The following is a 137109-nucleotide window of genomic DNA, read 5'->3' on the forward strand; positions in this document are numbered from 1 at the left end:
ACAGCGCTCGGGAGGCAGAGGCAGGCGGATATCAGTAAGAAAGTAGTATCTGAAGTGATGGAACAGCATATAACCTCAGACGAAAGACAACAAAGGTAGCCAAAGTAGTGGCCTGGCACCTGTCTATTTGAGAGGCTGAGGCAGGAGAACTACCATGAGTTTAGTACTAGGCTCGGGTACAATATATCTGTCTCAAAAGGAAAACCCGGCTCTTGAAAAGGAAAATCAGGACTTCACGGTCATTCTTAGGAGAGGGGGGAAAAAAAAAAAAAAAAAAAAACCAGTCAATTCAAGTTTCCAAGTGTGCACTTCCATCGAAATCTCAGTGTGTTGAGATTTCGGACACAATTTGATTACGTTACCTTAAAAGTATATAACCAACGGGCGGTGATGGCATATGCCTTTAATCCCAGTACTTGAGAGGCAGGCGGTTCTCCTGAGTTCGAGGCCTACAGAGTGAGTTCGTGATCTACAGAGTGAGTTAACGGAGAAACTGTCTTGAGAAAAAAAAAAAAAAAAAATATATATATATATATATATATATATGTATTTATATAACCATGAAAATTGTAGGGAACTTGTAAATGAACGGAGGCTAGACATGCCTTCCTGTAAAGTAAACATAAGAGCAATGAAACAATTTTCTTGCCAGAAAAAGTTTAACACAACAGACTAGAACTGGGGATAGGATTCTCTCAAAGCTGAGTACTCCAACCCAGTAGAGAGAAAGATGTTTAATAAATGATGTAGAAGGGCTGGAGAGGTGGCTCAGCAGATGGGACCACTGGCTGCTCCTCCATTCAGTTGCCAGCACCACATGGTGGCTCACAACCATCTGTAACTTCAGTCCCAGGGAATCCAAAGCCACCTTCTGGCCTCACAAGTACTATGCTATATTTTTATTTTGTACTAAAATGTTATTTGTATGTTAATAAATAAAGTTGCCTGGGGGTCAGAGCTATTAGCAAGCCATAGGAAAGCCAGGCGGTGGTGGTGCACGCCTTTAATCCCAGCTCTTGGTAGGCAGAGCTAGGTAGATCTCTGTGTGTTCGGGGATACAGCCAGCATTGGATATACACGCCTCTAATCTCAATACCAACCATAGAAGACCTGGAGGTCTATACAGACAGGCAGTAACGAGGTGGTCATGTGGTTGGATTTACAACCAATGAGAAGGCAGAACCGAAAGTCTTTATAAAGACTTTAACACAGGAAGTAGCTCTCTTTTGGGGAGGTAGGACCACCGCAGGAGGAAGGGTAAGGTTTTAGCTCTTAGCTCTGACCTCTTGGCTTTCTTCTTTGCATTGGTTCTGTGTTTCTTATTTAATAAGATGGTTGGTTACATCTACATTATGCGTGTGATGCACAGACTTACATGCAGACAAAACACCCATATACATAAGACAAATACAATTTAAAAAATAAATGATGTAGAAAAGAATCCTAAAACATGTAGAAGACAATTTAGATGTGGGGTAATCTAGGAATTGAGAGACTACAAACTCATGAATGATGGATGGTACAAGTCAACAGATCATGACAGATTAGGGAAGAAATTGCCATGCAACAGAGAAGGAGCAAATGTCTGGGCTGAGAATACAAATCAGTGGTAGGGCTTTTGCCTAGCACATGCAACTTCCTTGATTCCTCCTCCAGAACTGCAAAAATAGAAGAAAAGCCACATGTCTGTAATACCTAGAGAAGCCTTCAGTTCTAAGTAGAGGAGGCTGGAGAGCTGGCTCAGCAGGTGAGAGCACTGGCTGCTCCTCCAGGGACCCAGGTTCAGTTCAAGCACACAGCAGCCAACAGCTACTCCTGTTCCAGGGGACCATGACTCCCTCTTCTGGACACCTCAGGCACTGCTCGCAGGTGGTACACAAACATACATACAGGCAAAACACCCATACACATAAAAACGATCTCAAAAAATTTAAAAATTAAAACTAAATAGAGGAACTGAGGCTGTAGTTCGGTAGCAGAATGCTGGCCTAATATGGCCAAGGACCTGGGTTTGATCCCAAGTACTGAAAATAATTTTTATGGAGCCGGCCATGGCAAGCTGTGGTGGTTTGACTGAGAATTACCCCCCCCCACACACACACACACCGTTTCTCTCTCTCTCTCTGTCTCTCTCTCTCTCTGCCTTGTACTTGCTGGTACAGTGTAAGTTTTCAGCTGCTACTACAACACCATGCCTACCGCCCGCCGCCTGCCACCATGCTCCCGGCCATGCTCCCTGCCATGATGGTTATACACTCACCAGCTCTTTCTTCTATAATTGGTCTTGGTCATGGTGTCTCTTCACAACAATAGAAAAGTGGTGGTGGAGGCACAGCGTGGTGACCCTTGGAACCCTGATCATGGCAAGGAGCTTGGGGGCCATGGCCTGCAGCCTGCACACCACTGTGGCTTCCTACCCATCAAGGGCGAGTGCTGCACACCAGACCTACTATGCTGTGGGATGAGTGAGGTGCTCTGGAGAAGGTGAAGGCTGCCAGTGAACTCTCTCCCAAAAAGGTAACTGAAATCCACAAAGCAGTGCAGAAAACCTGGGGCTTGTCAACAAATCCATGAAGGTAGTCGGCTGATCAGGATGACAGTGATTGTCCCTTCAGAGCTGGATGGACTAATGATGAAGAATGAGAAATGCATGATCTCCACTGAAGAGTGAACATGACACCCGCACCCTCGCAAATAAAACAGTGCGAAGTAACCTGCTCCAGCATGCTTGTCATAAATTAGTGGAGGATAGAAGACTTGAAAGAGCTTTTTTTTTTTTTTTTTTTTTTTGAGACGGTTTCTCTGTGTACCCCTGGCTGTCCTGGAACTCACTCTGTAGACCACACTGACCTCAAACTCACAGAGATCTGCCTCTTTCTGCTGGGATTGAAAGCAAGTTCCAGGACAGCCAGGGCTGTTACACAGAGAAACCTTGTCCTGAAAACCAAAAATTGTGTGTGTGTGTGTGTGTGTGTGTGTGTGTGTGAGAGAGAGAGAGAGAGAGAGAGAGAGAGAGAGAGAGAGAGTTCTGAGTTCGTGTTTGTACCATGTGCAAGCCTGTTGGCAGCAGAAGCAGAAAGCCTCCAGATCAGATCCCCTAGAACTGGAGTCCAGACAGCTGTGGGCCACCACTCTTTTAGAGAAAAAGAGGACAGCTCTGTGATAAAGCACTTACCTAGCATGTACAAGGCCCCGGGTCCTAGCCATACTACCACAGAATAACCACAGTGAGCAGGGCTGGCGGCACATGCTTGTAATCACACACTCAGGAGGTGGAGGCAAAGGTATCAATGTCAGAGCCAGCCTGGCTACGTGAAATCTTGCCAAAAGGAAAAGAAGAACCAGTGAGAGAAGATTCTGCCTCCAGTTCATACCAGTGACTCCTGTTGATTTGGTAGAGTCCCCTTAGTGTTTTTTTTGTTTTGTTTGAGACAGAGTCTCCCTATGTAGTTCTGGTAAGCCTAGAACTTGCTGCATAGACCAGGCTGTGACCAGAAATTCACAGAGATCTGCCTGCCTTCACCTCCCAAGTGCTGGGATTTTAGGTTTTGTGTTTTGCTTTTTTCGAGACAAGGTTTCTCTCAGTGTAGCCCTGGCTGTCCTGGAACTCACTCTGTAGACCAGGCTGGCCTCAAACTCAAGAGATCTGCCTGCCTCTGCCTCCTGAGTGCTAGGATTAAAGGCATATGCTATATGGTGTTACACCCAGCTTCTTTTTTACCCCCAGACAGGGTCACTTGTAGTCCAGGCTGGCTTCAAATTACTTTAAATTTTGGATCTGTATCCCCCTCTCACCACCTCCAGGGTACTGGAATTATTGACATTCACTACCACTGCCAGGGATGGAACCCAGGCCTTCCTGCTTGCTAAGTAAATTCTCTACAAACAAACCAATTCCCAGACCTTTGGTTTTTAAGATTTTCAAGATACATTTGTTTTTAAGTGATTCACACCTGTTTGAAACGGATTTTTTTTGTTTTTTGTTTTTTTTGAGACAGGGTTTCTCTGTCCCGGATCTTGCTCTGTAGACCAGGCTGGCCTCGAATTCACAGAGATGCGCCTGCCTCTGCCTCCCAAGTGCTGGGATTAAAGGCATGCACCACCACTGCCCGGCTCAAAACTGAAATTTTATATGGAATATGTGATCCATACATGAAACTGTGGAGCATCTTATGTGAGTTTCCCTCAGACACTGAACACTGTGAACCTACCACCCTGGAGAACCACATACTGAAGTCAAGCCCTTTACAAACTCTTGGGCCCTGCATTGCAATCTGAGGTCAACACTGGTAACCACTCTACAAAAACCTAGGAGGCAGAGGTTGGTAGGAAAGAAACAAATTGGGGCCAGGCTTTAGTGGCGCAGGCCTTTAACCCCAGCACTCTGTAGGCAGAGGCAGGTGGATCTCTGAGTTCAAGGCCAGCCTGGTCTATAGAGTTTTAGAACAATCAGGGCTGTTAGAGAAACCCTGTTACCCACACACACCCACACATACACATTGGAGAAAAGTTTACTGAAAGCCTTTCATGAGGAAAATAGAGGATGGCTTCATCTCACATTCCATCTCAGAGGGCTCAAGGTGGGAAAGGATTGGTGGGACACCAGGGCTTCAGGTAGGACAAGAGGCAGGAATGGGATCTTTCCCTTCCAAGAATTACCATTTTTTTTTTTTGTTTTTTTTTTTTTTCAAGACAGGGTTTCTCTGTGTGGCTTTGCGCCTTTCCTGGAACTCACTTGGTAGCCCAGGCTGGCCTCGAACTCACAGAGATCGCCTGGCTCTGCCTCCCAAGTGCTGGGATTAAAGGCGTGCACCACCATCACCCAGCTCCATGGTTGATTTTGAAACAAGGTTTCATGTATCAGATTAGCCTCCATTTAATATGTAGCTGAGGCTGGCCTTGGCCTGCTATTCCTCCTGTCTACTTCCCAAGGCATGGGCTGAACCACACCCTACTTTTAGCTTTTTAAAGTCTAATAGATCTTGCATCTCCTGGGACAGCACCTGTGTGTGGTGATATTTTGTGCTCTAACAAAGCTTGCCTATAGATCAGAGGGTGGAGCTAGCCATTAGCTAACCATAGAGGCCAGGCAGTGGTGGCACACACCTTTAATCCCAGCACTTGGGAAGAGGAAGCAGGAAGATCAGGAGTTCAAGGTCACCCTGAGCTACACAGAGATTTAGCCAGTCTAAAAGGGAAACAGCCAGCCAGTGGAGGCTCCCACCTTTAACCCCAGCATTAGGGAGGTGGAGACAGAAATGTAAGATGGGAGGAGACAGGAGCTTGGCCCTTCGTAGTCTGAGGATTCAGTAGAGGTGAGAAGTCTCTCCAGTGGCTGCTGCTCCTTTACTTCTCTGATCTTTCAGCATTTACCCCCCATATCTGACTCCGGGTTTTTATTATTAACCAATTAGAATTCATGCTACACCTGTGCTTTCCATTGATCTATTTAGCAACAATGGGATCGAAGCCAAGGCTCTGTGCATGCTGAGCAATTGTTCTGCCCCCAAGCTGGACCCCAGCCCTAGACTTCCTCACTTGGTAGAGCGTGTGAACAGGAGGAGGGGAGGATGCTGTGGAGAGTAAGTGAAAAGAATAGACCATTACAGAGTTGGGAAAAGGGGCCACTGGGGAGATGGCTCAGTTAAGAGCACTTGCTGCTCTTGCAGAGGACCTAGGTTAGGTTCCCCAGCAACCACATGTATCTCACAACTGTCCTTAACTCCAGTTCCAGGGAACCAGTGCCCTCTCTGGCCTCCAAGGGCAAGGGCACCAGGCACACACATGGTATATATAACTTGCAGGCAAAGCACTCATTCATAAAGTAAGAATAAACTTTTTTTTTTTTTTTTGGCTTTTGGATATAGGGTTTCTCTTTGGCCCCAGCTGTCCTGGAACTCACTCTGTAGACCAGGCTGGCCTCAAACTCACAGATCTGCCTGCCTCTGCCTCTGGAGTGCTGGGATCAAAGGCGTGTGCCACCACACCAGCTATAAACTTTGTAAAAACAGGGAGAGGATTAGGAGGGAGGCATGAACTACAGTCTCCATCTCTCCCAGTCCTTACCTGGAATTACCACCCCAGTTTTCTTTCCGTTACTGTAGTAACGCCCTGACAAAAGGAACTTTAAGGGAAAGGGCTTTAGTTGGCTGACAATTACAGGGGACAGTCTATCTGTTCAGGGAAATTGAGGCAGGAGCTTGAGGAGGCAGTTATATTCATAGTCAAAAGCGGAGAAAAAAATTGGCTCTTCCAGTTCAGGACCCCCTGCCTAGGGGACAGTGCCACTCACAGTGCGCTGAATCTTCCTGGTTTTTTTGTTTGTTTGTTTGTTTTTTTGAGACAGGGTTTCTGTGTCTGGATCTCACTCTGTAGACCAGGCTGGCCTAGCCTCGAACTCACAGAGATCCGCCTGGCTCTGGAGATCAGAGGACAATATTCAGGAGTCAGTTCTCCTTCCATGTCGAGGTCTCTCTCATTTCTGATGCTGTGTTGAGTACTCCATGTTGGTGTGTCCTTAAGCTGACCCTCCACCTCCTATAGCAGTGGTTTTATCCACTGAGTCAGCTGCATCAGCTTCAAAATAATCAGCTTCATAAACTGGTCATTCTGGACAGTTTTCTTTCTTTCTGTTCTTGTTTTTCCGAGACAGGGTTTCTCTGTGTAGCTTTGGAGCCTGTCCTGGAACTCACTCTGTAGCCCAGGCTGGCCTCAAACTCACAGAGATCCACCTGCCTCTGCCTCCCGAGTGCTGGGATTAAAGGCATGTGCCACCACCACCGGGCTTCATTCTGGACATTTTTCTGTTTACAGTATAAACATGGTTTCCGGGGCTGCGGATGAAGCCAGGTGGCAGACTGTGGGCCTAACGTACGGCCTTGGGTTTGCCCCATCCATTGTAGACCAAAACAAAGCCATAAACAGAATCTACAGTGCCCACTGCCAACTCTCCGTTCCAGGCGAGTCTTGCAACCCGTGCAGTGCCTGATCCTGCTGAGGTTCAGCTTGAAGGCCGCCATTTTCGTTTCCCTCCACACTTTTTGTCCCCTGCCCCCCAAAAAGCCATTCTTACTATGTAGCTGAAGCTGGCCTTAAACTGCTCTCTCCTGCCTCAGCATCCCAAGTGCTGGGGTAACAGATGTGCACCTCTATGCTCAGCCTCCTGTGACCTTCTGTGTGCACGCATGCATGGAAAGCTGATAGTTTGTCTTGTTAGTTTCTGAGCTTCCTAACACTTGACAGCACACACTGGCCATTTTATGGGACTTACTGCTTTGTTTTAAGACCTTTGGTGTTGCTGTATCAAGAACTTAGAGCATTTCCTGACTGCCCACCTGCCCTGCTTTAGCTGATGGTGCATCCTGGGAAAACCAAGCTCAGTGAATGTGGCCCTGCCCTGTGCTCCACATCACTTTCCCTCGCTCATTCCAGAGGCTCCTCCGCACCTTCAGGGATGCGCTGCACCAGGGCTTTCCCATGTGCCCTCTGGCACAGGCCTGTTTGTTGAACATGCTAGTGAGCCCATGTTCTCTGTTCTGCTTTTTTCATGCAGGGTCGTGGTATGTAGCCCTAGCTGGCATTCCTGCCTCCGATTCTAAAGTGCTGGGTGACAGGTGTGAGTCACCATAACTGGTGATGTATCTCTATCCACAGAACGATGAAGAGTCCTCATCCCACAGGTAACACCCACAGAGGTCATTTGTATGGTACTTCGCTGTGGCAAATACAGCCACTCCAACCCAGAGATGCCACTTCCAGGAATTGATACCCCAGAAACACACTTGAGTACACAGAGTGGCTCAGACACAGAGTTATTTATTGCAGTGTGGTTTGTGATATTAAAGTAGAAATACATTCCGTCAATAAGGACCTTTCAGTTAAAACATGTACCACCCAGCACAAGCTATACAAAATAGGCCAGACTGATAATGGAAAGATCTCCAGAATGTATTTTCAGAGAGCCAGCAGGATATATGGACTGTTGCCATGTGAATAAAAATATACCAAATTGTTTAAATATCATAAATACTTCTAGAAGGGACTGGAGGACAAATGAGAGACAAGTTTTATTTATTTTTGAGGCAGGATCTTACTACATATAACCTTGGCTGGCCTGGAATTCACTATGTAGACCAGGCCGGACTACAATTCAGACAGTCCTCCTGCCTCTGCCTCCTGAGTACTGGGATCACAGGCATTCACCACAGTCGGCTTCATCGAATTCTCTTTTGTATTTGAAAAAGGCTGTCTATAAACAAATATATAAATAAAGTTACATCTTTCAGTGCATAGTCCTGGCTTGCCCTGTCTTTGGCTTGTGGCACCCAGCCCTATCAGTGGGCCTTTCCTTTCACAGGCCTCTCACTTTGGCATACTACACCCCTAAACCTCCTTTTCAGATGGACTCTGGGCTGAGCCACCTGCCACCAGGTGGCACTGTGTGCAGCCCACTACTCTGAAGTCTGAGGGCCAGTTCTCCCAGGGCACCTGGGTTAAGTGTGGGCGGGGTGGCAGGCCCTCTCACCCCCACCAGCAGCATGCTCCCAAGAAATCCGGGAGATGGGAAGCTAGGATTCTACTGTGTAGCCCTATCTCCCTTGACCCTTCAGATGATTTGGAGTCTCAATGAGGACATATGCTCCGTCCCTCTTCCTGGCCTGGCTCCCTATGCAGCCAAGCAACCCTGCTGGTCACTAGAAACCAAGCAATCGAGGCTCTGAAGACGGGACAGTGACAACCACAAGGGCCACAGATTCCAGTCACATGAGCTGTTGTCTACCCACTCCCCACTCGTTGCTTCACTGAGCTGCCAAGTACTTGTAGCCAGCACACCAGGCCTAAGACCTTCTGCCAACATTTGCTCTAAATGTCAGGAGGGGGCAATGAGCTGGAACAGAAGCACTGAGCTCTAGACCTTGGCTCCACAACCCACGTTAGTGCCCACAGGCCTGGCTCTGTGTGCCCTACCCTCCCTTCAGTGGCCTTGGTCACTGGCAAGCCAGTCAGTATCTGGGGCCACAGGGGAGGGGGAACCTGGCCCTGGAGGCTCTGAGCCCTTTGCAAGGGGACTAAGGGAGGGCAATATGAAGCACAAGCTGAGCCACCAGGGACATGGGCTCCAACACGTTTCTTGGGGTTGAGCTGTATCTTGGTAGTGACCCCCGGCCTGGCATGGAATGAATGAACACTAAAGAGACCCAGATCCATCTTCCCGGCTAAGCTGATGCTTCACTGTACTGTTACAGGTCTGTAGTGGGACACTGCGGCCAGGGCCAGGGCCAGGGCCAGGGCGCAGATCCCAGAAATGGTCATAGACATGGTGGCTAGCTCCTTGGCTAGCTTCCAGCATCCTCCCACAGACCACAAGCAAGAGTCTACTTGGGGCAAGGCTGCCCTGGACAGGTCCCTTTGCTTGTAATTCTGTGCATGCGTCCACAAGACGCCAAACTACAGCAGATGTTTCAATCTATAAAACTGAGTGAGGGCTGCTCTGGGCAGGGACCAGGAAGATACAGGTCCAAGATGGCTGTTGGACCACTGGCTTGTGTCACCTGAGTCTAGACTCCACCAAGCACCAGCGGACTGCCCTTCCATGGTGCATGCCTGAGACCAACCAAGTACTTACAGGAAAGTGTCCTGCAGGACAGAGCGAGAGGAGAAGAGAAAGGGGCAGAATGGGGGGGCTCAACCCCTCCACCTCAGAGGGACTAATGGGATAAAACCAACCAGCTTTAATACCAATATAATTCTCTCTTAAATACATGTTGCCCAGGATAGAACCTGGGGCAGGCTCTTGGCAGAAAGAACAGAAAGGAAAAATGAGAAAATGGAATGGATCAGCCAGGCAGCCCCATCCCGCCCAGGGCCCCCTGCACTGGGGGGTAACACTGCAGGGAGGGTAGGTGGTCGCAGCTTCCTCTGGTCCAGTTATTGCTGAGGGGGGTGGGCTACCTCCCCTCCCTGCCCCCCAACACTTCTCAGAATCAGGTCGGCCCTCTGGGGCCCCAGCAGAGGCTGGAGGTGACAACTGAGGCCTGGGCGCCGCCAGGGCGACAGCTCAGTAGCTACTCTGGTGACCTGTGAGGATGTAGAGGTTGCTGTGTGCTCCAGGGTTGTCAGTGGGAATGCTCTCCAGGATGATGTCCCTGGTGGGGGGAGAGGCACAAGGTGAGCAAGGCAGGAAAGCCAGGTGAACCCCCCCCCCGGGGGGGGGGGGTATCTGCAATAGAAGGTGCATTTCAGGTACCACCTTTACCCACCTGTGGGCCCCCAGGACTCGGAAGATCCTGGTCTCATCTGTGATCTCCTGAGTCACCTGGAAGACAAGGGACTCTGAGACCATCCCAGCAGGTCCTTTCTAACAGGGCCCTTGGGGTTGGAGGCAGTCAGGTCCCTGAGTCCCACTCACCTCGTTGGTGTCAAGGCTTCGGCCCTGCATGCCATGGCTCCAGAAAGCCAGCACACTGTCCTGCAGGCACACTGGAAGAAAGGGCTCTGTTGACCCTACACTCCACGAATCCCCCAATCCTTGCCATAAGGCCTGACCCAGGGCAACCGACAGGGGTCCTCGCTGATCCAGGGTGACCAGGATGGCTCCCCAACAGAGTAGGGAATCTGCCCTGGTCCCACTGCCAACCCTAGCCCTGAGTCAGTCACACATGCTTCCGGACTGTGGATGCTGCCATACCCACATCTGGCTTACTCACCCACAGTCTCAATAGGGAAGTCAAAGGTGAGCTGCGGGGCCAGTGCAGCGGTGGGCTCACCCTGCAGGTTAACGATCCTCACACAGCCTGCACAGGGAAAGAGCTGGTGGGTGGAGGATAGGTGACTGCCTTCGTGGATGGCAGACCCATAAAGCCCTCCTCACCACTGAAAGGACCTCAAAATCGGCACAAGACACCCCAAAATCAAGTTCTCAGCATAAAGGAGACAAAGGTCAGGGAATAAGAGACAAAGACAAGAGACAGAAGATGAGGGACAAGGGGAAGGGAACAAGGGAGGGGGAAGGGATATTTGCCCCAGAGGGACAAAGGGTTGCCTCTGGATAGAGGGGAGGCAGACACAGCCTGTAGGCAAATGGCGGTTTATAAAGGGAAAGGGGAACCCTTGTCAGGATGAGTTGGTTAATTTTCATTGGGCATGTTAATTCAGGCAGCCAAAAGGGGACTTCTGATTGCTGGACTTCAATACATTGATAGCTGGACTTTGGTCGTCAGCCTCAGGAGGAGGAAGTGGCCAAATAAGGGAACAGACCTTGGTGACTAGCTTTAGGATGTAATCTAACGGTTTTGCAAGGTAGAGGGAATGGGGGGGGGGGCAGGGTCTGCCAGTGCCATGTTTGCCAAGCTTGGGCCTGCTAGAACCCTCCAACCCTGACCCTAGGGCACTCACGTTCGAAGCTGACCAGGACCGTGTCCCTGTCCACCTGGATCACCTGCTGGGCGGAGCCTGGTAGCCCCTCTGTGGGCAGAGAATCGAGGCAAAGCCTGCTTTAGCACCAGCCTACTCTAGCATTCCAGGGACTGAGGGGACATGTCCGGCCAGTCCTGGACAACTGTATTTCACTTCACACAAGCCCTGTGGGATCACACTCAGAACAAGGGACTTGCTCTTAGGCTGCTTAGGAGTGAGGATGGGGTTCCAGAGTCCTATAGGAACCTCCGGGGTCAGACAAACGAGGCTGTGAGAACCACCAGATGTGTGACCTGGCACAAGCCACTTCTCTCTGAACTTAGTTTTTCTCTTTGGTCACTCAGACACGACAAAGCCTACTTCCAAGGCCATTGTAAGAATTAAGACTGAGGGGGCTTCAGAGATGGCTCAGTGGTTAAGAGCACTGGCTGCTCTTCCTGAGGATGCAGGTTTAATTCCCAGCACCCACATGATGGCTCACAACCCTCTGGAACTCCAGGTCACCCTCTTCTGACCTCCAAGGCACACATGTGGTCATGAAGGCAAAGCATCCAAACTCATAAAATAAATCTAAAAAAATTTTTTTTTTTTTTTTTTTTTTTTTGGTTTTTCGAGACAGGGTTTCTCTGTGTAGCTTTGCGCCTTTCCTGGGATTCACTTGGTAGCCCAGGTTGGCCTCGAACTCACAGAGATCCACCTGGCTCTGCCTCCCGAGTGCTGGGATTAAAGGCGTGCGCCACCACCGCCCGGCCCCCCAAAATTTTTTTTTTAAGTAGCAGAAAGGGGCTGGAGAGATGGCTCAGAGGTTAAGAGCACTGACTACTCTTCCAGAGGTCCTGAGTTCAATTCCCAGCAACCACATGGTGGCTCACAAATATAATGAGATCTGATGCCTTCTTCTGACATGTAGGCAAACATGCAGACAGAATACTGTATACGTAATATATTACATAATAAATAAATAAATCTTTATTTTAAAAAAAAGCAACAGGAAAATTAGGAATGAAATCCTGCGGCGCCCCCCCCCCCCCCCCCCCCCCCCCCGCACCAGGAGCCTTTCCTTCTCTACCCACTGCCCAGCTGTCCTCATGGCTGAGATGTCATCCTTCCCTGCTCAGAATGGAAGCTTCCAGTCCCTACCTGGCCAGAACTCCTCTCCTGCTGCTGAGGCTCAGGCTTACGCACAGGCAGCACAGGCAGCACAGGCAGCACAGGCAGCCAGCTTTTCCTTGGCTATTAAGCCTTTTTTTTTTTTTTTTTTTGGTTTTTGAGACAGCGTTTCTATGTGTAGTTTTGGTGCCTGTCCTGGAACTCACTTGGTAGCCCAGGCTGGCCTCGAACTCACAGAGATCCGCCTGGCTCTGCCTCCCAAGATTAAAGGCGTGCGCCACCATCGCCCTCCCGGCTACCAAGCCTTTTTTTAATCTAAGAACTTTGGTCTGTCTTTTTTGTTTGGTTTTGCTATTATGTAGCTCTGGCTGTCCTGGAACTCACTCTGTAGACCAGGCTGGCCTCTAACTCACAGATCCACCTGCCTCTGCCTCCTGAGTGCTGGGATTAAAGATATGTGCCACCATGCCTAGACCTGTTTTGCTTGTGACACTGGACCACACTATGTAGGTCAGGCTGCCTGGAACTCTATATAGCCCAGGCTGGCCTCAAACTCAGGATCTTCCTGACTCAGCCTGCCAACTGCTTATACTACCCTTATACTACCATGCCTTTTTTTTTTTTTTCTTTCTTCCTTTTTTCTTAAAGCTTAGGATCGTTATGTTACCCAGACTGGCATCTAACTCATGGGTTCATGCAGCCCTCCTGCTTCAGCCTCAGAAGAGGGACCACAGGCCTGTGCCACTGTGCCCAGGCTAGTCTAATGAAATCCTTCACAGAACCCCCGATCAGAGAGCCTGGTCTGAAGTGTGCCCTCCCTCCCCTCTGCCCTCCCTGTAACACCCAGCTGCTCACCAGGCGGGATGAGTATGTCTGGAGTCAGTCCAGCCTCCAGGGGCAAGACATGGAACAGGACTCGGCAGCCAGGTCCCTCAGGCCCCTCTGCGCCCACACACACCTGTGGCAGCTCCTTCCCATCTAGCACCAGCGGCTCCAGCATCCCTGCCGGGCTGGGCAAAGGGCTGGAGAAGTTCTGGGGGACAGAGGAGAGGCTAGGCTCTGCTTCCCCTGCAGGCACCCTGCCACCCAAGGGCCCTCTGGTCTCCTACCTTCAGCAGCAGGAATTTCTGCAGGGGCTCATACCACTGCAGCAGAAGCAGGCTGGCAGGCAGGGCGGCCAGCAGGAACGTGCTGCCTGTGTAGGGGTTGCGGACTGCAGGAGAAGGAGGTGGTGGGCCAGGGCTCGGACTCACAGAACCTCTCCCAGCCCCACGGCTAGCTCTTACCCACACGGCACTGCAGGCAGCCTTTGGTGTCAGGGATCTTGGTGGACAGGGCAAAGCGCCTGTAGAGGTGAAAATCAGCACATGTTCTGGGAGCCACCCAGGAAGGCCCCCCCACTGAGCCCTGGGAGGTGGTCACTGTCCTTTCCTGCCTCACAGATGAGACACTAGGCTCCATGAGGTGCAGCAATGTGCCTGTAAGAGCTGCAAGGGACTGAGGTGCTGTGACCACCTTGGGCTCCCTAGCCTGGGGCTCTAGGAAGGGTTGTCTGTTCTTTTGTTTTGGGGTTTGTTTGTTTTTTAAGCTGATTTGTGTGTGTATGAATGTTTGCTTGCATGTATGTATGTATGTACACTGTATTTGTCTAGTGCCTGCAAAGGGGAGAAGGCACCAGATCCCCTGAAACTGAGGTTACAGGTCGTTGTGAGCTACCATGTATGTAGGTGATGGGAACCTGAACCCAGGTCTCCTAGAAGAGCAGTAAGTGCTCTTAACCGCTGAGCCATCTCTCCAGTCCCGGGTCATTTGTAAGTTTCCGGTGACAGGGTTCATGTAGCCCAGGCTAGTCTCAAACTCCTGATCATCTTGCTGCAGCCTTCCAGGTACTGATTAGAAGCCTGAGCCACCAGATTCAGTGTGATCTGTGACACACACATCCATCTTTTGTCCTTCTTCTTTTTCAACTTTTCTTGGGCTGGCTAGATGGCTTATTAGGTAGAGGCATCTGCCTTCAAGACTTACAACATGAACTCAATTCCTGGGATCCATGTGGTTGACTGAGAAAAATTATTCCTATAAGTTGTCTTTTGACCTCTACTTGAATACTCTGGCACATGAATCACACCCCAAAAAATAATAAATGTAATTGGGCACGGTGGCATACACCTTTAATCCCAGCCCTTGGGAGGTAGAGACAGGAGGATCTCTGTGACTTCAAGGCTAGCCTGGTCTACAGAGTGAGCTCCAGGATAGCCAGGACTATGTAGAGAGACTGTCTCAAACAAACAGAAGCAAATAATTAATAGTAATAATAATAAATGTAAACTATGAAAAAGGAAGTGTTTCTCTACATGGGTTGGCTGGCTGACAGTGGAGGACAGGACTTCATGGCACATATGCAGAGGGCAGAGGATAACTTGCAGGAGCCAGTTCCCCCACCCACCGTGTGCGTCCTTGAGATGGAGCACAGGTCATCAGGCTCGGCAGTGACCACCTTCACCTGACAAGCCATCTCACCAGCCCTCATTTAGTTTTTGACAGAGTCTTACTCAGTAGCCCAGGTTAGCTCAGGCTTTGGGGCAATCCTCTTGTGCTTGCCTCTGTCTCCCAAGTGTTAGGATTATAGGTAAAAATCACCACTCTAGGTTCTGTGTGGCTTTATTTATTTATTTACACAGGGCTTCTCTATGAAACAGTCCTGGCTGTCCGGTATCTCCCTCTGTAGCCCAGGCTGGCTCTGCCTCCCGAGTGCTGGGGTTAAAGGCGTCCGCTGCCGGGCTCTGTGTGGTTTTAAAAAGGTCACTTCATCTCTGTGTGTGTGCTCCCTCACTGCCAGGTGAAGCAGCTAGTGTGGAGACCAGAAGCCGAGGCAGGTCCCAGCTTGAGCATACTCAACCCATTTCAAAGACTGGCAAACAGGCCCTGGGAAACGTAGACTTCAAACAGTAAATGGCCTGCCTTCTGCACCTATACCTGAGGCTTAGGGCCCTGTGGGGCCAGTGGGTGGCTGTCTTATGGGGAGTCCCCCATGCCCTCGGGGGACAGCCCTTGAGACTGTTTCTTCATCTGAGGAACTAAGCTGTTAACAGGGCAATCTCCTCCCAGTGACTCAGGGCCTGTCTGTGCGCCTGCCAGGACAGGCCCTGGGAGGAAGCAGCGTCTGCCTCATTTCACTGCCCTCTGCCCTTCCTTTTCCTCCCACTCTCCCACCAGCCAGCATCTGGGTAGGTTTGCATCTCGTGTTTCCTCTAACGAATTCCATCTCTCCTTTCCTTTATGTTCAAAGCAGACACAGGCTCAAAGCTGCCCCTGACTTGCCAGGACTCTGCCTAGCCTGCTGCCTAAGGTGGTGTCAGAATGGAGGCTCAGGAAGCCCAGCGGCCACAGGACACCACATCCAGGATTGGTGTGAGCTCTGGAGAGAAGGGTCTCTTCTAGGTCTCCCCAATACTGCTGCCCCCGGCCTGGCTTGGTCATAATAATACTGGGGTCCCTACCTGGCCCACTCTTCTCGGCATTCCGGTTCTCCCAGATGGACTAGGGAGGTCCCACTCACAAAGAACATGGGTGCATCTTTTGAAATGCAATGTTTTTTTCTGGAGCTGAGGACTGAACCCAGGGCCTTGTGCTTGCTAGGCAAGTGCTCTACCACTGAGCTAAATCCCCAACCCCTTGTTTTATTTTTTGTTTTTGTTTTTTCGAGACAGGGTTTCTCTGTGTAGTTTTAGTGGCTATCCTGGAACTCACTCTGTAGACCAGGCTGGCCTAGAACTCACAGAGAGATCAGCCTGGCTCTGCCTCCTGAGTGCTGGGATTAAAGGTGTGCACCACCTCCGCCCAGCTGAAATGCAAGTTTTAAGACAGGGTCTCACACTGTACATCAAACCTCAGTAACCCTCCTGCCTCAACGTCTTGAATGCTGAGATGACAGGCATATAATTTATTTAATGTGGCCAATCTGAATTCAGCCCAGACTCCGACGTCACTCACAGCCGATGACAGCTCCATCCTTCCCTCAGCCTGGGTCAGAAGCCGGGCACTCAGCCTTGACTCCCCTTCCCCTTCCAAACACCACCTATCACCAGGAAATCCTGCGGGCTCTACTTGCAAAGCAGAACCAGACCAATCTTCACTTTCTTTACTCCGACTGCAGCCCACACCTCCATTGCTAGCCCTGACCACTGCAACAGGCTTCCCCCGGCCTCCACCATCCTCCCTCATCAGTGGCTTAGTCCTCACCCTGCAGCTAGAGAGCCCATGAAGACCTCAGTGCCCACCACGCCTTACCAGCGGCCTCCCACCTGCTGAGTCAAAGCCCAATGCCTCCCTGGAGACAGGCGCTCTGTGATCTCCTGTCTCCTGTCCTCAAGCAAGCCATACCCGCTCTGTGCTGGGACCTTTGTATTGGGCACCTCTTCTCCTTGGATAACTTTCCCTATATACCCACAGCTCTCTAATTCCCCCACCCCACCTCACCCCACTCCCAAGACAGGGTTTCTCTGTGTAGCCCTGGCTGTCCTGGAACTCACTCTCTAGACCAGGCTGGCTTCTTTTAAAAATTAAATTTATTGGCTGGCAGTGCTGATGCACGCCTTTAATCCCAGCACTGAGGAGGCAGAGTCAGGTGGATCTCTGTGAGTTTGAGGCCAGCGTGGTCTACAGAGCGAGTTTTAGGACAGCCAGGGTTACATAGAGAAACCTTGTCTCAGAAAACCAATAAATGAATTTATTTTTTTTCTTATCATGCATTCATGTGTGTGTGTGTGTGTGTGTGTGTGTGTACACACCATGGTGTGCATGTGGAGGTCAGAGGACAGCCTATAAGAGCTGATCTTCTCATTCCATCAACTGGTCCCAGGATTTGAAATCGGATCATCAGGTGGCAGGTGTCTTTACCCACTGAGCACTCTTGCCAGCCCCATACTCCTCGAAGTCCTAGGTTCTTCCTACAGAGCTGGGGACTAAGCCTAGGGCCCATATATGCTGGGCAAGCACTTTGCCAGCAAGCCACAGCCTCAGCCCTTTCCCCAGTCTTGGCTCAAATAGCGCTTTCTCACTGAAGGCGTTCAGAACAGCCCTTCCAAGTCTTCTGCTTCGTCCTACTCTTCCCCATGGTGTGTGCTCTGAGTCATCACTGCCAAAGAGCCTCATTTTCTAGGTCTACCATCTTCCTCCTCTCCACAAAAGAATGGCATAAAGAGAAGGGGCACAGGTCCCTTCAGTCCACAGATGTCCCAGAGCCCTGCACAATGCCAACGACATATGAGGACCACACTGGCTACATGGTTACCAGCTAACTGTTGCACCTCACACTGCACATTAATGCTGGGCTGCTTGTCTTCTGCAATGGGCTCCTCTGCAGCCCGTGTCCAGACCTGACCATTCTGCTGCCCAAATACCATTCCGACTGTAGCCTTCTATATGGCCCGGATGTTCTGTTTTCAGAAACAGAACTCGCATAGCTCAGGCTAGCCTCAAACTCAATAGGTAGACAAGGATAACCATGAATTCCTGACTCTCCTGCCCCTACCTCCCATGTGCTGAGATTACAGGCATGCACCACCATGTTTTTGTTTTTGAGACAGAGTCTCCCTCTGTAGCCCAGGCTGGCCTCAAACTTGCAATCTTCCTGCCTCAATCTCCTGATTGCTGGAATGTCAGGCATGAGCCACCACACCAGCCCGGCTCTCAGACAGTGAGCTGAACCACCTCTAGCACGAAGCATACTGACCAGAACACAATAGGATCCTTTGAAATGCTGACAGCATTGCTGTCCACTGGACAGAGTCCAAGTCCTAGACTTGGCAACAGAGGAAGGGTTCGGCCACCTGTGCGGCTCTTAGCCCTCAGGCCAAATACCACCACGGAGTTGCCCAGGCCTTGCTTCCGGGCCCCACCTGCACACACTGCCCCCCCCTCCCCCCAAGCACTGGAATGTACCCTCTAACTCTGAGCTGTCTCAGCTTCCTGACTTCCAGAACACTCTCTCCAACTCTACTCCCGCCCCTCCGGGAGTCCTTTGTTTCTCCAAAGCAGGGTTTCTCTTGACTCATGTGCCAGGCCCAGCACAGGGCCCACGGAACTGCTGGATGAAGCCCACAGCCCCACCATCTACAAAGCACTTCCACATCCACGTCCCTCTGGGCATGTCGACAAGCCCCGTGGACAGCAGGCGAGGCCACCAACTGTACTGACCAGGAGGAAACAGCCTCAGAGACAGAAAGGGCCTAAGTGATTACTAAGATCCTGGCAGAGTCCCGTCCAGCCGGTACTATTCTGGACCTCCTCCCCAGTCCCCACTTGCTGACCTGGGGATGATGCGCTGAGTGATACGGTTGGTAGGGATAGAGAGGGGAGCCTGGTGCTGCAGTCTCCGCTGCTCAAAAAGCCCTGGAAGGTCATGCGCCCAGATGTGCGTGGATTTCCCTGAGGCAGAAGGGGAAAATCACACGGGGCTCAGAGAAAGTTTGGGGAGGGGTGCTCTGGCTGCCTCTGCACCCTCCTCCTACCTGAGAGTGACAGCAACACATTGTTCACACAGTAGAGCCAGGAGCAGCGCTGGGAGATGAGCTGGGACCAAAGACGGTGGACAGGTGGTCAGCACCAGGACCCCTGTGTCTCTGCCCCCCAGAGCCGAAAGGCCTCACCTTCTCCAGTGTATCCTCATGCAGCTCATGCAGGTTGAGGGTGTAGATGCCTTCCTCAGCCCCGACTACCAGGAACTGGTCTGCAGGCGTGGGTACGGGGTCAGAGGCTATCACACCCCCCTGGCCCAAAACTAAGGGTGTCCTAGGTTACTGCTTCTGCTCTACCCCTGGCCCACCTCGAGTCACAGGGTGAACCCAAGTGACAGCAGCGTGGATCTGCAGGGGGCAGCCATTGAAGACCTTGGAGAAGCAGGCACCCATCTGGGGAGGAAGCGAGTAGCTGGTGAGGGACCAGTGGGAAGGCCAGGACAACAGGGCCTAGAGATGCCCAGCAAACACTTACGTGCACCTTGGGGGTGGGAGGAAGGCCGTGACAGGATGATCTCTGTGTGGGAGGGAAGGAGTCAGGGCCAAGGTGACACCCTACAGCCCACCTCCCACCCCTCTGGTGCCCTCTCACCTCAGGGTCCTCCCGTTGCTTCAGGGTGGCCCAGGCAGTGGGCAGCAATGGTGGGCTGCCAGGGCCAGGTGGAGGTGCAGACAGGGTTCCTATACGCACAGACCACAGTGACTCCAAGCCCCAGCCCTACCCCAGAATTCCTCCTGGCCTGCCAAGTCTGAGCCTCACCTGGGGAGCAGGACTGGGCATTGTCATCAGGTGTTGGCTCAGTAAGGGGCAGCCCCAAAAACGGGGCCCGTTTGATGGTTCCCACGGCATCATCTGGGGAGTCCAGCTCCTGGCAAGAGGATCAGAAAACAGCCTGGCCATCAGCAGGTGCCCTGTGATGCACTCTACCCCAAGGCACCCTGTGCACACGGCTTACTTCACAGTTCCACCCTCTTCCGATCCATACCTGGAGTTCTAAGGCTGGCCGAATGGTCAGGCTCCTACAGGGACACAGCACATGGCATGATGAGGTGTGAGATGAGACTGACCCCAGGCCTGGAGGCCTTCTGCATCCCAGGTACGGGCCCCTCACCTTTCCTCCAGGGCCTCCTGGACCGACTGCAGCAGGCTCCTGGGCCAGAGAAAAGGGTCGATGGTCAGTCTTCCACAAGACCCAAGCTGCCCTCAGCGTCCCCAGACTTGTTCACTCACCCACTCAGTTCCTCTTTTCCCAGCAGCGTCCACTCCTCCTCCCACTGGAGGAGACCAAGGCACAGACATCAGGAGAGAGGTAAAGAAAAAGAGAAAGGTATCAAAAGATGGGAGGGAGTAGCCAGGAATGAGCTGAAATTCTAAGGCCTGCCTAGACTACAGGGAGAGTTCAAGGCCAGCTAGAGTAAGTTAGACGGAGATCCTGTCTCAACATGAACAGAGAGAAGGATAGCAGGAGGGGCCAGACAGACAGACAGACAGATGGAGACTATTTGCACAAGAGACAAAAGACTTGTAACAGACAAAATGACAGATAAGAGACAAGACGGAGAGGGAGGCAGTAAGAAGGCGGGGCCGAGAGAGGAGCATTGTGGGATTGGAGAGTGAGAGCAGAGGGGACAGGCAGAGTGAGGAATACGCTCAAGTGGGGGTCCTCAGTCCTGTGGGACAGGTTTTAGAGGGGGTGGTCACTCTTCCACTTCTCAGTGCTGACTAAAGGCAGACGACCTAAGAGGAGCCTCCAGCCCAGCACCCCAGGTGACACAGGCAACCCCTGCTTCAGACTGGCCTTGATTTGGGACACTCCTCCTGCATCTGCACATCTGACCCCACCCCACACCACCCCCCTCCACACAGCCAGTGCCTCACCGGTTCATTAAGAGGATCCGTCTCCTTCCGGCGGGGGGCACCAAATTTCACTTGGTGAACTAGGGATCCAGAGTATGGGGTTAGGAGGGGTCAAAGTCTCATGATGGACCCCCAAAATAACACCAGATCCACGAGTGCATTTGGCCCTGTCAGAAGACTCACACTGGATCTCGGAGGGGGTCCTCTCAGCCGGACCATGATGGCCCCGGGAATGGATGGTATCTGGAAACATATCCTGGGTCTAAGAAAGAACACACACAGCAGACTTGCAGCCAGTACTCACCCCTCGCCAGGAATTCTTCCAGGTCTTGACATCCATCCGGTGTTCTGTTTTCATGACAACCCTCTAAGGTTACTATGAAATACAATAACCCTCATTTCACAGATGGGAACACTGGCACAGAAACGTCAAGAAACTTGCCAAAGGCCACACAGGAAGGAAAATAGCTTAGTCATAGTCATGGCTGGCTTGGACCTGAGGGCGTGCAGTGAGGCAAGACCCACTCCAAAGTTTCATGGCGGGTGGGCTTGACTAGAGAGAAGCTCTGTGCTGGAATTCCACAAGTCCAGCGATTCCGACTCACACCACCTGCCGGCCCCTTCCAACCAGGTGGGGTTGAGCCATCATCCTCCCGGTCTTTGCTTTACCTCCAGTTCACAGTCTTCAGGGGAGAGGGTTCCTAGGTGGGGGTCGCTGGCCTTGTCGAGGAGCTGGGTAAGGAGGGCCCGAGGGAGCTGCTGGGTTGTGAATGGGTGCTGGAGGAGCAAGGGTTGATCAGGTTGGTCCCTGTCTTCCAGGTCTTCTCTGTGAGCCTCAAGTCCCCAGGCCATCCCCTGCCTCCCACCTGCAGAAGCTTCTCAGCTGTGGGCCTCTTCTTGGGGTTCTTGGTGAGGGCCAGCTTGAGGAAGTGGTGAAAATTCTGGGTCCTAATGGGCAAAAAAGCGCCCCCCCACCCCCCCAGACCCAGGTTAAGCTCTGCACAGAAGCATCCTGTCAGTTGCCCCGGCGGCCACCAAGGAAGGAGCAGCTGGGACAGTGATGCTGTTGCACAATAGCAATGCTTCCATCACAAGCCACCGGCCCTTCCCTCCCGTCCATATTGAGTCCGGGGCCTAGGGTGGGAACCAAGCTCAACCCTTGGCAGGAGCATCCATCCCACAGGCCTCGGCCGGAAAAGGGGTATCTCAGCTGTCGGGTGAGCCCTCACCAACGTGTCTTGTCTCTGAGCTTGGGTGGCTGGAAGCTGCTCTTCGACATGAGCATCAAGGCCCTGGGGAGGACGTGAGGTTATAGGTCAAGGGTCAGCAGGGCAAGGGTCAGGGAAGGGGCATGTGCTAGGCTGACCTCATGGGGTGCAGGTGGAACAGTGGTGGCTGCAGCTCGCCCAGCTCAATGGCAGTGATGCCCAGGGCCCAGACGTCACAGAGCTCGTTGTAGCCACCTTTGCGTTCCACGGCAGCAACCTCTGGCGCCATCCTAGAGTCAGGGTTGGTCACAGATGGCATGGCCAGGCACCCTACCTGTGGACCCTACCCCTATTGCCAGGGCACCCACCGCCTTACCAGTATGGAGTGCCAATGAAAGACCGCCTCTTGGCCACAGATGCCGTCAGCTCACCTGACACCCCAAAGTCCGCTGCAGGAAAAAAGAGACCCTTGCCAGCCCCAGGGCCTCCCTTACTTCCCACCCCAGGGCCCAGGCTATACCAGGCAGAGCTTGGGTCCAGCCACAACTGTCCCAAGCAAGGCCAGGCCTGAGAGGGGTCACCAATCTTCCATTTCTGAAGACCTGATCTCATGTCAGGTCCCTCCCAAGCTAACCTCAGCCAACCATTTGCAAGCAGGTAATACTGCTACATCTCCTAAGTGGGGAAACTGAGTCTCATGCAGCAAAGTGACCACGATCTACAGCACTCAATTCTATGATGGTCTCCGAGTCCCTGCTACACCCTCACCCACATGGCATGCCCCGGTACTGACCCAGCTTGACATCACCCTGCAGAGTGAGCAGAAGGTTGGCACCCTGGAGGGGGACACAGAAAGGATCCCGTCAGGTGCCTGGCAGCTTCCTCCTTACTTGAACCATGCCCTTGGCTGACCCCTACCTTGATGTCTCGGTGAATTTTCCCCTGAGAATGCAGGTGGTGGAGCCCCTGGGGACAAAGAGGAGCCTTTTGAGAACAGCTACTTAGCACTAATCATCTTTCCTGAGCCCCTCCTCAGGACTGGGGCCCCCCACCCAAGCCGCTTCCTCCTCCCCTCTCCCCAAACAGGAAGTGACTGAGCCAAGAGAGAAACAGGCTGCTTCCGGCAACAGAACTGGGGCCCCCTCCCCCTTAGGACCCACAGCCCCTGGGACAGCCCATCCCAAGGTCCCACACCCCACAGGGCCAGCTGGGTTAGGCCCACACTCCTGAAGATTCCAAAGTGGGTGCTGCCTATGAGCCCAGTACCTTCAGTGCCTCCCGGCAAACATAGGCTATCTGCCGTTCTTCCAGGGGCCCCGTGGCTGAAATAAGACAGTATGAGGGCTGGAGAGAGAGCCTGAGGGGTATGTTGACCCTCCCAAGCCACCCTGCATAGTGGGAAGCAGCAGGCACCACTACAGGAAAGTGATGTGAGCCACATTAGGCTGGGATACTGAGCCCAGAGAAGGACAGCAATTCTCTCAAGGTCACACAGCCAGTCAGAAGCAGAGAGGAGCCCAAGTTCAGCCTGGAGGATGCCCTGCTGTCCCTTTGTTGGCATGGGAGAAGGCCATGTCCCATGGAGTCTGGTTCTCACCGTGGTAAATCTCCTGCAGCGACCCCCCTCCACAGAACTCCATACAGATCCACAAGCGGTCATTCCTGGGGGGTACAAAGAGCTGGGATTGGCACACAGCAGGGCACACGAGGGTGGTCTGGAGTAAGTGGGTAAACAACCTCACCTGAGGTAGCTGCCAATGTAGGCCACGACATTGGGGTGGCGGCATTCACGAAGGATGGTGATTTCCTGCTGAAGAGAGCTGATGTCGTCCCCTGGGGAGCACAAGGCATTATGGGGGGCCACACAGGGGTAGTCCAGACTCTGCCCCTATGTGCTAACTGGGCACAGAGTGTTTCTCTCTTGCCCGGGCAGGTGCCAGCTTAGCCTCTCCTGGGGACAGCCTCTCTGGGGGTCTCGGAAATGTCAACTCTCCGCCCCCGCCAGCTCACGCGCCCGCGCCCGCCTCCCTGGAGCGCAGAGGCCCCACCCGGGCCCACACCTGGGTCTAGCTTGACGATCTTCACCGCGGCCAGTTCGGACGTGACGGTGTCACGGGCCTGAGGAGCGCAAGAAGCGGGGTGAGGAGGGGGCGGGGCCGGGGCTCCCGCCGCGGGACGTGCGGATGCACCCTCCTCCTGCACTCCCGCCCGTCCCGCCGCCCCGCACAGCGCACCTTGTAAACGTCGCCATAGGTCCCGGCCCCCACACGCTGCAGCAGCTCGAAGCGGTCCCGCGGGTCCTGCAGCGACACATCCCGCAACAGCGCCATGGCCCGGCGCCGGACCGGCCGGCCGGCGCAAGCTGCGGAGCCGGCGCGGAGCGGCGCGGGGCGGGGCGGGGCGAGGCGGGAGGGCAGGCGGGGGCAGCGCCAAGGCTCGGAGGCCGTAGGGGCGGGGCCAGGCCGGGGCGGGGCCAGGCCGGGGATGCCCCTCCGCCTGCCTGGCCAGGAGGAGGCGCCCTGGCTGCGCGGGGAAGTCCCCTAGCTAGGGGCGGAGCTTAGGTTCTTCCCCACCCGGATTCTCGACGCGCTACAGGTGCGGGGCATGAAGTTCAAAATCCAAAGGCAGAGCAGCAAAGCGGACGTCCACTCCCCGCCCCATCCTCGACTTCCCAGATGAAACACGGACACATTTTTTTTTTTAACAAAATGTATTTATCTTCCTTGAACTAAAAAATAAATCTATGTACAAAACAGGAAGAGGCTGGCCCTCCCCCACCCCGTGCAGATTTCCTCCCGGGACCTCGGGGAGGTTCCCAGAGGGTTGGAAGAGGTCCTGCTCTGTTCTGGGGCCAGTTTGGTCAGGAAGGGGGCGAGGCTCAGTATTCACAGACAAGAGTCGAAGCTTCGTGTCCTGGACTCTAGGGTTAGGTAGGCGAGGAAGCGAAGATTTCCAAATTCAGGCAGCAACAAGTTCTTTAGGGTTGGAGACTGGATTCCCCAATGATGGAACTCTAAAGTGCGGAAATCTACCCCTAGGGACTGAATGGAGTCCTTGGTTCTCGGGTTTCCAGGTAGCATCAGTGTTCCTGGGCTAAGGTCAACCTCAGCCCCCAAGTGGGAGGACTGCCAAACTGCTCAGGCTTGACTAAGGTCCCTTCCTATCGCGGTCCATTGAATTTCGGGGGTTGGACCTTTCAAGATTGGTTACATGGACCTACAATGAGGTTCCAATTGGCCGGCTGGTGGGAGATGAAACCTAAATTCTAAGAACCGAGCCACAGCCTAGAGGAGCTAACTGAAGGTTCCCAGTCACTGCAGGACAGCTCTGGGCCCCCTCGGACTGTGGGTAGAGTCTGGGCTTGAATTAGGGAATTAGGGTGAAGCCTGCGGAGAGTGAGGACAGGGCCTGGGGCCTGGTCAGGGAATCCCCAACAGTTCAGAGACCCTTTCGCTGCCGCTTAAGGAAAGACAGTGTGTAGTCGCTGGGTGTGGACACTTTCTGTTTCTTCATCTGCACTTGCGACTGCGCCGTGAGTTGCAGCTTGATGGCGCTCGAGTTAATCTTGGTGGCCACCAGTAGCTCCTTCATGCCTTTCATCTTCTCGCTCTGGAAAGTGAGCACTGGGCCCTCCGGGGGTGGCGATGCTGCCGGTGCTGGAGCCTGAGCAGCACTGCTGACTTCGGGGCCACGGGCACTACCTGGGACAATCCCTGGCGTTTTCCGAGGTGGTCCTGACCCTGTACTTTGCCCAGAGCCCGGGCCCTTGTCCAGTGCAGGCTTCTTGGGTGGGGGTGGCTCCTCAGGTTTGGACTCCCGGCGAGGACCACGCCGACGGCCTTCTCGGGCTTCATCCCCCCACGGTTCTTCAGCCTCTGCTGCCTCTGCTTCGCGGCTAACTATGTGCACTTTCTGCCGCACCTGAGCAAGAGTGCAGGCCAAGGGAAAGGTGGGTCACCAGGAGAACCCTGGCTCGGCCCTGGCCACCCCTCTAGGAGTCTCCTTTTGTCTGTACTCACACAGACAGGCACGGGCAATGATCTCACTCCCCTACTGGCTACTGTCCCCACCTGCAGTTCCCGCCCCCTGCACAGGGACCTCACCTGTCCCTCGAAACGGCCCAGGGACTGCACGAGGAAAGTGGCCCAGCCTACATGCAGCACTGGTGTGGGGCTGCCCTCCTCCCATTTGCAGATGCCATCATAGAATCGCAGCAGGTGGGCAAAGCACTCTGGGTCCTGGAGGGCAGAGCCTTGGCTCTGGGTGCCCTGAACAAGAGGGAAGACAGAGAAGAGGTCAGCCCTGGCTCTATCTGGGCAAAGCCCTGGTTTCAGTTAAGGCAAATGCAGGCCAGGACCTCCTTCCTTTTATAAAGCCCACCCTTGGTATGCATGTGAGGAGAGAAGTACACCTTTCCTCACCTACAGCCCAGTTCAGGTGAGGACCTGGCCATGAAAGAGATGGGCATCAACCTCAAGACTTTAGTTCTACAACACCCTCAAGTCCCTTAAACCCAGCCCAAGCTATCAGCTCCAGCCAAAGAGACTCCCCAGTCCTGTCCATGCGGTCCAGTATGCCTAGGAAGGAGGGTGGACCGATGGAGTCCTGCCCTTCACCTGGGCTTGCTCCCCTGGCCGCTCCTCGCCTGCTTCTAGCAGGCTGGCTGCTTCCTTCAGCAGATTGGGAATGACGTCATTGGCCACTTCAAAGAATTCCTTGTAGATCTCCTCATCCTCCCGGCAGTAGTTGTAGCTGTGAGAACACACAGGATTCAGGTTGACAGTGCCCCCACAATGGGACATCCCACTGACGGTCATCCAGATGACGGTGACCGTGTTAGCTCAAGGCAAGATGAAGGAGTGGGACGTAGGGGCTGGACTAGAAATTGGGCAGAGACAGGGGCACCATAGATAAGACAACTGACTACAGAGCAGAAGAAACTGGGCAGAGAAAGGAGGGAAGCAAGGAGGGAAGCAAGGGCATAAGCCTCTTCGTGGGTAAGGGTAGCCTTGGCTGTGTGTGGCTGATCAGACAGGGGACAAGACTTGGGACAAGGTCTCACTCCTGGATGACTAATTGGAAAGTGACAGAAGGCCAGGCTGGAGGCCCTGGCAGGGGAATCCTCACTCTTGGATAACAGTGGCAGTGTCGGCCCAGGCCTGCAGAGCTTCGCGGACATTGCGGTTGCGACAGTGGTAGCCAGCCAGGTACATGTAGGGATAGATGTGCTCATCCTGGTAGTAGGTCTTGGCTGAGGCAATTCCCTGGAGGGTGGAGCAGAGGAACCTCAGGGAGGTGGCCCCCAGCTAGCTCCCTGGGCTAGCACAAATGCCTCATCAGTGATCCGCTACCAAAGAGGACCCCAAAGAGTCCTCCCTGACTCCAATCCTGGCTTCATTCCCTACTGACCCCTCCTGGTGCTCCCCACTTTCTCCCACCTCCATCCCAGGCCCGAACCTACAGACAATAGCAGTGGTGACCCCATAAAACAAGGCCTAGAGAGGGGCAGGGCAGCACTCAGACTCAGGGCAGGTCTCTTCCCCACACGTTCCTCTACAAAGACTTCCAAGCCCAACCACCCTCCTACCACACTGCGCAAGCTGACACCTCTCTCCACAGTGCTACCACAAGCTACGCCAGGACAGTGAGGGAGGCTGAAAACTGAGGGCTTGTGGGACAAATCCAGGCTCCGCCAATCCTAGGCTGGAGGGCACTTCTAAAACCCACAACTATCCTCACTATACATGTGCCTGATACAAAGTAGGGCAGGAAATACCCTCCAGCACACAGTTCTTCTTCTTCTTCTTCTTTTTTTTTTTTCCGTTTTTGGAGACAGGGTTTCTCTGTGTACCTTTGTGCCTTTCCTCGAACTCACAGAGATCCGCCTGCCTCTGCCTCCCGAGTGCTGGGATTAAAGGTGGTGCATTTTTCACCTCCTCCCAATCCCCAGAAAAGAGTTGCTGTTTTCTGAGATGCCCTCACCTTGTGATAAAGCGTAAGTGGGTCTGGCCGACCAGGGGTGGGCTCCAGCTCCTCCAGATCCGCCAAGTTCCCTAGTGCCATGGGGTACCTAGGAAGAGATAATAAACCCAGGCTGTCACCCAGTCCCCTGGCTCCCCCAAGGTCTAGTCTGACCATATCCCTCTACTGACCTTTCCAGATGTCCTAGGTCATACAGCAGCCAAAGCAGCTTCTAGAGCCAAAGGGAAAGAGGTGTGAGTGAGGAGAAGGGAGCCATCTATCAGGTACAGTGGTGTCCAGAAGCAACAGGGCCCTTCCACCAGAGAAGAGCCAGAATTCAAGACTCAGTCCTTTCATAACGCAAAACCTTTCATGTCTCAACTCCATTCTCCCTTGAGCATTGAGAAAGGCCAGTCCATTTCACAGAAGGGGGAGGGGGGCCTGGGCAGAGGTGAGCACTGAGAAAGGCCAGTCCATCTCACAGAAGGGGAAGGGGATCCTGGGCAGAGATGAGCACTGAGAAAGGCCAGTCCATCTCACAGAAGGGGAAGGGGAGCCTGGGCAGAGGTGAGCACTGAGAAAGGCCAGTCCATCTCACAGAAGGGGAAGGGGAGCCTGGGCAGAGGTGAGCACTGAGAAAGGCCAGTCCATTTTACAGAAGGGGAAGGGGAGCCTGGGCAGAGGTGAGCACTGAGAAAGGCCAGTCCATCTCACAGAAGGGGAGGGGGCCTGGGCAGAGGCAGTTTGCTCACCTGCTGCAGCTGCAGCAGCTCCAAGGAGTCAGTGTGAAGATCAATGGAAGGGTTGATGGCACACACCATGAACGCCACCTCCATCTTGCGGTCGCAACGCATGTATGATCCTTTTAGGTACAGCCAGCTCTTGGAAAGGCACAAAAGTAGACATCTCAGGATGTCGTACCCTGAGCCTGTTCTATGGAATGGCAACTTGAACCTGCCTTCCCCCTTGATACACACACACACAGATGGTTGATGGGATGAGAGGAGCATGGCCAGGGAAGAAGGGGAGAGATTGGGGGGATACAGTACCCGCTCAGCCACGCCAGCATTGACCGTCTGGCCCCTCCGGTCTTCATTGCCTTTGCCATGCCAGGTGACCTCAGCCGTCTGCTCCCCGTTGGGCCCAAACACCACCCAAGCATGGTCCTCAGACAGGGCCAGATGGACATCTCGGAGACCCAAGGCCTGGCAGGCTCCCACCACTGCAAAGGCCACGCCCGAGCTGTCCAGTTTAGTGCCTGTAGAGGAGGGCAGTAGTGAGAGCTGTGGCCTGGAAGAAGGGGGCCATGCCCCCCTCAACACCTCTCAAGCCTGTGTCCAAGCCTCACATGCCCCTACCCATCATACTCCCCCTTCTCTTCCATGCTCAGGACCTCTCCCATTAACCCAACCCCAGCAGGAGACCTTCCTGGATCTCAGCTCCACCCAGCCACAAACTGTCCCTCTCTTTTTACATCACGTACTTCTGTTAACATAATGATTTAACCCAGTGTCTTACTGTCTGCCTATTAAGACTGTAACAGGGAGGACAAACCCATGACTCTACGAACCCCCTACTCACCCACACCCTGGGCCCAGCCTTGACTAATATCTCTACACTTTTTTTCTGCTAAGCTCAGAAATAGCATCCGATTCTTGCTCAATACCATGCATCAGGAGCTGAAGCACTTTGCAAGTCCTAAGCCTTCTTGAGCTCAAGTCTGTGTTTCCTTTCAAAATATTTTCATAGGCATCATCTCACTTAATTGTTTCAAATGTATCCATCCCTTTGTCCTACTTCCCCAATCTGCTGTCACCCTCTTTCCCCATATGTTGGGCCACCAGATTCCTGTGGCTCATCAATGGCAGGGTTGGGGCTGCTGAAGGAGTAGAGGGTAAGATCTGGTACCAAACGATCAGGTTCCAGTTCCAGCCCCTGTCATTCGGACATTGGAACATCATTTCCCCTCTTCGGGAGTCTATCTCCACAGCTGCAAAGGAGAAATAATACCTGCCCCACTATACAAGGTTTACAGGTCTCATATGGGCTGTAAACCATATTGTTCAGACAACCAGAAGAGGTAAGCCAACATTCGTTTACTCCCCTGACCACCTGTCTGACTCCAACCTGTGATGAAGCTGAAGAGGGACTGGATGTGGGCACGGTCCTTGAAGTAGGAGCGGCTGAGGCTGTTCCATATGACATCGGAGACCTTTTTTACCAGTTCGCGACTGGAAACGCCCCCCTCTCGAGGGTAGAGGGAGAGGTCGACAGCGCCGCGGATCTGGGCGGTGAATCGGGCATAGAGGGCAGCAATGATGGATAGGTCGGCCACCGGGAAGTAGGTGAGGCCGCCAGGAGGGTCGGGTGCAGGGCTGGGCTGGAAGGTGAGCTCGGGCACGTTGGTGGGGATGACACGGTTGACAGCCAGGAAATGCTCCACGAATCCCAAGACCAAAGAGAGGAGCACCAGGTCAGGCTCCTCTCGGCCCAGCTCCGCAGCGAACAGGCGCACCACGTCGTCGATAGAGCGCAGAGGGAACAGTGTCTTCTGGGCGGCCTTCAGCCCCATGGCGGCGGGCGGTGGCCTGCGGGCGAGCCGAGGGAGGGAGGGTCGGGCTCGGCGGGAGAGCCCCCTCCCAGGCTCAGCTAAGGCTCTACCCTCCGCCACAATTCTGCTTCGCCAGCCGCTTCGTCCTGCGCTCACGGGCGGCGGCTCGGTCGCTGAGACCCTTCAACCAAGGCTGCGGGGCCTTCTTGTTCCTTACAATCCCGGGACCCCCAGCTCCGATGAGGCTGCGTCCCAGAGACCTCTCTGGGGACCCTCAAAGGTCACCCCTCCCGGTCCCTATGACCTCTACCCGGCCCTCTGGAGCCTGTCCAGAAGGCAAACCCAAACCAGCCTCCCGCAAGTCCCAAGGAGAGTCCTGGCCTCGGTCCCCCGAGCCCACCTCCGCGCTTACATCCCACACAAGGCACCGCGGGGCCCGCCGCCTGATGCCTGCTGGGAAATGAAGTCCCGCGCCTCCTCTGGCCGCAGCGCCTGCCGGGAAAGAGGAGTCCTTACACGCCCCGCCCCCGCCAAGTCTGGAAAAGATAAGATAGTCAAGCCCGCAGTGGCTTATGGGAGAGGTAGTCTCACTGCTCCAGTGCGGGTAGGCTGAGAAAACGCGCTACCTTCCTGAACTCCTCAGCTATTGGTCACTTTATGGTCACGCAACCCAGAGGTTCCGCAGTGCCAACTGGGAGATTGTAGTCCTGAGTCTAAAGGCTCTAAGGCTACGGTGGCGCTGCTGCCGTGTATATTATGGCCAGTTTGCAAGATGTGAGGGAAACTTGTGCTTTAAAATACTACAAGGGTGCTGGAGACCTGGCTAGGTTGCTCTTGCAAAGGACCTCGGTTCAAGTACCAGTACCCACACTGTGGCTCACCATCTGTAACTGCAGCTCCAGAGAATCCATGCCCTCCTCTGACCCCGCCAGCGCCGACATGGTGCACAAACATAAAAACATGCAGACAAAACATTGACACTAAAAAGACTGCACAGTTGGACACACCAAGACAGAGACAGAAGGATCTTGGTGAGTTCAAGGCCAGTCTGGTCTTTATGCTAGCCAGGTATGATGCAATACCAGCCCTTGGGAATTGGAGGCCAGAAAATCTGGGTGTACTGCAGAGATCATTCAGAGTTAAGAGCTTTGGCTGCTCTTGTAGAGGACTCTGGATTCTCAGCAGGAACATGTCAGCCCGCAATTAGGTCTTTAACTCGGTTCTAGGGATCCAATGTTTTCTGTTGACCTCTGCAGGCTTCAGGCAGGCACCTTTGCACACACATATGTGAAATAAAATTTAGAGGAGGAGGAAAGGAGTTCAAGGTCAGTCTTACTTTAGACAGGATCTTGCTTTTTAGACGGCCTCAGCCTCCACTGTGCTGGTGTTATAGGTGTACACTACCTGTTTACATGGCACAAACTCCTCACCTTCATGACCTCATCTTAACTAATGACATCTGCAGTGACTGTTTCCAAAATGAAGTCTCTGTCTGAGACTAAGACCAGTATATGGGGCTGAGGAAATGGTTTAGCAGGTAAGAGCACTTTGCTGTACAGCTTGAGGACCTGAGTTCATCCCCCAGAATTCACTTACATATCTGGAATCCTAGCACTGTGGGGCAGGATCGGGGAATGGGGGGTGAGGGTGGGGGTTACAGACAGGAGGATCCATGGGGCTTCCTGCCTGCCAACCTAGCTTCAGGTTCAGTAGGAAAGCCTGTGTGAAGGGGACAGGAGAGAGTGCCAGAGCAGGGTGCTTGGTACGTTTCTGCTTTCTGAATCTGAACAGGTCCTTGCACGGGCGCAAAGACATCACATGTCCACAGAGACACAAACTTTGTTTTGTTTTGTTTTTTGAGACAGCATTTCTCTGTGTAACAGCCCTGGCTGTCCTGGAACTCACTCTGTAGACCAGGCTAGCCTCGAACTCACAGAGATCCACCTGCCTCCCGAGTGCTGGGATTAAAGGCGTGCGCCACCACTGTCGGCTTATTTTATCATTTCTAATCTGTGTGTGTGTGTGTGTGTGTGTGTGTGTGTGTAAGTATGTGCACATGAGTAGAGTGCTGCATGAGCCATAGGCCACCAGATCCCCTGAGCTGGGGTTACAAGCAGCTCTGAGTCTCCCATGGGTGCTGGGAATTGAAGTTGGGTCTTTTTTTTTTTTCTTTTAAAGATTTATTTATTTATTATGTATACAGTGTTCTGCCTGCACATTTGTTTGTAGGCCAGAAGAGGGCGCCAGGTCTCATTACAGATGGTTGTGGGCCACCATGTGGTTGCTGGGAATTGAACTCAGGACCTGAACTCAGGACCTCTGGAAGAACAGCCAGTGCTCTTAACTGCTGAGCCATCTCACCAGCCCCCGAAGTTGGGTCTTTTAAACAACCATACTCTTAATGACTGAGCTATCTCTCTAGCCCCTTAGTTAGCTTTTTGAGACAAGGTTTCACTAACTTTAGTAGGACTAATCCTCTGACCTCTGACCTCAAACTTGCTAGGTACTTGAAGATGTCCTTGAACTCCTGATCCTCCAGCCTTTACCTAGAATTTGCCACCACAGCCAGTCTTAGAATAACTCCACATTACCACAGAAGGTCATTTAGCTGTTCTGTCTGACAGATTCAGTAAACCAGTCACATCGGAGTCCTGGAAATAACAAGGGTTGAGCACAGGCTTTCCCACACTGCGTTTGTCTGTCTTCTGTAGTGGGCGCCTGTGGTCTCCTCTACAACGTTAACACTAGGTGGCGCTCTGAACCCAGGTTTGTATTGATTCTGCTGTGGACTTCAAGTCCAAATACCCTTAGTGGCAGGGAGTTGGTAGTTTGGGGCAGTATAACTGCTTGTGAGTGGCCCGTGCTCTTGAAAGTTACTTCATACAGCTTTTTTATTTTCGTGGTACCTCCTAGGCTGTCGACTAGGATGAAGCTAAATACCTCCTTCCCAGGCACTAGATGTCAGAAATTCATTGAAGCAGATGATAAATGCAAACTTTGTACTTTCTATGAGAGGCTTATGGGGTCAAAAGTAGCTGCTGATGCTCTGGGTGATGAGTGGAAGGGTTTTGCATTCGAATTAGTGGTGAGAATGATAAACAAGATTTTCCCATGAAGCAAGATGTCTTAACTGGGCAGTGGTGGCGCACGCCTTTAATCCCAGAACTCAAGAGGCAGAGGCAGGTGGATCTCTGTGAGTTTGAGGCCAGCCTGGTCTGCAGAGTGAGATCCAGGGCAGGCTCCAAAGCTACACAGAGAAACTCAGTCTCAAAACAAACAAACAAACAAACAAATAACTACATGTCTTAACCCAACAGCCTATTGTTGATGTTGAGTAAGGGTGTTGCTGTTACCGACCAAGGGGAACCGGAAGAGGAAGTCAGGTGCATAGGGGATGCCAGTCTGACTGTTCTCAAACTGGTTCTTGTTTTGTTTTTTGTTTTTTGTTTTTTTAAAGAGAGAAAGATGGCCGGGCGGTGGTGGCGCACGCCTTTAGTCCCAGCACTCGGGAGGCAGAGCCAGGCGGATCTCTGTGAGTTCGAGGCCAGCCTGGACTACCAAGTGAGTTCCAGGAAAGACGCAAAGCTACACAGAGAAACCCTGTCTCGAAAAACCAAAAAAAAAAAAAAAGACAGAGAAAGATATTTCTGGACCAACAGATACTGTGCCTCGGTGGTGGTTGGAGCTCAAAGGAGCTAGCAGAGTCCACAACCTTTCACTCTTTCTGAAGAAGAAGACATCCCCAGATGTTTTCAGAAAGCCCTTAAACAGAGAAGATAAGAAGCCTAGGACCAAAACACCCATGATTCAGCATCTTGTTACTCAACATTGTTCTGAGGAAACAGTGCACTAAGAAAATGAGCAGGGGCTGGGGAGATGGCTCAGGAGTTAAGAGCACTGACTGCTCTTTCCAGAGGACCTGGGTTCAATTCCCAGCCCCTGCATAGCAGTTCACGACTGTCTGTAACTCCAGTTCCAGGGGCTCTGACACCTTCACACCAATGTAATTTAAATGAATATTTTTAAAAACAGAAAAGGGCTGTAAATATGCTCAACTTTTGGCCAAGAGTCTGAAAGAAGCCAAAGAAAAACGCCAGAAACAGATGTAGGCTGTCCTCGCTGAGAGTGTCTACTTCTAAATCTTAGTCCAGTCAAAAATAAGTCTTTAAGACTAATAAATAAAGCCAGGCATGGTGGCTCGAATCTTTAATCCCAGCACTTGGGAGGCAGAGACAAGCAGATCTCAGCAAGTTCGAGGCAAGCCTGGTCTACAAAACAAGTTCCAGAATAGCAAAGGTTGAAGGGTTGTTACATAGACAAACCCTGTCTAAAAAAGAAAAGGAACAAATACATGGGCAGAAAGAAAAAAGGAAGGAAGGCAGGCAAGCTATCTAATACATTCGTTTGTTCCACCAAGCTGGACTTATCAGAATCTTTTTTTCTGTCTGTCCAGATCCTCTTTACTTGGGGTGAACACCCAACAACTCCCTCTTGTAAAATAACAATTCAGAGTCACACGGAATTATCTTAATTCCTTCTGAGGGTGGCAGCAGCACCCCTTCCTTAATGACATAACAACATACTACTAGATGGTCCCATGTCTAAAATAATTTATTTTTATTTTGTATGCATTGGTGTTTTGCCCGCATGTATGTCTATGTGAGGGTGTCAAATCTTGGAGTTACAGACAGTTAGGAGCTGCCATGTGGGTGCTGGGATCCTCTGGAAGAGCAGCCAGTGTTCTCAACTGCTGAGCCATCTCTCCAGCTCCGTCTTGAAAATGACTCCTTTATCTGTGCCTTCAAGATACCAGCAGAGTCCCCATGTTTTTCCTGAGGGCCATTCTCGATTCGCCCTACCCTGAGGGGTGAAGGTTATGTTTAAAGGTAATGATAGCCCGGGATGATGGGCTGTCCCAGTATAGGAGCTAAAGCAAAAATGTCTATTTGTGCTAGGCTTACTGTATCCCCTTGTAACTGAAATAAGGTCCCAAGATGAAGTTGGTTTCCAGTAAGCTGTCCCTGTAGTTTCACAACCCCATCGAGCACAAAGGAAGGTCTCGAATCCCCCACATCTGGCAGCCGTGGCTCGGCTTCTACCATCCTTAGGGCAGACATAAAAGTCAGATTGTGCTAACCTACAACGAGCTGTAAGACTAACACAGCCTGGGGCAGTCATTAAGGCAGGGTTATTATCATGGAATGTCCCACAAAGGCTTGTCCAAGTGGTTTTAGGACTGTGAGGAAATTGATGGCAGTTTGGAATCGTTTGACCTCCTGTACCATTTAACTGGTGTTGGTCAATAGTAGGTATATCCCAAGAATCCAATCCTGCAGCCAGCTGACAGAAGTCAGGAGTGAGTGACAGCCACCAGGAATAGGGAGCATGGTTTGCAGTAACCCTCCAGACCTCCTCCCCCGTTACTATGAAAATTCACCAGGTAAGCTTTTTAATAGCCTGGGGGCTTTCCTTGGAGATGCAGGAGAGGGGAAGGGGGAAGAGTAGTAAGCAAACGATGAAGCAGGGGTTGGTTTTCTGAGGCCCGCGACGAACAGGTCCAGCCATTGAGATGTCCGTGGCTCCCTTTATTTTCCAAGCTGGAGGCATTTCTGAAAGAAAAAGAGAGAATTTTTGTCTCAGGATTGTGTCCTGGACATAACAGTTATTTTTTCCTTAATCTAGGGAGGCAATCTGTGTAGAGTAAGGCTTAATCAGTCTTTCTGGTAGCCAACAAGCCCCATTTTCCTTGGAGTCATAAATACATGGAGACCCCTTTCCCCAGATTATAACTGGATCAGGACTGCCCCATTTTTTGGCTATTGGATCTTTCCAAAGGGCCTGCGCATATCCTTGTTTGGTTTCTGGGTGCCAGTGTCACTCAGCCGCAGATTTTCCGAAAGCGTCCAATGTCAGAAAATTTAATACGAATAGGGCGTGAGAAAGCAGAGCTTTGTGGTTTCCCTTAAGGGGAAATAGTGTCTCTTGTGAGCTGAGTTTATTAAGAGTATTTTTTAAAGTTTGGTGAGCTCTCTCCACGATACCCTGGCCTTGAGGGTTATAGAATATTCCAGTGATGTGTTTAATTCCTAATTGTAAACAAAATTGTCTAAATTTGTTACTAGTATATCCCGGACCATTATCAGTTTTTATACATTTCGGCTGACCCAGCACTGTGAAGACATGTAACATATGATTGATAACATCTTTGGTGGCTTCTCCACTATGAGCGGAGGCACAAATAAATCCACTGAAGGTATCTACAGTAACATGTATAAACTTTAATTTGCCAAAAGAAGGAACATGGGTGACATCCATCTGCCATAGTTGTCCAGGTATAAGCCCTCTGGGGTTCACTCCATAACGAGGTTCAGGTAAGAGCATCAGGTAATTTTTGCAGCTTTTTACAATTTCCCTAGCCTGTTCTCTAGTGATTGAGAACCTTAGTCTCAAAGTTTGAGCATTGAGGTGATGAAGGCGGTGTGCCTCATGAGCGGCTGCTACCTGATCATGTTCCAAGTGAGAAATCAAGATAGAACGTGTAGCAGAATCTGCAAGTTCATTTCCCTGAGCTAGGGGTCCAGGTAGGCCTGTGTGGGCACGAATATGGCCAACATAAAAGGGTAGCGACCTCTGTCGGATTAATTTTTGTAATTCAGAAAACATTTGGAAGGTGGGAGTAATGGGTTGGATTATTGGGACCATTTCTAAAGCCTGTAAAGCCCCTACCACATATCTACTGTCTGAATACAAATTAAAGGAGCAATCTTCAAAATTTTTAAAGACAGCAAGGGCAGCATACAGCTCCACCAGCTGAGCTGACTTGAAAGGGGTTGTCATAACGTTCTTTTGGCCATTGAGGACATAAGCAGCTTTACCATTACTTGACCCATCTATGAAAAGCACAGGAGAGTCCAGGTGTAACTCGAACCCTAAAAACAGGAAGGGGTATTGGGTTTGTATCTTCTCTGGAGCTATATGAAATCCTCGGTCCTGAAGTGTGGTAATTATCTTTTGAGCTACATTTTGTGTTTTTTCTTCAGATTTCCCTGCTATTAACAAATCATCCATATAATGTATAATATAGACTTCGGGGTGTTGGACCCTCACTGGATTAACAGACTGAGCTACATACTTTTGACATAGCGTAGGGGAATTGGCCATTCCTTGGGAGTCATTGCTAGGAGCTGGGGAGCTTAGAGTCTCTGTTTGCTATAGTAAGCTTTTTATCAAATAATGTAAATGCCATATTTACCAGATCTTTGACAGGTTTGAGGACCATTATCTATTAAATGTATCTGAGCCAAACAAATCTAGGCCCAGTCTTAAAAATATCTCTAAGTTTGGTAACAATAACCAGGCCAATTTGTTCTCCTATAAATATATTAGTCAAATATACCTCTCAGTTTTTTTTTTATTTAAATAGAACAGTTTATGTTTTAAACTAGTATCTGAATAGCCAGATAACTAGTATTAACTTGTATTCCTTAACACAAAAGACATGCAAACTCAGACATTCAAAACCAAACATACATGTGGCCACATTTTTCATTCATACCTGTAGAGTAGACAGACATTTTTACAACTATGACCCTTTGGAGTCTCAATGTAACAGTAGAATAGCAAGACAAAGAAATCTGAAACATATTTCATTTTTATATATATATATCTCAAGTCATTTTTTATAAAAACATTATTTTTTATCTTAACCAGCAATAATTTGAAACCAAGTCTCTTAAATGATGGCAAGTATTTGTGACCCACTGAACTCAAATGACCAAAACCCATGTAAATTTTTATTTTTCCTGTGGAAACAAAAGCATAATTTTCCCAGTATCTTGAACTAGTAATTTAACATTTCTTTTTAAGCAATACCAGGACAGAGAAGGGTTAACAAGAGAAGCGGCTGGCCGGCAGAGGAGACCTTGAAGTTATCACAGTAAAGGAAGGGAGGGGGAGCAGTGGGCATAGAGCATGTCCTTGGCTGCCAGTGTTCCTGAAAAAAAAAGTTTTTGTTAACTCCTCTGACTAAAGTCTAGTGGAGAAGAAGGGAACTGTCCCATAGCGTCCATCACAGTCAAGTCAACAATGAGAACAGTTAACACATTACAAACAAGACCAAGGGTACACGAAAAAACTTTGCCCCAACGAGACAACCAACAAAGCTCCAAGAACAATGACAGCCTGATGTGCTCTGGGGGAGGGGGAGGTAACCCTCCAGGCTCAATCACACCAAAAACAATCCAGGGGCTTCCACATCCCTGTCAGTCAGACATGCACCCTTTTTTTTTTTTTTTTTTTTTTTTTTTTTTTTTTTTTTTTGGGAGAGAAGGAGAGAGTAAAGTAACAATGATCACAACAAAACATACAAAAAAAAAACCCCACAAAATGGCTCTGACAAATTCCCAGGACAAAATACAAAGTGGCACTTCCTCCCACCGTGGGGGAAGATACCCAAAGATGCTCCTAAACCAAATGGTCACCTCTGAGGTGGCCTTAGGGCTCTGGGACGTCTCCCTTCACCGCCAGGTTCACTGTCCGGACACGTCTGCCCCAGTGAGAGCCTGCAAAGTACAAATCGATCGACCGGTACAAAACAAAAGTAACATGACAGAGAGACACAGACAGGACAGAGAGCGCTCTTACCAGTAGATGTCAATAAACCTCTGGACCCTTGGGTGTCAGGCAGGGGGAGTCTGAGAGAAAATCCTCTGTAAGGGCTAGTAAATGTGGAACAAGCCCGTCTCCCTCTGCTTCCTTTAGAACATCTCTAATCACACCATAAAAGCTAAAAAAGGCATCGGGGACATTTTCCCCATCTTTGAGTATCTTATTAATATCTTTTCCTACTTTATTCCAAGTCAGAGGGTGAATGCCCGTGCCGTTGATAACCAGCCAGGGACATTTCTCCTCCACAAAACAAAAAAAAATTTATTAAATCTTTCTTTTTTACTCTTAATCCCCTCTCCCTGAGACTATCCTGCATCTCTTTTATGAAGAGAGCTTCTTTAGTCAAAACTTTACCCATGGCTTATAGGACGACAAGTCTTACCTCAAGGTAGCCCGCGTCGCACGAGTGATGCTGTCCGGGCGCCTCTACCAAAATATGTGTGTCCGGCCGGACCTTCTTTCGTCTGTCGTCCGATGGGTCGCCGTGCCTCGAGCCCCGCGTTCGGGCGCCACTTGACCCGTCCAGCAGGTCAGGTTATTCGAGGGTCTCGAGGAGGGAACCACCTGAAAGCCAATGGGGGCGAGAGAAGAAGGAGACCAGGCGCATAAAGAAAGACAGAGTCAGTCTGAGTCGTGTCAAGGTCTCGTTTATTGGCAGGATGTTGCAGCTTATAAGTAGGATTTCAGGCAGGGAGGGGGAGCAGGGAGAGTGGAAAAATTTTCTTGAGAAGAAGTCAGGGTGGTCAGGGTAGGGTGTTTCTTTGGTCCCAGGCTTCTGCAGCTGGCCGATTACAGTTTATGCCAAGTGGTTTATCTAAACGTAAATTTGGTGGTTAGGCCAAGGACGCCCTGTTTTTACAAGACTCCACTAAGCAGAAGAACTTAAGACATAACAGTCCTGGGTCAAACAGTCCTGGGTCAGTCTCCAACACTACACAGAGAAACCCTGTCTCGAAAAACCAAAAAAACAAAACAAAAACCTATGTATGCAATGTTCTGCCTGCATGTATGCCTGCAGGCCAGAAGAGGGCACCAGATCTCATTATAGATGGTTTTGAGCCACCATGTGGTAGCTGGGAGTTGAACTCAGGAGCTCAGGGCTGTAGATATGCTCAACTTTTGGAAGAGCAGCCAGTGTTCTTAACCTCTGAGCCATCTCTCCAATCCCAGTCTTTTTTTTTTTTTCTTTTTCTTTTTCTTTTTTAACCACTTATTTATTTAATAAAGGCATGCATGCCACAGTGCACATATGTTGAGGTCAGAGGACAACTTTCAAGACTTAGTTCTCAGGCTGGAAAGATGTCTCAGTGGACCTTGTAGAGGACCCAATTTTGATTCCCAGCACACACATGCTGGCTCAAATCAGTCTGTAACTCTGGTTCCAGGGGATCTAATGTGATCTTCTGACCTCAAAAAGCGCCAGACACACATGCTGGCAGAACACGCAGACATATAAAATAAATAAATCTAAAAAAAAAAATTTCTTGGGGCTGTAGACATGGCTCTATACTTAAGACCATTTGCTGCATTTTCAGAGGATCCAGGTTCAGTTCCCAGCACCCACATGACCACCCACAACCATTTCTAAATCCAGTTCTAGGAGATCCAATGCCAACTTCTAACCTCCAAGAGCACTGAATGTACAGGTACACATGCACACACACAGATAAAACATTCATACACGGAAAATAAAAATAACAAATATTTTTGGAAAGAATTGAGGGAACTTACCAGGCGGTGGTGGCTCACATCTTTAATCCCAGCACTTAGGAGGCAGAGGCAGGCGGATCTCTTTGAATTCGAGGCCAGCCTGGTCTGCAGAGTGAGTTCCAGGACAGCCAGGACAAGCCTGAGGATGTGACTTTGATACCTGGAAACCACCTAAAGGTTGCAGAGGACTAACTCCACAAAGTCATCATCTGACCTCCACACCTACAATCATACATACCGGGCATAGTAAGTGCAATTTTTAAAATGTAACTAATCAAGAACATATAAAAAAATGTAAAAACTTGGAAACGAGAGTAGGATTTGGCTGGCTTTTTCTGGGTGCCAGGGCAGTGGCCATTACTTCAGTTTGATGAGGGATTGCTTTAGGTCTTAACTTCTTAGAGGTCTGGACATGCCTTCAACCTGCCCAGCATCTCCACTTGGACTGTCTGTTCCCCAGTGAACAGAAGAAACGATTCCCTAACAGTCTGACAGCGTTTGTCATTATCACCTCACCCAAGTCTTTCTAGAACCTCTTGGGAAGTAGGGTTTATGTTTTTTGAAACTGTTCAGCTTGTGTGTGTGAGTGTTTTGCCTGCGTGTCTGTGTATGCAGGAGTTGTGCATGCCTTGTGCCCACAGAGATCAGACGAGGGTGACAGATCCCCTCAAACTGGAGTTCCGGATGGTTGTGAGCCACCATTTGGGTGCTAGGGACAGAATCTGGGTCTGACTCTCTAGCCCAAACTACTCAGGCCCTGGAATTCTACAGTGCACCTGCAATCTCCTCCCCACCAGATGGTGGGATCCCACCTTCTTGACCCACATTCCCTCCAGCGCTTACGGCCTGCCCTGGCTCCAGGGTTCAGAACTTAACCTCCTTTCTGTCCAGCTCAGTCTGGGAGTCTGGATGCTGCCCAGTCATGGATACCCTGGCTAAGAACAAGCAAGACACCTGTAAGGCCTCCCCACTTCCACAGATGCTTACCTGTGTGAAGACTGGACTGCAGAGGCCTTAGCAGGCCTTGGATCCACTCCTACACTCTCCACAGACTCTGCCTTCCAAGTTGCCTCCTGCCAACTACAAACCTGAACTCTTGGGGCCTCTGATGCTGGCTGGGTTTGCCCCCAGGAGATGGGAGACAGAAGGATTGGGCGCAGAGTAAAGAGAGAATTCCCTCCAGGCCTCCCTTCCTGCTCAGCCACAGCCAAGGCCATCTCGGGCAGACCACAGCTGTCAGGTAGCACCACTGTGTCTTCCCAAGGACAGTCTGGAGCACTAACGCCCCCCACTCGCTGCTAGGGTCCTGGGGTGCCACCCTCCTTGGAGAGGCTCCCTAACTCCGCCCACACATCTGTAAGGCAGCCTTCATTATCAAAATGTCCTCATTTACCCTATTCGAGCGTGTCATCTGATTCCTTCTTAAAAGTTTTTTTGAAATAAATCTTTTCAAGACTTATTTATGTATTTATTTAGTATCTGTGCATGTGCAATCTCCATGTATGCCTAAAGAGGGAATCAGATCTCCATATTGTTGTGTGATAATTTGATTGTGTTATGACAAATAAAGCTCACTTGGAGTCAGAGGGCCGAGCTAGCCACTAGCTGACCATAGAGGCTTGGAGGACTGTAGACAGAGAGGAGACAGGAAGTAGTAAGGCAGGGCTGAGAGAGGATCTTGGCCTTTTTGGATGGAGGAATGGAAGAGGTAGGAAGCAACTGGCGGCTGCTCCCTGTTCTCTGACCTTTCAGGTTCTTACCCCAATATCTGACTCCTGATTTTTTATTAATAAAGATTAATTAGATTTATGATTCATCTGGCATCCAACTTTTGGGGCACAAATTCATGAAAGAGCTGCTTGCCCTTGGCTTTGCCGCCTCCGGTACCAGCACACAGGAGCTGCACCTGCCAGAAACACTGCACTGCCGGCTGGCTTTCCCTTTTCTTCCCCAGGCCCTCTGAGCAGTCTGGGATTTTCCTGTTGCAGCCCCTCTACAGCCATCTCCACAAGCCCAGACTCTACAGGCCTCTGGGCTCCAAACATTGCTGGTGTTAGCCCCTCACCACTGGCCAGCTCTGCCTTCAGGCAACTCTGTGCTTTCACTTCCTGCCAGTCACACATGCTGCTTTCCATGTTCCCCTGTGTCTGCCTTTCAGATGGCTGGCTCTTTGGCTCCTTTTCCCTGTGGTTTGTGGGCTTTCCCTGGACCCCTTCCTCAGGTTGCTAATGTATGATCAGCGGCAGCTGTCCTCAGCCAGGCTGTGCACAGCCTGTGTTCTCCACCCAGAGGTGCTACACATCAAAAGCTAGCCTTACACTTTACCATCATCATCATCAGATTTGGTGAGATAATTGGGATTTATTAAAGGGGAGGATTAGTTAAAAAAGAGAGAGAGAGTTTTTTCTCACATTAAAAAATGGGAAAAACTATTATGATGGAGGGAGTTAGGTCTCTGTACAGGTCCACAATGGATGGTTTAAAAATGGAACAATTAAATGAGGGGATAATTAACTTAGCTGTGATTTATATAATATTAATTATAATCATTATCAGTTTCATAATTGTTTTATCCCAAAAAAAGTTGGTTGGTATCAATGGGAAATATGAGAAATCGGCTGATAATATGTAAGCCCAACAACTAATTACTAAAGAAAATAATGCAATTTTGACTGATAAGTTAGAAACCTTAGAAAAACTTATTGAAATATATATTAGAGATATTCAGACAAAGACAGAGGAATTTAAGGCAGAACCAATCTCATCATTACATTATTAAATTAGAAAGGAACAGCCCAAGGTTATCAAAAAACCAACCTTAATTTATCCAGTCACCACACAGGAGCAACTGCCATATCCCCAAGGTTATGCAAGAGCTGACTGGATTCCTGTGAAAATGTTAGATTTGAGGAGATTTAAAGTGATAGTCTCATGTGATATGCATTCACCTTTTGTGAGGCAGATGTTAAATTCATGGTCAATAGTAACAGAATTATCCCGCAAGACTAGAAAGACTTGATTACAGCAGTATTGGAACCTGGTCCTCAATTACAGTGGAGGACCTGATGGAAAGATGAGGCTAGGACAATTGAACAGTAAAGTAAACAATTGAAATTTTCCAATACTGACTTCTTGGAGAGAGCAATTATGCTGATGTACAAAGACAGTCTACATATGATGACCACACCTTAACTCTATGCCATGCAGCAGCTTTGACTACTTGGAACAGAGTTGAAGAAGCTGGAAGGAGAACTGAGTCATTTACTAAAGGGCTCAAACAAAACCTTCACTGATCTTTTTTATAAAGATTGACTTCATCTGTAAATAGAATGATACCAAATTCAGAAACTAGACAAATAATAATTGAACCTATGCCTTTTGAAAATGATAATTTACAATGCAAGAGGGTAATTAGGTCTTTAAAGGCAAGATCAGTACCCATAGAGGAATGGATTCAAGATACAGTCAATATTGAATCTCATGACCATGATGATGCTTGGATAGGAGAGGTGATTTCCACAGGCTTGAAGAAAAATCAAAATGTCAGGTGTTTTAATTGTGGTAAACCAGGTCATCTGAAAAGGGATTGTAGGCAGGGTATTCCTAGAAACAATGTTTTTTCTAGGAATAATCCAAACAGAAGGTCCCAGCCTTCTGGAGTATGCAGAAGGTGTGGCAAAGGCCGACATTTGACCAATGAATGCAGATCAGCAAGGGACAGACAAGGTAACCCTTTGCCATCTGAAAATGCCTTCGGGAGCCTCTCACAGGCCCCCATGTCAAATTTGGTTCAGTCATTCCCTGTCACCATGGGGAAACACCTTCCCAGAGCAATTAAAGGACCTAATGCCTATTGTAAAAAACCACACTGCTCTGATGATAGAACAGCTTTAGAAGATAAAACAAAAATTTCAGCAGAAACCATAGAGCAAATATTTTGGCAAACATCTATAAATGATCAAAGACAAAAGTTAAAAATACGAATAAAAGACATTGTAATTGAGAATCTTGTAGACACAAGGACAGATGTAAAAATAATTGCATTAGAATCTTGGCATCCAAATTGGCCTCTTCAGGAGGTAAATGTTCAGCCTTTAGGGATTGGAACTTTATCTCGTGTAAAACAAAATGTGAGATGGGTCAAATGTATAGGGCCAGAAGGACAGAGAGGAAAATTAAAGCCATATGTGGCTAACATAACAATGAATTTATGGGGACATGATTTATTATAGCAGTGGAATACCCAGATTAACATTTGTCCAATCTCAGAAACAAACCATAAATAAATGTATGTTTCTGGGAAAAATATTAAAAGGTATTATAAAGAACAGTCACCAACCATTCAGGTTGTACGTAAACAGGGGACAACAGCTGCTGATCTTTCAAAGGTACCAACAGCCCTACCTTTAAAATGGCTAACTGACAAACCTGTCTGGGTGGAACAATGGCCTTTGACATAAAAAAAATTACAGGCCTTAGAACATCTGGTACAGGAGCAGCTAAATGCTCAACATATTGAAGAATCAACCAGTCCTTGGAATTCTCCTGTATTTGTTATTAAAAAGAAATCTGGGAACTGGAGAATGATAACAGATCTAAGAGCTATTAATAAGGTGATTCAGCCAACGGGCTCTTTATAGCCTGGCATTCCCTTGCCTTCTCTATTACCTAAAGGATGATCTATTATAGTGATTGATTTAAAAGACTATTTCTTCACTATACCTTTACACGAACAGGATAGAGAAAAAAGATATCAGTGGAGCCGGGTGGTAGTGGTGCATGCTTTTAATCCCAGCACTTGGGAGGCAGAGGCAGGCGAGTTCAAGGCCAGCCTAGGCTACAGAGTGAGTTCCAGGAAAGGCGCAAAATCCTGTCTTGAAAAACCAAACAAAAACAAACAAACAAACAAAAAATAACCCAACCAAGCAAAAAAAGATATCAGTGGAAAGTTCTCCCATAAGGGATGTTAAGCAGCCCCACTCTGTGCCAATATTTTGTACAACCACCATTGGAAATGATTCATAAACAGTTTCCTCAATCTATAATTTACCATTATATGGACAATATCTTACTAGCTGATTCAAATGTAGCTATCTTAGTGAAAATGTTTGAAGAAATAAAGAAAATTTTGCTCCTAAAAAAAAAAATACAGAGGAGATTCTATTAATTATCTAAGTTATAAGATAGGTTTACAAAAAAATTCAACCACAGAAAGTACAAATCAGGAGAGATCAATTACAAACTCTTAATGATTTTCAAAAATTGTTGGGAGATATTAACTGGCTATGGCCCACAATTGGATTGACAACTCAAGAACTAAGTAATTTATTTCAAACCTCACAAGGTGATAAGGACTTAAATAGTCCAAGAAAATTATCAGCTGAGGCTGAGAGAGAATTGGCTCTGGATAGAAAAGAAATTACAGGATACACATGTGGATCATTTGGATCCAGAGCTTGATGGTATTCTGGTTATTTTACTTTCTACAAATTCCCCTAAAAGAATTCTAATGCAGCGAGAAGATAATATCTTTTTGTTTAAGATTTATTTATTTATTACATATACAGTGTTCAGTCTGCTCATATCCCTGCAGGCCAGAAGAGGGCACCAGATCTCATTACAGATGGTTGTGAGGTACCATGTGGTTGCTGGGAATTGAACTAAGGACCTCTGAGTCATCTCTCCAGCCCAAAGACAATATCTTAGAATAGATTTTTTTTTTAACCACAAAAACAGAGCAAAAAATTAAAGACCTATGTATAAAAGTTTTCTGAATTGATTCTGAAGGAAAATTGAGACTATATCAATTAGCAGGAACAGACCCAACAGAAACTGTAGTACCTTTTACTAATGCTGAAATTTCCTCTTTATGGGCAAAAAAATGAACATTGGCAAAGAGCTTGCAGTAATTTTTTGGGAGAGATTAACAATAAATATCCCAAAAGCAAGAGACTTCAGTTTATAAAGAGAACTAACTGGGTCCTTCCTCACATTGTACAGGGAACACCAATTTCTGGACCCCTACATTCTATACTGATGCAAACAAATCAGGAAAGGCAGCTTATAAGTCAGGAAATTTAAGTAGCTCAAAGTCCTTATGATTCTGCTCAAAAGTCAAAATTCTGTTATTCTCATGGTATTACTACCATGAGATTTTTACCATTAGATTTTCCAGAACCTCTTACTATAGTTACTGACTCTAAATATGCATAAAGAGTTATTTTACATATTAAAATTGCTGAATTTATTCCAGACAATTCAGAATTGTCTTTGTTATTTATTCAGTTACAAGAAATAATCCAAAATAGAAATCATCCCTTATATATAAAACATGTATCAGATCCCATATGGGTCTACCAGGCCCTCTAGCACAACTATTGGATCTCACAGATTAACAACTAATAGATCAACCATTGGTAGGAAATGTGCTAGAAGCCTCGGGATTTCATAAGAAACAGCATGTCAATAGCAAGGGTTTGAAAAAGGATTTTTCCATCACTTGGCAATAAGCCAATGGAATTATAAAGAAATGTCTGACTTGTTCTTTGTATAACCAACCTCCACTACCTGCATGAATTAACCCAAAGGGTACTCAAAGAAATGAAATTTGGCAAATGGATGTGTTTCATTTTGCAGGGTTTGGAAAAATAAAATATGTACACTGTACCATAGATACATTTTCAGGATTTCAATGGGCAACTGCTTTGAGTTCTGAAAAGGCTGATTTTGTAATCACACATTTGTTAGAAGTTATGGCCATCATGGGAATACCTGTACAAATTAAGACAGACTGGTGGCGCGCGCCTTTAATCCCAGCACTCAGGAGGCAGAGGCAGGCGGATCTTTGAGAGTTTGAGGCCAGCCTGGTCTACAGAGCGAGGTCCAGGAAAGGTGCAAAGCTACACAGAGAAACCCTGTCTCGGAAAAACCCAAAACAAAACAAAACAAAACAAAAAACAAAACAAATTAAGACAGACAATGCTCCAGCATATGTCTCAAGTAAAATGAAAGGTTTTTTTGCATATTACAACATAAAGCATATTACAGGTATAACACACAATCCTACAGGGCAAGCAGTTATAGAAAGATCTAATCGAACTCCAAAAGATATGCTTAATAAACAGAAAGGGGTAGTAAAGACCCCCAGAGATAGATTGCATAATGCTTTATTAACTTTAAACTTTCTAAATGCTAATGAGAAAGGAACGACACCTGAGGAGAGACATTGGTTAATAGAAAAAAATACTGAATTAAATCAGCCTGTATACTTTAAAGATGTGTTGACCTCAGAATGGAAACCACGATATGTGTTATGTTGGGGAAGAGGTTTTGTTTTTGTTTCCACAGGAGAAGAAAAGCTATGGCTACCATCAAAATTGATAAAGATTGATTCGAACAAGAGAGATCTGTTGATTAGAAGAGGCGATAGTTCATTAAACAGCATGACCATTCAATCTAAACTAACTTAGAATAGTAATAAATGCTTTGATCAGATATAACTTGTCAAAAGGGAAACTCCCCAAAGTTAGGGTTGGGATAGGGTTTTGTTTTTATCTTTCTAGGAGAATGAAGGCAACCAGCTAAGGAATCTGAAGACCACTGGACAAATGAGATATCTGAAGGAAAAGAATGAATCATCCAGAGAAAATGTCCCAAGAAAAAGAGTAAATTAGCCTATTGGTATATCACATTTCCAACAGGATAAAATATCATAAATCTTCCCAAATGTTTGTTTCTGTTGTTCTCCAAAGACACATATTGCAAATGTTCTTTTTGTAGTCCCAGTTCAATTAAAAATTAAAGCTGAAAAAAAAAAAAAGCCAGGCGGTGGTGGTGCATGCCTTTAATCCCAGCACTTGGGAGGCAGAGGCAGGTGGATCTTTGTGATTTCGAGGCCAGCCTGGTCTATAGAGCGAGATCCAGGAAAGGCACAAAGCTACACAGAGAAACCCTGACTCGGAAAAAAAAAATTAAAGCTGGCTTTGGAGTTGGAGCTTGGCTCTCTTCTTCTCTAAATGGAAGCATGCTTGTTAAAGGAAAATCCAAAATCTCTGTTTCATGTCAGAAGAGCCACCTGGTATGGGACAGAAAAAAAACAAAATAAGGGACTATTCTATTGCCACTAATCTCATAATTCTTTGGCTTTATTTTGACTCTTTAAAATTTTTCTTAAGGTATAAATATTATCTCAAAATTTTAAACTTTTTGTCATGATATTAATGATCATATAGAGTACTAACTAATTCCAGAAAAAGGCTTCATCTAGCTTCCTATACATGATTTCAAGTTTGAATCTCAATCAGGCAACTAGGAATTAAGTTTTTGTACTCTATTTGTACATAACAAATTATGATCCTTTAACCTCTTGGAGATCTGCTGCATATAACATTTAAAATGTTTACGTTTTCTGTAGTGAACCATGATCATGTCTAACAATGACCTTTGAAGTCTCCAAACGGATGATGGGGCCCCACAATGATTCCACTGGACCTATGGTAATGCCACTAACCTGACAGACACCACCCAAAGATCAGATTTGGACTACAAACAGCTCAAGACAATTTCTTTCTTTCTTTCTTTCTTTCTTTCTTTCTTTTTTTTTTTTTTTTTTTGGTTTTTTGAGACAGGGTTCCTCTGTGTAACAGCCCTGGCTGTCCTGGAACTCACTCTGTAGACCAGACTGGCCTCACAGGTGTGCACTAGCACCACCCGGGTTTTTTTTTTTTTTCTTTTTTTCTTTTTTTCTTTTTTTTTTGGTGACAAGATATGTCTGCTCCTGGCAGCATCAATCTATTTCAGTGAAGATGATGGGCATCGAAGAAACTCCATAGGGAGTTTACTTTCTTTGTGGCAAAAGTTAGCCGCTGGGCAAGAAACTGCCCTTGCCTTGACTGCTGACAGTATGCTGTCCAAATTGGACAAGCAGGACACATAAGAAAGCGAATGCTAAATTTTGCCAAGACAAGGCGGGACAGTCGTTCAAAAATCCTGCTTTACAGATAAGTCTGTCAGATATTCTAGACCTACAGGCTGAAGATGGATGCCCCAATGTTAGAGGAACCTTGGGTGACTGTCCAGTCAGCTGTTTGTCATTTCTTAGTTTTGGAAATTGTTTACTCTGCACTTCCTGTTTACACAGGTAATATTATATCCTTCTCAGGTCTCTGATGGAATTGAAGACTAGATAGTTATAGTTTTCCTTGTTTCCAAATTCAGAAAAGAAATTCACAAAAGTTATAAAGTGTATAAGGTTGAGAGACATAAAAAATTTTGGGTTTGTAATGAAAGTTAAGATAGCAAGTGAATTAGGTACAACCCTTTGGACTCACCAAGATAGGATCAGATAATGGAGTATTTTTTCTGAATTTGTCAAATACAAATGGACTAGACATTGTTAATGTAATTCTTGCCTGTATATATTTGTATAGTTATTGTACTTATTGCATATAGTTTTACTATGTTAGTTAAAACCTTCACTTTTTAGACAAAAAGGGGGAAATGTGGTGTGATAATTTGATTATGTTCTGACAAATAAAGCTTGCTTGGAGGACTGGAGAGATGGCTCAGAGGTTAAGGGCACTGACTGCTCTTCCAGAGGTCCTGAGTTCAATTCCCAGTACCCATATGGTGGCTCACGACCATCTGTAATGAGATCTGGCACCCTCTTCTGTGTACAAAATAAATAAATAAATCTTTAAAAAAAAAAAAAAAAAGCTTGCTTGGAGCCAGAGGGCTGAGCTAGCCACTAGCTGATCATAGATGTTTGGAGGACTGTAGACAGAGAGGATCCAGTAAGTAGTAAGGCAGGGCTGAGAGAGGATCTTGGCTGTTTTGGATGGAGGAATGGAAGAGGTAGGAAGCAACTGGCAGCTACTCCCTGTTCTCTGATCTTTCAGGTTCTTACCCCAATATTTTACTCCCAATTTTTCACTGATAAAGATTAATCAGATTTATACTTCACTGTATGGTTGCTCAGAATTGAACTCAGGACCCCTGGAAGAGCAGCCAGTGCTCTTAACCTCTGAGCCATCTTTCCAGCTCTAAAAGGTTTATTTTTACGTGTGAGTGTTTTGCCTGCATGTATGTAAGTGCGCCATGTGTGTATCTGGTACCTGGAGTTCAGAAGAGGGTAACAGATCCCTAGAAACTGGAGTCATAGATGTTTGGGAGCCACCATGTGGGTGCTGGGAATTGAACCCAGATCTTCTGGAAGAGCAGCCAGTGCTCTTAACCAATGAACCATTTCTTCAGCCCCATTCATGATTCTTCCAGACACAGGCCATGTGTATGGGGAGATGGCTCAGTTGGTAAAATGCTTCTGTACAAGCATGAAGACTTGAGTTTGATTCCCCAGAACATAGGTGAGAAAGCTGGACATCGTGGCACACTTTATAATCCCAGCTCTTCAGAGAGGGAAATGGGCAGATTCCTGGGACACACTGGCAGGCCAGCCTATGCTGCCAAGTCCAGGATAGAGAGAGATCCTACCTCAAAACCTAACGTGGCTGGATGTGGTTGCACACATCTTTAATCTTAGCACTTGGGAGTCAGAGACAGGTATATCTCAATCATATTGATGTGACCCTGGTCTACATAGTGAGTTCCAGGCTAGCTGCCAGAGATAGATAGTTAAGACCTTGTCTCAAAAATAAAAACATGCTAGGTGGTGGTAGTACAAGCCTTTAATCCCAGCACTTGGGAGGCAGAGGCAGGTAGATTTCTGTGAGTTCGAGGCCAGCTTGGTCTATAGAGATAGTTCAGGACAGCCAGGGCTACACAAAGAAACCCTGTCTTTTGAGAAACAAACAAAAACCATAAACAACAACCAACAAAACAAACAAACAAACAAACAAACAAAAACACCATTCAAGGTTCACAGCCCCTGAAGAACATTCAAAGCTGTCCTGTGGTCTTTTCGAGAGCACGCACATACACAGAGGCCAGGCTTTCATCGTCCATGAACCCCACTCCCCCTACCTCCCACTCCCATGTTTACACAGCAAGACAGACCCAGGTGGGGAGGCCAGCAGCTTACAAAGTTGGCTTTATTGGTTTCTTGCTGCATCTCAGAGCATTAGGGTCCATCCCTCCCGGGAATGTGCCATTTAAGGAGATAAATACTTATTTTACTCCCCACACTGTAGCAGGGCAAGGTTTAATAAAAATAGCAATATAATAACAATAATAATGACTGTAATCAATAATGAAATGCCCCCTATGTTCCCCTAATACACTTGGTTGAAGCTTCCAGAAAAGGACCTTCCTTGTTGAGAAGGAAAAATGTGCCTGGAGATCTCCAGCGGCCCCCACAGGGTGTCCATCTCCCACCAAGAAGCCCTTATAAATACCCTCCCAACCCCTCCCTGCCTAGGAACCATTTTTTCCTGGACGGATTAGCTGGCAATAGTCCTGCTCTCAATCCTAAACCCCTCCCCAGAGAGAGGCTCCTGGGTCTGGTTTTCCCCTTGCTCACTTGCCCTCCTCACCTCTCCTGTCTCTCCAGGACCCTCCTCTTCATCACTCTTCATCCCTCATTTTGTCCTTCTCTCCTCCTGACTGCATCACTTCCTCTTCTGCTTCCTCGCCTCTCTCACCTCTTTCACCTGCAACATTCCTTCTCCTGTTCTACCCTTCCCCTCTAAACCAGAGCCCACATTTCCCAGCCTAACGCTGAGCACAGACCTTGGCATGCTCCATCTTGGTCTCAGCTGGGGGCCAGGCTACACAGACAAGACACCCAGCGTACTCCCAAGGATCTACCCCATCCCCACTCCTCATCCTGACTCCTACCAGCTTCCCAGGGCTTGGCCCTTCGAAGCACAGCTTTGGCACAATCATCCCCGGGCATCAGAGCCATGGCACTCCCAGAGGCCATTGTAGGCCTGTGTTGGAAGCCCAGGGGAAGGGCAGGGTGAGGGCGAGGAGTCAGACTGAGTCCTGGGGAGCCAGGCAACCCTTACTCTTAGCCCTCCACCCAGGCTCTCCCTGAGTCTGAATTTCAACATGTCCCGGACCAGCCGGAGTATGGCATCCCACAAGCTCTTCACTTCCTCACTCCTTCTGTCCTGGGACTGGGGTGGGCACTGCCAGAGGGCATCAGGGGGTGCTCTCTGACTCGGGGTCTGGAGGGAGACTTCGGGGCCGCTCTGAGACCTGGAGGGAAGAACAGGAAGTCAGATGGGAAGAGGGATAAAAGACTCTTTTCTCATGGTGTCAGTGCCTCACAGAGGTCTCAGGACCCAGCACTTGCAGTACAGGACCCTAAAGGAAGCTACACTTGAGGTGTGGTGGAGAGTCCTCAAAGAATCCAGAAATGCCAGGAACAAACTCAGTGTGTTGTTCATTCACTCCATTCCACATTCAGTCAAAAACACGCTTTACTTTAGGCAGAAAAATGAAAACTAACCCCAACCACCAATGTGGTGATATATTGTGTACCCTAATAAACTTTGCCTGAAGTTCAGAGAACAGAACAATCCACTAGATTAAACACAGAGGCCAGGCAGTGGTGGCACACACCTTTAATCCCAGTACTGGGAAGCACACACACCTTTAATCCCAGGAAGCGATGGCTGGGCGGAGAAAGGTGTATAAGGTGTGAGGAGACGGGAGCTAAAGGCTTTTCGGCAGAAGCCTCCCTTTCAGCTAGAGGCTTTTTTGGCTAAGGAAGTTCACTCAGCTAGAGGCCTACTGGTTGAGGCTTTTCAGGCTGAGGAGTCCTAGAGGTAAGAGGTGGCTTGTTCCTTTGTCTCTCTGATCTTTCAGCATTTATCCCGATATCTGGTACCAGGTTTTTTATTAGAGAGCATTTAGCAGTTCATGTTGCACACTATGGATCCCCAGATGAAGAAAGAAGCATGGAAGGAGAATCACAGCACAAACTGGGTGAGAGATGCATTGTAACCCAGGTACCCAGAAGGTGGAGACAGGAGAACCATGAGTTCAATGCTAGCCCGAGCTACATGAGCTACATGAGACCCTTTAGAAGGGGGGAAGAGGGGCTGGAGAGATGGCTCAGAGGTTAAGAGCACTGACTGCTCTTCCAGAGGTCCTGAGTTCAATTCCCAGCAACCACATGGTGGCTCACAACCATCTGTAATGAGATCTGGCGCCCTCTTCTGTATACATAATAAATAAATAAAAAAAAAAAAAAAAAAAGAAGGGGGGAAGAGAAGGAAGGAAGGGGGGCAGGCAGCCTGGCCACAGCACAGGAACCAAGAGGGATGCTGGTGGCAGTGACACCTGACCATGTGGCCAAGAACGCTTTGAAGGTGACAGTGGTGGGCAGCCTGGGCACTGAAGGCAGGAAAAGCATCAAAGGAGCGGGAACAGCAGGGGCGAGAATCTGAATGTGTGAGAGAACCGGTGGGTTGGGGCTCAGAGTGGCTTTGTACGGCTGGAGGGTGAGGGCGGATGGGGCAGTTAAGAGGTGTGGCTGGAGGGTGAGGGCGGATGGGGCAGTTAAGAGGTGTGGCTGGAGGGTGAGGGCGGATGGGGCAGTTAAGAGGTGTGGCTGGAGGGTGAGGGCGGATGGGGCAGTTAAGAGGTGTGGCTGGAGGGTTGTGGGAATCCTCCCAGGTCCTCTCAGGTCTTTCCCTAACCCCAGACAAAACAGGATGTTCCCATATGACTTCTTCCCCATCTTTAGGCTGCGTCTTTGTTAAGAATGTAGTTCAGGTTAGGCATGGCAGTGTGTGCCTTTAATTCCAGCAATCAGGGGGCAGAAACAGGAGGATCTCTTTGAATGCAAGGCCAGCCTGGTCTACATAGCCAGTTCCAGGGCAGCCAGAACTAAACAGAGAGACCCTGTCTCAAACCCTCAAATCCACAAAAACAGTATAGCTCGGTGGCAGAGTGTTTACCTAGCAGGTATGTACAAGACCCTATGTTTCACACACACACACCCCGCACTGAACAAAAATTTTAATTATATATTAGATATAATTTTATATATATTTCTAGGGCTTGGGAAATGGCTCAGTAGGTAGGAATGGCTCAGCAGATAGAAATGATTGCCACACAACCCCAACGACCTGAGTTTTAGCTCTAGAACTGAGGTAAAAAAGCCAGATCTGCCGGGCGGTGGTGGTGCATGCCTTTAATCCCAGCACTCGGGAGGCAGAGCCAGGCGGATCTCTGTGAGTTCGAGGCCGGCCTGGGCTACCAAGTGAGTTCCAGGAAAGGCGCAAAGCTACATAGAGAAACCCTGTCTCGAAAAACAAACAAACAAACAAAAAAAAAAAAGAGCCAGATCTAGTCACACACATCTGTAATCCCAGCATGCCTATGGTGAGATGGGAAAGAGAGACAGGAGTATCAGCTGGAAGTTGATGCGCTACCAAGCCTGGAGCACACAAGGCAGAAACAAGTTGTCCTCTGACCTCCACATGCGTGGTGTGGCATGTCTACACCTGCACTCTCACACACGTTACACACACGATCTCAAGAGCTCCTGTTACGGGGCACTGCTCCCATGCATCTGGCACTGTGCATCATCCCCTCCCACAGGTGACACAGTAACATCTTCACTCTGCAGGTAGGGCAAGCTCAAGGGGGTTGGTCCTCCCTGATTGGGAGCACACGGCTAGGGACTGGAGAGCCAAGAGCTGCAGATGGGTCTACGTGCCTCCAGGGGCTGAAGTAAGTAACTCGGTAGGCCTTATGTGCTCAGGTGGGCCTCTGGCTTCCTGTCCCAATGCAGAGCTTAGCCAAAAGCTGTCTGAACTTTGGCGGGGGGCGAGGGGGAGCCCTACCCACTGGCTCACCTGTATCAGGGATGCTGTAGGGCTCAGGGACCCCTGGGGGCAGGACACTGATTCGCTGGACAGAGATGTCCAAGGTTTCCTCTTCACTACTGGCAAGGGTAGGGAGACGGAAGGACAAAATGCCTGGGTTAGATCTAAGGGCTCGGAAGGAGTGGTAACTTGGAGGAGGCACGCAAGCAGCGGAGGCTGTAGGGCTGCCCTTACTGGGGTCTGTCTCTCCAGGAAGGCCATCACTACCCATGGACGCTGGGCGCCGCAATGCCTCTGAGAAGCTGTGAGGCCGCTGCGGCCCGGAGCTGCGGGCACCTCTGCTCCTCTGTTCCTGGAAGAGAACAGTGTCAGCGGACAGTGCAGAAGGGCTGGGGCCAGGAAGCACAGGCCTTCCAGGGGAACTCGGCTTCTGGCAGGGATGTACTGAGGTCCGGTATCTGAGGGAGGAGTCACCTGCCTCAACCGCCAAGCAATCAACAGAAGCCTGTGATTGGATCAAACACTACAGGGAGGTTTGTGATTGGCTCTGGAGGACTCACCCTGGCCCCGTCCCTGGCACTAGGCCTCCCGTCCGTAGGGCCGACGTGTACCAGGTGGTTGAAGTTGGTGGGTGGCGAGATGAACTTGGAGCGCACGAAAGGGTCCTTCAGCATCTCCCTGCAAGCAGAGGGAGTGTAAAGAGCAGGGCTGCAAACCTCGCCCCGCCCCTAAGAGCAGAAAGCTCCGCCCACCAGCCGCAGCCACACCACACATGCGCACCTGCGCTGCTGCTGTCGCAGCTCATCAGACACCCGGAAGAAGAATCGGCGCTTGCTCTTGGTGCGGAACAGCTGGCGTCGACTGTTGTCAGTGAGGTCGGGAATGTCAAACTCGTCCTTCTCTGTGGAAAACCAGGGCGCTGGGGAGGTGCTCACATGTCCCAGGCAGCTGGTGCACGAGCTCACACTTGTGCACAGGTGAATGCACACAGATGTAGGCAGGCACACACTCCCTCACCTGCCAATGGGTTCCTGAGGTAGGTCAGGCGGACCTTCTCGGTGCCATAGAGGAACAAAGAGCCCTCTGGATTCAGGGGTCTTACCTGAGGCAAAAACCACAGAGGTCAGGCCACATTACCCACCCCATCCCACCTGTGTTTGGGGTAGACCTTCACCTTCTTGAGCGGCACAGTCTGCACCCATTCTGCTCTCCGTACATCAAACACATCAATGGAGTTTTCACTGAACACTGTTAGGTAGGGCGCTGTGTAACCTGCAGATGAGAAACAGCCTGTATGTCCTGTGCAGCCCCGGGCAAACCAGGCACCTCTCTGAGCCTGTTTCCTCTGTCCCACGGAGAGGCCTGCCCCACCCAACTCTGTAACAGATGAGATAATGGCAGCACTCACTACATGCCCACACAGTTCAAAATACTTGGCATGCTTGTCCTCTCTTAACTCTCCGGCAGCTCCAAGCAGGAGCAGGTACTATAATCACCGGGATCTTGGACATTACAGATGAGGTAATGGAAATCTCAGAGCAAAGTAATGGTCAAGGTCATACAGCTGGTGAGGGAGAGTAGGACAGGCCAATGGCAGTCTGGGGGGCACTTAACCCCAGTCCTCACCACAGGAGAGCCTTTGCTCATCAAGGACAGTTCCCCTTTCTAGCCTCCACCCCATCACATCAGCTACAAGTGACCACACCAGCCCAGGCCTCTGCTCCGTCCATTTGTGCATTCTTCCAAACAAGCACAGCCCCAGGGTGTGCCTGCCCAGGCTGGTGCTGGCTAAAGGAGCCAACCCTAGCCTGTTCTACAGGCCCCAGTGCACAAAGGCAGTCACAAAGGGGATGACAAGGCCCAGGACAGAGGTCTGAACCAAACCAAGAGGTGGCGTGAGAAGAGAAGCAGTCATGGAGAGGGGAAGAACGCAAACACAGTCCTGGCAGTGGCAGCCAGACGATGGTCACTTATGATGACATGACTGCTCCAGGCCCGAGCTGCCACTGAAGCTGGCCAGGCAGAAGATGAAGTCAGGAAGAACAAAGGCAAAGGCTTGCAGGAAGGTCCTAGGCAAGCCACTCGGGACAGAACAGGATGGCAGGACCGCCAGTGCCTGGCCCCACCCTGCTGGGCCCTCTACTGGCCTTACCCCAGCCAGTCGGTGCCGCTGGCCACAGTAGCTCGTGACTTCGTGACTTGCGGCCAGCGCCATCCACGTAGACACCAGCAGTGGCGAAGAGCAGCAGGAGCTCGCTGAGGCTGAGCTCCACAGCACCCAGTGCCTCACCCAGGCCCCCGCGGGACGCTGGCAGCTCCTCCGGCACCAGGCCAGTCCCCAGCGCTAAGGGTGCAGCCTCATTGAGCAGCGGGTAGAGAGCGAAGGTGCCTGCAGCACCCACACAGAGCCGATCACCCAGCAACCCCAGGCTCTGCACTGGAGCTGGCACTTGCAGCTCTCGGATTCGGCGCTGCCAGGGCCCTGGTCCTGGGCCCAGCTGGTAACAGAGCACTTGGCGTTTCACTGCTACGCAGAGCACCGGCGTCCGGGCCTGCAGGATGCGTCCGGCTGCCAAAGCCTGGCAACCTCGGGATTCGGGGATCTTGGCACCTGCCACATCAGCGTTCTCCAGTTCAGCCAGGGCGAAGAGGCGCACACTGGGACCACGGCCACAGAGCACAACCAGCAGGCCAGCAGCAGAGCTCACAGTCAGCCGCTGCACCCTGCGGCAGTCCCCCACCTGGAAGATGTCTGTGGAGTTGGCAGAAGAGAGGGGCACGTGGGTGAGAAGCAGCAGGTGCCCGTGGCCACGGGTACCCTGGGGCTGGCCCTGCCCGGGCCCACACCCTCCCTGGTCCAGCCATGAGGTACCATTGCTGTGAAGATGGATCACAAACAACCCCTCCTCAGTGCCCAGGGCAAGCCGTTCTTGGTCTGACAGAGGAAGAGAGGTCAGATAGAGGTCAGAGAGCGTGTCCAGGGACACCTTGAGGCAATAGAATTGGTGACCCCACACACTGTCCACCCACCCCTATCCATGTGCCCTTCTCGCTCACAGTTTATACTGGCTGTAATGAGGAAGGGCCTTGGTAACAGGGGTCACCGTGAGGCCCACTACCTTGAGCTGTGGGATCCTGGGTAAACCTCACTCTCTCCTTCTATAAAGTCAGGACAGCACCTTTCTTTTACTTTTTTTTTTTTGGTTTTTCGAGACAGGGTCTCTCTGTGTAGTTTTGGTGCCTGTCCTGGAACTCACTCTGTAGACCAGGCTGGCCTCAGACTCATAGAGATCCGCCTGGCTCTGCCTCCCTAGTGCTGGGATTAAAGGCGTGCGCCCCCCCCCCCCCCCACACAGCTGACAGCACCTTTCTTACAGAGCTGCTGTGAGGAGAGATGACAGACAGCACTCAGCTCCACAACACCCCCATCTCTGGTTCCTGACTGACCCAGAGGACCCACAATCTCTGCTATGGCTCCTGACCAGAGTTCAGCTGGCTCAGGGCCTCAGTTGCTGGAGGAAGCCAGGGATCTCTACTTCCTGCCCCTTCCCAACTGTCAGTTATGGAGGGAGGACCCTTCCTGAGGCCCAGGCTCCAAACTCAGTGAGCCCTACAAGCGCCTACCCCTGCTCACCCCACTGCCAGAAAGAAAGTCAAGATAGGGAGCTTCCTTTGTGTTTCTGTGGAGAGTGTCTCATTCCACAACCCAGGTCTGCAACGCACTACGTAGCTGGCCCACGCTGGCATGAATTTGGGGTAATCCTCCCACTTGGTTGTTGTTTTTTTTTTTTTTTTTTTTTTTTTTTTTTTTTTAATTGAAATGGGGCCTTTCATAGTTCAGGTTGCACTCAACTCACTGTGTAGATGAGGCTGGCTTCTCATCCTCCTGCTACCCCCTCTCAAGTGCTGGATTTTCAGGTGTGTGTGACACTACTCCCAGGTCTGACTTGGGTTGTTTTGTTTTGTGCGTATGTGTGTGTGTGTGTGTGTGTGTGTGTGTGTGTATGTGTGTGTGTGTGTGTGTGTGTGTGTGTATGTGTGTGTGTGTGTGCATACGTATATATGTATTCATGTATGTATGTATGTATATATACAAATACATATAGATAGATTTTTTTCTGGAGCTGAGGACCGAACCCAGGGCCTTAAGCGCTCTACCACTGAGCTAAATCCCCAACCCTGATTTTTTTTTTTTTTTTTTTTTTTTTTTTTTGGAGACAGGGTTTCTCTGTGTAGCTTTGCGCCTTTTCTGGATCTTGCTCTGTAGCCCAGGCTGGCCTCGAACTCACAGAGATCCGCCTGCCTCTGCTTCCCGAGTGCTGGGATTAAAGGCGTGCGTCACCACCGCCCGGTGTCCGATCTTTTGTTTAAAGAATTATTTTATTTCATGTGTCTGGGTGTTTTGCCTGCATGTACATCTGTGTCTCATGTGTGAGCCTGGTGCAGTGGAGGGCAGAAGGTAGTGTTGGATGCTCTAGAATTGGAGTTGTTGATGGTTGTAACTCCCATGTGTGTGCTGGGAATTGAACCCAGGTCCTGTGGAGGAGCAGCTAGTGCTTGTAACACTGGGATAGCTCTCCTACCCAGTTTTTGTTGTTGTTCGTTTTGTTTTTTAAACTACTCATTAGCTAAGGATGACCTTGAGCTGCTGATCCTTCCTCTTTGATCTCACACGTGCTGAGGTTACACACAGGCACCAAGCCATGCCTGGTGGTTTTGGTTTTGTGAGACAAGGTCTCTATATGTAGCTCAGCTCAGGCTAACTTTAAACTCTGGAGCCCTTCTGCCTCAGCCTCCCAGGACACCTGTTTCTCCCCTGAAACCTCTGCTCTTTCCACGTATTTGAGATTCTCTTAGAAAAAGGAGAACTGGCTAGGTGTGGTGGTGTTCACCTTTAATCTTAACCCCAGCACTCGGAGGCAGAGGCAGGCAGATCTCTGTGAGTTCAAGACCAGCCTGGTCTACAGAGTGAGTTCCAGGACAGCTAGAGCTATGTAGAGAGACCCTGTCTCAAAAAACAAAGTAACAGCAGAAGAGAGACCCTGAACCACAGAGGATGAAGTGGTGAGAAGCCAGGCTGTCTGCCCATGGCTCACCACACAGCAACACAGAGGAGGGCGAAGAGGCCCCGCGTTTGGGACTGGCCGAGGCTAGTGCCTCCCTGCTCGTCTGAACTCTCCCCACGGGCCACGCAGAGTGACCCTTCAGTGCAAGACTTACCAACGACAGCAGCGCAGAGCGCATGGGGCAGCAGGGGCAGCCCATTGTCATAGGCCTCCTTGAGGGTGTACACTGGCCGGGGCCTCGGACGTGCGTCCAGTAGCAGCCGCCGCAGCTCACCCAGCACCTGGAGCCAACGCTCCCGCTCCCCCTCGTTCTCAGCCAGCAGCAGCACAGTGCATGTGGTTGGTGGCACCGTCAGCTGGGAGGCTGTCACCTGCAGATAGGGAAGTCAGGCTGGAGGGCTACAGCCAAGAGCCGGCCATCTGTCCTTCCTTCCTTCCTTCCCTACTGACGTTTGTTAGCATGCTAGCTGGCTGGAGTAGCAGACAAGCACACTGGCAATTTCAGAGCCCAGTGATGGACAGCATAACGGGAATGATAAGAACTGTGGGAACACAGATTAGAATCCCTCAAGCTGTCGGGCGGCGGTGGCACACACTCAGGAGGCGGAGGCAGGCGGGTCTCTGTGAGTTCGAGGCCAGCCTGGGCTAGGGAGAGAGTTCCAGGACAGGCTCCAAAGCTACACAGACAAACCCTGTCTTGAAAAACCAAAAAAAAAAAAAAAAAGGAAAAAGAAAGAAAGAAGAAAAAAAGAATCCCTCAAGCAGGCCAAGAGTTGAAGGATAGTTGTCCAGGGGACAAGACTACCACCCAATGTTAGTGAACCTGGGTCCAAGGGACTGGGTCTGGAAGGTGCCGGCCATTTTGTGCAAAGGAATGAGACCAAGAAGGAGTTATGCATGCATGCAAGGCACTCTGGGAACTGGAAGGAACAAGGTATGGCTAGAGCAGGTAGGGACTCCAGGGTTGAGGGCTGAGAAAGTCTGCAGGCTCAGATGCTGGGTGGCTCAAAGTACTGCTAGAGAGCCTCCTGAAGGTACATTCAAGGCCATTCAAGGGCCTTAACAAAACAGGACATAGCCAGATTGTTGTGTGGCAAGCTCATGGTGGCTAGGGACAAAGGGCCCGTGGAGATGAGGTGCTGGCAGAGAGACAGAGTTGAGATGCAACAGTGACCAGGACAGGGCCAGCATGGGAAGCAGAGGGAGGTCGGGCCATCCTGCCCTGAGCCACTCACCCTAAAGATGCGTGGCAGGTCCTTGGATTGGGCATGGATGACATCTGAGGCCAAGACAGGGGTAGCCGAGAACTGGGGGTCCCTGGGAGGAACAAAGGACAAATGAGAGGTTGTCCCTGCATGAACCCCTCCACACTGTGACTTGTCCTACGTCACTGCCTGGCACCTACCTCAGATCCAAGGCCTGCAGGAGGACCCCACTGGGCAGGCCTCCCCGAGGGTCAGGGACGTCGAACAGCAGCAGGCGGGAGTCACTGAGCGCAGCATACACACGCTGCCAGCCGCGCCGGACGCCTGAAGGCCGTGGTACCTAGTGGGGAGACGGGCATGGAGGGCTGCACGGGTCCTTGGCTCCCATGCCCATCCTCCTCAGCCCTCAGTCACAGCTCACCGACAGGAAGCCCTCATAGGCAGTGCCTGTGCCTGTTTCGGGGTGCACTCCCAGGGCTGTGCGGAGAAGTTCAGGGGGCACGGGGCAGGGTGGGGCCTGTGGGGCACAGGCTGAGTGACAAAAGTAGCCGCAGGCTGTGGGGAGATGGAGACTTTTGTTAGGATGAAGCAGGTCAGGCGGCCCAGAACAAGGACCTGAGCCTCCTAGACAGCTCCCTTGGGGCCATCGACACCTGAACTGTCACCCATTGCCACCAAGTGAGGAGGAGTAACCGAGTAGGGGAAATCTGACCAAGAGGCATGGGTAACGCTGGGTTGAGGAACAGCCTGGGTGTGTCAGGGTCACATCCTGGAGGCTGTGAGGGGAGATCCTGAAGGAGAAGAGTTCTTACTGTCACATCCGAGGCCCTGGCGGCCCAGGCCCAGCATCAGCGAGGTACAGCGGAGACACTTGGTAGGTGATGGAAAACTCCGGGGACGCAGTGTGTGTGAGCCGGGCTGTGAAGGGGTACATGCTGTTACCATTCCTGCCAGGGCCTCTCAGCACCCTGAGCTCCACCCCAAAGGGCCAGATGGCCAAGAGGCCAAGTCAGGTGGCCATGTCAACTCTGAGTGCCTGTGAGGCCATGCCAAAAACCAGCACCAGCACCCCAAACATGGCCTTCAGGGGTGGGGTGGGGGTGTCCCAGAGGGATTATGGGGAAGGGCCGAAGGCCCCACCCTCTCCTGCCAAAGGCCACTGACCTTAGCAGGAGGACCTTCTGCAGGGGCAGTGGTGGCAGCGGGCACTCTGGGGAACACAGCCTGCAGCAAGGGAGAGAGAGAGAGAGAGAGAGAGAGAGAGAGAGAGAGAGAGAGAGAGAGAGAGAGAGAGTGTCAGAAGGGAGTGGGGCGGAGCCCAGCCTCCCCTGCGGAGCTCCAGCCTGGCCTCACCCCCATGCGCAGACTGCGGCGGCCCTCTGGCCTCAGCTCTGCTTCTGCTCCAGACCTTGGGGCCTCTCCTGAATTGCCAGGGTCCTTGGCAGGATCCTTCTGGGGATGAGTGAGGAGGGAAGAAAGTCAGGGCCACCATGTCCTCACCAGGACTCCTCCCTAACTAGTCCCTCTTCCTGGTTCTTACCTCGGTGTTCCAGAAGGACAGGAGAGGGATGAAGGAGGTGGAGGGCTTGGCATCTGAAACTGACAAAGTGTACACGTAACTGAGGTTGTTGTCCCTAGACTAAGGAACCAGAGGTGAGTGTGGGCCTCAGTTTCCCTTTCAGTAAGATGCAGAAATGTCCACAGGTGGGGTTTGGAGGAGACTGGCACACAACAGTGTTGCTTAAGTGCTGAGTGACAGACAGGTGCTGGTGTAAGCAGTGATGTGTGGGAGGAAGGGATTTCTCTCCTATGGGCACAGCTGTCATGGGAGCTCCCCGGCATTCATGAGGCTAGCTCCAGGATTAGCAGACAATGGGCACTCACCCCCTGGCCCACGGGCTCGGAGCTCCTCCCGTAGCTCAGTCACCTCCTGCTGCAGGGCCTGGCTTTGCTTCTCAGCCTCCTGCAGGCGGCTGAAGGGAGAGGGCCATGGCTCACCCCGGCCTCGGCACGGACCCCACTCCTGTAGTTCCTGCCCATGACCTCACCGTTCTGCCTGCAGCTGAGCCTCCTGCACCTGGGTCAGCCGCTCCTGCAGACCCTGCTTGGCCCGGATCTCAGCTTCCAGTGCCGACTGAAGCTCCAGCCGGGCCGAGGCCTCCATCTTCTGCAGCCTCCGGACCTTCCACTGGTGGTCCTGGGAGCGGCCAAGGGTGTTCTCTTGAAGAGGTTCTCCGGGAAGGACCGGCGGGCTCAGAGACTCCCTCCCTTCCGCTAGAGCAGACCCAAAGACCCCACTCTTCCCTTCCTCAACCCTCAGCATAAACCTGGAGTTTGGGGGACAACAAGGCGGCTCAGAAGGCAAAGTGTGTGTGCTGCCAGAGCCAACGACTTGAGTTCAATCCCTGAGACCCACACGGTAGGAAGAGAGAACCAATTCCCATAAGCGGTCTTCTGAACTTTGTACATAGACACATATGCCATGGCTCTTGCGCATGGGGCTCACCAGAGGCCGGGTAGGGAGTGTTTGGGTGCCCACATTTCTCAAGGACTCCAGCTCCTCAGCCATCTTAGTAGCCAAGGCCTGCAGGTAGCCTCTTGAGACCTTCTCATCATTCACCCTGAATAGGAATGGGCCGTGTGTCACGGTCGGGGTCCTCAGCCATGCCCAGCTCCCACCCAGCCCCACAGCACCCACCAGCTAAGGATGTCAGCAATCTGGGCCTCCCAATTGCTCTCGGTCTCCCGCCGTTCACCCTCCAAACGCTGTTTGCGCTGTAGCTCCAGCTCCAGCTCTTCTGCCAGCTGAGGCCGCAGAGGAAGGTGGGCTCAGTCCCAGGGGCCCTTGCAGTCCTGGCTGTAGACCAGCTGCCCGACCCCTGCCGGTCTCCCCACAGGTCACCACCATTCTGAGCCCCCCATTCCCTTCCATGCTTCCCACGAGCTATAGTGTGCCCAGCAGCTGGGACCCTTGGAGCTCTCCCCTGACCCTGCTGGCACCCCGCCTGCCCCTTGCCTGTCCACCCTGCTCACCCGCTCCTGCTCCCGGCTCAGCCTCTGGTTTTCCTCCTGCAGTCGGCACAGGGCCTCCTCTTTCCCAACACTGATCCTGGGGAGAAGGCCAAGGAGACAGAGTTGACCCCCAGCCCAGCGCCGCCCTGTCCTCTGCTGGCTACCCCGGTCCGCACGTGCTCACCCTTGGCTGCAGGCATGCTCCAGCTGCTCCCTCAGAGCGGCCACCTCCTTCCTCAGCTGGGCCTCTTGAGACTGACCCTCGGGTGATCCCACGCCATTGGTCTCAGGGGCCGCACGGATGGTCTTGACAGCGTGGAGAGGGGGCAAGGTAGGGGTTTAAGACGCCATGGCCCACCCCTGGGACTCTAACAGGGGTCAGGCTGAGGGAGAGTGTCTCTCGCCAAGGGGGAGAAACCTCCATACCTTGGCCTGGGAAGAATCCTTCTCACGGCTTTGTTTATATTGTCCCTGGAGCCTTGTCACCTCCTGACTCAGGGCGGCCACCTGGTCTTCCAGCTGTGACGGGGTACAGGGGCAAGGAAATGCTCACCCTGTCCATCTCACCCCTTGGTGTCATTCTGACAGACTTAGTCTCACCCAGCGGTAGACACAAGTGGTCCCAGACACCTATCTCACCACCAGGCCCTGTTCGGCGTACCCCAGCCACACGGGTGCACAGGGACATGGGGTTCCCAACATTTGGGACCCAAATCCTTGCCACTCCCCCCACCCACACTGTCATCGCTGACCTCTCTCCGGACCACCCAGGCTTCCTCCAGCTGGGAGCTCAGGGCCTGGATCTGGCTGGCTGTGGCCGCCTCCCTCTCCTGGGCCTCCCACAGCCTCTGGAGGAACTCTTCCTGCCGGTCCTGGGCTCGGCTCAGCTCGGCAGCCTGCACCCGCAATGCTGCTTGAGCTTCAGTCAGCTCCTGAGGACCAGGCCAAGAAGGACAAGGCCGGCTCAGGGCACTGACCTCAGGGCCGTGGAGCTCTAGGTCACTCACCCACCTCACCTAGTGCTCACCTGCTGGAGGCGGACCTTCTCCTGCTGCTGTAGCTGGATATCCGGGCCTGGGCTCCCAGCAGGGAGGCCGTCAGTCTGTGAGAAGGAGGCCTTGCTGTCCCTCAGTGTCTCTGTCAGGAAGTCATTGAGATTTGCACACAGGACCACCCCCACCTCAGTCAGGCATTTCATGTGCAGGATCTCACAGAACCTTCCCCACAGCCAGGGGAGGGGTCTACTCCCCCCCCATCACACAGCATACACAGAGCAGGAGGCAGGGCTGGGACCCAGAAAGGACCAGGCTGTTATAGGAACAGGAAAGCGATACCTGCCAGTCTCTCCTGAAGAATCTGTACCTCCTTCTGCAGCCACACCAGCTCCTGGGGCTGTAAGGTACCATGCAGGGCCTCTGGCAGGAGAAGGGCCTCTGGGTGAGTAGCTGGGCCTGCGGCACTCTACCCCTCACCCTGGCCTGACAGTCTCAGCCTCGCCCAGATGCCCCTGTACCTTGACACTTCCGGCTGAGCTCCACCTTCTCCTGCTCCGCATGGTGGAGCTTCCGCTCTGGGGCAGCCACTAGCTCAGTGCTCTTCTTACCACCAGGGCTGAGAAGGGACAAGGGAACAGAGTCAGCAGAAAACCATCCTCATGTACCAATCATCTATCCATCCAAGAAACACCCAGGGCACATCACTCTGGACCCAGGCCCGAGCTCTATGCTGGGAGAGAACCATTAGATCACACCTGCCTTTGAAGACCTGTACAAGCTGGGTGACCTTGGACAGTAATGGACAACATCTGAGACTCAGTTTTCTCACAAGGAAACGAAAAACAACACTGCCCGAGCCAGGCAGTGGTGGCGCCTTTAATCCCAGCACTCGGGAGGCAGAGGCAGGTGGATCTCTGAGTTCCAGGCCAGCCTGGTCTATAGAATGAGTTCTAGGACAGCCAGGACTACACAGAGAAACCCTGTCTCGAAAAACCAAAGGGCTCTCCAGGGGCCAGTGAGCTGTAACAGGGTAAGGGTGGTGTTGCCAAGCCTGACTGCCTGATTCCATCCCTGGGACCCACATGGTGGAAGCAGAAAATTGACTTCTGGAAGTTGTTCTCTGCCCTCCACAAGTGCATTGTGGCACATCATGTCCACACCCACACACAAATATCAATCAAATAAATAAATAAATGTACAAAAAGCAAGCAACAAAGTTAACAAGAGTTCTCAAAAGCTACTCAAAAGGTGAGATGCATCTGTTGGTCCACACCCAGTACCAGTGGCCCTCGCTGGGGTGCTCTGCTCAGGGCATTCCTTACACCTGTGCCTCTCTTGGGTCTCAGGCCAACCCAAGGTATCTGAGTGAGTAAAGCTCCCACTCATTTTACAGAGGCCAATGAGGCGGGACAGTAGAGGCCCTTCATAGCCTTTCCTACGAATCTAGTACATTTAACAGTCTATCAGACAGGGTAGCCACAGGTCCCAGGGGCATAGCCACGACTTTGATTGACCCTGAGGATAGAGAACTGAGGAGGGCCTATCACATGCTGAAGCCATTTTGTCCCTTCCCGCAGGGCTCTGATAAGCCACACATGCTTCCCAGCTTCCCAGCAGGTGTGATGACCAGACTCACCTGCCTGAGGTATAGGTGAAGCCTACAAATGGCAGGTGGTGGCCTGAGAAGGCCCCATGAGAGGGTGGTGGTAGCGTCTCCTACAGGAGAGGGAAGGAGAGTCAGAGCCACAGACCAAGTGAGAACCAGAAGGCCCCACGAACTGGGCATTTGCTCAGGTGTGTACCTGGGAAATCACACAGCCTGCCTCTGCCTCCCACCCCACCCACCCCCCAAAAAGGGACCACAACTCCCATGAGCCTTTGTAGTCAAGATCTCCTAGAGGCTGCAAGGGGTTTTCTTCCAAACAGCTAGGGCTAAAGAGCTTTCATTTGGTACAATCCACTGAGCAGATGAGCCAACCAAGGTGAGCCATAGCTCTCCTGAGCCCCGGGGTTCCAAAGGCCTCACCCCAGCCCTTCAAATGCTGTAGGGAACATCTGACGTAGGTTCTCATAGCTCAGAAGGTCAAGCCAAGCCTCTTTCAGAGACATCTGTCACTCACTGGATGGTTGAGGGTATCATCATCCACATCAAAGTTAGAGGTGTCCACAGGGCCACGAAGCTCAGGGATGTAGGGAGCTGTGCTGGTTGAAAGCTTCTCCCAATCCACACCTTCAAAGAAAGGGTGGTTCCGGAAGTCATCCAGTCCACCACGGCCAAGCCGTTCCTCCTGGCGGCACAGCAGCTGTCGGATCAGGTCCTGGGCACTGGCGGGCACATCGGGCACATCAGAGGGGAACTGGAGGTGGTCCTGTGGGTGACAGGAGAAGGCAGGTCAGGCTGGAAGCCCACCTCGGTCTGAAGTTACCTACAATCATGCAATGTGGAGGTCCCAGGGCCAGACAGTCTAACCTCGTGGTTCATGATCTTGCCGTAGGTTTCTACCAGAGATTCCGCATAAAAGGGTGTCTCCCCGAAGAGCAGCTCATAGGCACAGACTCCCAGTGACCACCAGTCACACTGTGGGCCATAGTGACCCTTGCCTTCTTCCATGGCCTGTAGGATCTCAGGAGAGATGTAGTCTGGGGTCCCGACTGCGACTGATGAATCCACCTGTGGCAGGGGTGTTGGTGCCATGAGGCCATGGGACTGGATCAGGCACCCCACTCTTCAGGTACCCCCTACTATCCTCAGCTCCAGTTCTAGGTGGGCTCCTTACCATGCCATTGTTGTTGAGACGCAGGCAGGAGCCAAAGTCTGCCAAGCGTATGTGGCCATTCATGTCAAGCAGGATGTTGTCAGGCTTGACATCCCTAAAGGAAGGTGGGAGAGAGAAAGGCTTAATAGGTGTGCATGTGTTTAAACACAAGCTCAGGTGCACACCTGCCTGTGTGCATGCTCACACATATTCCTGTCGTCTGTGTGGGCATGTGGGAGTTAGTGAAGGCAAGTGCCGAGGGAGGAAAGGGCAGCCAGACTGGAGGAAAAGGTCCATAGCGTTGATTCCAGGAGCCACAAAGTGCACTGTGGGGGATGCCGAACAGATGTCCCTTGAAAGGACACCACACCACTCCTCTGCCACCATGAACTGGGTGGGTTCGAGCCAGGGGCTCACCTGTAAGATAGGCACCCTGGCAGGCCCTACTAGACGGCTGTGGGGAGGAAGACTGGGAAGTGAGAGCACTTGGGGCCCACCTGTGGACATAGCCCAGCTGGTGCAGGGAGTGGATGGCCAGCACCATCTCAGCCAGATAGAACTGGGCAAGCTCCGGCGGGAGGCGGTCCTCAAAGCGGCTCAGCAGCGTGAGGAGGTCTCCGCCAGCGTAGTAGTCCATCACCAGGTACTGGAGGGCAGAGCCAAGAGTCAGACGCAGAATGGGACACCCACTGACCTCACACTGTGTCTTGGGGGCTCTGGGAAGACAGAGGTGAGCAGTGTCTCTGGCAGCCACCGGGTGGCTAGCTTTTTATTTTTTATGTTTTAAGACAGGGGCTCACTATAAAGCTCTGGTCGTCCTGAAATTCACTATGTAAGCCAGGCTGGCCTTGAACTCACAGAGTTCAGCCTGTCTCTTCCTCCCAAGTGTTGGGACTAAAGTACCCCCACCATGCCCGGCAGGTGACTCGTTCTTAAACAGAGCTAAGGAAGGAGGCTCTAGGCCCCAGAAATGGTGGGAGGCAGGCTCTTTCATCCCCGGCAAGGCTCCTCCACCATTCAAAGATGCTCACCAGGTATTCCTCATCTTGGAAGGCATAGTGCAGAGCAGTTACCCAACGGCTGTCTCCCTTCACCAGAACATCTCGCTCCTCCCGGAAACAGGCCGTCTGAAGCAGGTTTGGAAAGCAGGGGACAGAATGGGATCAGCTCCCAGGAACTCCCCCTTCTCTAGCCCAGGGAATGGACTCCCAAGCCCTGAGGCTCTGATCAAAGGAACAGCTCTGCTCAACCCCAGGCTGGGCTGACTTTGGATGAACCTGAGCCCAGGCTTTCTGGTGGTGGGCCTCAGTGTTTCCGTAAGAAGAATGGGAACTCATCCCACTGCATCTTAAGTAAAGTTTACTGTGAGGGGAGGAGACAGGTGACTATGGAGAGTGGCATCCTCTGCCTCGCTCCTTCTTCTGGCAGCACACACACCTTCCCCTACCCATCTGCAGGGTGCATCTGACCCCAGACTGACCTCAGCACACACACCTTCCCCTACCCATCTGCAGGGTGCATCTGACCCCAGACTGACCTCAGCACACACACCTTCCCCCACCCATCTGCAGGGTGCATCTGACCCCAGGCTGACCTCAGCACACACACCGTCCCCCACCCATCTGCAGGGTGCATCTGACCCCAGACTGACCTCAGCCCTCTTCAGCATCTCCCACTTATGCAGCATCTTCATGGCAAAAATCTGGCCACTGTCCCTCTGTCTAACCACAGCGACCTGAGGGAGGGCACCAAGCACGGACTGTGTTAGACCAGACCAAGTGCAAGGCCCCTCCTCCCCACCCACCCCAGGACACTCACTTACCTCCCCAAAGGCCCCTCTGCCAATCACCTTCAAGATCTCAAAGTCCTCTCTCTGCAGGCGCAGCTCTTTCACTTTGGTTACGAAGGGGCCGGCTGAGGGGACAGAGTGGACTCAGAGCCTTCTCCTTGGGACCTCCCAGGAGACTAGGACAGGAATGACTTTCCCAGAGATAACCCAGCCAAGAGGCCAGTCAGAGCCAGGGCCCATTTAGTCATGATCCACAGCATGGTGAGGGTCCAGACGCAGGGGGTCACCTGGCTTCAGAACCTCCCTGGACCCTTGCTCCAGACTCTAGGTAACCCTCCTGAGGCACAGAGGGACTTTGTGGTCCTCCCCAGCCAGGGTCCTGATCCTGGCTGCCCAGGTCACCCTAGAGACAATGAGGATAGCACTCCTACCCTAGTTCACAGGGTTTGGTCCCTCAAGGCCAGCCCAGGGCCTATCTGGGAACTGGATAGGTGACATTCCTAGTCCCCAGAAAGGTCTCTCTGCCATTCAGGAGCTGTGGGCCTGGGTCTGGGGACCCTGTATGCACAGAGCAATGTGGTTGGAGGAAAGGCCTGGGGCAGCCCCTGAGGGCAGGGAGGACAGTCTCTGCAGCACTCTAGAAAGACAGGCTCTGTGCTCCCCAAGTGGGGCCCCTGGGTCAAGAACAGAGGCCAGTCAGCTCAGGTACTCACAAGACTCGAAAACAGGGCCAAAACCTTCACCTGGTGCCCAATGCCAGCACCTGAGGGCGTGAGCACACAGGATTCCTTCCAGGCTTGACGGCCCTGCCACTTGGAGCCCTGCCTCCCTCTCTGGATGAGGCTTTTGCACAGCCAGGAACCTCCTCCTGCATCACAGTCCCACACACGCCACACACCTCCACAGGGCCATGTCCAGACACTCCCAGGCTCTCCCCAGAACTGGAGTGGCCTTAGGCCAGGGGGGAGGGCACTGAGTCTTGGGAACTGAGGAAGACAGGAGTGACCAGGGAGGACTGGGGGGTCATCTATGGTCTGGCGGTTTGCCTCAGTTTCCCCCTGCCAGAAGGTAAACTCCTTGCCAGCTGGGCGGGCCTGTGGGTGAGACAAGAGAGCTGCTCCACAGGTTTATCAGGCAGAACCCCCACAGCGGGGGCGGTTTGGAAACCTCACTACACAAATTAATTGTCTCTTCCCAGGTTTCTGCACAGAGCTGGAGAGGAGCAGCTAGCAGCCTGGCAGAGCTGTCGGAGATGACCACCAGTCACATAGCCAAACCTGCTGTCCAGAACCAAGACTATCCAACTCTCTGGACAAGATGCCCAGTACCTTTGTCTTGCCAGAGGGGGTGGGGGCTCTGGGCAGGAGCAGGGACAAGTTGGGGCAGGAGAGGCGTGAGTCACGCCTGGCCTTGGAGTTACCTCGGGAGATGTCAACAGACGTCCCCTATGTTGGGGTCCCAGGCAGAGGTGCCAGAGGCAGGCAGGGAGAAACACAAAGACACACACACACACACACACACACACACACACACACACACGGGTATGGATGTCATGGTGAGGTAATGCTAACTCAGATACATGCATAACGCACAAGAGTCACAGAGAAACAGGGAGGCAACAGGGGCAGGGTCCTATAACTTCTCTCAGGCATAAATGGCAAGTCTGGGTGGTAGATCCCTAACCATACCAGGCCCAGCCTTGTGCCTGCCCACAGCTCAGGAGCGCCAGGAACGCTGATCACCTACTGGGCAAACACCCCACCCTCCAGGCTCAATTCCTATGCCCTCCCCCTCAAAGCCTGGCCAGGTGTGACCAGGGAACCCTTGTAATGGTACCAGTGCCCACACTGGGTTTAGGGTCACCCTAGGTCATCCGTTCCCAAGGATTCAGATGAGTCAAATAGGAAAGAGGCCAGATCCACTTCCAATGAGACCCCAAATACCCCAAAGGGGCTGAGGTTGGTCCTTAGTCCGGGCTAGGGAATGGGGTGAGGGGTCTTGTCTGCAAGGTGAAGTATGAGGATTTCTGAGTGTGTGGAAGAGCCAGACAGGTGAGAGGGGTCCCAGAGCAAAGTGACAATCTCTTGAAGAACAAAGGAGATTGAGAAAGTCTGCGTATTTATGTGACACAAAACGGGCGTCCACCTGAATGTGTGTTCTGGGTGGGGCATGAAGTGTGACATGTGACGTGTGACCAAGGAATCCCGTAGGTGACCGTTGTGGAGGATGTGTATTGACAACATATGTCTGGGGTCTGCAGCTGGGAATGAGCGTGTGTGTGAAGTGTACATTGTGTACCTGTCCCTGTGTCTGGGAATTTGAGGTAAGGTGCAGGTGAGTGAACCAGCTGTGGAGTCCGACGGCAAGCGTTAGAGACAGTGCAAGGAGTTAGTGTGTCTTCAGGAGGAAGTTTCTCGGAGTGTGCCATCCCTGGGGAAGGGTCTGAGGAGGTGGAGCTCCGGCTGGTGTTCCCCCAGCCTCCCATCCCGGGTGCTGCCCTGGCCACTCACCCCAGCTCAGAAACTGCGCCACATTGCGCTCCCGGCGCAGGGAGGCGCTGCTGAGCTCGTGGTGCAGCCCCAGCAGCAGATCCAGGAGGCCGTCGAGCCCCGGGCTGCCATCGGCCTCGCCCCGTACCAGCTGCTCCAGCGCACGCAGCCGCTGCTCCATAGCTGCAGCTGGAGCCCCGCAACCCGGGCTAGAGCCAGGCCGCCTGCATGCCCCGTCCGTCCGTCCGTCCGTCCGTCCGGCGGTCCGTCCGTGGCTCCGCGGCTCGCTCTGCGCGGCTTCCCCCCACCCTCCCGCCCTCCCCGCTGTCACCTTCCTCCGTCGCCACCCGCGCTCCCTCACCTGGCCGCCCGCCCCGCCCTCCAAGCCCGCCCCCGACGGACGGGCAGGTGCGCGCCGGCCAATGGGAGCCGCGACTGAAGGTGAAGGTGGGAAGGCGGAGGCGCGCGGGGGCGGGGCCGACCCTCGGCCAGGAAGTGGGAAGGCGGGACACGAAAAGTAACTCCTGGGCGGGGTTGGAGGGGGTCCTTTGGGGTCGCAAGAGGCCTATCTGATCCCAGTGCCGCCCCAGTCCCAGCCCCGCCTACACCCTCATGGGGCCCTAACCTAGATGGGGCTCGCCCAGGGCACCGCAACTTGCCTCGCGCCCCGGCCAGCCGCCTGTCCCTTAGCCAGGCCAGAGGGGCTAGGGACGGCTGCGGCCCTGGAGCCGGATGGGAGTTGTAGTCCGCTCTCGTCCCGGTTTGCAAGCCGCGCTAAGGCAACACATCCACCAACCCCCTAAAAGTTTCTGATCTCCTTTAAATGCTAAAGCTAACCCAGAGACATGTAGTTGAGGTAGGGATGGGCATACTCAATTAGCAGATGAATACATTGAAGCTTAGAAGAAAGAAGGCTGAGAACGGGGGGTCTCTGAAACTAGACCCTCGTGTGGACCTAGGTGGTACCGCTTTTTAAGGCTTTGGCGGGAGTAAGGCCAGCGGCCTGACCTGGAATGTGGAGGGCGCGAGAAGTCCGAGATGGGCTGAAGGAAGCAAAGAGGGAGGAGGTGCTGGCTCTGTCCAGCGAAGTTTCTGATTTCTGGCCAGCTGTGTCCAGCTGTGCTGGCCTCGACCCTAAGAGACCGTGGTTCTCTCCAGAACCAAATACCACACGGAAGGGTGTATGACAGGATCAGGTTCCCGGTGTTGAGGGAGGAAGCCTTCTGAGTGTTGGCAGGGGCAAACTGAACGGACGCCCACTGCAATCAAGCAGGGGTTTAGAAACACCGCGAGTCTCCCATTTGATCTCTGCAGAGCCCCTTCTCCGTGGAGTCCACAGTCTGAAATGGGGAAAACACGGGCGTACGTTTCTTTCCCAGATCAGTCAGGCTGGGAAGGAGACTCAGGATTCAAATTCAAATCTGGCCAGCCTCGGCACTGCTGCCAGGGGAGGGGGAAGGGCAGGCAAGAATTAGGACTTCGGTTTTTCGTTTGTTTGTTTTTGTTTTTGATAGGGTCTCAGATAACCCAGGCTGGTCTGGAACACACTATGTAGCCAAGAGGTGCTGAGATTGCTGGGTGGCTTGACGGAGCCCTGCTGGGTCTCACTGGAGGGATTCTGAGCCTTTCTCATGCCGGGCAGGGATGGGGCCCACAGAAGGTACGAAGCCACAAGGCGGCGCCAGAGACCAGGGGAGGAGCGGATGTCCGGCGTAAGCAAGTTCTCACTGGAGAACTAGGAGGTTGAGACCAGGTCCTGGAATGCTGATTCTCTCGCTACAGGGGTCAGTCAAGGGCCAGCTGTCCAGGCCTCAGGTCTTGGCACACTCTGCATCGCTACCACAAGGCCCTTAACCTCTCTGAAAGCTGAATTCTGAGAAAAACCCATCCCCAAGCAGCCTTCAACTCCAGACCAGAGTGGAGAGGAAACTGAGTCGAAGATTTAGTGCTGCACATTTAGTGTCCAGGTACTCCAACTGGACATGGTAGCTCAGCGCTCCAGAAACAGAGGCAGGCAGATCTCTGAGTTCGAGGCCAGTCTGGTCTACATAGTGAGTTCTAGGATAGCCAGGGCTATATAGAAAGACCAGGTGGTGGTGGCGCACGCCTTTAATCCCAGCACTCAGGAGGGAGAGGCAGGTGGATCTCTGTGAGTTTGAGGCCAGCCTGGTCTACAAATTGAGTAGCAAGTTCCAGGACAGCCAGAGATGTTACACAGAGAAACCCTGTCTCTTGAAAAACAACAAACAACAAACAAAAAATGAAAGACCCTGTCTCAATAAGTAAATAAATAACTGAGCACTCCAGACCTCTCAGGCACTCAATTCTTTTAGGTTCTGTATTAATTTTTTGTTTGATTGTTTTGAAACTCAGTTGTATGTGTCCTGGGTTGGACTTCAGATCTCTACACTATATAGCACAGGTTGGCTTTGAACTCATTCTTCTGCCTCCACTTCCTCCAGTGTACCTGTTTCATGAAGTTTCGGGGAAACAAACCCATGGCTTTATTCATGCTGAGGAAGACCTCCACCAGCTGAGCTGTATCCTGAGCCTCCGAATTAGTTTTTGTCTCATCAATGTAAGCCGCTGCTTCCTGGTCTGTGTAAGTGGTCCCGACTGCTCACTTCATTGGAGCCTCACTGTTAGAAAGTTCTTAGAGGCTCACTCTCTGCAGGACCCTGTTCTGGCTGCAATAGATGGCGGGACTTCTAGCCCTAACACTCACAAAAGCTCCTGGACCTGGCACCCTTTCTCCTACTGGTTCTGCTCTCTGATCTCCAGAGGCCTGGCCTTGCTCACAGCAGAGCACTCAACTTGGCTCACGGTCCAGCCCAGTCGGTGAGGAACCTGTCAGCCTCAGAGCCTTAGGCCCCGGCCAGTCTGAGCAGTCAGACCAATGTCATTCTGTCTCCTCCCAAGGCTTACTCTGTGGTCATTGCCTCCCGAGGCTCAACCAGGTCTGCAGGAGGGACCTGCTACCCCACAGCTCTCCCTTGCCTCCCAAGCTCCCTTGGTGTGGAGGTGTTGGCACCAGCTCTCGGGAGGGTCCCTGGCAGTAGATAACACCTTACTCTCTTAAAGAGCTCCTTGGTGTTTCAAAGTGGTCACAGATCTCTTATCTCCATCAGAGACAGGCATATTATTATCCACCCCCTTCACAGATCCACACGTAGGCCAGGAGGCAGTGCCACACAGCTCTAGGTTCTTCCTGTAGTCCACACCCTGAGTGCCTGGCTTCCCCATTGCCAGCAGCAGAAGGGTACCATGGGCTGTGGAGCATAAAGAACAACACAAAGTCCTACCTAGATGGATTGGGTAAATGGTCCTGTAAAAGGCCTTGGATGAAGAAAAGGGAGTTGTCAACTCAGAGTCCCAGGCCGAGGACAATAGAGAAACTTCCTAGAGGAGAGAGACCCAGAAGGGGAAGGTCCTTGGAGCAGGAAGCCTAGGTGTCTCTGGAAGGAACCGATTCAAGATGGGCTGGGGGAAGGGTGCCTGCAATTTTTGTGGCCACATTTCAGGCTTCCTGAGCCCAGGCTTGCAGTTCCCCTTCTAAAATCCAGACTCAGCCCCATGGGAGTGGCTGAGTCTCCTAGCCCTAGTTTCAGAAGTGGCACAAAAGCTCTGGTTCTGCATTCCAAGAATGGCTGCCTGTCCCCTCTCCACCCCAGAGAGCCGGGAACAGGAGCTGCTAGCTGTGGGTCGAATGGGTCTGCTTGCTGTGGCCCAGGAATAACACCTTGGGCAAATTTTTACCCTCTCTCTGAACACTTTTTTTTTTCTTTCCAAGACAGGGTTTCTCTGTGTAGTTTTGGTGCCTGTCCTGGATCTTGCTCTATAGACCAGGCTGACCTCGAACTCACAGAGATCCGCCTGGCTCTGCCTCCCGAGCGCTGGAATTAAAGGCATGTGCCACCACTGCCCAGCAACACTTTTTCATGTCTGATGGAAAGAGGCACCTGCTTGGATACAAGGGGAAGTGAGGTGGCACGGGGCTCCTCATGGGGTTCCAGTTGGCCTAACATTGCTGTCTAGGAATAGCTATAGTTCAGGGAACTCAATATCCCTGCCTCTGCTGCTCAGGGCTTGTCTGAAGGTTTCTGTTGGGCCAGTGGAGACTCCCTCATATTTTAACCCGTGTCAGCCCCCACACCACCTCCCTGCCTGTCACACTGCGCTTATTTCCTGTGAAATGTCCAATGTTCCAAATGGGTGGACATATGGTGGTTTCATCATCCTGAGTTTTCTTCCCAAATCCTCCCCTGTGCTGTTCCAGCTCACCACAGGGGCTCCCACGCTCTGCTCAGCTGCAGCCCATGTGGGTTTGCCATTACCAGTCTCTGGGTGCACAGGAAGCCAGGCCCAAGCCCCCTTACCTGGCACCCCTGCAGCTCATGGGCGCCACCCTGTCTGAGCTGCTTCAGGAAAGGGTGGGTCCCCGTCTCATTCTGGGTGTTGGGTGGGGTACCATGCTCTCTACATCCCCCACCCCGAGTAGCCCTACCCAAGGTGCTCAGGGGAGGAAGCGAACACAGGTCTCTTTGGAGCCCAAAGAATAGGCTTACAAGGCAAAAGCCAGGCTCAACCCCAGCAAGTAGCAGGGCTGGAATTTAAACATATGGCTGTTTGTTCAAGACTGCAGTTTGAACGCTGATAGCTGACAATTGATTAATTTATTTACTTATTGGCAGTGCTGGGGGATAAAACCCAGTATCTCATTAGTGCTATACATACAAGCTTTAAAGCACGTATATGTGCAGATTTATATGTATATATATGTATGTACGTGTGTGTACATGTACATGCCTGTGTTCTTCCTCAGGTACCATTTACCTTATGTTTTCAGACAGGGTCTCTCACAGGCTTGGCTGGCTGCCTAACCAGCACTTCCCAGAGGTCTGCCTGTCTCTGCCTCCCCAGTACAAGGCTCCCGAGCATGTACCACCACACTGGCTTTCATGAGGGTTCTTGGGATTGAACTCAGGTCTTCATACTTGCCATTCCAGCCCAAGCTTTAAAGCAGAGGACAGGAATGGTGGTTGGTTGTCCTCTATTATAATTTTAGGTGTGTGGGTATTTTGTTGCATGCCTGTCAACCACATTCAAGCAGTGTCCTTGGAAGCCAGAAGACAACGTTAGATTCACCGAACTGGAGTTATATAGACAGTTGTGAGCCTCCAACATGAGTGTTGGCCATCAGACCCAGAGCCTCTGGAAGAGCAGCCAGGGCTCTAAATTGCTGAACCCTCTCTCCAGCCTCTCCTTCCCCATTGTCCTCTTGCCAGGCCACTGGCCTTGGGCCAAGTCCCATGACAGGTAAGAATGATCCTGCAAGAAACCTCAGCCTACTGAAGAGCTGGTGTGCGCAGCACAGAAGTGGGCCCTGGGCCTCCTTGGTCTCGGGTTTGTGTGGTGTTGTGGGCTAGGACAGACTGTCTTCAAGGCTCTCATCCCAGGCTTGGGAGAAGGCTGGAGAGAATTTGCTTCCTGATCATGGCTTCTAGGAACTAGAAAGGGGGCAGGGGGAAGGGGCAAGTGCCAGCCCTCCAGGTGGACATCTCTCCTTCAAACCGCACCTGGCCCCAAGGAGTTCAAGTTGTGAGACCCAAACCTGCGGCCTGAGTTCAGGGGAGGCAGTCAGGTGACGCCCACCTTTGCTTTTCCCCAAACTTCTTGTTCAACGGGCACCATCTGGGTACCCTCTGGGGGATCACCTCAGAGGGATGGGGCTGAGTGGACAGGACACGCGCCCTACAGCTGGAGTGAAGGTAGGTCCCAACACATCCCCGGCAGCTCCTTGGGCCTGTTTTCTTTGGTGCTGACCAAAGCGCAAGGCCCCTCTGCAAGCTGACAAGTGGTCCCAAGCGTCTAGAACCTAAGGTGGAGTGACGACTTTGAGTCTTTTTGAGCCTGAAGAGTGGCAGTTGAGGGTGAGGGGGCTAGGGAGTCCAGAAGCTGTCTGCTTTAAAAGGGGTTTCCATGGGAGCCTCAAGCGCAGGACCAGAGTTGGTAGACTTGAGTCTGAATCCCCTTGGCCACCATTACTGCGTGTGTTGCCCTGTCTGGAGCCCTTAATTTGTGAGGTAGAACCCAGAACTCAGGCAAGCCTAGCACAAGGTGGGTCCACACTGAGTGTCCAGTCTATGGCGTCTGGACTATCAGGCCTGCCTTAGCCACAGCGGGACCCTGGAGGCAGCTCTGGGTCAGAGACAAACACCAGTTTGTCCTAACTTCTGTCCCAGCCTTGCCGCGGCAGTCTCTCTCCAAGCCTACTTCCCGTCTGCATCCTTCCGGACATGTCACTCCCAATTTGTCATCCTTTCCTCTTGTCATAAACAGGTCCCCTGTCTGTGACATCAGCGGGCTCTAAGCAACCCCACCCAGAACTGTGGATTTTGTCTTTATCTGTCTTCAGAGCTGGCTGCTCTGTCTCCAAATCTGCCTTGGGGCAAGTGAGAAGCCAGATGGCTGAGGAGCCCTGGGACCTTTGTTTCTAAGATCCCTCCCCAAATCCATGCACACTGCGGGTGGAGCCCATTCACCAGTCTGCGGCTAAGGTACTCAGTGAAGGGGATAACTGGAGATGGCAGAAGCTGTCCCGAGGAGTTCTGCTGTCATTCTCTGTTGGTGTTTTGATTTGTTGAGACAGCCCCCACATAGCCTAAGCTGGCCTCGAAACCCCAAGTGCTAGGACTATGGCTGTGCACCATTAGTTCAGCTCCCCACAGTCTTGCCAATTTCAACAGTACACAAGAGGTGGGTGGCCATGGGGTCCTTGGGGGGCCCCTTACAAAGGCTCCAGGGGTACCTCCTTGGCCAGGAAAGGACAACTGAGCACAGGAAGCTTTGGCACAATTAAACTTTTTTAATGCAGAGAACAGTCTTCACTCAGCCCCTCTCCCCACAGGTGAGGACGAGCTTGCTGGACTTGAGTGAACCTGTGAGGACATCTCACCTACCCTCAGCCAGGGCCAGGGCCGGAAGGCTAAGGCAGGGAGCTAAGAGGTCAGTGGGGCTCAGGCTCAGCAAGGCCCAGAGCAGTGCTGGGGGAAGGCAGACTGCAGCTCCGGGAAGCCCACCTGCAGTGTGGGATGAGCAGACTGCAGCTGCTCCACCCACCTCAGTATAAAGCCCACCCGGACAGACAGCCAACCACAGGGCGTGTCCAGGTCCCCGAGGCTGCAATGAGGCAGCTAAAGGGGTCATTTGCTAGTTCTGGCTTAGTGCTCAGTCCGGATCTCAGGACACCCAGACCTCCTTGGCTCAGCAGGGGAGGAGGGAAGGACGGTGATGAGAGGGTGAGGGAAGGGCTTGGGTTTTCCCTGTCCTGCTGCTTGGACACTACACCAGGCCAGAACCATGAGCTTCCTCTTACCAGCACCAGACCACCCCCGGTCACAGGGCCCACTGCCCACCCCAAGGCAGTCGGGGGCCCCAGAAAGCTGCCATGAAGGTTGACTTTAAGGGAGTACACTTCAGAGCACTCAGAGCAGGAGCTGGGATGACCTCCCCTCAGCCAGAAAGCAAACTCAAGCCCCAGGGGTCTGCTCTACGCTGGCTGTGAGGTGGACTGATCCAAGGCTGGAGGATAAGAAGGGGGGCAAAAATCACAGCTGTGGACAAGTGTTGTGGAAGTTACTGGAAATCTGGTCAAGTATGAAGTGTCACTTACAGAACAATACCTAGCTTATATATTTTCCTGGAAGACACTGTCTCTCACCCCTCCAGTCCCCACAGAGGTTAACGGTGGCTGGGGCTTCTACCTGTGGCCGCTGTGCTGGCTGGGATGTCAGAGACGGGGTGAGGAAGCAAAGGGAGGGTGTGCACCCCAGACCGCAGCAGAGGCACGGAGCAGCTCACCCGAGCACTAGTAGGAAGCAAGCCCCTGCCCCATGAATAAACCTCAGCCTGACACACACACTGAGGGAGCTGGAGGGCTCCTGTCCACACAGCCGGGGCTGCTGCCACAGGGGCGTGCCAGGGTGGCTTGTGAGAGGTGGTTCCCCAGTCACTGTTGCTGCCTGGCCAGGGCAGGGCAGAAGGAAAGGCCGGGGCAGGGAGAGGCTGCGTGTGGGGCTGTCAGACAGAGGAGGAGGCAAGAAAGAAGGCTGCCTCTAACATTCTATATTAAAAATATCCATGGTTCTTGTGCACAAAATCCCACTGTTCACATCCAAGCATCACCCGTGCCTCCCCGCTGAACCCTGGACAGGCTTAAAAGAAAGATGTGGTTTTCCTATTCAAGAGCTGAGGAAACACCGCTCAGTCTTTATGGACCTTGAGAAATGGTGACCCTTTCCCCTCCCCCAATCTCTGCCCCTCTGGTCCAGGCCCACATGGGCAGGCAAGGAGCTGGCAGGTAGAAAGTGCCAACAGCCCTGGGGTCGGAAGAATATGTCAGGCACGGCTGTCACTCATGCCTCCGTTTGGAGGGTGGGATGAGATGCGGAGGAAGGTCAGCGGGTAGCTCATGGCCCTCTAACTTGACCTTGATAAGATGGTTGGCCAGAGCAAACTCCTCATCATCCAGCAGACCATCCTTGTCCACATCAGCCAGCTTCCAGATCTTCCCCAGCACCGTGTTGGGCAGCTTGGACTTCACCATCTCCTTCTTGGCATTAGCGCCAGTGATCTTGCCGTTGACAGGAGACAGTGTATAGAAGATCTCATCATAGGTGGGCTTGTCCTTACCAACCACCCACTCAACATCATCGATGCCCTCGCCAGCCCCCTCGCCGTAGCCATGCCCAAAGGGCCCATTCATGGTGCCATCAAAAGCACCACCCTTCACAGCCTGTGAGGGCATCAGGGACTCCTCTTGGCGCACCATCACCATCAGCCGGGCTATGTCGTTGGCGAGCATGTCATCCACTGTATCCAGCAGCTTGGGCTTCAAGGCCTGGAACTTGCTGAAGTCCTGGGTCTGCAGGAGTTCCTGTGAGTGGAGGAGGAGAAAGGAAAGCCTGGATGGGGCAGCCTCCCAGACTCCAGGCACAGTGACTGAGCCAGGCTAGCCAAGCAGGGAGAGCGGGGCTCCCACTTCCCAGCTCAGGCGACTAAGCTAGGGCCACAGTGAAGAGTCACCCCAAGCTGAGTCAGCACATTCCCCTCTTTGGTGTCAGTGTCTCGACCTAGGTCAGCTCTGACTCAGGTGGGGAACTGGTGACTAACCAGCTGCTTCCTTTTGTGGTTCCCTTCAGAACCACGGGCCAGCACCACACAGCACTCAGAACGGTCCAGGATGGCCTGGTGACTGTACCTGCATCTTGCGCAGACTCGGGAAGTCGCCGGGGGAGATCTGGTGCTCCCGCTCGATTTTCTGGTAGATCTCTCCCAGGTTGTTCACCAGCTCTTTCTTCTTGCTCTCTTTCCCGAAGACATTGGGCATCTCCTTCTTGAGGGAGCTGATGATGTAGGCATGGACCTGAAGGGACAGGAAGCAGTGAGGCATGAGAGACCGGCCTTGGCACACTCCTCAGAACCTTCAAGGCCTCTAGTGTCTCAAGTTCCCTGCTTGGGTAGAGGGAAGCAGAAAGGTCAAAGTCAAGCTGAAAGTTGAAGCCACCATCAGAAGAACCCAAAGGCCTAAGAGTGACACACAGTTCTGACAGGACAGCTCACTGCCTGGGAATGGAATGCAGGAAAGGGCACTTGAAACAGATGACAGACAGTGATATTCTTGTACAGAACTACAATTCAGTTCGGCCTGTTTTTCTACCTGTGTTCTCCCTGTGCTGCCCTCTCAATAATACAACACACTGCAAGCCACAGAGAACTGTGTGGGAGCCTCTGCCCGACATGCATCTGTGCAGTGCTCAGGATTCCCAGCTGAATCCCACTTGAGCAATAAGCCACATGTCACCAGAACAGGCCTAGACAACTCAGGACCAGAAAATTCCATGAAAGCTTTCCTCAGCTCCCCTCAGCACATCCACTGCTCCCTACTCAGCCCAGGGAACAGCCTGGCCCAAAACCATCCAAGAGGAGCAGTCCTTCCCAGACCCTGGGGCTGGTGTCTAGGCCTTCCCAGGAAAGCCGTGGTAGGAGGTTACACAAAGCCAGTCACAGCTCTGCCTGCACAAGCCAAGGAATCTCTCTCACCCCAGGAAAAGCAAGCAGTAGGATAAGACGTGTCTGGGGCGGCACTGGAGACCGTAGGATTCCAGCTGTGCACTACCTGGCAGCTGCTTTAAGAACCTGGGCAGTCACATGAGTGTTCTCATGAGTTCCTTTCTCAGAACTGCCGAGCTCAGCTCATGAGGAGACCCTACATACCCAGACATTTGAAGATACTGAAAAAAAACCCAACCAAACAAAAACCCATCCCTGAGCCCTGTAAAGAGGATGGGAAATACCATACCCTTGCCAGCCTGGGTACCTGTGTGACAATGGTGGACACTTGGCCGGAGTGAAGGATAAAGTGTCAGCCTTGGTTGCCCCGGCCAGGGAACCCCCCAAATATTTCATGACTGGCCCTGAGGCAGGCAGGGGTGAGTACCTGGTGTCTAGTGTGTGGACACCAGCCCCAGCAGTGTACACTGCTGAGCAATGAAACAGGGACGGACAGCTGGGAAGCGCTTTTCAGGTCCTGAGGTGACTGTGTAATGGCCACAGGTACTTGGTGCCTGCCTCTCCTTCTCCACGTGCACCAGTCAGCTGTCAACACCCTACCCCGTGAGATGTCTCCCTGGAAACCGGGTAGCTCACACGACAGGTCTCTTGATCAGAGTCGACTCCTTTCAAGGGGGAGGCCAGGCAAGAACCTGCTTTGGTGTTCTGAGACAGTGTCTGGCTATATTGTTCGGGCTACTTTCAAACCAAGTGTTCAAAGTATCCGCCTGCCTCAGCCTCTAGACTAGTCTGACAACAGGCTCATCACAACATCTGCTTAGAGTCCATTTTTTTAAAAAACTGACCCATATGCTAAGCGTCTGAAGGGACAATGGGGACCTACTAACAGTGTCTGGACAGGGTCACTAGGCCACCATCCACTCCACGTCAAGTCTTCCTGTTCAAAGCGTTCTCCTGAGCCATCACTGAGCTGTCCCTCCCGTGACTTATGTAGGCGACCCACAAGGCAGAGCCTCGGATATCCTAAGGCCCACAGGCTGCACTCATCTTCACTTCCTAGCTCTGGCCATTTGGGGCTCTCACACAGGCTTAGCTGCCATTAAGGTTCCAGGGCTTCAAGTACCTCAGAAGCTGGTGCTTAGCCTGGGCATGGCCCAAATTCCCACCCAAGGGAAAGAAAGGGTGGTGGCCTGTGCAGAGAGCAGCCACCAGGGGTCTGGACTGTAGCATCCAGCACTGTCTGGGCCACGGATTGGCATCCATCATTTTTTCTAGCTACTCTTGTCCCAGCTTATATAGCAGTTCCACAGAGGCCTCCCTGGTCCCTTTATCCCACCAGGATGGCTCCCCAGTCCTCCACTCAGGCAGAACCCTATACCTACCCAGCAACACCAAATAACCAATGCTTCCACTTGACATGTGCGGTGTTCTCCCAGGAAGGCTTGAGTGGGGTCTGTGTGTCACTCCTCCCCCCGGGAGTCCCCACTGTTCAGTGCCAAGCTGAGCACACTAGCCCAACAAACCCTAGGGGGCTGTTGAAGCCAACCAGCCCAGCATATTCCACTTCCCAGTGGCCTCCTTCCTTCTGTAGGAACTTCCTGTTTGACATTGCTAAGGTGAATGCATGGTCTTTCCGTTTTCTAATCTAGGTGGGGCTTAAGCCTCAGAGACAACGGGCTTGGATGACACAGGTTAAAGACCTTCATGGAGAGCAGGCTGTACAGTGGGTACACACACAGGCAAAGTGACACGTTTGGTAGACTGGGCCCCAAGTGCCAGTCCCAGAGCCCCTAGGCCTATCTGGTAGTAGCCAATCCCCTCACCCACCCACAGGGTCTACCTTGGCCAGCCTGGCCCGCTTGATCAGGTCATTGAGCTTCCTAAGGGCAGCATTTCTGGGTAGAGACTGGATGTCTTTGAAGAGGTCCTGCTCCTCTGCCTCGAAGAGCTTCCGGTTGTCAGGGATGAGCAATGGGTGTGACCAGAAGGAGCCAATGTAGACTCGGACTACCTCGGGGGTGTTGATGATCTTCCCCAGCGACCACATGAGCGCTCCATACACTCTCATCAGCTGCTGGGTCTCAATCTGGTCAGCTTTGTTCAGCACCACACGGATCTTGTCCTCGTGATTTTTGAGGGCCTTGATAACTTCTGAGAACTCGTCTGAGATGTCCAGCTTGTGGGCGTCAAAAAGCAGGATGATGCGGTCCACACGCTCAGCAAACCACTCGAGGACAGCCGCAAAGTCATAACCTGAGGGAGGAGAGGACTGAGCATGGCCCCGAGGCTTCCCTAGCACTTCTGAGCAGAATGTGGCTTGGAATTTCTAGGCCAGGGGTTATTTTGTAAATTCCTAAAATGCTCTGATCTGAACAGTACAACAGTCCAAAGGCAGACTCATTGATCTCTCCTGCCTCAAGGGGTATTTTTACCCACATGACATGCACAGATGCTCAAGCAAAGCAAGCCACTAAGCTTATGTGACAGCTCAGCACAGTAACACACACAGAGACAGACTTGCCATTTGTGTGCCCGAACAGCAGTGACAATAAACAGCAGCACTCACACCTGCAGCTGCCATCCATCCAGTGTCTAAACAGCAGATCCTGTGCAAGCCTCTCATTTTTACAATAGGGGTCGGAAAGCTCGGGGACCAAAACTGGCCCATCACTTGCTTATAAAGTTTTATTGAAACAAAGGCACTCATTTACATGTCTATGCCAATTTTTGTCTGTAATAGCTGAGTTCAGTCGTTGCAACAGAAACCAAAAGGTCTTCAGAGCTGACAATACCAACTCCCAACCCTCCCAGAAGATCTATTGACCTTTGTTTTCCAACAAGCCCTCAAAAGTACCACAGACCACTTCCTTTTTCTGTAGGTCTTAAATGCTTCTCTAAACTAAGTTGCTGACCTGGGCAGACTCTAGGCCTAAATCTTACTCTATGCTGTTTCCTACCCCAATTAAAGTGACCCAAGGCCTGGCAGTGGTGATGTACACCCTTGATCCCAGCACTCAGGTGGCAGAGGTAGGTGGATCTCTGTGAGTTCAAGACCAGCCTGGTCTACAGAGTGAGATCCAGGACAGCCAGTGCTACACAGAGAAACTGTCTCAGAAAAAAAAAAAAAAAAGTGACCTGAGTCATCTATGACAGAGATATAACTGGAATTTCTCCATTAATAACAGTACTATTAGCCAGGCTTGGTGGTTAGTGCACGCTGGCTATCTTGGAAGGCAGAGGCAGAAAGATCAAGGTCACTACCCTTAGCTACAGAACAAATCTGAGGTCAGCCTAGGAGACATGCCACTGGTTCAAACGAAACAAAACAAAAACAAGGGTATGATTTCGGGCCAACAAGATGGTTCAGTGGGTAAAAGCATTTGCCACGCACGGCTGCTGACATGATCCCTGGGACCCACGGAGGCAGGAAGAGGAGCAGCTCTGGAAAGCTGTCCTCTGCATCTCCACAACTGCACTGTGGCGTGTGTTCGGGCACACACAAACAACATCTAAAAAACGGATGACTATGAAAAAGTGTATGAGCCTCTTGTGGTTTCCTTCCTGAGGCCTGGGATGCAGACGTAGCGGTTAGGTCCTGGAGTCCCAACCCGGGATTCAAAAAGAAAGCTCCATGTCTGACATTGCCCCAGCCTGTCATTTCCATATCAACTTAGGTCCGTGGCTTCTGGGCTCAAACAGCACTTTACTTTTCATCCTGTTTGACAATTACGCTTCCTCAAATGTTTTTTCCACTGCTCACCTTTTAGGAACACTAAGCAGAGCTGGGAAGACTGGAAACAGCAGCTCAGAGCCTAAGGAACAGCCTGACTTCTCCAGTGGAATCTGGACACTCTCCTTGGCCCTGGGTTCAGTCCCTGTCACTCAGCTAATATGCACAGGTCCCAGGTCACCCCAGATGTAGGCCAGCCCTCTGAGAACCACTAAGTACTTCTCAGAGAGTTGCCAAGACCCTGAAAGGTGAGCCGGAGAAGCCACTCAGACAGATGACAGTCCAGGACACTGGGCCAGGCAGGCTCTTGCCCCACAGCCTGCTCCAGCACTCTCTGGGAAAGCCATTCCCCCAAGCCCAACCTCGGGAGGGCCGCCACACACGCTTCAGACGGAGAAGGCAGGGGAGTGCAGAGGGAGGACAGTGTCAAAAACTGCAGACACTGAACACCCCCCATCGCGTTCACCAAGGCCGCTGAAACTGCAGTTGGGAGACAGCACAGGCCGCGGCCTGGCCTGGTCACTGCTCCCAGCTGTGTAGAGCCCCTGCGCTCTGGGGTAACGGTGTTTGGAGGTACTAGGCTAGACAGGCCAAGCAGAAAGGAAGCTCTGCAAAGCCAAACACTCCTGCCACCACCAGTCTCTTCGGGGTCAGTGGCTTCAGGCTGGACAGCAGCCAAGGCCACAGAGAAGTGAGTCTCTCCCACAATGGGATATCCAAAAGAACACAGGCTATGAAACGCGGCAGCACATTTACACAGTATGGGGAAGGCTCTGGGTTCAATCCCAGGCAGTGCCAGGAAAACCACAGACTAAAGTCCTAACAGAAGCCAGCCCAATGAGATGGCTCGGCAGAGAAAGGGCACTGCCACAGGAGCCTGGCGGTCTGAGTTTGATCCCTGTGACCCATGTGACAGTGGAGGGAAAGAACCTTCTCTACAAGGTTGTCTTCTGACCTCCACACAGGGATTTGGGCAGACTGCTAAGCAGCCCGGGGCTTCCTCCCAGGTGGGGGTACACTGCCCAGCTGCGGTCTGGGCAGAGAAGGGCCTCGTCTGTGGGTGGCTGCTTGAGTGTCAGAACTTCAGGTTTCTGTGCGCAGCTCCAGCAAGTGCAGGCACTGCATGTCAGCAGTCAGCTACTAGGACAGTCGGTTCCAAAGTACAAGGCCCAGGGCACCCTTGCTCCCTGCAGCAGGCACTCAGAACAGGGAGGGGACCCCTAAGGAGTGAACTGTCAGCAGAAAGCCGGAAGGGAAGGTCTAGAGCAGAACAGTGGGGAAGCACAGGCCAGGAGAGGTAGTAGCTACTGCCCAGGGCTCTCTGGGCTGCACCCCAGCTGACCCCCAGGGCCTGCCTGGGGCCCTGAAGCCTTCTGTGTGAGTTCTAGGAACACAGCACAGTGCTCAAGAAACGCTGACTCAGGAACTATGGCTCTCCTGGTCAATGAAGCGAGGCCTCCGCCCCTTCCCACTCACCCACTTGGCCTCATCTAAAACTGAACCTAATTCAGACAGCTGGGGCAGCAGCGAGGCCAAACCCCAGTTCCCGGGAACAGGGCACCCTGGGGTCCTACTGGCTAGGCAGCCAGAGCTACAGCAGGGAAGCTGAGGTCACCTTCCCAAGCCCTACCCAGCATGGCCTCAATCCCTTTCCCTCTGGGTGGGGGAAGGGCACACAGAAAGGAGAACCGGGAGAAGGCTCTGGCTGCTCCTCTTCCACAAGTCTGGTTCTTGGCCATCACTTCAAGTTGGTTGGGGTTTTTTTGTTTTGTTTTTCTTCCTTTTCTGGGAGGACAAGGTCTCACTGCGTAGCCCTGGCTGGCCTGGAACTCACTATGAGACCAGGCCGGCCTTCAAATTCAGAGCTCCACCTGCCTCTGCCTCTCAAGTACAAGAATTAAAGGCATGAGTCACCATGTCCAGTGCCTTTTAAGTCTTTTTCTTTTCTTCCAGGTGAAGGGGATTTTCCATTTATTTAATTATTTTTTGGCGTTTTAAGACAGGCTATTATTCCATAGCCCAGTCTGGACTCAAACTGGTGACAATTCTCCTGCCTCAACCTCCCGAGGGGTAGGATTTTAGGCAAGAGCTACCATGCTTGATTTCCTGTTCTCTGTGGAAAATACACTTTTTGGTGGAAGGGAGACACAGGTGATCAAACACATTCACCGGTTACCTAAAGGAGGGCAGCCATGTGACAGCACATGCATGGGACTAGATAACTGCAGGCCACCTGCAGGCCCACCTGGCACTCTTGAACCCAATGTCCCTCACTGCCCTCAGAGGTGCCTTATGTGGCTTTAGAGAGGAGACACCAGCTTTCAGGGGCACTGGAGACCACAGTGCGGTGGCAGTGTGGCACTTTCGAGATCCACACAGTGCCCCAGCCTCACAGCATACTGCCTGGCATGTGACAAGGGCTAGCAAAGCAATGGCCTCAGACTCCTGACACACTAGGTAGGGTCACATGTTTGTGCCACACACACAACAGCACACCCACAGCATAAAGGGAGCCATGTATCCACGAAGAGGAAAAGAAGGGCCTACAGGGGTACACTGCACTGACTGGCTGGACAGAGTGGACACCAGTGGACACCAGACACAAAGCATTCAGTCCGAGAGGATGGGCTAGGCACAGAAGACAACCTGCAGGGGAGGGACCTCAGTGGAAACCAGAGCCTCCAGATAAGGGACAAGCAGCCATGTCAACAAATGAAATAAACCAGCCTAAGAGGGCAAAGCCCACCAACCACGGACCCACTTACGAGAGGATGGCGGAGCCTGTGCTGGGACGGAGGGCAGGCTCTCAGTGTTTACTGAGAAGGTTTTGGGAAACGAAGAGTTCTAAGGCAGACAGGGTGATGGCCGCACAGCAATGGGAAGGCACCAAACCCCACTCAACTGTACCCTAAAACAGCACTTTATATACAGGTATAGTCTACAACAATTAAAGAAATTCACCTGTGATTATAAATGCATGCCTATAATCCCAGTACTTGGAAGGTAGAAGCAGAAGACTCAGGCATTCAAGGTCATCCTTGGGGAAATGAGCTAGGGCCAGCCCAGGCTCTATTTGCTTGTTTTTTAAGGCAGGGTGTCTTACTATGTAGACCAGGCTGGCCTTGAACAGAGATCCTCCTGCCTCTGCCTCCTGAGTGCTGGGATTAAAGGCCTGTGGCACCACACCTGGCTGATATTCTGTCTTTAAAAAAAAACAAACCAAAAAACCACACACACACACACACACACACACACACACACACACACACACACAAAACACAAAAAACAAGGGCTGGAGAGATGGCTCACGGTTAAGAGCACTGACTACTCTTCCAGAGGACCTGGGTTCAATTCCCAGCACCCATATGACTGCTCACAACTGTCTGTAACTCCAGTTCCAAAAGATGTGACACCCTCACACAGACTTATGTACAGGTGCAGGCAAAACACCAGTGCATAGAAAAAGAAATAAATTAATTATAAATAAAATAAAAACAAACACAAACACAAAGTCAAGACTGGCATGGTGGTGCACATCATACAATCCTAGCACTCAGGAGGCTGAGCAGGAACACAGCAAGTTTGATGCCATCTAGGAGAGTCTCAAAAAATTAAAACCCAGGGCTGGAGCGATGGCTTAGCAGTTGAGAGCACTGGTTGCTCTTCCAAAAGATCCAGGTTCAATTCCCAGCACCTACATAGCAGTTCACAACTACATGTAACTCCAGTTCCAACAGACCCAACAGCCTTCAAGAGCACCATACAGGCACGTGTTACACAAATATGCATACAGACAACACACACACATACACACACACACAAAAAAATAATAATTCTTAAAAATTAAAAACCAGGGGCTGGGGAAGCAGCAGGAGTAGAGAGGAGGCGGAGCAGAGTTAAGCCTCAAGGGAATACTGAGGCTGCTGAGAGGGTGATGGGAGCCGAAGGCCAGCACAAGAGCTGTTCCCAGCAAACTCCCATAGGCCCACTGTGTGCAGGGAGCCCAGGTCGCTCCGGTGCTGCTGGCCCATCTACAAGTTAGTTGACCTTCCTGACAAGAGGGGGATCAGAGGTGGGGTCCCAGCCTATGATGAAGCACCCCACCCTACAGCAGCACTCTTCCAAACACAGGTAGTTCCAGTAGCCAGGGAAAGTTGCTTCACACATTCCAAAAATTTCTAGAACATAAAACAATGGAGTGTTTGTCTCCCATACACTCTTACTTCCTGTCATTCAAACTGAACGGGTCTCATTATTTCTCACCAAAGGAATCCATCACAGTTTCCAATTGCACTGGCCCTGCAGCAGGAGCCCAGAGCTGGGACACGTGGCACACAGAGGACTCCTCCTCATGCTCAACTTCTTAGGAAGGACCACTCCAAATAGCACAGAGGTTAAGCAAGGGGCCTCCACCCCTAGGCATCTGCCCCAGGGGAACAAAAGCTCAGGTCCACATCAAGTCCTGTACACAGATGTTTCTGGTAGCTTGATTCAACACTGCCTCAAACCAGAGGCGGCCCAGACCCCGTTCTAGAGTGAAAGAAACAGACCAAGGACTGGGATGTGATGTGGCCCAACCAGTGCGGAGCGTCTCTGAAGATGTGAGGATCTAGGATCTGATTCCATTTCTAAAGAGACAATCATTTTTTAAAGGCACAAACCCTCGGCCTTCTCAAACACATGGATAAATCTCAGAAGTGCCAGACTCCACCAAAGAAAATAAATACTCTGCCTGATTCCATTTAAGAGACATTTTGGAAAAGGCAAGCGTAAGTTTCAAAGACAAATGTCACTGAACTACCCAGGACAGGGAGAGGGACTGCACAGGGAAGTTTTCCAGTTGAGGGGTTCTCTATCCTGGCGGCAGGGGGACACGGCTGTTGCAAAAAGGGTTGACCCAACACATGCAAGGTAGCCCTAAGTACATCTGACCTGAAAATAAGTGACAGTACAGGGTTTGGGGAAGGGCAGACAGACTCTGGTAGGACCCACATTTCAACCCTGAACCCTAGACTCAGCAGGCAGCTGGGCCACTGGAGTAGGCCACTTGCCCTCTCTGAATCCCCAGTCCCTTCTCTGTAACATGACAGTCAGTTCCCTCCTCCAAGACCACTGGAAGGGTTGGGTGTAGTGCATGCCTGGCAGCTAACCAGCACTCTGTAAATGTTTGCTCCTAGTTATTTCAGACATTTGCACTGAGCCCAAGAAACTCACATCTGATGGATGAGTAGGCAAGGGTAGCTTCTAAGGTATGAAGAATGCTGGGTACCCCAAATATAAACCCAACATTTGCAGGCACTCAGGCCAGCTGCTCCCTAGCCCGCCACCGACTGGCAGCCTGGTGAACAGGTGCCAAGGCCAGCACAGCCTGGTACGACGCCTCCACAGGCAGAGCCGGCACACCCACACCAGAAAGCAAGGCCAAAGCAGCATGCTTGCCTAGAGAGGGGGAGACAGGGAGGGATGGGGGTTGAAGGCTTTGGGCCTAGTCAGCCCTCAGGGGGCTGTGGAGTCTGAGGAGAAACCCAGCTGAAGCAGTGTTGCCTAAGGTTCCTCTCAGAGACATTACTCAGAAAACAGCAAAAGTCTGGGAAACCCTGGAGTTTTCAGTCTCCTTATTAACTGGCTGATATTTGCACACTTAACTGTGTGCCAGGCATTAGGTAAGAGCCCAGCACACGGAAGTCCCTGTCACGGTTACCAACAATCCCAAAGAGGGCCATGTGTTATGGCCACTTGGCTCCTGCAGTTCTAAGCTGGGAGCTAAACCTGTGTCATCCTGTGTGGGAGGCACAACCAAGAGGGGACAGCACTGAGCCTGGCCCCGAGCTTCTGGCAACCCCGAAAACACTCTCTGGTCTACAAAACATCATGAGAAGGGCTGGAGGCTGTGCGTGGCCAGCATCTCAGGAGATGGTCAATAGGGCAAAAGAACTACCCATGGCGTAGGCCCACTTCTGGGTCATGGGCTCTAGGATGCACGGATGGGAGTCTGGGCCAAAGGTCCTATCCAACCTCTAGGAACAGAAGAGCTTAGGTGAAGCCTGAGAACCATGACAGGTGTAGGAAGGCAAGTGAGAACCCAAGAGAATAGTCAGCGTGGCCTTGAGCTCTACAAGCCTTCCATGGACAGCATGAGGTGGCTTCTGGCTAGAGGCAGGGTACAGAGGGGAGACAGAAGACAACAGAGCCACTCAGAGCCCTCGTGTTTGCTGGACTAGGGTCTGGCCATGGTGGCCTATGTTTCCAGGAAGCCCAGCCCAGCACCAGCCTCCTCAGGGTCGGACCCCTCCGAGTCCACGCTGACAGTTTCTCTGGGCTACAACGCAGTATGCACAGAGCCCAGGTCTGAGTCTTGTGCAGACACTAGCCAGCTGTGTGTCCCCCAGGCTCATCTCTCAGTGCTCCTCAGATGGAGTTCCTCATCAGAAAACAGTGGCTTCCTCCTATACATAACTGCAGAGATAACAGAGGGGCACATAGATAAGCCAACACGAGCAACAGGGCAGGCACTAGGCCAGACAGGATGCCACTAAGCCAAGCTGAAGCCACTCTCTTTGCTGATCTAATTTTTCTGGGGTCAAGTGAGGCACCAAAGTTACAGCAAAGCCCACAGTCACACAGTGACAATGGTAGGGAGGGCACTGCCATGCTCCCTGGCACTGCCCACAAAGGACTGACATGGGCAGACCCCAGGCCTAGGCACAGTGTGATTATGTAGTGGTAATGACCCTGGAAGCCAAGGGCACCAGCCCTACACAGCCCTGGATGCCCTTTGGGTCCGTTATCAGTCACACGAGTAGCACTCAGGAATAAATGGTGCTCCCAAAGGCCACCTTACCCTGCTGACACAAGAGAATGTTATCTTTCCAGCTGCAGCAGATAAGCAGTGTCAGGCCAGCTGGGCCTGAGACCCCAAAGGGACAATTATCAGGGTCCTAACAGAGCTCGAGCAGCTTGACCACTTCGGTCTATGCCAGCCCCACTTATCTTTCTAGACTGAATTTCCTGCACATATGAGGGACCACGAGGGAAAGAGCCGAAAGTTAGGAGGGGCTAGCCGACAGGGTGGGACTGGACCCAAAGGGAACAGGCAACGCTTTAGTACAAGCGGCCTCCACAGGGCTGTCGTGTTTTCCAAGAACAACCACCAACTGCAGCAAGGCCCGTCACTCACGTCACATGCTCCTCAGGACCCATCTTTCTGAGGGAAGACATCTGCTTTCCATGGGACACGCTCCCTAGCTCTGGCCTCCTCCGTGCACAAGGAAGGACTGCTGGGTAGGGTCTGTGAGAGGGGGCTCCTCATCCCTAAGCTTGTGACCGTCTTAGAGTCCACACTGAGCGCCTCTAGCCATATGATCATTTCACTCATCCTCATAAAACATTCACCCCCAAACCCTAACTGGGCCACATTTAAATGGGGATTGCGAGGACTATGGAGAGGAAAATGGTTTAGAAAAACTGGTTTCATCTTGGTATTTCACTGCAAAACCTACCTTCAATCAGAGGGAGTCTTCTGAAATAAGAAGAACCTGGTTGCAGGGACCCATTAGCCACCTGGAGGGCCCAGCAAGCCCACAGGACTAGTGTGCCATCACCTCCACAGGCTACTGAGTGTGTCCTGTCTGAGGACTCTAGTATCCTCTTTAGCCCCAACCAAAACACTGCTGGGGGTGTGGTATGGCTCAGTGGTAAGAGCAATGTTTCCATCTCCAGCACAGGAAAAAAATAAAAATCACATTCTCAAAGCATCACTTTGGTGGTTTTCCCCAGACACAAGCAAGTTCAGCTCCTGCCATGTCTCTCTGCTAACAGGAAAGGACATACCCCTGTGGCCCCAGTGGCCCCAGTGGCAGGCTGGGGATCCCAGGGCATAAAGTCCAAGCCACTCTGCCTAGAAAACACTGAGGACACAGACAGCAGACGAACACCACCACGCTGAGTACTGGCTGCCTCGGAGCTCCTTTGCAGGAGCTCACAAGGGCTCCTAGAGCCTCACCCTTCCCATTCCATCCCTTCCTCCAGGCCTGAAGGCCTCACACTGCCTTACCAGAAGGGCATTCTGGCAAGATAAGCCTTTGAGGGTGAGCTATTGTCTCTTATCTGAGGCTGTGTTCTCACCACACAACTAGCCTGCTGGAGTCTGGCTCAGCCAAAAGATAAGTCTGTGGGCCTCAGACAATGGCCAGCAAACCCGGCCTAGTGTAGGCCGGAATGGGCTCCTACTGCAGTTCTCTTACTTAAGAGAAGCTAACTTGGATTTTCCAGCTTTACTCTGGCTTTGGTGAAAGAGTTACTTCTGCGTTCCCTTTATGAGCCTACAAGGACCACAAGAACCCCAAACCCTGCCCCTCACCAACACCCTGAAGGTCCACGAGCAATGGTGTTCGTTCTAGCAAGAAAAGTGTAATGCATGCCAGACATGGCAGCGCACATCTTTAATCCCAGCACTCAGGAGGCAGAGGCAGGTGGATCTGAGTCAAGGCTAGCCTGGTCTACAGAGTGAGTTCCAGGACAGCCAGAGCTACATATAGTGAGATGCTGTCTCACCCTCTACCCCACAAAAAAGAAAGAAAACGCTTTCTTTTCTTTTCTCTTTAGTGATGAGAACTGAACCTGGGGCCTCACGCATTCAAGGCAAAGGCTCTACCACTGAGCTCTATTTCCAGTCTTTCTTCTCTGTGTGTAGTACACGTTAATGAGGGTGTTCGTGTGTGGGGGCCAGAGGTCAATGGCAGGTGTCTTCCTCTGTCAATTTTCCGTCTTATGTTTTGCAATAGGGACTCTCACTGAACCTGGAACTCACTACCTCGAATAGACTAGCGGGTCTCTGTCCTCTAATACTGGGTTACAGGTGTCCACAACCACAGCCAGCTTTACTGGCACAAACTTGTGTGGCAGGCATTTTGCCAACTGAGCCATCTCCCCAATCCCCCATCTTTTTATTTTGGAAAAAGATCTCACTAACTTACCCTGAGTCCACTCAGTAGCCCAGGCAGGCTCTAAGCGTGTGATGTTTGCTCCCATCCCCGAGTAGCTGGGGTCACAGGCGTGTGCCATCTGCTCAGCAGGTGTTCTCTTAAAACAGGCTGAATAGTGACAGCAGTAAAGAAGAAATGTGGCCCCTACTTTTTTGCAAAAGGTCTCAAAATCTGTTCCCTTGAACTTCTAAGAGAGTCATTCTCCTAAGAGTGGATGAGGCTAAAGCTTAACCAGTGTTAGGGCCACTTGTAATCCGGGCCTTTGGGATGATGAGACAGATGCATAAAGAGCTGGAGGCCAGCCTGGGCTACGTGATAAGACCCTGTCTCAAAACAAAAGCTGAACCGGCCACGTCTAACCTGATTAGACAGTCAGCTCACTGCACTGCAGTCTGTACACAGCCCCCACCCTGCTGGCTGGAGCCCCCACAACCCTAGAAAAGAGACACCACCTAGCACAGCCACAGCAGACACATGACTGCTCACAGGCCGCTAGCTTTAACAGCCCCACCGCAGGGCAAGGGCCAAAGGAAAGGGTTCGTCAGCGAGAACAAAATGGTGCTTGTAGATAGAGTCTGAGGAGGGACAGAACCCTCCTGCCTTCGTCCCACCAACCTCGGGAGTAGAGTGCTACACCAGCCTCTGGTGTTTCTCCCTTCTCTTTCTTTCAGACTTTTAAATTACATTTGAGTGTGTGTGTGCCTGCCACAGCACGCATATATAGGTCAGAGGATAACTTGTGGGAACTGGTTCATGCTTTCCATGACATGGGTTCCAGGGACCCAACTCAGGTTACCAGGCATAGTGGCCTTTAAACATCGGGCCATTTCACTGTTTCCTCTTTTTTTTTTTTCCTTTCTCTTTCTCCAGCACTGCCCCTTGGCTGGCTTTCTTTCCTTCCTTCCTTCCTTCCTTCCTTCCTTCCTTCCTTCCTTCCTCCCTCCCTCCCTCCCTCCCTCCCTCCCTCCCTCCCTTCCTTCCTTCCTTTCTTTTTGAACCCAGGGCCCAGTACATTTTAGCCCAGTGCCCTCACAATGAGCTACATCTCCAGTGAGGGTATTTCACTTCTTCCTTTGCAGTGGCTCACTCCACTTCTGGCCAGCCCTCAATCTCTCCTAGAAGGTATTTCAACTCAATGGCTGGTGCCTACCCCTCTACCAAGGAGCCAGGGTTAAAACAAAGTTGGGCTCGTGCTAAACTAGGACCTCAAAGCAACATGAGGGACAGATCAGAGGATCCCCTAGCCTCTGTGGTCAGGGTGAGACAGTTCTCCTTGAGGCTCCAGCCCCTCTTGGAGATGGGGGTCTGTTTCTGTTTCTAAAACAAGGGTTTCATGTCACCTGAGCCAGCCTCAGACTTGCTGTGTGACCGAGAATGACCCTCCATCAATTACTGATGTTCTTGCCTCTCTTCACCCCAAGTGCTGGAATATAGGCACGTGCCCCCATGTTCTGTCCACTCTGTACTGGGGACTGAACCCAGGGCTTCTGCATGCTAAGTGGGGACTCTACTGACTGAGCAACATCCCCAGTCTCCCAGCCCCTCTTTGAACTATGCTGGAAAAGGTGTTATTTTTATGTTTATGGAAATAAAGTTCTATTTCATAAAACAAACAAACAAAAAGCCTAAAACATTTGAAAATGCATGGCAAAAGCTGGCCAGAGGTGACGTAACTGGACTGGCCAGGGCACCGACCGACCGAACGACCAACCGGAACCTAGCAGGAAACCCCCTGCACTGGCAGATGGTCCCTGGGAGGCTGATGATCAGCAAGGGCTATGCAAATGGAAGCAAATTCCCACTGCTGCTCAGGCAGGCTGCACACAAGTTTCTCCTTTTGCCTGGCTGACGAGCTAACTAGGAACTGAGAGGCACACAGTTCCCACGCTGAAGGGACAAGGGGTCCAGGGGTCAGCCAGTGCTGGCTGGGATGCTCGGGTACAGAGATCAGGCAATTTCCTGCCCCTCTACTTCACAGCCCGAGGCCCAAGCCTCAGTGGGTTCAAAAGCAGCTGGCTATATCCAGCATGGACCGGACTGTGATCTCAGCTGGGCCACTCTGGTCACCTGAGCACAGGGAGGCAGCTGTGGCCCCTCAGGTCACCACTGTGTAGATAAGGTATGAGGTAAGAAGTCTGTCACCTGAACACATTTATTCAGAGCCTGGGGCTGGAAGGAACCTGGAGGGCAACATGGGGCGTGGCTCTCCAGCACAGAGCCTGGTTACCTCGACTGATTCGCTGCTTCTCTCCAGACAGGATCCCAGGAGTGTCAATGATGCTGATGCTGTCCAGGACTGGGTTGGGCAGCTGCGCACACATGAACCTGCAGGAGAGCAAAGCCAGGGAGACATCAGCGTGGGGCTGACACTCATCCAGGTGTCGTGGGAGGGCGTCTCAGCCTCCCTCCCTCCCTCTGGACAAACTAACTGGAGATGCTATCAGAAGGTCCAGCTTCGGAACAGCAGCACTTCCCTCCCCGTCACTCTCCTCCCCCAGGGTTCACAGCTCAGCTTCCCAGCTGCTGACTCGTTAGTGAAAGCTGCATGAGCCCAGACAGTGCTTCAGTTCTGAAGGGAGACAGAAGTGTGAGACTGAGACTTTGCAATTCCATCTTAAAATTTTCCCAGGTACAGTGTTGCACACCTATAATCCCAGCACTTAGGAAGCAGAGGCAGGAGGATTGATGCTAATTAAATTCTAGGACAGCATGGTCTATACAGGAAGCCCCTGGCTCAGTGGGTAGGAACACTTGCCACCAAGCCTGATAACCTTAGTTCAATCCTCAGAACCCACAGGAAGGAGAAGGGTGACTCACTGTCCACTGATCTCCACAGCGCTGTAGCATATAATTCTAACACGGAATAAATAAGTGCAAAGAAATAATAACACAGCTGGGCACGGTGGTGCATACCTTTAATCTGAGCACTCAGGAGGCTGAGGCAGGCAATCTCTGTAAATTCAAGGCCAGCCTGGTCTACAAACTGAGTTCCAAGACAGCCAAGGCTACACAGAGAAATCCTGTCTCAAAAAAATCAAACCAACCAAATAAACAAAAAGTCAAAAGCCCAGAGGTAGTGGTGCACACCTTGAATCCCAGCACTCAGGAGGCGGAGGCAAGCAGATTTCTATGAGTCTGAAGTTAGCCTGATCTACAGGGCAAGTTTCAGGCCAGCAAAGACTATACAGAAAAACCCTGACTCAAAAAAAAAAAAAACAAACAAAAAAAAAATCAAAACAAAATAACAACAAAAAGAAAAAGAAAAACCAACTACTTAGCTGAATTCCCACACACTAAAGAAGAATGGTTTTTTTCTCTGTGTGTGTGTGTGTGTGTGTGTGTGTGTGTATGTGTGTGCACGCACCTGCGCACATGGAGGCCAGAGATCAACCTCAAGTGTCTTCCTCTATCACCCTCTGCCTTACTGAGAGAGACTCTCTCACTAAGCCTGTAGCCCACAGATTAAGCTAGGCTGTCTGGCCGGGGGCCCCCAGAATCCACCTTGGTGTCTATCTGCTCTCCCACCCCAACCCCTTGCTGGGATTGCAGGCCAGCAATACGATCCTGTACCCAGAGTTTTCAGGGGTGCTGCAGCTCTGAACTCAGGTCTTCACCTTCCTCACTGAGCCACCCCCCAGTCCCTGGGATGGCTACTTCCTGCTACTGCTCGGGCCAGCTGCTTGTGAAGGGACTGCAACGGGCCACCAGTCGTCAGCAGTGTGGAAGGAGTGCAGATACACCATTCTCTAAAAGTCAAAACCAACCTCGGAAGAAGAAACCACAATACAGAGGGGAGCCCTTGATGAGGCTATGCTATGGACCTGTGTTCCATGCTGAACTAAGAGTTACCAGAGCAGCTATCAGCTGTCTAAAAGGGTGGGGTTCTTTAGTGGACAAAGAAAGGCTCCTTTCAAAACCTCCTTATTATGAGCAAAGGTATTGTGAGCAAAGAAAATACAGACCCACGTGCCGGGCGGTGGTGGCACACGCCTTCAATCCCAGCACTCAAGAGGCAGAGGCAGGCAGATCTCTTTGAGTTTGAGGCCAGCCTGGTCTACAGAGTGAGTTCCAGGACAGGCTCTAAAGCAACACAGACAAACCCTGTCTCGAAAACCAAAAAAAAAAAAAAAAAAAAGAAAGAAAAAGAAAATCAGACCCATTGTCTGCCAGACACAGGTTCCAAGCTGCCCTTCCGACAGTGGGGAGCCCTCAGGTAGATGAAGTGTCTCCTGTGGCCCCACACCCCCAAATGATGAGGGTCAGTGTCCTCACAAGCTGGGGGGACAAAGTGAAAGGTACTGTCTCCAAGTGCAGCAGATCCTACTGCTGCTAAGTCACTGCACACCAGACCTGACTTTCTTCTTGCTTGAGAGGAAATGTCTAGACTCAATGGAGAGTGTATAACAGAAAAAAAAAAAAGTAACATACACAAAAAGGCCCCAAAAGGAGCATCTGCAGGTCCAGGAGAACCTACTACTCCGCAATACCTAGTAAGTGTACAGCAAGAAAGGCGGGGGCAGTAAAAATGCTTCCCTTGGCAACAAGGATGGAGACTTCAGTTCCTGGGACAAGTGGGTGGGTTCAGTTATGCAAGGAGGAGCATTCACAAACCACTCTGGGGATTCCTTCATGCCTGCCTCCATCTGTTCCTCTCACTATCTCTGAGGAGCACTCGGGATAAAAAGGCTAACAAGTCAAGTTCACGACTCAATGGGTTGTTAAGAGTTCCAGGAAAAGCAGTATCAGCCAGAGAAAGCCCCCTTTGTTGTGCCCTCCCTGGCCAGAGGCATCGTGCTCTGAACATCCTGACACAGCTCCGGCCGGTCTTGGACTACACCAGCATTTTAGAGACCTCTGGAATTGGGGTGTGACAAGGAGGAAATGTAAGTATAGTTCTTGGATCCCCTGGACCCCATGCTATCAAAGTGCCTGTCCTTTGCCAAGGGTTCCTCAGTTCTTCCTTTTGGGGGGACAGTAGTAGTGAACGCACAAAGCACAAAAAACAGGCCATCATCATGGCCTTAACCAGCAGGGCCTGAGTTTCATGGGGGTAAATGGTGTGTGAGATCTTCCAGCTCCTCAGCTCTGCATTTCCAAAGGTGGGAAACTGAACAGGGCCAAGTTCCCTGTTTCAAAAGGTCTGCCCTCACAATGAAGTGAAGACATAGGACGGCAGTGGTTGGAACAGAGAAGGCTCACAGGAGTGAAGGCTCCTGTCACTCCTGAGGCAGAGACCTAATGCACGAATGAACTCTGGTCCAGTAGCCAAACTTCTCACCAGACCAATGGCTCCCACCAACAGGAGTCTGAGCCAATGGCCTACCTACAGGTGCAGCAAAGCTCAGACATCCTTAGGGAAAGGCTGCCGGCTAAGGGGACCAGAGCATTGTACTCAATCCAGGCCTGCCAAACACCATCATCAAAATCAAGGCAGGCTGCAATTGCCTAGAAGGGACAAAAAGACAATATTAAAGGTCAGGTCCCTGCAGGAGGCAGGCCTGGCAGCAGGCGAGCTCTAGAACAAGCTGGCCCGGCTGTACGGCTGGACAGTGTCTGTAGAGGAATGTGCTCACAGGGCGGGGACCTGGAAAGCAGGATTCGGATTCTTTCCTAGGCCATTCCCCCAGGCTGAATGCAGACTTCGAAAGGCATGTAGACTCACTCCTTGAAAGAGGGAGCACAGAGGGCAGGTCTGTGAGTCCCGTCATGCCTTCTGGGGGTGGAGGCCGGGATGCCCGACTGCCTTTACAGAAGTGATCCTGGGGGTTAAAGCTCCTCAGACAGGCAGGCCACTGTGATTCACAACATCCTGAGGAGCTCAATCTCGCCTCATCCTTTGAACTGGTGAAACCGAGGCACATAAACACCTCTCAACTCTATAGTGAAATGTAGGAGTCTGCTCATTTCAGGGGTCTCAGTGTTACCACTCCCTGAAGTCTCTTGAGTCAACACTGACTCGATATGAAGTTTCTCTGAGACAGGGTCGTCTCATGTACTCCTGGCTGGCCTGGAATTCACTTAAGTGCTACTTTTAGGAGGGATGTCGAGACTCCATCATCCCCTGCCTTCAATGGGGGCTGCCCTCCTACACAAAACCACTGGTCCCTGGGGATATGAAGCACAGAGTGAGACACACACCAGCAAAGGGAACATATAAGTCTCGGGTTTTCCCCATGACACTTAAAAAACAGACTCCAGCAGAGAAGGAGGGAGATTGAATTGGTTGCTTCCAGAATGAGGAACTCTTAAGAAAGTGAGGACGGTAAGGGCTCATCTTCCTAAGGCGGCTCCTGGCTCTGTGGGAAGGTCGGGGGTCTTCGAGGGGGAGGGAGTCAGAGTTAAGCTGATAACCTGGAAGATCCTGGGGGTGACTGAAGCCAGAAGAGTGGACGATGCCTATTCCCCAACACCTGGGTAGTCACTGGGACGCAACAAGGCCACTGTCCCTGGGAGTGGTCGCCTAGGGTCTGGCGGGGGCTCTTGGAGACAAAGGCCGGCGGGGGCAATGGCTGCGGGGGCCCATGGCGGTCCTCGCGCCTGGAGAGAAGGGGTAGGTTACCTGTTGAGGAAGGCGTTGCCGAAAGCGTTGAGCTTGCGGAAGGGGCGCCGCGGGTCGACGACGAGCGCGTTGCCCGGCACCACGCCCTCGGTGGGGCCGTGCATGACCGCGATGAAGGAGTCGGTGGTGGGCTCCGGCCCGATGCGCATCCCCGGGAAGTCCTGCTCGATCAGGTGGCGGATGAAGGTGGTCTTGCCGGTGCTGTACTGGCCGACCAGGAGCACCATGGGCTTGTTGTCGAAGTCAGCGTCCTCCAGCGCGGGCGAGTGGAACTCGTGGAAGCGATAATGCTCCTCCAGCGGCAGCAGCTTCTGCGCGTACAGCTGCCGCAGCCCCTCGGCCACCGTCTGGAAGAGCTCCGGCTCCTTCTTGCGGCGGGCATCCTTGCTCACCCAGCTGAACATGCTGCCGGAGACTGAGCTGGCTGCTGCGGGACGGAGCGGCGGCTGAGCGGGACGAGGGCTCGCGGCCGAGGAGGGGCCGGCCGGCCGGCGGAGGGCAGCGGGGCAGGGGGCGGGGCGCGGCCCACACTGCGCAGGCGCAGGCTCGCGGACCGGCGCGCAGATCGCGAGAGCGCCCTCTGCCGAGAGCCGCGCCCGCTTCGCCGAGCGGCCCCTTTATAGGCCGGAGCCCGGCGTTCCGGCACGCAGGCCGCCGCCTCGGGGCTGGCCGGAGAGGGGGCGGGGAAAAGTCCTCCAAGCCCGGCCCCACTCGCGTGCCACGTCCTCCCCTGCTTCCCATTGGTTGATTTCAAATCTCGCGAGCCCGTGGCTGCGGTGCCCTGGCAACCGCACCTGTTTTGCTCCGCCCCTCGGGGCGGGGCTCGCGGAAGTGCTGCAGTTGGCCGTGCCAGGGTCTAGTGCCAATGTGTACTTGGTCTGAGCACCCTCCAGCACCAGCGGACTCCTGGGCACCCCAAACACCTCAGCTGTGCTCCCCAACCACAGTGCTTCCACCGGCTCGGAACCCCAAAAGCATCGGGTGCTGCCTCTTCTCCCGCTTCCCTACCACACACTCCTCACCCCTTAGTCTTTTAGCGGCTCTGGGGAGAGCCAGGACGGCGGGGATAGGAAAAGCTGAGAAAGTAGAGGACAACGGGAAGAGAGAAATCGGTAAGGAAGGCGGAGGAGTGCGGTGGGACTCCACTCAGGCAGATGGGAGAGGGACCCAGCAGTGGACACAAGTGAGGTGCCCTGGTGGGGAGAGGCCATGGTCTCACCGAAGAGCTTTCATCCTCCGAATGGGGTGAAGAAATCGAGGCTTTCTGGCTACTTGAGTTTTGAGGAAGTGAAATCGGAAATTCCCCTTGTGAGGAAGAGGGGGAAATGTTGGGCAACAATGAAATGTTGTGGGAACTTAGGGGAAATCAAAAGCCCAAAAACTTCCGCTTTCCTGTCAGGGACACCACCAGTACCATCTTTTGTTCCGTTCTGAGTCCCAACCTCCTTACCAGTTGATGGCTGTTTCACGGGGCTCATGCCCCCGCCATCATCCCTGGCCACACCTAGGCCCCCTTGGCTGTCTCTGCTGGTGAGAATTTTCAGTGGGTGATGTCAGAGATTTGGGGACTGATTGTTAGGTAACCAGTATCAGGTCGCCTAAGTGGAAGAGGATCTAAGGGTTGTTGGAGAAGTCTAAAATGAACCTGGGGAGTTGGTACTGGTTGACACACCTATGTGGTCTCAGCTCTTTGGAGAGCTGAGGTTGGAGGATCACTAGAAGCCAACAATATGAGAGGCCAGCCTGGGCAACAGACTCTGTCTTAAAAATATATCTATTTATTGATGGATTAGGCTCGTCACTTAATGATAGAGCACTTCCCTGGCATGCACAAGCCCTTGGGGCCCATCTCCAGCACCACTACAACAAACAAAAGCCTGGGGTCCAACTTCATAGCTTTGAGAGATTTAGAAGCGTGGGGTCTGGACACCTATGTCAGAGAAGAAATCAGGAAGGGAAGAGAAAGCACCGGAGGCCCAGTGGAAGACAGAGATAATGTACTGGGGGGGATCTGAGTCAGGTGGGATCCCGAGAAGGTGAGCTGGGGAGGTTTGGTCATCCACTTCAGAGATCATTGCCAGAGGAGCAAATTCCAACCTGTTTGCCAGCCCAGGACCCTGACTTGAGCTTTGATCTGGAGTTTTTCTTTATGGGATGGGGCTGTGAGTGTGCCATGTAGAAGTCAGAAGACAGCTTCCAGAAGTTCTCACTTTCCACCATGTGGGTCCCGGGAACTGAACTCAGGTCACCATGCTCCTTGACAAGTGTTTTCTCCCTCTGAGCCATCTCGCCAACCCTCACTCATTAGCATTCTATTCATCCATCACTGTAAAACACAGAAGCCATGGCCCTTTTTAAAAAAGAAGCTCGTGGGCAGGGGCTGTCGCCATCGGATGTGTGCCAACTGGTGACCAGGAGCCTCAGGCAAACCCAGTCCAGACTTCCTCAGCCAGCCTTAGAAGCTCAATGATTCTGCCTCCTACACAGCCTAGATGAGGGGTCCACCCCGGAGATGTAATTTCAGGGCTGGTCCAGAGAAGAGCCGGAGGCTGAGGATCCTAAATGAGGTGGTTGTTTAGACATCTGAATAGCTTCATGGCACTCTCTCTCCAGCAACACTCACACTGACCGGCCATGGTTTCCATGTCTCCCCAGAGCCCTGTGTACTGAGAAAACCCAGCCCCAGAAAACGAAAAACAAAATGTTCCTGGGTTATTTATAAATGAAACGAGATGTGTGTTCGCTCAACTTTGTCCAAGGAACTGAGGGTAGGAAAAGGGGTCCTCACCCTTCCTCCTTCCTTCCCTCATCGAGGCTTCCCCAGGTGCTGGCTGCCTTCCTATCTTGTGATGGTCCCAGATTGTGAAACCCCTCATTTCCCTCCCAGTTTTCAGTAGGGCACTTTCTGTTTGGTGGGAACGTGTAGAAAGTGAACAAGCAAATGACACTTTTGGTTCCTCCTGCTGTCTGCCTGGGTCCAGGACAGATGGGCAAGATTCAAATATTTGCCTTCTACCTCACAAACTCTGCCCACTGCCAGACACACACACACACACACACACACACACACACACACACACACCCCTATGAACTGGAAGAGCAGCCATTACCCCAGCAGAAATCTCCCACTTTCTTGCCCTCAGTCTCCTTGGTCCTCTATTGGCTTGTTCTAAGAGGGTGATAGCAATATCCCCAAAGACATTTTTTTTTTTTTTTTTACGGGGGGAGCGATTTTTTTAAGACGGCCCTGGCTCTTCTGGCCTGGAATTTACAGAGATCCACCTGCTTCTTCCGAGTATGCACCACTACACCTGGTTATTTTTGAAAGAATTTGTGTATGTGTGTTTTGTCTACACGTATGTCTGCACAATACGTGCATGCGTGGTGCCATTGGAGGCCAGAAGAGGGTATCAGATCCCCTGGGACTGGAGTTAAAGGCACTTGTGAGTTATCATGTGGGTGCTGGGAATCAAACCCAGGTCCTCTTGAAGAGTAATCAACTACTGAGCCATCTCTTCAGATCCAGCCTTGCCCCCTTTTTGACACATGGTCTCACTATATAGGCCTGGCACTCATTATGTAGACCAGGTTGGCCCCCAACTCAGAGATTAGCCTATCTCTGTTTCCTTAGTGCTGAGATTGAAGACAACTTTTGAAAAAAAAAAAAGTGGGGGAGCTTTTCTCCAAATATGGCAAAAGAATTGGACTGGGAAAAGCCCCAAACATGGGTTTCTCCCTGGCTGAGCAGTGGCTCATTCTTTCCACTGAGGAAGTCAGCGCATAAGCACAGACTTTTGCTCCCACAGTTAAGAGTAGATTTGGCAGCAGACCAGTTCAATGAAAAAGTAAACAGGGCTGGAGAAATGGCTTAGCGGCTAAGGGCACTTGCTACGCAAGCATGAGGACCTACGTTCAAATCCCCAACACCCACAGAAAAAGCCTGAGAGGCAGCTCTTCCAGAGGACCCGAGTTCAATTCCCACCACCCACATGGCAGCTCACACCTGTCTGTAACTACAGTTCTAGGGCTTCTGATACCCTCACGGAGACGTGCATGCAGGCAAAACACCAATGCACATAAAATAAGAATAGCTGGGCAGTGGTGGTGCATGCCTTTAATCCCAGCACTTAGGAGGCAGAGCCACTATATAGTGAGTTCCAGGACAGCCAGAGCTACATAGTGAAACCGTAGGGCAGAGGTTGAGGAGGCTGTAACCCCAGTGTGTGGTAGCAAAAACAGGTGGATCTCTGGGACTTACTGGCTGCCGAACCTAGCTCCACGTTCAATGAGAGTTCCTGCCTCAAGGGAATAAGATGGTGAGTAGCACACCTGACATACTCCTCTGGCCTCTGCAGGTGTGCAGGGATTCATGTGCCCACATACACTACATAAACAAAAAAAATACCCAGCCAGGTGGCAGCACACACCTTTAATCCCAGCACTCAGGAGACAGAGGCAGGTGGATCTCTGAGTTCAGGTCCAGCTTGGGCTACAGAGTGAGTTCCAGGACAGCTAGAACTCCACAGGGAAACCCAAGTCTCAAAACAACAAAAGCAAAACTAAACATGGATCCAGGTGTAGTTATACCCATCCCAGCCAGAGACAGGTGGATTTCTATAGTTCGAGGCCAGCCAGAGTTACAAGTCAAAGAAAGGGTCTGCTCCTCTGCATCCGGGTTTTCCAGTGCTGGCTGGAATCTTGGTTGCTCTCTATACCAGTAAGGAAAAAGCCTGAGGACCCAGAGTGTCAGGTGATTTGCCTGAAGAAACACAGGCTGAGGAGAAGCTAGACCTTTGGAACCTGAACTGCTCATACTCCGACCCATCCCACCTGCAAGTCCTGCAGTCAGAAAAGCAGAGGTAGTTTCAAAGCCTCTCGGTCAAGGACAGGTTGGTGGGGACTCTGCCCTGGAGCTCACCTGCCCTCCGCTCCTCTGCATCTTGCACCAGTCGGCGACGCCCGTACTACAACGTGCACACGCAACCAGCCACACAGTGCTTTGCAGAGCTGAAGTCTAGACACCTCTGAACGCTTTCACTCAAGTGACAGTCCAGGGTGGTGGCAGCTCAGTGGAGTGCTTGTGTCACAGAGCACTGGTCCTGTACCCAGCGCAGTATAAACCGGGCATGATGATGCACTTGGAAGGTGGAGGCAGGAGGATTGGAAATTCAAGGTCACCCTTGGCTACCTAGGAAATTGAAAGCCAGAATTCATTCATTTAGATAAGATCATGAGATCCTATTGAAAAAGAAAAAACAAACCCCCAAAAACACTTTAGTTAACTGCCAGGCTAAAGAAGATTCCTGTTATTGGCTCCAAGTATTGGGCCTCGGGCTGCCGAAGCAGGAACGACAGCTGAGCGGCTGCAGGGTGCAGCATGATTTCCCTAAGGGCACTGGCTAGCCTGGCTACCCTCTAGCCTTTGCTGCAGGACCCCCAGGAAGTGGTTCAAAATTTGAAACAGGAACATTCTGCCTTCTACAATGGAGTGGGGTCAGATAACATAGGAGGATCCCTTTCAGGATCCTGGGGTTCTTTTTAAATAAGGTGTCATGGTCTACACCTATGAAACCAGCCTATAGGAGGCCGAGGCAGGAAGATTGTTAGTTTAAGGTCAGCGTGGGCTCATAGCAAGATTCTGTCTCAAAAAGAAAAACACACCTATGAAATGTAGAGATAGATAGCTTCCCAGCCTGTCGCCTAGTTTAGTCCATTAAGTGAGCATGGTCGCCGGGCGGTGGTGGCGCACACCTTTAATCCCAGCACTCGGGAGGCAGAGCCAGGCGGATCTCTGTGAGTTCGAGGCCAGCCTGGGCTACCAAGTGAGTTCCAGGAAAGGCGCAAAGCTACACAGAGAAACCCTGTCTCGAAAAACCAAAAAAAAAAAAAAAAAAAAAAGTGAGCATGGTCACTGCCTTCTGAAGGTCCCCTCTGTTGGTTAAGCGGTGGTGGAAGAATCACGAGCCATGGTTACCTTTCTAGAGCTTTATTGGGAGAGAGAGAGAGAGAGAGAGAGAGAGAGAGAGAGAGAGAGAGAGAGAGAGAACGGAACAAGAGAGAGCGGAAAGAGGGCACAGAGAGGGCACGCCCACTTTTTAGGTGGGACACTGTGCAGGCTGGTGACGTAATTAAGGATATAATCCTTACACCCTCCAGGCACTTTTGAGGGTGAGTCTGGCCTGTGTCTTGAGGGGCTCACGAAGTAGTTGTGGGGGACCCACTCCCACTTTCTTCTCCAGGTACTCTTGAGGAGTGGGGGATAAGAGATTTAGAAGGAGAGAGGGGAGAGAGAGAGAAACACAGGATAGCCTCAGGAGGGCCTGGATCCTTATCCACCTAAAGGGCTATTTATAACAATGTCAAGGGGTGAGGCAAAAGACCTCCCCCTTGCTAGATACAACCAAGCGTAGACCCTTCCAAACACCTGGTACCCAGGCCTGTGATCCAGTCATCCTCTTCTGCAGTCCTGCTGGATAAAGCAAGCTCAGGTCTCACTAGGAAACCTCTGTGGGCTCCCACAAGTAGTCAGCCTCTGTCCTGCTGCTGCTCCGTGACCCTGGCCTCCCCATCCTGTCCGCTCTGTGGCTGGGGGTTCCTCGTGGGGCTTACAGTCTGGGGACTAGAGTAGCTGTGTTCCCGGCCATGTGTCACAGAAGCTGGCTGACCCTCAGCAAGTGCAGCCCTTCTGCCCTGTGGCCGGGATCTCACACCTACACCTCAGTGGGACCAGACAATGTGCAAGCTACGTCCAGCTCCTCCATGGACTTAAACTCCCTCATCTCCTCAGCTAGTCTTGCAGGAGGTGTGAGATGACTCCCAAGTAGTCCTTGCAGTTGCCCAGAATACCTGTCCCCGAGGTCCAGCAGAGCCTCGCTTGACTATTTTCTTCACCCTGTCCTGAAGGGCAGGCAGTGGTGACGCTGACAGACGTCTGAAAGGGACAGAAGCCACATCCTTCCTTCCACCGGGGCGTGTGTGCCCAGCTCCACGTCACCCCTAGGAGCACATGTTGGGACGTCCCAAGGGTGTGTGCGGTGGGCCCTCCCCAAGTGGAGGCCTGCTGCTTATCTCTCCTGTGTCCTGACTCCTCCATTCACAGCCAGCCCCAGACACACTGTCTTATCCTTTTGATCATTGTGGAAGGCAGAATTGCAAAATGTCCCCAAGATCCCTTGGCCCTGGGTGCACACCCCACACTAGTACTGAACATACTGTGGATTCTTCCAGATAGATTGTGTTAGAAGGCATACCTTCCTTTACATAAGGTCATTGTCCCTGAAGGCTGATGGACTTACATTAAGTCTTGTTTATTTTATTTTATTTTTGTGACAGGGTCTTACTCTGTAGCCCTGGCTGGCCTGAAACTCATTCTATAGACTAGGCTGGCCTCGAACTCAGAGATTCCTCTGCCTCTGCCTGCCAAGTGTTGGGATTAAAGGCATGTGCCACCACTGCCCAGCTGTTTTTATATTTTATGTGCATTGGTGTTTTGCCTGCATGTATGTCTGTGTGAGGGTGTCAGAACCCCTGGAACTGGAGTTATAGACAGATGTGAGCTGCCATGTGGGTGCTGGGAATTGAACTCGGGTCCTCTGGAAGTCCTCTATTTTTTTTTTTTTTTTCTTTTTGAAAGAGGATCTTGGGCGGTGGTGGCAAGTGCCTTTAATCCCAACACTTGGGAGGTAGAGACAGGCAGATCTCTAAGTTTGAGGATCTATAGAGGGAGTTCCAGGACAGCCAGGGCCACATAGTAAGATTTTGTCTTAAAAAAACAAAAACAAAGAACCAAACACAAAATGAATGATCTCACCATGTAGCTAAACTGGCTTAGAATTCACAGTGATCCTCCTGTCTCTGTAGCAGAAATTGTGGAATTACAAGTATGTATCACCACACCCAGGTTTTTTGAAAGTCTTTTAACAGTCTTACAAGGTAGCCCAAACTTGTCTGGAATCTCTGCCTGGGCCTCAGGGTGCTAGGATTACACATAGGAGTCTCCATGAATGGCTCCACGAACTTCCACAGAGTCCTCTAGCTGGGCATTTGTGGAAAAGGAAGGATGTTGCTTTTTAAATTTGTTTTGTTTTGTTTTGTTTTGTTTTGTTTTGTTTTTCGAGACAGGGTTTCTCTGTGTAGCTTTGCGACTTTCCTGGAACTCACTTGGTAGCCCAGGCTGACCTCGAACTCACAGAGATCCACCTGGCTCTGCCTCCCAAGTGCTGGGATTAAAGGCATGGGCCACCACCACCCGGATGTTGCATTTTTAAAATGGCAGGAAGGAGTCACACCATATGACAGGGCTCACCTGGCAGGTTTATTGAGGGGAGAGAAGGGGCAGAGAGGGGGGCACAGACCAGTCCCTGGAGATGGGAGCCAAGGAAGAAAAAGTGAAAGGGACCAGAGGTGGGCAAGGACCGCCTTTTATAGGGAAACATGGCAAATGCGCACCGAGGGCGCTCTTAGTGGCTGCAGCTGAGGTATAGCCTGTCAGGACCCTAAGGGCGGCCAGTCAGATGCCTAAATGATCAAACTGCAGGAGTGAGTCGGTGGCCCCAGGCCTGTGAGCCCAGCGACTTGGAGGCTGGAGCAGAAAGATCACCAATTCAAGGCCAGCAGCCTGAGCATCCTGACTAGAAATGAAAAAAAGGGTGCTCAGTGGATAAAGGCATTTGCTGTGCGAACTTGAGGACTGAAGTTCAAGCCCAGATGCCATGGTGGAGAAGAGGACAGACTCCTGAAAGCCGTCCTGACTGCCACCTGAGTGCTGTACAGTCACCCACGAGTGAGCGTACACACAGAAAGTCCTAGTAATTAGTGAATAAAAACCAAAAACAAGGACTGGAGAGATGGCTCAGCCGTTAAGAGCGCTTGTTATGTGAGAGCCAAAGTTACATTTTAAGTTTTAATTACTATGCCTAAGAGATCCATGAAACAAAAATGCCTCTGATCTGCAAGTCCCTTGCCCAAGGACAGCCAATTCCTGAAATCCTGGAGGCTCCTGTTTATGGGAGAAAACAAAGCGCGTGTTTTTCATTCCCTAAACAAGTTTGTTTGACCCATCTGCACTGACGTGCTTGGGGCGGGGTGGGGCGTCCCCCCACCTCCTGCACTCGGAAACATCTAGATGAGGACTGTGAATTGAACAGGGTTGCATCAGTGGGGCGGACCTAATTTGGCAACTTTGTGGTTGTGTAAGGTATTATTTTTTCTTAGGAGATACATGTTGAAAGATTTCATGGTGAAGGGTCGTGACCTGTGTGCTGGTCTCCAGAAGTTCAGGAAAAACATGTGTGTCTGTGAGAGAGCAAGAGAGAGGAAGCAGATGTTACCTTAGAATGTCAGCTGTCCATGAATCCAAATAAAGGCTCTGTGGGGTTGAGTGTTCTGTTCTTGCAACATTTTGGAAGGTTTCCCAATTGTCAAAAAGAAAAACAAAGTGTCTCTGAACCCAGATATGCCCTTCCCACTACCACGGAGATGGTAGTGGAGTCCCACTGCTCCTAGCCCTAAGGAGGACAGGTGCCAAGTCCCTTTGGGCTAAAAATGAAAAAAAAAATTATATTTTCATTCATACAACAGAATATTGTTCGGCCACAAAATGATAAACTATGGTTCCAGAAACCTCAGGGGAACTTGGCCAGATCCAGCCATGGCATTCCCTGTATATAAACAGTGGCGACCCATTATGTGGTTCTTACAGGAGGACCCGTTTTCTTTCTTCCTCTCCTCTTCTTTTTTGTTTTGTTTTTTTGAGACAGGGTTTCTCTGTGTAGCTTTGCACCTTTCCTGGAACTCACTCTGTAGACCAGGCTAGCCTCTAACTCAAAGAGATCTGCCTGCCTCCCAAGTGCTGGGATTAAAGGCATGTGTCACCATTGCCCGCTACGAGGACCCACTTTCTATTTTTTTTTTTTTAGATTTATTTCTTTATTATGTACACAGTATTCTGTCTGCAGACCAGAGGAGGGCACCAGATCACATTACAAATGGTTGTGAGCCACCACGTGGTTGCTGGGAATTGAACTCAGGACCTCTGGAAGAGCAGCCAGGGATCTTAACCTCTGAGCCATCTCTCCAGCCCGAGGACCCATTTTCAGACCCACTCAGTGAAGGGTAAAACTGTGGCTTGGTACAGTTCGGAGGCGCCAGGAGAGACCCCAGGGAGGTGCTGCGCTTGGCTTAGGAAGCAGCAGAAGCCCAAGAGGTGGATTGCCTTGGGGTACCTGACAGGCCCAGCTCGGTAGCTGCGTCCCTGGCGCCCCCTGGTGGTGGTTCCGGGGAATGAGGCTTGCAGAAGAGCAAGCTGCCTCCTCCGTGGCTGCTTGAGTGGTCTCACCAAGCTTTCTCTCCTTTCTGTGTGTTTGTGCTCCTGTCCAGTTGTCCTTCACTGCAGCAAAAGCTGAGCTCAAGTTCACCTCTCAGGAATCTTTCTTGGTCATGTTCACCCAACTCTGACTTACTGACCTTTGCTGTGGGAATGTGAGTTACTTGCACATGCTCCCGGGATGCTTGGTGGTTCAGCATGTGTGCCATGACGGCAGTGGTGGCGAAGACAACCGCTGGCACTCAAGGATCTCCTGTCCCCAGGCACTATATCAACCCTACCTCATAATGTCCCTCCCTAAGAATCTCTGTTCACACAAAGTGGTGGGTCCTCCAGTAAGCGTTTATTAAGCAATTCTTGTGTTAATCTCTGAGGCTACAGGAAACAAAGTCAATGGCTATCACTCCCAGGGGTCCACAGTTTGTAAAGAGAATAGATGCTGGTGATGAGGTATGACAGGGTCCCTAACAAGCCACCTGCACCAGGGAGGTGGGTGGGGCAAGTGACTCAGGCAAGTTTCCCGAGGCTCAGGCAGGTATCCGGGAGGCAATTGTGAGAGAATGGGAGGAAGCCAGCAAGGAACGATGTTCATAGGTCCAGGGTCTGCTGGGGAAAGACCGCAGGTCCACAGGGCTCAAGAGACTGGACCGGAGAGAGCTGGGTGTGCTCAGAGTTGAGACAGTTCCCCAAAGCACCAGAGGCTTTTATGAGCTTGGTAGAGACAAGTGGAGGAAACCCAGGCCAGGGACTACCTGCCATCCCCTTCGGCCCTACGCCAGCACCCTGGATGGAGTAAGGGATGGTCCAGTGCCCATCTGTTCAGCCAGGGCATCTCCAGTACCTACCATGCCAGTGGGTGCGGAAGATGAGTAAGCCAAGGACTTTGTTCTCTAGAGGCTGAGACCAGGCAAGGATTAGATAAGCATTCAGATAAGGGTGGTGGAGTAGACCTACAGGATCCAGGGAAGGTCCCTGAGCCACTCAGGTATGGAAAGGGATGAGAGAGAATGTTGGGACCCGAGTCATCCATTTTGTTGTCGCACAGGTCCCCAGAGAAGGTCCTGTGTGGCTTTGGCCAATTCTCCTCTTCCTGGAGTCTGCATCTTCATTTCTGAGGCAGGCTCACAAGTGACCTCACCAGGTAGCCGAGCCCTTGTGGTTTGTGAATGCCTGGCACAGAGAGGGATCTCTCGCTGACTGGCTCATGTCATTAAGCAATTTGACTTTATTCCTGGGTCTGGGTTTCTAATTTTAAAATTTTTATTTTTTTAGCTGGCCAGGTGCTAGTACACACTTAGAATCCTAGCACCCAGGCAAAGGTTGGCTTCAAGTTCCAAGCTAGCCTGGGAGATTATATATATATATATATGTATATATATATATATATACATATATATATATATATATACACACACACACAAAGGGGGGGGAGAAGAGACCCTGTCTCAAAAATAAACAAAAAAACAGGGCGGGGGGGGGGGGGGAGGCACCCTTGTCAAGTGTCTGTGACACCATCTGTGACACCAGCTCAAGGGGATCTGACATTCTCTTCTGACTTCTGTGGGCACCGCTTATGTGTGGTGCGCAGACATACCAATCTTCTTTTTTTGGGGGGGGGTTTCGAGACAGGGTTTCTCTGTGTAGCTTTGCGCCTTTTCCTGGGACTCACTTGGTAGCCCAGGCTGGCCTCGAACTCACAGAGATCTGCCTGGCTCTGCCTCCCGAGTGCTGGGATTAAAGGCGTGCACCACCACCGCCCGATTCCCAATCTTCTTAAGAGGCCCGGGTGAGACTTAAAATCAATCACATTAAGGAGATTCCTAGGCTGAGAATGGAGTCCGGTCGGCAGAGTGCCTGCCTTGCATGTACAGGGTTCAAGCATCAGCACCACCAATAAGCAGGCCTGCTGGTGCATGCTTGTAAGCTTAGCATTTAGGAGGTCGGGGCAGGAGGATCAGAAGTTCCCAGTCACCCTAGACTACACAAAGTTTGAGGCAAGCTTTGGGCTACATGAGACCCTGTCCGAACAGAGAAGCTTCTTCCTGGCTGAGAAGTAGCTGACGTTTAGCACGAGGGCCCGGCTGCATCCCTAGTATCTCAAGAACAAGGTAGCAAATACTTGGGCTGAGCCTGGACAGGGATCGATAAGAATACATCTGGTGCTATGCACAATGGCTCGTGCCTGTGTACCTATAACTCTGGTACTCTGCAGGCAGAGAGAGTTCCAGGCCAGCCTGGTTTACATAGCAAGTTCCCACCAGCAACCAAAAAAGAACCTGGCAGAGAAGCTGGGGAGGGAACAGCACGCAGCACACACAGGCATGCTGCAAAGGTGGAAACAGGTGGCGGTGGTGTGGAAGGAGTTGGGGCCTTGACCTTGACATCTTCCTCCCCAGCCCCACCCTGCTCTTTCAGGTCCTTGTGGCTGGCATTGAGGCGAACATACCTGTGACCTATGGAATTGGCAGCCAGAGGAGAGACCAGAGCACTGGCTGTCAATTCATAGGTCAGAGCCCTGTGCACTCCGTCTTGGCAGCCCTGCTGACAGCCCGCTACTTTCATTCCCAGGCCTGAGGGCTGCCGCGTCTCTGCTGGTGTGCTGGGTGGCTGTGGCTTCTCTTCCTCCGTGGGTACCAGCCTCCACCCCAGATAACAGCAGCCCCACTGGAACCAGTGGGCACTTCCACATGGAGTTGCTGTTACAGGGGGTGGGAGCCACTGAGTCAGGGTACGGTTGCAGGCACCTCCTTTCTGGCAGGATCTGGGAAGAGCCCCACAGCTGCCCACCCATGCCCCTAGGCCCTCTTGGCTCCAGGTCCACACTCTTTTTATTGAGGCTTCTTATCATTCATCCAAGGCCCACACCTGGCACCCCATAGGACGCCAACCTTCTTCCTGGGCGAAGTCCAAGCTCAACCCGAGAGCCTCCTCATCAGATGGGCGTGGCTCTGATTTACAACTCTCCTGCAGCCCTTGCTCACGGACACCCACACCCTTTGCCCCCAAGGCCTCTTGTTTCCTCCTAAACAGACCTGGGGCCGGTTACAGCTTCTGCCCACCCTCAGGGCTGCAGCCATGGGGCAGAGGGACAGCAAAGGAGAGCTGGGCTGTAACCTCCAAGGACCTCGAAATGCCACTTTCCGGGGGTGGCCCTATCCAGGAAGCTGGAGACAAGAGTGAAGGAACCAGAAACATGAAAGACAGAAAGCGAGGCTGAGGGGCCAAGAGAAAAAGACGAGGACACGGGAGGAGGTAGGGAAGGAAAGGGCAAGGGACCCCAGGGTGACACTCAGTGGTGAGTGCTTGGCTTAAGGCTCTGAGCTTAATCATCAATATGGGGGGAAAAAAGGGAAGGAGAGAGCGTGGGCGGTGGGTGCCCAACCAGGCTCACTGAATGCCGAGAACGGGTATCGGCAGCCAGGCCCTGGAAGGATTCAGTACCTCACCAGTCTCAGCCAGCGAGGGCCTGGAATCTGGGTGATTTCTAACTAGTAGCTTCACTTCTCTGAAGTACTACCAGCTCCACCTGTGCAAGCCAGGGCTTAGGGGAGGCCATCTTGCACACTGGTCTGTGCTGGTGAGAAGCTGCCTACCCTTCCCCCACTCCATCCCTGCTGTGACAAGGAGCTGAGAGGTGGGACCCCTGAGCTGACCCAGGGGTCCAGGAACTCATCTACATTCTCATCATTTCCACAGATTCTGGCCCAAAAGGCTTCAGGGACAGGGGCCAGTGTCTGTCCTCCTGGGACTCAGCATTCTGAAAAGAAAGGGAAGCTTCCGGAGTAGCCCATTTTGGCAGTGGTAGGAAAAGGCACAGAGAAGCAGAGGGTGCCACCCAAGGTCCCATTGCTGCGCCTAGGAGGGGTCCTGCCCTGTCCTTTGCAGGGATCTTCCCTAGGAGGACCGTCCTATGAAGGAAGAGTAAGTAGATGGTCAACCCTCTCCCCAGAGCCCTGCAGCCCATCCCAAGGCCTAGGCAGGCCCAGCCGCCTGCTGCGTGAGGCACCAGCACTTCCATAAGACAGACATAGCAGCTGTTTAGGAATCCTGTCTCCTAAGAGCTAGCAAGCTCCAGGCATGGACACTGCAGCCGCCTCACCCAAAGGTGTAAAACTGAGGCCACAGAACAGGAATCTGCTCCCCCAAAGTCCCCATGCCCACCTCTCTTTTCTTGCTCAGAAGGGCTGATGGCTCTGCAGGAAGGCTTGAAGTTGGGGACAGTCATGCACAGCAGCCTTCCAGGAGATAGCCTGGGAGCTCTTACCTTGTACCTAGCTGGCCTTCAGGGCACAAGGAGGAAGTGGGGCCACCCTGGGCCCAGGGCCTTTTGAGCCGTTGGCCCAGCCCTGGTAGTGTTAATGATTAGCCCACTGCCATCAATACTGATCACAAGTGGGGTCCGAAGGGCAGCAGACCTGGACTGTGCCCCGGCTGGTGGGGCGGGTCCAGGAAGTGCCAGACGGGGGCCTCCAGCTACCCAGTGACAGACCCTGGCCACCCATGGGCTTGTCCCCTCTCAGGGTTCAGTGGCTCATCCTTTTGACTAGTCTGTTGGCCCGAGCTAACCACAGGCAGCCAAAATGGGGGGGGGGCACGGGGACAGGGACAGGTCTCTGTTCAACACTCAGATCTGTGACAGAGGCCAAAAGACCACAGCTGACTTCAGTGCTCAGCAAAGTGAGGGACCTCTGGGGCTCCACAGACCCACCCATTTCCTGGCAGTGCCACTGAGGGTGGAGTCACTGGGTTGACTCCCTTGTGAACAAGGTTTGTGGGATGGGGGCAATGGGCATCTTCTAGATGCCATGGCATTGTCCCAACATGTCTCCCCTTTAAGGCCTGGACATTCCAAAATTCTTTCTTTGAAGATGCTGAGACTAGACCCCATAGGGCCTAGGAATCAGCCTTCTAGAGGGGGACAGTCCTGGATGCTGTCTCAGCTGGCAGACTAACAGATGTAGCCTTAGGCCACAACCCAGGGCTTCACAGCAGTGGCCTGGAGCCCTGCTTTGCTCCAGCTCAAGAACAAGGCTGGACCCTGGGGTCTTACAGGGATAGAATCAAGAAATGGGGCTTGATCCGGGCTCCTAGATCTCATCCTCTGGGATTGCCAGGTGATGCCTCACAAATTCACTCAGCAACTACCACTCAGAAGTAGTGCCAGGGTGATAGGCACCCAGGATAATAGCTAGGTTGAGCCCAAAGTGGAAGAGGGAGGCTGGTTTGCACCAGCAGAAAGCTGAGGGTGGAGTGTGGTGCCCCCTGGTGGCAACAGGTGGGTACTGCGTGCAGAGGTGGGAACTGGTAGGTCAAGGTATAGGCTGAGGCAGGGCAGGCTGGGGCCTCACAGGTACACAGGACCTGAAAGAGGGGCTGGCGGTGGGCAAGTTTATTCCACTTCATGCAGACACTGACCCACACGCTCAAGGATCTTAAAAATACACTGACCCACATGGCATCTGTCCCCCACCTCCCCACGAGACATGGAGAGACACTTGGCTGAGCAGGGTCCGCGGGTCCAAAAGCCTCCATCCTCATTCTGGAACAAGGCAGCAGTGTGGGCCCAGGTAGCAGGGAGGAGCAGCGTCCTTTCTCCCCAGACGAAAGTGCACAGACAGGGCAGAGGCCCCAAAGCCGCGAGGCCCCAATCTCACGGCGAATTGGCAACAGGCAGGCTGGGCAGATATCCTTCACAGTGGCCATCCCTTGAAGAGCCTGGTGGCGCCACTGTGGCTGGCCGGACACAGCGAGCATGTTGGGACAGTGGATGGATCCTAGGTGCCTGCAGTCAGTCCTGGTTCTCCTCCAAGCGCCACTTGAGAGCATGGTCCTTGTGCGCATCAGGCAGGATCTGGTTGCGCATGCCCCCAAGCACGTTGGATGTGGCCTCTGTTGCTAGGATTATTGGTTTTACCACTGTTGGGGGCAGCTGTCGGATCACACCCCCCACGGCGCCCGTCAGTCCCTTCTGCTCATGACCCCTTGATGCCACATCACAGATGGTCTGAGCTGTATCCAGGATGCCCTGTGGAGGTCAGAGGTCAGTGAGAGAGTCGGGGTGAGGCCGCTGGGAGTGGGGCTAGGGCGGTTCTCACCTCTCGGACAGCATCATAAGCCTTGGCCATGCCCTCCCGGAGGTCAGCAGGTTGTTGACCTCTGCGCAGTTTCCGTGAAGAACGCTTGTCTTGTAGGGAGCGGGAGATGGGGGACGCCGGGGACAGGATGTCATATACTGTCTCAGCTGTAGCCTGAAGGACACCAGAGATGGACGAAGACAGATGGCCAAGCAGACATAGCGACCTTTGCCTTGCACGACTGTCCCTGTCCTATTCCGTCTACTTCCACCTCCTTTCCCCCTAGTGGTTCCCATCACTTACCTCAGAGAACTTCCTTTTGAATTTCCCTCTTATTACTCATTTATTTTTATTGATGTGTGATACTGTGTGAATGCAGTGCCCCTAGAGGCCAGAGGAGGGCTCGGGATCCTTTGAGGGAACTGAACTCAGGTCCTCTGCAAGAGCAGCAAGCAGCCCTAACTGCTGAGCCCTCTCTCCAGCTCTTCAAGGGCTTCCTCGATGTAAGGAGACATTAGCAAGCCATTCTGGGGCTGGCCAGATGGCTCCGAAGGTTAAGGTATTTGCTCTGAGGTGACCTGAATTCAATCCCCAGCCTCAGGAACCAACGTGGTAGAGAGAACAGATTCCCCCAAACTGTCTGACCTTCAAACTACAAGCCCAGTACACATGGAGAGTAAGTAAATTAAAGAGAGAAAGAGGAAGCGTTTAGGCTTGCTGAGACAGCTGCTGGAGAGAATTCCTGGGGGCCCCACACCCCACATCCTGTGGGCCCCACACCCGGGCTGCCCGTGGCTGAGACCCGCCTGAGCCGTCTAGTGCCCAACTAGAGGGCAGCGCCTGTACAGACAGACCCTAAGAGTCATCAAAACAAGCCCACCGCCAGACCCACCTTCTGCCCACCCACCTCTGGCTCGTGTTCTTTACCCACTCCCAGTCTTCCCCATCCAAAGGAACCTCCACTGCAGACCCCTGGAACCCTGCCCTTCCCTCTCTGGGCTGAGCGCAAAGGTCACCTGATGCACAGGGTTCCCACATGTCTGCAGGCTCACCCAGCCCCACCCCGGAGCTCAGTCATTTCCGGGAAGACCTGGGCCTTGGTGTGTATGTGTATGTGTGTGTGTGTGTGTGTGTGTGTGTGTGTGTGTGTGTGTGTCAGGGGGTAGAGACGGGCTCTGGGGCACTTTACTGGGCCAGTTTCTGCATCTGCCCCTTGTACACTCATCACTTACAAATAGCTGGGAGCATGGAAACATGGTGGGCTCTGATAGACCAGAACATACTTTTGGCTCCACCCATGGGAGTCACCATGTCGTGTGGCCTTTATCTGTGCCCAGCCTTTTCAAGTTTGGCTTTCAGCAGAACTGGGAGGACAGAATCAGGAGCCTGGGGATGAGGGTCTCCCTTTCCTGTCTAGCCCTGCACTCACCTGGATGGCCTGCACCAGCCGGTTGCTCAGTTCCAGAGCAGCAGAGGCTGTGGATGACCCAAAGGAGGCAGCCCCACGCTGCAGCCCCCGAATCAGGCGCCCATCTTTCCTGTACTGCTCAATGGGTAGCCACAGGAGGTCCCGGAACCCTTGGACTGGAGGACAGGATTATCAGAGATGCCAAGGTTGCCCTGGCTATTCGTCCCTGCCTAAGTACCCATACTCCTTTCCCAATCCAGTTTCATTTCCCTCTTTTTAAAGACGGAATATTGCTAAGTAGCTTTCCCTGGCCTGGCCTAGCTCCATTCAGGCTGTTCATGAACCAACAAGCAATCCTCCTGCCTCTGCCTCCCCAGTGCTGGGAATACAGCTACATGACACAGTTCCTTGAGTTCAAGTGCAGTTTCAAGAGTTCTTGGGCTTGATGGCACAAGCCAGGTGTGGTACCATATGCCTGTGATCCTAGCATGGGCTACATGAGACTCTGTCTCAAAAAATAAAATAGGATGCCAGTGCCCTTTAACCCCAGCATTTGGAAGGCAGAGGCAGGAGGACCTCTGTGAGTTCGAGGATAGCCTGACTTACATAGTGAGTTCCAGGACAGCCAGCACTACATAGTGAGACTCTGCCTCAAAAATCAAATAAAATAAAACAGGAGGGCCAGCAAGATGGCTCAGCAGGTAGAGGTCCCTGCCACCAGGTCTGCTGACATGAGTTCAACATCCAGGACTCACAAGGTAGAAGGAAGAACTGAGTCCTGTAAACTGTCCTCTGACCTCCATATGTGCTGTGGCATGTATGCATGCAACCACCCACATATACACAGAATAAATGGAATTGTTTTAAAAAGTGCAGTCTTCCCTTGGACCCCCCCCCCCGGGGGGGGGGGGAATTTTCCTCACTTCCCTCATCTATATTTGTTCTGTGAAAACACACTGCTCAAAAGCAGACACTCACACAGTTGCACAACCGAGTGCATCGGGCCCACACCTCCCAGCAGGCCAGGCAGCTGATTCTTGCGGATGTCCTGCAGCCATTCATTGAGGGCATAGCCCAGCACCTTGTCCACGCCCAGGAGACTGGAAGGGAGGCAAGGATGAGGGACAAGGGTGGCTGGGTACCTCCAAAACAAGAACTGTGAGCACCCCTCCCGGCCCCAGAGTGTGGAGTAACAGTAGCCTACTACAAAGGAGAAACTGAGGCCTGAGAAGGGATTTGGCCATGACCATGCAACCCATGAGAAACAGCAGGGGGAGGGTTGTAGACCCCCCAAGGGGGCGGTCGAGGGGCTCACCCATGCCGGCAGCAAAGCCTCTTGAGCTTCAGCTCGGAGCAGTTGAGCTGGGCCAGGCCAATGAGGAGTCCTGTGAAAGTGCCCTGTTGGGAGGAGGGACAGGGTGTGTGCGCATGTTTTGGGATATACACTGTGAATCTTTGTCCCAGACCCTGGACCCAGAGAGTGGTTCACACAGCCTGCCTGATGGTAGCACTCACCACCTGGTCCACGGTGACATGCTTGCCGTGGTAATCCAGGCAGATGGGCACCTCGGATGTGAAGCGGAACTCCCTGAAAGGGGAAGAAGGAAGGGAAAGGGGGGTCTTTGGTCACTGACCTGGTCACTGACCTGGCTGGCAGACAGCCTGGCTCAGAGCCCTCTTCCCTACCTGAAGTAGATGGGCTGAGGTTCGGAGGAGCTGTGGCCACTGCCTGGGGCCTCCAGAGGGCTGCTTACTGTCTCTGGAGCCTCAGACTGCCCTTCCTGGGGGCTGCTGGGCCGGCTGTGGGTTTCTTGGTTAGCTGAAGGAAGAGAAGTCACAGACCCAGGATGGAACGGAGAATGGCTGGAGGCAGCCAGGATCCAGACTCCCTTCCCTGGTCTGGCCTCTCACCCTCAGCACAAGTGTCCCCTGGCACCATGGGGTTGATGCCAGCTGCTAGGCTGGTGAAAAAGTCCTTGAGGAAGAAGAGGGCATCCTGTAGGAAGAGTTCTGGGTCAGATCCAGGGTCTGGAGATGGGGAGGGGCCACGCTGGGCTCTGCCCTTGCCCATCCACTCACCTGGTCCACATTGAGCCTCAGAGGCATCATGGAGACTCGAAGACAGCACTCTGGCCCTCCCAGGCTGCTGGTGGGAGCCACATGCAGCGCCTTGATGGTAAGCTGATGGCAGAGGATAAACTGGGTAACTGCCGGGCTTTGGGAACCCCATTCCCAACTGCCATCAACCTTGCCTCTGCCCATGCTGTTCCCTCCACTGAGCCTGAGCTCTGTCCCCCAGACATACAACACCTTCAGGAGGGTCTACGGGAAGGAGGCTGCCCACACCAGGCACACTCTCACCATGTTAGAGTGTGTGCGCCTGGGCAGTCGCTCACTCGTGTGCAAATGAAGGAATTTGTTGATCTTAGAGGTGGCAAGCCGGTCTCGGATCTCTAGTTCTTGAACAATGAGCACCTGGCGGGACAGTGGCCGCTCCTCCAGCTCCTGGCCAGGGCCTCCACCTGTGGCTGACTCTTCTGGGTATACTTCATGCTGAAAGCTCACCTGTGGGTAGAAGAGGCCTGAGTCGGGTCCATACTTTGCTGCTAATCCAGCTAAATTACTGACACTAAACTTGACCTGTCCCCACCCATCTGACCTTCCCACAGCCTTTGTTCCACTTAAAGTAGAGAGGCCCACCTTGTCAGACACTGCTGAGGCCCATCCTGTACCTCTAAACACCTTCCCTCTGCCCAGGATGGCTCCATCCTCTCTAAGCCACGCTCCATACCCAGGGAGACACGCTCTGCTTCCCGTCCTGGGGGCCTTGACTTCCCCTCCACACCTGTCCTTGTGTGGAGGACTTACTGTGTGGCTGACTGACTTCCACCCTTCTCTTTCTGGATGCTTCTGGCTCCCCGCAGGCCTGCTAGCTATTGCCAGGATGCTGTTTTCTGAGCCCTCCCGGCTACTGACAGCCTTGCATGTTCCATTTTCTGTTGCCATGCTTGCTCAGTACCAACTGGGTCGCTCTGAAAAACTGGAACCCTTTAACACCCTCTTGGGCACAAGTCCTTTGGACCACTCTCTTTCTCGTAGACCTGTGGCTCTTGCTATCCAATCCCTCAGGAATCCATCATCACACGCCACTACCCTGCACTCTCTGCCAGTGTCTCTCTCCCCAGAGCTCACTTGTGTTCACCCCCTCACTCAGCCTTGCACTCACTTTGCTGAGCTGGATCTCCATGAGGACCTGGTGCTGCCGTCCGATGCCACCTTGGGTACGCCAAGAGTTCTGGGGCCGGTTGGGACCAGAGGAGCGGGAAGGGGAGACCCTGGGGCCTGTGAAGCCAGCTCTTGCTCTGAGAAAAGACACATGGGGACAAGCTAACTCTGAGGAAACATCTGCTCTCCTCAACCTCAGCACAGGGCAAGGACAAACTCAAGGTCAGATATGCATGAGGCTTGAGGTTGCCAGCTGCTGGAAGCCATAGCTAGGCTATGCCCAGATCTTAACGCCACCAATTGCCACCCACATGCCTCTAACCTGTAAGTAGGGTGAAGACCAAAGTCTCTACCCCCATAGAGGTGCCAGACGAAGGAGACCTCCCGCAGTACCACACGGCTGCTGGGCACTGGGAAGTGGGCAGGTGCCCGCAGCAGGTCGGTGCTTCCCAGAGGCTGGGAGAAGTGTCCGTCCTGCACGATGATGGGGCCTGGGTGCAGCTGTGTCACAATGGGCTCCCCATCTCGAGGCTGCAGGAAAGAGCCAAGCAAAAAGGTCTGACAAAGCGGTGGCCAGCCCCGCACCGCCCCTTTGCTTCCCTCTCCTCTGCCCTCCTGGACCCCCAGCCCGCACTGTGTCTGGGTGGTCTGTCGGAGGGGTCTTTGCTCCTGCTGGTCCTGTCAGCTGGAACCTCAAGGAGTTTGGACATTCCACTAGCCCTTGCAGTTACATGGTACCCCTTCTGCTACCTGGCCCTCTTCTTCCTCTATCCTCTGTCTAGGTAGGGTATTGTGTCTCCTCCCCCTTCTAGACTTCCACCTGTTCCTTTAGCCTGGAGCCAAGGCTGCCTCCTGGCTGCTTTTCCTACCCAAGAGTTCTAGAAGGGCTGAGCAGCCACCTGAGCATTCAGGACCCCCATCCCAACACACACCGCGATGCCTAGGCCGGGGGCGTCAAGGATGCAGAACTCATCACTGTCCAGGGTCTCTCCGTCCCCCTCCTCTTCTTTTTCATGCTCCTTTGCCTCAGAACAGGACTCCAAGGTATGAGGAGAGCCCCCAGGAGGAGGCAAAGGGGCCTGGGCCCCACTCCGTTCACCAGGGAACAGATAAACGGAGACAGGGGAGGCCTGAGGAAGGGGGCCACCTATGGGAGAAAGTGGCCAGTGTGAGAAGATGCGGCTGAGAACTCCTGATCGGTCTGCTGTCCCTAGAGCACCCTCACCGACCTGATGACTGGGCCAGCTCCCGCAGGCTACGCCGCTCAGTATCCAGAAGGGCATCAGTTAGGTCTCGCTGGTTGATGAGGGCTGTCTCGACTGGAGGGCATGAGGGCAGGGAAGCAGGGCTCTCCGAGAGCTGGGCCAGGAAAGGGAAGGGGCAGGAGTGAGCCCCAGAAGGGGTAGCTCCAGGGCTCCTCCTATCCAAGCCTTGTGTCTGTGTAAAGAGAGGGGCCTGGCCGAGCTCTGGTAGCCTAAGTGGCCAGGCCTCACCTGTACCTTCTGGCCAGCGATCTCCGTGGGGCTGGAGGGCCGGGGTGGGGGGTGCAGGTCACCAGAGCTGGTTACGTACTGGAGCAGGTTGACCAGCAGGACGCAGGAGTCGGCACAGCTGTGCACATGCACCACATTGTTGGAGCAGCGCAGCTCGAACAGCGGCTGGTTCTGTGGGGAGTGGGCCATGGTTGGCACAGGAGCCACCACATGCCAGGCTCCCCATCCCCCAGGGCACCTCAGCTCTGTCTCCCACACAGAGGGAGCGAGAGCAAAGGGGATCTTCTCCTGTTTGGTCAGCTGAGGCAGTAGCTCACTGACCAAATATGTAGACATCCCAGACAACTGATGAAAGTACCCCCCCTCCAGGGTACCCACGTACCCCCCCTCCAGAGTACCCACGTACCCCCCCTCCAGGGTACCCACTCACCCCTGCCCAGACTTCAGCCTAGTGATACAGGACCTGTTATCTCACCGTGAAGATGAGAAGAACTGGCACCAACAGTGGCTGTCTCCCTGGGCCCCACCTCTGTCTTGCCTACAGGTGCCCTCTGGTGACCTCAGTGAGTTGGAAGGACACTCACAGGGACCTGGCCCTCCCCTGGAGGACACTCATAGTAGCCTGGTAAGGCAAGAGCATGCACTGTGACCCTCCCGAGGCTCCTTTGACCTCTGGTCCAGTCACTTACCAGTCTGCCCTCAGTGCTGCCCTTCCAGGTTTTGATTACAAGCTCTAGGAGGTCGATGTCCAGGACACAGACATAATCTGAGGCAGAGGGCACAAGGGTCTCATGGTCTCCGTCTACCCTGCCCCATGCTACCCACCACCAGGGGAAGAATCCAAGGTGTCTAGTACATCTGTGTGCAGGTGTCAAGCAAAGGCAGGAATGTGTAGCTGGGGACAGGCCAGCAGCTGGGGTCACATCTGGCTGCTCTGAGTGTGTCAGGGGCTTGTCCCCTCAGTGTTGGGGGAGCGCAACCCAGGCCCTGCCCACCTCGCCGCAGATCCAGGGTCTCCACCTCACACTTGTCGGACAGGTACAAGGCGGAGTCGTCGAGGATGAACCTGGTGGGGAACAGGGCTGAGAAGGGCCCGGGAGCCACTGCAGGCGGCAGCTCGGTGGGAGCCGGGCAGAGGGGCGGGAGGGGTCCTGGAGGCGATGGGCAGAGGTCCAAGCGCCTGAGCTACAGTGATGGGACCTTGACAGTCTCAGCACTGTCCCTTGACAGTCCCAGGGAGCCTGGGAAGACCCTGCAGGTCCTCACTCCCACGGGACTTACAACACTCAAAACCTTTCTAATTCTGCAGTGGACTTGGACTTCCGGTGTGTGGCGGGTGCCCTTTTCCCCACCCCCTACAGCTCTATCTGTCTGTTCATCTGTCTATCCATCTAGTACTAGGGATTCACTGAGCACAGGGCCTGTGTACTAGGGACTGGACACAGGGTACACGGTCTAGTTTTTGAGGCAGTCTCACTAAGTCGTCCAGGCAGGATCCCCTCCCTTCAGCTTTCTAAGGAGCTGGCGTCACACACCTACTCCCCAGTACCCGCTGGTGTCTGAACTCCTGTTCCTTCCTCTCGCGACCTCCTGCTGGGATCTTAGGCTTGTGCCACCATACCCACCTAGTGTATATTTAAACTATGTAGGCTGGCAATGTAGCTCAGTTGGTAGAGTTCTTGGTAGAGCACACACGAGGCTCTGGGTTAAATTGCCATCACCACTAAAATAAGTTTTAAAAACTCTGTTTTTTGGCTGGGCGGTGTTGGCACACGCCTGTAATCCCAGCACTCGGGAGGCAGAGGCAGGCGGATCTCTGTGAGTTCGAGACCAGCTTGGTCTACAGAGCGAGATCCAGGACAGGCTCCAAAGCTACACAGAGAAACCCTGTCTCGAAAAACAAAAACAAAAAACCTTTGTTTTTTAATCTAAATGTTCCCAGTAGGCACTGTACCACGGCTCCTTCCTTTCTGGGGCTGTGTGGAGCTGTACCTCACGCCGGTTGCACTATACTCTAGCTCTCTATCCTTTTGTGTACTTTTAGAACTCCCAGAAGCGAGATCACAGACCCATGACACCAGGCTCCTGTCTGATTTTGGGTGGACGTGGAGACAACTCACATTCCTGAGGACATGTGAGAATATGGGACACCATCACCCCAAACACAGATGGCCCCAAGAGGCCCTGGGTAGACAGGCAGCAGGAAGCTGGCCGCAGCCCAGCCGAGTGTGGGATGGACCAGGTCTGGGTCAGCCTGCATACCTGAGCAGGAAGGTAGAGGTGTCCATGACAATGTTGCTGGAGAGGGTGAAGGTCTCAGCCGTGATGAGGACTCGCACAGGGAGGTAGAGGGGCCTGAGGGGCAGACTTGGGCTGGAGCGGGTTCCTTACATCTGAGGCTGGCCTCTGACCCTGTATCCCCTAGCCCCCCAGCCTGGGTACCTGTAGTCCACAGCACAGGAGAACAGGTGTGTATGTAGAATAGTGATGACTGTTGGGGGCAGGTAGCCCAGCACAGGATCATCCAGGACATCCAAGAAGTCCAATAGCTACAGGGTGAGGATGGGGGGATGGGGGATGGGGGGGCAATAGTGAAAACAAAGTGACCTCTCCTCTAATACCCCCCTGACACCCTGCCCATGGCCCATCAGCCATCCACCACACCCCTTGTCAGGAGCTCTGACCAAGGCCAGCTCCAGTCCAGTCTGTAGTGTTCACACTGGCCTCTTCAGCCCATGTTTGACCTGCTTGCCCAAATCAGAAGTCCAGAGTCACAGGGCCATGTGACCTCCCAGGTACTTTGCTCACCTGGGAGTGCCAGCTTTGCTCAGGTGGGGCCATGTAGTGGCGTAGAGTAGCTTTGTGCAGCCTTATTGTCACCAAAAACTCCTGGGGAAGAAGGTGCAGTCAGTCAGGAGGGAGCGTGGGGGCCCAGAGCGTGGGGACCCAGCTCCAGTGTGCACCAAGGAGGCAGTTGCCCCCAGGTCAAGTGGGCAGGTGAGCAGCTGAGGAATCCATACCTTGACGTTCTTGTGGGGGTCCAGGTGGATTCGGACGGCTGCAGACAGCATGGGGGGGCCCTGGCCCTTGCGGCCCGAGGTTCCCCGCTCTGTCACCCCTTCCTCTGATGGGTAGATGGTTGGAGCCAGCTGAGCTGGGGGAGCAAAGCTGGGTAGTTCCAGGTGAGTGGGCAGCAGGTAGTCCTCAATGGCAGCTGAGGAGGAATCTCGTGAGCCCTGTTGAGGCTGTTGACCACCCAATCACAGCCCACAGCCCTCCTGAACCTCCCTGCCCCAGCCTGATATACACTGCAGCGGCCCCCACACCTTGATGGTAGAGTGTCGCCTTTTCAGCTTCCAGGCAGAAGTAGCCAAGCCCTGGTTGGCCACGGTACTGGGTGACACTGAAGAGGGTGCCCTGCTCCACATCTAGTACCAGCTCCCCGTGAGTGACATCCGGCCGCTTCCCTGTCTCACCCTGCAGATGTGCACATATTTAGCTTTACCCTTGCATCTGGCATTGCTAACACCCAGAGACAGGGGCCTCTTGGAGTCCTAGCCTGAGGCAGCTCCAGCTCCTTCCAGGCTTCACTGGAGGTCTGCACCATGTGCTACTAGCTGAAGGGGAAAGACACGTATCCTCCCGCTGGTGTGGGCCCCTCCCGCAGGTGTGGGCCTCATGCTTTACATGGAGAAACGCTGGGAGGCGGCTGACAGCTGGAGGGTTGTATGGGTGAGCAGCTAGACTGTGGCAGTGGGTGCTGCTGGCCCTCTATGCTTTCTGCCCTCTCGGTTCCTAACTTGAAGTTGGCAGGCTTGTTTGGCTGTACAAGAGGAACTCTCTGGAATTGGGCTGCCTCACCTTAGCCTCACAGAGCGCGGTGATCCGACCCTTCAGCACTGTCACTAGTGTGGAGAAGGTGCTCTGGGACTGACGAGGGGAAGGCTCGGGGGCAGGAGTCTGAGGGGCACCTGATGCCATCGAGAAGAACTGGGTGTCTTCTTCATCCGAGTCTGAGTCTGAGTGAACAGGTTGGCCGGGTGGGAAGGAGATGTGGAGGGCTGGCCCAGCCTTGCCCGTACCAGGACTCCTCCTTCCCTTCTGCCCAGCATTCCTCTCGTACCCAGCTTGAAGGCCGACTTGCACATCTTGAACCCCAATGAGCCAGGTGGCCGAGTGGCAGTGGTGGACGTGGGAAGCAGGTCTGCAGGCTCCCACATGAGCAGGTCATTGTTGATCCTGACACGGGAGCAGTAACGGCAGAGGTAAGAGAGGACAGGGCTTTGAGCCCAGCCCAGCCCAGCCCAGCCCAGCCCATGTCTCCACCTGTTGTAGATGCTTTCATAGACCTCCTTGCTGGGCAGGAAGATGTGGGCACTGGGCATGACCACGTCCAGGGTACAGCGGGACATCGCCAACGTCCGGCTCTGGAATGTCCTCATCTCCTCAGGATCTCCAGGGGTCACCATCTAGACAGGTGAGGAAAGTCAGCCAGGAGACCTGCCTGGGCCTGTCTCTGGCTTCAGAATTGGAGATTCAGTCATTCATCCATCCATCTGTCTATTCACTGGTTAGTCCCTCCATCTGTCTATCCATTGGTGCCTGTCTCTCCTGGTGGGTGGGTGATGTTCACCTGGGACACAGTGCCCAAGCATTCCCCCATGCTGTAAAGACTTCATGAATGTGAATCCCTACAATTGCCTTCAAGACAGCATTTCCAGAGGAGGAAACACACGAGCTGGCAGGGAGCAGACCTGTCTAGAACCCAGGCGGTCCTGCCCCACCCAGGCTCTTCCCTGCTTCACAGCACTCGTGCCCGTCAACTTCAGAAGAGGGTCCCGAGGCCCAAGTGTACCCTGGTATTAAATGGCTGAGGTGGCCAGGGTCCTGATCTTGGTGCCTGAAGGACCTGCTCCTGGTGCGCGTCCCTCCCTACCCTGGGCAGGGGTGGGTGCTTCAGGGTCCCTTGTTACCCAGAAGAGGAGATGCTCCTCACCTCCTCAGTCTCGTACATGGTCCGCTTGGAGGAGAAGGGTGAGGGCTCAGGCTGCCGCAGCTCGCATGGACTCTCAGTGGACAGCTCTAGGTCCCGGCCTTTCTCAGAGGCCGTCTCCCACTGTGTGCCACTGGACTGGGGGTTCAGGGTCACAACTACCCTGCCAGGACACAGGCCTGTCAGTGGCCTGCCACCAACACCAGCAGATCCTTCCTCTCCAGCTGCCCCTTCTAGCACTCCACTTACTGAGGTAGGAAGTACTTGGACCCAGTGCTCCTGGGATCCAGAGCTTTGGAGACTCGCAGGCAGGGGACAGGTGGCTTCTCTCCATCTTCATAGATTCCTGGAGGGGACAGAGAGGACAGGGTCTCACTGCTGCCTCTTTTCTTTTAATAATTTATTTACTTTTATTTCATTTGCATTGGTATTTTGCCTGCCTGTATGTCTGTGTGAGGGTGTCAGATCTTGGAGTTAGAGACAGCTGTGAGCTGCCATGTATGTGGGTGCTGGGAATTGAACCCGGGTCCTCTGGAAGAGCAGTCAGTGCTCTTAACCGCTGAGCCATCTCTCCAGCCCGCTGCCTCTTCTTTTCCTCCTAATTGCTGGGTCAATGTCAGTGTCTCTGGGATAAAGGGGCCTCTCTGCCTGTGCTGGGGTCGGCTCCAACTGTAACCCAGACCCTTCTGTAATCTCAAACCCACCTCTCCAAGGGGCCCAGGCCTCTGCCCAGCTGGTCCCTGGCCATCCTTACCTTGCAGGTCTGAGCAGGTAAGTTCTAGGCGGGTGGGAGCTGGGGGGCCGGGTCCACTGTTGAGCTCTGAGCGGAACTGGGGCTCACTCAGCTCCAGTCGAAGCTGCTCGGCCCGCACAGCCTGGCCAGCCCAGGGATCCCGCTCAGGCCGTAGGTCTGGGATGGGGAAGCGTAGCCTCAGGGTGGCCCGGGGTGCTGAGAGCCGAAAAACAGTCTGCTGCTCAGTGGCCTGTGGGGGCTCTGTCTGTGGAAGGGCTGGAGGTCAGAGCTGTCACAGCGGGCCGAATGGAACTTAAGTGCCTGCTTCCCACCCCAGTGCAGAACCAGCGGGGCAGCTCACTAGCAGGCCAGGAGGTGGCTCAGAGGGTGTGGTGGTTTGACGAAGCAAGGCCGCAAGTCGGTCCAGGGACCCCAGCTCCACATCAGCTTGGAAGTCGGCTAGGTCCAGGGACAGTTCTGAGTGGCAATGGCAGGTAACGGAGCGCCGGGACCGGCTCTGGTTAGGGGTAAGGTGATTAGGTCAGCAAGGGCTGTGGTGAGTGAGGTCAGGGTAGGAAGGGGCTCCCACAAACCAAAACAAGCTTCCCAATGGTGGGAGAGAAGCTGGGGGACAGGAGCCACAGCAGGGGACAGAAGAGGACTTTAAACATCCTGCAATGCTAGGGACCAGTGCTGCCCCAGCTCCTTTTTACCCTTTTGAGACAGGACCTCATTGAGGTGACTGGCCTGGCCTTGAACTCTATCTGTAGCTCAGGCAGGCCTTCAACTTGCTATCCTCCTGCCTCAGCTTCCCAAACCCCGGGACTACCAGCCTGTGCCATTACACCCCGATCATGCTGGCTTAGACAACCAAAGCCACCAGCGCTCACCTCTGTCAACCTTATAGGTTCAACATAGGCAGGGAAGGGGAAATCAGGCCACAGTAATAGCAAGGTCAGAACAAGGACAGATATGCAAGGACCCTGAAGAGAGAGAGGCAGTCTGGCTCGGACAGGGACTGGTTACCTTGAGCACCCGGCGCAGGGTCTGTGTGTGGCGCAGGTGGGCACAGGGTCGAGCTGAGGCTTGGGAGCCCGAGTGACTGGGGAAGCTCAGGATCTACACGAGAACATACAAAGTAAACAAGTTCAGGCTGGCCTGGTGCCCGCCTGACCCCCCGGCCCTTCCTCCACCCTCACCTCTGTGTACTCTGGCTCTGAGGTGGCCCTGGGCCATAGACACTCCAGCACCTCCAGCTGCCCGAAGTGCACATCCGTGCTGCTTGTCCTGCGCCCGTGGCCGCCAGCCCGCAGCTCCCAGGACAGCTGCACAGCTGTGCCTGTTAGTCTGTAGGCAAGAATACAAGCTTCAGGGAGTGAGTTGTGGGCTCTGGGTGTTCCCTGGTGGTTCCTGACTTGGGCTGTGGCATGTACCGGACATGGCTACAAGGGCAGGCCCTCTGGAAGCGTGGCCGGAGGTGGTGGAAGTCTCGGGAGCCGAAGGGCCCATCTTTGGCAGCATCAAACTCAGCAAAAAAGTGGGTGGTGAGGTCAGGTGGTCCTGAAGATGGGGCAGCTGTCTGAAGCAAGGTCAGGGTCACACCTCCCAGGGTCATCTTCAGCAGTGAGTCAGGGCGCATGGTATCCGGAAGAGGAGCTGGGGCCGTCTTGCCTGGGGGAATAGAGGCCTTAGCAGGGGCTCCTGGGTATCTTAAATGGAGTCAGAGTTGGCCACTGAGCAGAGGGTTGGAGAAACCCTGGCTAGCCTGGGCATGGTGGCACACACCTTTAATCCCAGCACTTAGAAGGCAGAGTCAGGCAGTCAGGTGGATCTCTGTGAATTCAAGTTCAGTCTGGTCTATATAGGGAATTCCAGGCCAGCCAGGACTACATAAGTGAGACCTTGTCTAGAAGGATGAGGAGGAGGAGGAAGAGGAGGAGGAGGAGGAAGAAGAGGAAGATAATGAGGAGAAGGAAGAAGAGGCAGAGGAGGAAGAAGAGGAGAAAGGAGAAGAGGAGAAAGGAGGAGAAGAGGAAGAGGAGGAGGAAGAAAGAAACTGGCGAAACTGGACTATGGGAGACCCAATCCGTTGTATCACATGTGCCTGGAAGGACACCTAGTTCCTCTTGTATACCAGGCCCTCTGACCAGGCTCAATCTAATCCTTTGAAGGTGTTAGAAGGATCAGTCGAAGTGGTAAAGCACCTATACCAGTCTTTGATCTACACACTTAACTACTAACTAAAACATACAGTCTGATCTTCACTGTGCCCTTTTGTAGAAAGGGGAACTGAGTCCGAAGAGCTGGAGTTCCTGGCCAAAGCATTCACTAAGAAATTTAGACTGTGGACTGAAGAGATGGCTCAGCGGTTAAGAACACTGCTGACTGCTTTTCCAAAGATCCTGAGTTCAATTCCCAGCAACTATATGGTGGCTCACCGCCATCTATAATAGATCTGATGTCCTCTTCTGGCATGCAGGCATACGTGCAGACAGAGTGTTCATACATAAAATACAAACTAAATAAATTTAAAAGAAAGAAAGAAAGATAAAGAGAGAAAGACAGAGAGAAAGAGAGAGAAAGAAAGAAGAGAGAAAGAGAAAGAAAAAGAGAAAGAGACCTAGATTGTACATATTGCCTCACCAGCCTCCCCTGAGTTAGGAGCCGGGAACCCCACGGATGGTGGGTCTACAGGCATCACTGAGACCTCCTGAATACATCTGACACCACCACCCCCATCCTGAGGCTCCTTCCACCCCATCTTGCCCCTGGAATAAGCGACTAAGGGGTCGACTTACCACCTGAGTGGGCTGGGGTAGAGGGCCGGTGGAAGGCCACGTTACTGTGAACAGAGGAGCCCAGGTCTACGCTGTACATGGAGAGCTCAGAGACAGCTGAGGTCACACTGCTTGTGAGGCCAGCCATGGAGAAGAAGAGGTCTGGGGGTGAGGTGAGGGGCAGTCAGGAACAGAAAGGCTGGGCCCCCAGCTCTTGCACTGGCACACACTGCCCCTTCAACCTGCAAGGGCCTGGCACCCACCAGTGCTGTCCAAATTGAGGGGGTTGGTGACGGGGTGTAGGCTGAGGGACTCAGTCACAGCACCCGCCTGTAGCTGCTGGTTCAGATCCTGCTCAATGAGCCACAGGTCTTCAGCACCCAGTGGGCGGCTCTTGTTCAGCCTGTCAGCCAGGCCTCCTGGGTCTGTAGGAACAGTGTTTCAGTGTAGCCTAATGGCCACCCCAGCTCACCCCACCTGCCACCCAGAACCCAGCGGCTTCACCTGCAAGGTTGATGGCACTGAGCAGATCTTGAAGCTGCTGGAGCTGGCGTGGGGTCAAGAGCAGGTGCAAGGAGCCCAGCTGTCCCGATACCTCCAACTGGGAACCAAATGGACAGCGTGGAGCCCTTACATGTCACCCAGCCCAAGAAGAGCAACCCACCTACTCATACCCTGGGGACACGAGATACCAGCTGTAATGTGAAGTTTGCTATCAAGCAGCTCACGGACTTGGCCAACCTGATCTTTCAGAGTCTGTTTTTTCAGTCACAAAGAAGATAGCAACATTCCCCCCATCCCCATTGCAGGAACTGGAATTAAGCCAGGCGGTGATGGAGTACGCTTTTTTTTTTTTTTTTTGGTTTTTCAAGACAGGGTTTCTCTGTGTAGTTTTGGTGCCTGAACTCACAGAGATCCACCTGGCTCTGCCTCCCGAGTGCTGGGATTTAAAAAAAAAAAAAAACCTGAAATTATTCTGTAGTCTAGGCTGGGCTTGAGCTCAAAGCAGCCTCTGTCAGGCCCCTGAATGCTGGGATTACAGGCATGACCCGATATACCTGGTTCCTCCTCCTTCTGGCCTGGGGTCCCTCGGGAAGGGTCTGGACGGTCCGACTCTGCAGGGACTCACCTTGGGGCCCGGGAAGGCCTCGTTCTGCTTGAGCTTCACCATGAGCTCCATGAACCCCGTGCAGCTGCCAATCTGCACAGGGGGCTCGGGAGGGTCCGCCTGGGGGGGCAGCTCCTCAAAGTGCAGGCGGACCCCGGTCAGCTGCAGCAGCTTGTGCAGAAAGGCAGGCGGCTGGTGCACGTCCACAGGGGGCGCCTGGCTTGGGTCCCGCACTGCTTCATCACAGTACTCCAGTCTGGGGAGTGAAGGGTCCGGCCTTGTCTAGACAATCGCAGGTCAGAAGCCCCTCTTTAAAGCTGCTCTAGGGGCATGGAACTGAGGAGCCTGGCCTCCATCTTGGAAACTCAACTAGCTCTGCTTCCCTGAGTCTCAGAGTCCTTAGACTGTTATTTTCGGCCTGTACCTCCTGGTCCGAGGTACCAGTGCAGGCTCTCAGCAGGGCCCGCATCCCCAGTCTCCCCAACCCTGCCCTACCCTGCCACTGCCTAGAAGCCTGGCTCGGAATGGGTAGAGGTGCTTATCTTCCCTCATTCCCTTTACCTACCTCTGTACCCGGACCTCCACGGCCACATTATGTTCCACATCACCCACCGAATGCTCCACCCTCACAACGGTGTTCAGAAAGGTCACCTTGATCCTCCGAAGCACTATGAAGGAGTGTCTAGAGTTAGGTGGTGCTGTGGTAAGCAAGATAAGTTCCTGCCACTCCTGGTGAAAAGGTGGCAGCCATGCATTTATCCAGGGCCCTGGTCCTGTAGAGTGTGGAGGGCCCAAGAACAGACTAGCGGCAGGGGCCTGCTCACCAGTCTCAATGGTCTGTGCAAACATTTCCAGCCCCTCCAGGGGCTGTGGTGGTTCTGAGGGTTCAGGTAACCCTTCCCGCAGGCACTCTTGGGCCAGCTGCAGGCTCGTGGTCATGCATGAGGCCCAACTCTGAGAGTCTGCAGACCCTGGGCCTGTGGGAAAGAACGGGGATTCAGGGTAGAAAGACCCAGATAGCTCCTGGGCCCATTCCCAGCAACTTCCCACCCTTGGTCTTGCCCTGCCCTCACCTGGTCCCTGGCGGGGCTGTAGGACAAGCTGGAGGCCTGATACGCACACAGTGCAGTGGTCAGTCAGAAGCGCAGCCCAGGGGACAGCCACCTCGATGGAACTCACAAAGCCTTCCACCAGTTCCAGCGGTGACTCCATCGACCTCAGAACCTCGTTCACGGACTGGGCAAGAGGCAAAGTAAGTCAGCTCACTGAAACTCCAAATATGGCTACCTGCCACAGTCTTGCACAGCCACTGTCTTGGAGAAAACCTTGGTATGACCATCCTTCTTTATGCTATTTATAAGGCCTTCCCTTTGGTCCTGACCTGTTTTCACCTCACCCAACTGCTCAACCCTTTGGGCCCAGCTAAAGTTTCCTTCTCTGTTAGGTTCAAAACTTCATTTACTGCTGGGCGTGGGGGCTGGCATGCCTTTAATCACAGCACTCAGGAGGCAGAGGAATCGTCTCAAGATCCAGGCCCGCCTGGTCTACAGTTGGTTGAGTGCTGTGTCCCATCTCCAACAGAGCGAAGCTGGATATGGGAAGACTCATCTGTAATCCTAACACCAGGGAAGCAGAGGCTGGAAAGTTGTCTGTTTTTGCTCTTTGGGGGCCTGCCACCCAGCCCCCAAATAAATCACACATGGAGGCTTATTCTTTTTTTTTGAGCTGAGGATTGAACCCAGGGCAGTGCTCTACCACTGAGCTAAATCCCCAACCCAAACTTTTTTTTTTTTTTTTTTTTTTTGGTTTTTCGAGACAGGGTCTCTCTGTGTAGCTTTGCACCTTTCCCGGCCTCGAACTCACAGGGATCCGCCTGCCTCTGCCTCCCAAGTGCTGGGATTAAAGGCATGCGCCACCACTGCCTGGCTGAGGCTTATTCTTATAAACGCCTGGCCTTAGCTTGGCTTGTTTCTAGCCAGCTTTTCTTATCTTAAATTATACCATCACCTTTATGCCTCTGGGCTTTTCCCGTTCTCTTACTTCTATAAATCTTACTCTGTGGCTTGCTGGGTGGCTGGCCCCTAATGTCCTCCTCCTTCTCTGGCTACTTTTTTTTCTTCCCAGATTTCTCCTATATAGTCTCTCTGTCTGCCAACCCCACTTATCCTTTCTCCTACCTCGCTATTGGCCATTCAGCTTTTTATTAGACCATCAGGTGTTTTAGACAGGCACAGTAACACAGCTTCACAGAGTTAAACAGATGCAACATAAACAAAAGTAACACACCGCCGGGTGGTGTTGGCACATGCCTTTAATCCCAGCACTCAGGAGGCAGAGCCAGGCGGATCTTTGTGAGTTCGAGGCCAGCCTGGTCTACAGAGCAAGATCCAGGAAAGGCGCAAAGCTACACAGAGAAACCCTGTCTTGAGGGAAAAAAAAAAAAAAAAAAAAAGTTTGTTAGAGCAGGTTCGATCCTCAGCTCCAAAAAAAAAAAAAAAAAAAAAAAGTAACACACCTTAAAATAATATTCTACAACACTGGAAGATCAGAAGTTCAAGGCTGTCCATTTTGAGCTAGAGGCCAGC

The 137109-nt window shown here is 52.3% G+C and overlaps 5 protein-coding genes across 9 annotated transcripts in view; all 5 read right to left on the reverse strand.

Annotated features, from left to right (window-relative positions):
* Positions 1-9716: 9716 nt before the first annotated feature.
* Positions 9717-24474, reverse strand: Map4k2 (mitogen-activated protein kinase kinase kinase kinase 2). Its single transcript, XM_059262267.1, has 32 exons — positions 24344-24474; positions 24170-24227; positions 23852-23942; positions 23707-23771; positions 23376-23431; positions 23028-23075; positions 22903-22945; positions 22486-22558; positions 22268-22399; positions 22131-22193; positions 21768-21849; positions 21571-21678; positions 21085-21163; positions 20923-20981; positions 20275-20318; positions 20156-20194; positions 20030-20063; positions 19804-19912; positions 19636-19724; positions 19519-19560; positions 19352-19436; positions 19176-19255; positions 19038-19098; positions 18837-18954; positions 13812-13870; positions 13635-13738; positions 13381-13558; positions 11395-11463; positions 10707-10793; positions 10409-10479; positions 10260-10315; positions 9717-10145 (listed from the first exon to the last, which is right to left on the reverse strand). Exons 1-32 carry the CDS (start codon positions 24437-24439, stop codon positions 10058-10060), a joined length of 2466 nt encoding a protein of 821 aa, XP_059118250.1. The 5' UTR covers positions 24440-24474; the 3' UTR covers positions 9717-10057.
* Positions 24475-24807: 333 nt separating this feature from the next.
* On the reverse strand, positions 24808-31114 carry Men1 (menin 1). 2 transcript variants are annotated; one of them, XM_059262281.1, is made up of 10 exons: positions 31022-31114; positions 30198-30658; positions 29120-29328; positions 28823-28951; positions 28262-28302; positions 28092-28179; positions 27237-27373; positions 26726-26861; positions 26213-26377; positions 24808-26030 (listed from the first exon to the last, which is right to left on the reverse strand). In XM_059262281.1, exons 2-10 carry the CDS (start codon positions 30640-30642, stop codon positions 25548-25550), a joined length of 1833 nt encoding a protein of 610 aa, XP_059118264.1. In that variant the 5' UTR covers positions 30643-30658; positions 31022-31114; the 3' UTR covers positions 24808-25547. The 2 variants fall into 2 exon arrangements, with proteins under 2 accessions (XP_059118264.1, XP_059118259.1); XM_059262276.1 differs by having other exon boundaries at positions 31034-31105.
* A 20899-nt stretch (positions 31115-52013) lies between these two features.
* Cdc42bpg (CDC42 binding protein kinase gamma) lies at positions 52014-73313 on the reverse strand. The gene is made up of 37 exons (XM_059262286.1): positions 73067-73313; positions 70590-70681; positions 70419-70502; positions 69799-69894; positions 69265-69413; positions 68789-68882; positions 68482-68682; positions 68132-68380; positions 67648-67727; positions 66530-66627; positions 66351-66431; positions 66044-66153; positions 65769-65948; positions 65443-65535; positions 65201-65322; positions 65038-65113; positions 64703-64809; positions 64511-64625; positions 64053-64201; positions 63889-63977; positions 63545-63597; positions 63358-63456; positions 63169-63228; positions 62817-62922; positions 62426-62559; positions 62205-62344; positions 62035-62116; positions 60954-61170; positions 58606-58668; positions 57886-58485; positions 56908-57005; positions 56751-56835; positions 56514-56634; positions 56294-56411; positions 55968-56085; positions 55764-55852; positions 52014-53151 (listed from the first exon to the last, which is right to left on the reverse strand). Exons 1-37 carry the CDS (start codon positions 73224-73226, stop codon positions 53095-53097), a joined length of 4665 nt encoding a protein of 1554 aa, XP_059118269.1. The 5' UTR covers positions 73227-73313; the 3' UTR covers positions 52014-53094.
* A 6577-nt stretch (positions 73314-79890) lies between these two features.
* On the reverse strand, positions 79891-103935 carry Ehd1 (EH domain containing 1). Of its 3 annotated transcripts, none has more exons than XM_059262298.1 (7): positions 103840-103927; positions 103609-103694; positions 102390-102813; positions 98058-98155; positions 84957-85369; positions 82305-82469; positions 79891-81980 (listed from the first exon to the last, which is right to left on the reverse strand). In XM_059262298.1, exons 3-7 carry the CDS (start codon positions 102791-102793, stop codon positions 81456-81458), a joined length of 1605 nt encoding a protein of 534 aa, XP_059118281.1. In that variant the 5' UTR covers positions 102794-102813; positions 103609-103694; positions 103840-103927; the 3' UTR covers positions 79891-81455. The 3 variants fall into 3 exon arrangements, with proteins under 3 accessions (XP_059118281.1, XP_059118276.1, XP_059118271.1); XM_059262293.1 differs by having other exon boundaries at positions 102390-102816; XM_059262288.1 differs by lacking the exon at positions 103609-103694 and having other exon boundaries at positions 102390-102816; positions 103840-103935.
* A 14152-nt stretch (positions 103936-118087) lies between these two features.
* The window catches only part of Atg2a (autophagy related 2A), a 21519-nt gene continuing 2497 nt past the window's right edge, over positions 118088-137109 (reverse strand). The window contains exons 2-40 of one of the 2 annotated variants that reach the window (XM_059262304.1): positions 135598-135760; positions 135349-135501; positions 135090-135192; positions 134546-134780; positions 133921-134017; positions 133680-133841; positions 133438-133578; positions 132073-132310; positions 131839-131986; positions 131666-131758; positions 131001-131156; positions 130661-130904; positions 130156-130252; positions 129910-130069; positions 129240-129382; positions 129037-129152; positions 128775-128932; positions 128240-128390; positions 127934-128127; positions 127722-127802; positions 127356-127462; positions 127176-127268; positions 125909-125979; positions 125603-125679; positions 124920-125084; positions 124650-124779; positions 124353-124567; positions 123743-123951; positions 123422-123557; positions 122557-122760; positions 122275-122376; positions 122107-122191; positions 121882-122014; positions 121711-121783; positions 121511-121593; positions 121174-121295; positions 120217-120371; positions 118809-118961; positions 118088-118738 (exon numbers count right to left, since the gene is read on the reverse strand). In XM_059262304.1, the coding sequence (XP_059118287.1) occupies positions 118502-118738; positions 118809-118961; positions 120217-120371; positions 121174-121295; positions 121511-121593; positions 121711-121783; positions 121882-122014; positions 122107-122191; positions 122275-122376; positions 122557-122760; positions 123422-123557; positions 123743-123951; positions 124353-124567; positions 124650-124779; positions 124920-125084; positions 125603-125679; positions 125909-125979; positions 127176-127268; positions 127356-127462; positions 127722-127802; positions 127934-128127; positions 128240-128390; positions 128775-128932; positions 129037-129152; positions 129240-129382; positions 129910-130069; positions 130156-130252; positions 130661-130904; positions 131001-131156; positions 131666-131758; positions 131839-131986; positions 132073-132310; positions 133438-133578; positions 133680-133841; positions 133921-134017; positions 134546-134780; positions 135090-135192; positions 135349-135501; positions 135598-135760 (5583 nt within the window). In that variant the 3' untranslated portion in view covers positions 118088-118501. Of the gene's footprint in view, positions 118739-118808; positions 118962-120216; positions 120372-121173; positions 121296-121510; positions 121594-121710; positions 121784-121881; positions 122015-122106; positions 122192-122274; positions 122377-122556; positions 122761-123421; positions 123558-123742; positions 123952-124352; positions 124568-124649; positions 124780-124913; positions 125085-125602; positions 125680-125908; positions 125980-127175; positions 127269-127355; positions 127463-127721; positions 127803-127933; positions 128128-128239; positions 128391-128774; positions 128933-129036; positions 129153-129239; positions 129383-129909; positions 130070-130155; positions 130253-130660; positions 130905-131000; positions 131157-131665; positions 131759-131838; positions 131987-132072; positions 132311-133437; positions 133579-133679; positions 133842-133920; positions 134018-134545; positions 134781-135089; positions 135193-135348; positions 135502-135597; positions 135761-137109 lie in introns of both variants that reach the window. The other variant, XM_059262303.1, reaches the window with a different exon arrangement.

This window comes from Peromyscus eremicus, chromosome 1, assembly GCF_949786415.1.
Source record: "Peromyscus eremicus chromosome 1, PerEre_H2_v1, whole genome shotgun sequence".
NCBI classification, from domain to species: domain Eukaryota; kingdom Metazoa; phylum Chordata; class Mammalia; order Rodentia; family Cricetidae; genus Peromyscus; species Peromyscus eremicus.

Bases quoted from the DNA above. Each gene is read 5' to 3' on its own strand.
- Map4k2 (XM_059262267.1), bottom strand. From the start codon at position 24,439: ATGGCGCTGTTGCGGGATGTGTCGCTGCAGGACCCGCGGGACCGCTTC. The intron at 22,400-22,485 runs GTAAGGCGGTGG...CCCTGACTCTAG, and splicing joins TTCATTGGCACTCCATACTG to GATGGCGCCAGAGGTTGCTG. The intron at 19,913-20,029 runs GTATGGATCGGA...TCCTCTTGCCAG, and splicing joins GGCCAGCCTTAGAACTCCAG to GAGCTGGACTCCCCAGATGA.
- Men1 (XM_059262276.1), bottom strand. The intron at 27,374-28,091 runs GTGAGGGCATCT...TCCACCCTCCAG, and splicing joins CACTTACGCTTTATCACAAG to GGAATTGCCTCAGCCAAGAC. The intron at 26,031-26,212 runs GTGAGGTCCCTG...ACTCTTGCTCAG, and splicing joins TGGGCCGTTTCGAGGGACAG to GTGCGGCAGAAAGTGCACAT.
- Cdc42bpg (XM_059262286.1), bottom strand. From the start codon at position 73,226: ATGGAGCAGCGGCTGCGTGCGCTGGAGCAGCTGGTACGGGGCGAGGCC. The intron at 67,728-68,131 runs GTGAGTGACAGA...CCTCTCCTGTAG, and splicing joins ATGATACCCTCAACCATCCA to GAGACGCTACCACCACCCTC. The intron at 56,836-56,907 runs GTGAAGGTCTAC...TTTTTGCCTCAG, and splicing joins AGACTGTGCCGCTCAAGAAG to GTAAGACCCCTGAATCCAGA.
- Ehd1 (XM_059262288.1), bottom strand. From the start codon at position 103,867: ATGAGCCCCGTGAAACAGCCATCAACTG. The intron at 98,156-102,389 runs GTAACCTACCCC...GCTCTCCTGCAG, and splicing joins GGCAACGCCTTCCTCAACAG to GTTCATGTGTGCGCAGCTGC. The intron at 82,470-84,956 runs GTAGACCCTGTG...CTGTCCCTTCAG, and splicing joins AGCGGGCCAGGCTGGCCAAG to GTCCATGCCTACATCATCAG.